The sequence below is a fragment of the Sapajus apella genome, unplaced genomic scaffold (assembly GCF_009761245.1).
Source record: "Sapajus apella isolate SASKATOON/1434 unplaced genomic scaffold, GSC_monkey_1.0 scaffold16, whole genome shotgun sequence".
In the NCBI taxonomy this organism is placed as follows: Eukaryota; Metazoa; Chordata; class Mammalia; order Primates; family Cebidae; genus Sapajus; species Sapajus apella.
The window spans coordinates 17,320,825-17,462,901 of record NW_022436956.1 but is presented as its reverse complement, the minus strand read 5'-3'; the positions used below and the strand labels follow the sequence as shown (position 1 = coordinate 17,462,901).

The window sequence follows — 142,077 nt, the reverse complement described above, 5'->3', positions numbered from 1 at the left end:
AGTCAGAAGACTGGTTCAGATCAGAAGGTGCCATTAACTGCTGTGTGACCTTGAGCAAACAGGCAGAATCACATAGTTTAAGAAAATAACTGAATGAATCACTCAGGTTGGACAGAGACTGTACACCAGGACCATCCAGCCCTAGCCCCTGCCCTCCAAGGGCTTACGCTCTACAAATCGAAGTAGGTTTCCATGGGTGGGATGGCAGAGGGAGGGAGTCCCACCACCCTGCCCCAGCTGTGAAGCCTGAGCTGTCTCCATCTTGCCCTCGGGTCATAGTCTTCCCAGGCTCTTTACCCAGGCCTCATACTTTTTTTGGGGGGGGGGCTGGCTTTCTGAGGTTTCCATTGGGGGGCAGCCAGAGGCAGAGGGCGGGGGCTGGGGCTGCCTATGCATGCGTGTTTGTGTGTGTTTGTGTGTGCGCAGGCGTGTTGTTGGCACGGACGTGACTCTGCATTATCCGGGCCCGTAATGAGTCCTCATTGCAATGGGTTTGATGGAATAATTATATTCTGGAAAAACTGCAGGAAACTGCGTTCCACTTCTTAAAGGGCAGGATCATCAAACATTTGTGCTACATTATTTGCAGTCACACCTTCTGCTGCATCTGCTCCCTTAAAAAAAAAATCTCCAACTCCAATCTGATCTGAATATATAAATCTGAATTATCACAGCAAAGGCGATACGCTCACACCTTTTTTCTTTTTTTTTTTATCTGTTGCCATGGTGATTAGATAAAATTCACGCCAAGTCTCCAGGGAAGGATGGAATTATTTCAGACAGTTTCTCACCCCTCTCATGCTACTTCTCTCTGTAACATGCCTGGGCACCATCTCGGGGCTTGGGCAGGAAGGCAGGCAAGAGAAGGCACCAGCTCTTTGGGAAGCCTTGGGCAAGCAGAGGAAAGTGCTCATCTTTCAGTGATGCTCTTACTGCCAAGCTGTGTCTGCAGCCACCGAGCCAGCTACATGTCCTGAAACCCACAGCCTCCCCAGTAACCCAGGAAGCCACCTGGGGACAGAAATGGAGGCTCAGGAGGCAAAAGGCAAGGTGTCCTTGGTCAAGGTCAAGGCAACAGGAGTTGCAGATATTGACCCAAAGCCTTGGTTCTGCCCTCTCCTAAGTGGAGTTGAGCAGAGAAAGAGATTTTCCTGGAAAAGTGAGAGACTCAGCTCCCCACACCAGGTCTGTGTCTGGATCCAATTTTCATCAGGGCTTTCCCAGGCTGAGATTCTCATAGGGGCTAATTACCAATGGATGTAATTTGTTAAAAGGTTTTTCATAAAGGGCATTATTGACCTAATAGTTATTTAACACCACCAATTCACAAACCTCAGCTCTGTGTGTGTGTGTCACTTCTATGTTTCAGGGTATACTGCAGAAGGCAGGATCTCTTTCCCTAGAACAAGCCTTCTCATTTCTGTTAAAAGTCCCAATTCCCGGGTAGGGGAGATAGGAGCCCCGATTCTAGGAGACTTCTTTCACGGAAGCCTCAGGGAACTGAACTCAATGCCTGTAAAAGCTGAGAGTGGCTCATTATTAAAGCCCTAGCTGAACAAGGAGGGGAGAGCTTTGTCAGCCAAAGCCTACAGGGTGGAACGACAATTTGTTTATTTACTCTGGTGACTCATGTTGGGGTCTCATTAATAATCCCACCAATAAAGAGGGAAGGGGCTGGGGAACATACGATTTTAAGTGTATCTCACAGCACATCATTTTACTCAAAGGTGAGTTAAGAGAGAGCCCTGGAGGGCAGGAGAGGTTGCTAGATCCCCTAAGAAGCTTAATCCAGAACTCCTCCAGGCCAGCGCACTTTGCAGAATGGGGTATTAGCAGGTCGCTGGACAAAGATGTCTTTCAGGCAGCATCAGCCAACAATATCTTTTTTGGTGGTTGGTTGGAACCTGGACCTGTTCAGCAGGGTGCCCTGGGGAAATGATGGGTCTGGAGCCCGGATGCTGCCCTTGACTAAAGGCTCTGTGGGATTCTGCTGAGACCTGTTTCCTCTCTGGACCTCAGTTTTCCAGTCCGAAAATGAGGGAAAAGAAGGCTCTTTCTGTCACCATTGGGAAACCTCTTAAATTCTAATTTCACGGATGAGATTGCAGCACGAGGACCCTGTGGTGAAGTGAGGACACCCAGGACCACGGAGCAGGCTCTCCCAGCACAGAGCTGGGCACAGGAGTGCCCAGTGAGCCAGCAAGAACCAGTCTCTAGGTCTGTCCTACCACTTTGCTCCTGGCTGTCTGAGGGGAGCTGTGGCCCCAGGATGGTGGCAGGGGTGGGAGCACAGGAGTGGTGGGGACACAGCAAGTAACTGCACGGGCTTGGAGGGTAGACAGACCTGGCTGCCAGTCCTGCCTAAGCCGCTTATTAGCTCCCAACCTCAGGGAATGTAACCTCTCTAAGCCTCTGTTTCCTTGAATGGTAAATGGAAATACATTTAAAATGCACCTCCCAGGGCTGCTGTTGGGGTTAGATGTTGTGAAGTCTACAGCGTAATTAGCATCGTGCACAAAGAAAGTGCATTGAGTAAAGGCTCAATAAATGATGGCCACGAAGGAGAGGAATAAGGGCAGCATCATTTTAGTAAGAGGCGGTGTGAACACAGCACCGGCCTGGGGCTGAGACCTGCCTCCTTCTTCTCCCTTTGCTCTTTGTTCCTGCTATGTTTGGGGCATGTCGCTTAACCTCAGAGCCTTATGCTTCACTTATGAAATGAGGGTCTGCTCTGCTATCAACCTGGGCTAGAAGTGTTATTATTCTCAATTTTTAAATGAGAAAAGGAGATTTGAGAAATTAAGCACCAAAAGTTTCACAAGGTCACATATTCGTGGCTGAGCAGGAATAGCAACCTCAGGGTAATAATATCTCTGTGGCCTTTAAACACTGAGTATAACATGAGCTGATGTAGGCGCACTTTAGTTGATTGTCAGGTGTGATGCGTGGCTAAGTTGCCACGATTCAGTCATGGTAATGAGAATCGCCTTGAATTGGCAGCTGAGACCTGTGACTTAGAAGGGCTTGTCTCCAGTACCCAGACTGCAGGTCTTAGACACGGCTGTCACTCATGCTGCATGCTGCCAGAACCTCGACAGGAGGCCAGAGAGATTGTTCTAGAGGCCCTGGTTCTAGTTCTCATGCTGTTGCTACTATGCAACTCTGGACTAGGTTGTCACTAAGGTCTCCTCCTAATTCTAAGCCTCTGTGATTCTAGGATTCAATCCTGGGGACAAGGTGAAGCAGGCATTGTTTGCAAAGGAGAGGCTTGGGCCTTACCAGAGGTCAAGTAAGGGAGAAGGGAGCAAATAGGGCCACCAGGGACACGCAGAGGCAGCTAAAAAAGATCCCGGGGTCCTTTCCCTTTAAGAGGAGCAGAGATCCCTGACTTTTGGATCAGGGCTGAGCAAGCCTGGAGTGGGGAGGGGGGTAGAAAGCCCCCACAGTCTAGAGATTCAAAGACACCCTGCCCCTGTGAGATGCAGAAACTCTTAATTGGAGCTGTGTGTGCATCCAGCACCAATCACTCCATGATGTGCCTTTCTGAGGCAGCACAGAAGGCAGCCCTTCATTAAATCCGACACCAGGGAATTAATTCAACTCACTGCTGTCACTCTGTCTCCCTCACCCTTTCCCTCAACAGCCATTGCTCCTTGATCTTCCACACCTTTATGTCGAAAGTTCTCCTTGAGAGAGGAAGCTTCTCCTGACTGTCACCTGAGCTATGACTATATCGCAGGGCAGGACTCAGGGCTCAGATTGGGAGGGTGCAGTGGGGAAGCACAGGGGTGATGGGGGGTTGGGTGGGAGAAAGGAGAGCTGAATCGGCACATGCACTGTCATAGAGAGAAGGCGAGGGAAGGACCACAGGCAGTGAGGGTCCTTCACCACCAGGAGAAGCAGCAAGGATTTGAAAGCTAAAGGTGACAGCTAACTGGCTCACCCCATTTTAGCTATTCTTGAAACAGCGACTTTATAATTAAAATCCCTTCAGGAGGGAGTCATATGGGGAAGGAGGAGGGGAAACACAAAAAAGGCTGTCGGGAAGTTGCTGGGACCTTCTTCAGTGCCAAGCTGCCTCCTTGGCCATAGAAAATCACAGCTTCCAAACTGATCCCCTCACCTACTTACGGGTGCTTCCCTCCCAGCCTGCCTACCTGCCTTCTGTGTGACCCACAGCCTTCTCCTAACTTCACCCCTGTGCTGAGATCCCCAGCCTGGGATAAGCCAGGGCAGGACCTGGGGCAGGCAGATCCCTCCCCATCCACGGAAAACTGGTTACCCCGGCCACAGACAACTTTCTCCTTTTGCCCCAGTGCCATGAATCAATATTGTTTTTGTCCTGCTTGTGCTGACAGGTGAAAACATTTGGGAAGCACTGCCCCAAGGCACGCAGCTCTGGCATCTGTAGTCTGAGAAAACAGTTCTTCACCTTTCAGTGATTTCTACTGGAAGCCACTAGACAGCACTTGGGTTTAATTCCTCCTTTTCTATGGATCCCCTAAAGATTTGTCCAGGACTTGCAAGAAAATAGAAACACTCCTAAGACCAGGGACAGGGAACCTGAATTACGTGAATGCGAGTTTATGATGGAAGACAGTGTTTAAGGAACTTCCCCTAAGGAAGGCCATGGCTCTGTCGGGGAAATGTTAGAAGCTCATCCAGGCTTCTGGCTGAGGCGACGCAAGGAGATAACACTTGTGAAATAATTTTCTATCGACGTCTGCATTTTCTAGATGGAGTTCTGAGAGTTAAGTCACCTGCACAAGGAGAGACCCAGCCAAGACTCCGTCCCTGTCCCCTGTCTCCTTGGTCTTGTACCCCCTTTCCTACCCCAGAGCTTCCTTCCTTGGGAAGATTCCCACTTGCTCAGGAATTCTATGCAGACAACATCTCCTCTTGACTATAATCAAATTACAGAGTCAAGTCAGAAATGCAAAAAGGAACCACTTTAAAGGATTCTTGGTTCTGTTTTTTCACCTTTGTAAGAAAGTCTGATCTTTCCTTTTGATGGAGTCACAAAATCAGATGATCAGTTTTCTCCACCCACAGGGGACCTCTGGGTGTTGGGGCTGACACCATGGAAATAAAGAAGCACCTGGCTGTGGACAGAGGAGGGTGTGTCCCCCCGCCCGCCCGCCACTTCATTGAGATGAGACTTTGCACTTGCACCCCTCCCGCTGAGACTACAGCCACCAGCTCCTCTGGAGTTCCTGCCACGCCCACTACCATCAGCAGCAAAGGTCCTTTGTCCTGGGAGAAAGAAGGTCCTACTCTCAGGTAACCCCAACAGAAGAAAAGAGGCAGAAGCTTACTGCCATGAGTTTTCTTATGATTAAATGTGAAACACACATCAACACACTCCCTGAAATTGTGTGAAGGATCTAAAAGACCCTCTGAATTCTCTCTGGTAGGAAGATTAACTTGGGATGTGGAAAAGAAAAAAGTGGCTCAGGGCCCTTTTCTCTGGGGCACAGAGGCCAGACTGGCACCCCCAGTTCAGATTTGGGGACAGGGAGGAAGGTCAGTCAACATGGCAGGTGCCCAGTGGACTCTCAGGGGCAGGGACGCCTTTCTGTGATCCACATTATCAGGCCTCCCAAAGAAACTTTGGGAAGGTCTGCATGATATGTCTTTGTGATGGTGGGATTTTGGGAAAAATCAGGAAGGAGGCTAAGGGGAAAATTAAGTCAGCACCAGGGTGGAGACAGAGAAGCATCCGTGAAACACAGAACAAGGAAGCAGAATTCGGCAGAGTTGGGAGCCAGAGCCAGCGACTACTGTGGGAACACAAATCTTCCTGCGAACTTGCAGACATCTTGGGAAGCACATGGGACATTTCCAGGACTTAATTAAGACTAGAGACAATTTTTGTAGCTCTTAAGAGGCAGAGGCCTTTCTATTGCTATCTGGATTGTAGAAAATTATTATGATTCTTATTTTGGAAATGAGAAAGTTGAGAAATTTAGGTAAAGGGCCCAGAGCTACTAAAAGCCAGTGATCAGAAGCTGCCAACACCAGGAGGTGGCTGACAAAAAACCTGGTCCCAGATGGTGCTGGTGGAAACAGCACGTTCAGACCAAGGAGGGGGCGATGGGTTCACTGTTCCCTCTGTTCACAGCACCGTGGTGTGGGGCACTCACTCTGAGAAAGACCTTGACACAACAGGGCACGTCCAAAGGTAGCTCCCTGGACGAACTCAGATCTGATGAATCCTAGGTGGGATTGCTGCAGAAATGAGGTTGCTTTGGCCTGAAGGATGGGAAGCTGGGGTGGAGTGTAGGGGACAGAAGAGGATGAGCAGTGTCCTCAAGAACTGAAGGCGCAGAGGGACAGAGGGAGACTTCTGTGGAAGCTCGGGCTGGGGAATTGGCAGGAGGAGGACCTACGGGTAGAATCTCAGAAAAGCAGATTTTAGTTCCATATAAGAAGGAACTTCAGAGGACTCTCATAAAAAGCAAAAAGGCAAAAGTAGCAGCTACTTTACTGAGTTACCCACACTTAAATATGACTTTTTGGTGTTCAAAACTACTTCATATCTAATCTTCTTAACACATATTTGACAATTTAGAAAACTATGGAGAAGATGCCAGAAGTCATCTCTAACACTACTATCTAGAAATAATCATGACAATCACTAATAGCCTTCAAGTATTTCTTTCAAGATATCCATCTAGGATCCCAACACAATAGAAATGATAAACCCTCAGGTGGTGCTGGATATTCCCAACACGCTGCCTTGACCATGACACATTCTATGTGTAATGCAATGTAATATCGCATGTACCCCATACATATGTAAAATAGTATATACCAATAAAAAAGATAGCCTTCTATAAGATGTGTATAGCATATGAATTTTTAACCAGTTAGGAGCCTACTACACACACACACAGACACACACACATACACACACACACACACACAGACACACACACAACAGACACACACACACACAGACACACACACACAGACACACACACACAGACACACACACAGACAGACACACACACACAGACACACACACACAGACACACACACAACAGACACACACACAGACACACACACAGACACACACACACAGAGACACACACACACACACAGTTATTTTTCCACCTAACATCATATTAGGATCTTTTTCTCTGTAGGTTAAAAATGCATTAAAAATATTTCCTTGTATTATTGTACCCTAAGTTATTTAATCACTCCCCTGTTTATTGCATAGTTTTGAATTTTCAGAGTTGTAAATAACATTGCAGTTAGCAGAATTCTTTACTATCATCTTTGGTTATCTGCTAGCGAGAGAGCCCTACGGACATGGACATCTGAGACTTCAGATACATATTGCCAAATGCTTTCCAGAAAAGGTGTGCTGGGACCTACTTGCATGAGTAGTGTGTGAGCATCCCCAACTATACATTTGCTTGCCAAAATCTCCTCAAGGTTTCCCTACAAACAGTACTCCTCCATGGAAGAGGAGACCAGATACATCGCTCGTCTGTTACATGCCTACCCATGATAAACAAGGTAGCAACTCCATCTTGCAAACACACACACTGATATGCACATTAAGCAATTCTGTCATCTTTGTACACTCTGGCGATACTTCCAGACCTTAGAGGGTCCCAGTACAAATCTACCCTGTTGAGAATGAGACAGACTCCCTCACCCTGCAGCAGGATGCTTCTTGAGATCCAGGTCCCTGGTCCCATTAAGGCTACAAGTGGCATCTGTAAGAAATACCCAGGGCATTCGGCTCCATGATTTCCAAGGTCCGTTGTAGCCCTGACAAACCAATTCTACCACTTGCGTGTGCCACCTGGGAACTTGGGTGTGTAAGAGGGAGGGGGAAATAGAGGAGGGGCAGAACAGGGGAGAGCATTGTTTCAGGGTATGTCGGAGCAAAACTAGGTGCTTCTAAAAGTCAAAGCAAGAAGGCAGCAGCTGGCGACCCTTCCCCACCCTCTGCCCAGGACACCCTCTGTTCTCCAGGCCCCAAGGGAGGCCCCCATCCCCAGGGCTGGAAGGCAGGTAGGGGATCACCTTTCTCTCTCAGGTTTCCGTGTTCACTGTGACCTCGACTCCCAACTTTCTCTTGTAACGTGAGCTGGAGCTGGAAGTAGGCCTCTCCATGGGGGTGATCATCTAGGCCTCTCAAGGCCACCCATCCCCAAATCACTTTTCCCTGCTCAGTGGGACCACTCTCTTTTCTACAGGCTGCAGACACTGACTGACTACCCCTCTGGGTGGAAGGACCAAAGGCTGCCGGAACACTCCTGCACCCCCAGCCACAGGGAGCAGCAGAACAAGAAGGCCTCACAGCCCCATAAATACTCCCAGTATTCTTAATTTTCAGTGGCCTCATGCTGAGTCTCCAGGCCCTCATTAAACTGGGAAACAGATTACAACAGGATCCTGTGGCAGACACATTTCTTCTCCTCCTGTATTTATACCACTTTTAATTGTTATTTTACAACAGTTGAGAGCCCCACGCCCTGCTCAAGGTAGCCCTGGAAGAGGCGGCAGGAGATAAATAGGGCACAGAGGGCATGGCTGAGCACCCGGCCCCTCCCATCTCCATCAACAATCACTCCAGAATCAGCCCCCAGACCTCACTGTCACCAACAACCTCCTAACTCCGCACTCCCAGTTCCCCTGCCCTAGACTATCATAGCTGGATGCAAAGCCCACCTCTGCCCTCCTAGAACTTTGCACCTAGTGTGGAAATGGTCTGTTTTCTGATGAAACATATCATGCATACAGAAAAGCATAAAAATAATGGAGAGAGACTCATGTTTCTTTTGGCATATTCTCTTCGGATCGTTTTTAGAAGAAACATTTTAAGAAAGAAGACATTCTGAAAACAGTTGTATTTCCCTCCACCAGACCATTGCCTCCTCCTCAGAGGTAAGCTCTACCCTGAATATGGTGTTTATCATTTCCATGCATGTTTTTATACTCTTGCTACATATGTATGCATCCAGAAACAATACAGAGGACTGTTTTGCATGTTTTCAAACTTTGTACAAATGGTACCATAATGTATGGTATCCTTCTGCAATTTGCTTTTTTCTATTCAGCATTTTCTTCATGAGGTGTCCACGCTGATTTGTAAAGCCCTGGCTCATGCACTTCTCCTGAAGCATAGCATTTCATTGTGTGACCGTAACAGATTTAATTTATCAATATTGGTTTCCAATTTTTTTTGCTATCACAAACGTGGCTACAGTAACTTTTCCTGTCCATGTCTCTTTGTGCACATGTGTGAGTTTCTTTAAGGAATTTCCATTTTGGGGCTCTTTCTTATCTCTCTCCCCTGAAGGGCACGGGTCACCATAGCCCAGTGCCCAGAGTAATGCAGGACACATGGGCTCAGTACAGTTTGTTAAACTGAGCCAATCTGGAAGAGACCTAAGAGATCATCTATTCCAGCCCTTTCACTTACAGATGAGGAAACTGACATCCAGAGAGAGGTCGTAACACTATTTAGGGGCCAAGCCGGAACTAGAACCATGCCCTTTCCATTTTTCTAGCTCTATCCCTACCACACTCTAGGATAGCCAGGGGCTATTAGAAAAATGACCCAAAGGAGAGAGGGGCATAAAGAGGTCACACCTAGATACCTGGCCTCTACAGGGGGGTCTCATACCTGGACACTCACCCAATAAAATGAAGCCTCACACTTGGACACACAGCCAACCAAGGAGACCTCATACCTGGACACCCAGCCCCCAGGTGAGGCCTCACACCTGGATTCACCTTCCAGAGGAGGCCTCACACCTGGACACCCAGCCCCCAGAGGAGGCCTCACACCAGGACACCCAGCCCCCAGAGGAGGCCTCACAGCAGGACGTGCTCAGACCAGGGCCTGAGCTCTGGATACCTGGCCCCCAGACTGAGGCCTGCCTTTTGTGTTCTTCCCTTCCTCCTCCTACAGAGAGTTCAGTCCAGTGGAAGACCCTGGAACCAAAAACCAGGAAGCCCCAGATGTGATGGTCTAGAGACAGACAGTGGGCTCTGATGCCACATGGCTTGGGATTGGGTCCCCATTTTATTCTTACTAGCTGTGTGACCTTCAGCAAGTTACTGCACCTCTCTGTGCTTCATTATTTTTCATCTGTACAATGGGAATGATGGCTGGGCATGGTGGCTCATGCCTGTAATCTCAGTGCTTTGGAAGCCCGAGGTGGGAGGATCACTGTAGCTGAGGAGTTTGAGACCAGCCTGGGCAACATAGTGAGATCCAGTCCCTACAGAAAATTGAAAACATAGCTGAGTGTGGTGGCGTGTGCCTACAGTCCCAGCTACTAGGGATGCTGAGGCAGGAGGATCACTGGGCATGGGAGATGGAGGCTGCAGTGAGCTGAGACTATGCACGCCAGCCTGGGTGATAGAGCCAGACCCTGCCTATAAAAGAGAAAACACAAGAAGGTGGGGATGATAACAATTCAAATAATGATATTGGGAAGACTAAAAGAGTCAGTTACATCAAGCTATGCATACAATGCCTGGCACATGGCGAGTGCTGTTCTATTCTCCCTGCAAATTCCGCACAACGACTAGTACAGCACCGGCTCAGTCCATACGGCAGGACCTCACCTCCACTCGCACTCTGCTACTTGGCCTTGGGCAAGACATTTCTCTGACCCCCAGTTTCCTCATCTGAACAGAGTGATGGCACCACCTGTCACAGTAGATAAGTCCGTATAGCAGACACGGAGTGATTGTTTTATTTATCTGGTTCTGGTCTGCCAGTCGGACCAAGGGTTTTCCCACTCATCATGGGCTACAGACCATGAGGAAACAGATAAAACACTCTGTCTTTAAAATGTGAGGTTACTTCTGTGGCAGTGCCTGGCATAGTGTCTGGTCCGCAGTCCAGAAGCTGATTAAATGCTGCCCCTGGTGCCTGCTTCCTGCTGTCAATATGTTGTTTTTTTCCTTTCCTGAATCTGGAAGGAATTGCAGAGGTAAAGTCATTGCCTCTGGCCTTTGTTTGCTCATCTGTAAGCGGGGGTAATTGTTCCCATGAGACACAGAATCATGATGAGAGTCAAATTTAATATATACGGGCAGGGTGTGGCTTGTGGCTCGCGCCTGTCATCCCAGCACTTTGGGAGGCGGAGGTGGGTGGATCACTTGAGGTTAGGAGTTTGAGAGCAGCCTGGCCAACATGGTGAAACTCCATCTCTACTAAAATTACAAAAATTAGTCGAGTGTGGTGGCGGCCGCCTGTAATCCCAGCTACTCTGAAGGCTGAGGCAGGAGAATTGCTTGAACCCAGGAGGGGGTTACAGTGAGCTGAGATTGCACCACTGCACTCCAGCCTGGGCGACAGAGTAAGACTCTGTCTCAAAAATCATAATGATAATAATAATAATTTGATATATATGAAAATATGCAGTAAACATAAAAGCATGATACAAATTTGACTTACTGTTATTTTATAAAACGCGAGAGGCTATTGAGTTTGCTTTAGATCCCCACATTACTTAAACTCTGGGTACGTCATGTGAGGGTCCTTCCTCCCACAGGCCTCTCTGGCGAGCTCCCACATTCGCCTTGCCGGTGCCCAGGGTTAGGGCCAGCACCCTGAGGAGGGGCACAGGAGTAAGACGGGAGTGTGGGGTGTGTGACAGAGGCAGCTCTGAAGGATGCCCAGTGATAAATCCTGGCAAATTCAAGGGCAGACATGGACTCCAAGAGGCTGAAGCCAGAGATGACCTCCGCTTTTCTGGAAACATCCTTGATTACTGAAGACCAACCCCTAAGATTTCTTCCAAACCATGCCCCACTCAAAATCTTCACTGGCTCCCCATGGCCCTTTGATTACATACAACTCAAGCAGCATCAATTATATCCTGCCCCTGATGTATCCTGAGCCCAGCCAGGCTGCTTTCCCCCCAAGAGCAGCCCATTGTTTTCAGCTCTCCAGGAGTTCACTGGCATGGCCTCCTTCACTGCCCGCTGGGATCTCACAGGGAGCTTTAACAAATCCAGATGCCTGCGTTTCACTGCCAAGGATCCTGATCTAATTGTTCTGGGATTGGGCCTGGACACCGGTGATTTTTGAAAGCTCCCCCAGGGGACTCTAAAGTTGAGAGCTGACAGGTGTAGAACACTCTCTTCTGCGGGAGCTCAGCCTGCTAAAACAGACCCCTTCTCCAGGACCCAGAGAGAGGTGCCATTTCCTACAGAGCACCTTTTCTAATAAAAGATGGGTGTCCCCATCTCTCAGCCTCCTGAGGGTTTGATTCCTTTCCTGCACCCTCACTGCACTCCTGTGTGTTGTGTTATTGCCTTGTGGTGGGAGTCACCTGTGTCCCACACTCATCTTGCCTGTTAGACACGGAAGGCTGGCACGGTGCCCTCAAAAGTTTCCACACCTCTGCTGACCCTTCTTACCTCTAACAGGGCTCATTAAGTGGTGGTTCATCCAAGGCTGTCCCTAAAATTCAAAACACCAATGTGTCTTTCTTAGGTCCCTTCTCTGGGATGCTGCTGGAGTCATCTACACAGGTAAGCCTCCCTCCCCTTTCCACGGGTGAAAAAAGATGAGTGTGTGCGTGAGTGTGTGAATACAAATATGTACCTATTCAATATGTACAAATTACATCATGCATGCTATTTATACACATGCATGCATATATATTTTAATTAAAATTAGTTTCTTTGGTGCGTGGGAAGAGGAATTTCTCCAAATCCCTTGAGATCCTTAAGCAAAGACCCCTGGGAATCACTGTCTACATAACACAGCATCCATCATGCACACAGGAAGCACTCAGAAAACATTTGCTAAATTAAATAATGAACCAAAAACTCAATCAACGGATTGTTGCTTATGCCAACATAGGCGTTTAGATAGATTTAGGGGATGACATCGATGTCAGCTATGGCTGGTACAGCTACAGGCTGACAGAGCCAGAAGCTGCAGTTTTGTGTCCTTTCCTGGGTGCAGTCCCTGAGGGTACAATCGCATTCTATCAGGCTTTGCAAAATGGTTTTCCTAGGCTTGGGCAGTAGCGACAGGTTCTGGAACATTCTCAATGCAAATCTTTTCCCTTTCTGTGTCCCACTATGAGGGCTGGTGAAGAGGGACCCCAGCCACACACTCTTAGAAGGGACTCCTTCATTACAAAATCTCAGAGAAGCCCCCAGACTCCCACATAAAATGAAGCTCATTCCACACCTGGCAGAGCTCCAGATTCCACCCACACCAATGGCCACCCACTTCCACAGTCCCTTCTCCCACTCAGTTGTCTGCTTCTCAGCAGTTTCTTCAGGATTCTGGCAGAGCCTGTGACCCTAAAGCCTTGGGCATTCAGACATACTTTGAGCCCCAAACTACTCTGAGCCAGAAGTGAAGAGAAGTCTCCCGGGGGTGAGAGGAAACACTTCAATCTTAGAGGCCTTCTTCCAGGCCCAGGACCCCTCCGGCCCCCTATATTGGGATGCAGAAGATCTGTGCCTGGTTCCAACCAGCTTGGCATTCCACTCTGAAAGTCGAGCTTGGCCGCTGTAGAGACCCGTGTTTAAATTCCAGAGGCTTCTGCCCACAGCAAGAAGCCAGGTGGACCACAAAAGCCAAGAGCAGAATCGGAGGCTTGGGCTTTGACCTTGTGAGGTGACACTAAGGGCATCCCTGCCTCTCTGGCCCACCACGAGGGTTGGGCTCCTCCCCATCCTGCTCTCAGGCCCCCAGCCCTGAAGGCCACATAAGCCCATGGCCCTCTCTGTAAGGACAGCAGTGTCTCCTAAATGCTCATACCTATGATCACACCTGCAATCTCACTCCTCATGGAGACCTGGGACAGCTTGTGGACATGCGTCTGTCTAGCCCAAGGAAATATTAAAAACCTACACATAGAGAAACTATATGTAGAAAACAGATCTATACAGAAAACTATATTCTATCTATGGAAAATGATATTTTCTCTCTGCAGAAAAATAAAGTACCTGATTCTGAATCCTCACAACTGAAAGAAGTGCAGCTTAGAAAGGTAAAGACCTTGCCCAGGGTCAGAAGACAAGTTGGGAGCAGGGTCAGGGTTGGAACCCAGGTCCCTGTGAGGCCAGAGTCCACAGGTTTTTGCTTCTCTACATAGCTTCGGCTCCAACATAAAAGAGGCTCCAAGCCAGCCTTGCTTCTTTAGGGCAGAAGGGGAGCAAATGGTGGCTTTTTTCCAGCAGCCACGGAAACAGGTACAACCGCACCCCCCCTTCATTCTCATCCATCCCGTTTACAACTTAATCTAAAGGATCAGTCACCCTCCTGGCTATGCCCTCCCCTAGACATTTGACGAGCGTTGTCTGGGTGCCTACTATGTGCTCGTAGGCAGTGAGGCTTCAGACATTGCAGACGCAGACCACCCCTCCCACTGCTGCTCAGCACAGGCCCCGCTCAGAACCACAGCACCATCTCCACCAGCTCTGGCTCTCACTGATACACAACAGAGTTCAAAATCACAGGCTTGGCAGGAAGTGCCATCTATACATAGCTCTACCATTCTGTAAGCACCGTTGGCTTCTTCTGAATAAATGCTACCCTACATTAAATGCCAGAATTCGGCGAGCAATACTGCATGTTTGCAATGAGATTGAGAACTAAAGGCAAGATTGATTCTGATGTGAACACCAGCAAAGCAAATGGATTTTTGAAAACCCTGTAATTTCCCTGCAACCCTTGACTTCACTAAACACACATTTTTAGACTACAGCACAGTTAGGTAGGCATTAAACAAAAATGAGGTAGTCTAACGATGATTTATGTGTAGGATAACCTTCTATAAAGAATTCTGCTCTGATTTCAGGGTAACTTTCAGTGGTACCAACTTAACCAAACAGTGCTGCTTGCTCTGTGTCCACCGCCGTGGTGTGATCCCGGGGCAGAGCGTTTGCCTGCAATTGCCTTAAATCTGCTGAAATTCACCCAGGGGGTGCTCTGGAAATGCAGCGCCTGCCATGAACTAAATGGAAAAGCAAAACATGACACATGCACACGCCGCCAGAGGCACCTGTGAACACGAGACATTTCTGCTTGACTGAGGAGTGCGGCTGATGGTTCTGGAACCAACCAACTGGCGTGCAAGCGCAGAGCAGCCCGCCTGCTGGGATATTGGAAGGAGTTCTAGGGGGCTGCGGGCATGCTCTCCGGGAGCGGGGGCTTTGAGAGCTCCTGGGGTATAGGCATCAAAACCAGAGTTCCGGTGTATCCCTCCCTGGCTGTGTGACCTTGGGCAGGTCCTTCCATCTCCCCAAGCCTTGATTTCCTTGTCTTTAAATGATTCTTTTAAACCTGTGTCTCCCACAGATGTGTTTGGGAGGATTCCATAAGATGATGTCGGCGAATGGGCTTTATAAGCCAGAGAGCACCATACAAACTGAAGGTGATGCCGGCTGCAAGGCACAGATGGAGAAGTGGCCCAAGCCATCTCCAAGAGCTGAAATCAAACTGCCCTGGGCTCAGATTCTGCCTCGTCATTTCCTCAGGCTATGGCCTTGGGAAGGCGGACCTCTCTGTGCCTCAGCCACACCTGCAAAGTGGGAATAATAGTAACACCGACCACATAGGGCACCTGTGAAGATGAAATAAAATGATGGGGAAAAGCACTTATCATAGACGAGCTCAGTAACTGATCACTTATTTTCCTACCAACCATTCTTGCCACTATGATTATCGTTTCAGTTTCGGGGGAGGACCCCATGGCTGCCTCCGAGCACTCTCTTCTAATCACTAACCTGAAAAGTTGTGTGCTTAATAGCTTTGGAAGGTAGGATTTTCTCCACACTTCAAGGAAGAATACAAGATGTCTGAGTCTGAGGCTCCCTTTCTCACCAAAGCAAACAATAAACAAACAACAGCAAAATTAAGGGTCAGCTGCCTTTTCTGCTCTGTGACTGCCTTGATGAGGCAAACAGTGATTGCTGGGAGTCCCTAGGACAGCTGTCTGCCTGGAGTAACTGTTAACAAAGAAGCAGCTTGGACTTTGGGGACAGAAGCTCTGGTCCATGCCCAGGCCTTGCCACTTGGAAGCTGTGTGACATGGAGCAAATCGCTCGGCCTCTCTGAATCTCATTTTCTTTACACCTAAGAATGGGAGTAGCTGTTTCCCTCTGAGGGTTCCAAGCATCATTAAATGAGATGACATGGCAGGAGCCTGCTGTGGGGCCCTACATACGCCTATGGACTAAAACATGTCTATTGCCTCCTCTCTCACTCCTCTTCTGCCTGCACAAGTCACTAAGCCACACTGCATCTCGGTCCTCACCTGTAAAAGGGGCGAGGTAACGAGGACTATTGTGAGAAGCCAGTGACATCATCTGAAAGCACTCTATGAACTATGTTGTTTGAGAGACAATAGTTATTACCGGACTAGGGCTTGAGCACTTGGAGCAAGTTAGACCATAGCAGTTTGTGGGGTTGATCTTTACTACGTTGGTACCAAAATGCACCTCCATTCCTTCCCGCAGCAGAAAATGTTTACCAGGTATCCTGCAAGGTGCTAGTGGATACAGAGACTGATATGACAGCCCAGGCGCTTTGTTTCTCTCCTTCTACTCAGTTATTATCAAGGAATCTTTGAGATAAAAACATGATGGTGGTGATCCATCTTGCCCAGTCCTTTGTAGCTTCCTCAAGACCATCTTTAGGTGGATCCACTCTCCATCTGTGACTCCAGGACCACCACTCCTAGGGTGGCTGCAGCCCCTAGCTTACCTCCTCTAGCCCAGCACCCAGAAAGGGTAGCACAGGTGGGAGTGGCGAGAGATGATGCCAGATGAAGGAGAAGACAGGGCGAGGCAGATGAGGTCTAAGGTTGGACAACCGCATGAAGCTAGATGGGCAATTTCTCTGATGCATTTAGGCGACTCCTTTCCCATCCAGGAATCTGAGTCTCCTCAGAGTCCCATTTTTCATTTCAGGGATTCTATGTGCAACAGGTTTAATCGTTCCCATTTGATGGATGTATAAACTGAGACTTTGAAAATAATTTGCTCGAGGTCACCAATTAAGATTAGCAGACTCCACAGCCTGCCTTCTTTCTACCACGTCCCACTACATCTTCTGTGAACTGTCTGCTCATAACTGTTGCCCAGCTTTCTGTTGGGTTGTCTTTTTCTTTTTGATTTGCCAGAGTTTTAAAACCTGTCTCTACTAAAAATACAGAAATTAGCCAGACATGGTGGTGTGTGTCTATCTATCTATCTATCTATCTATCTATCTATCTATCTATCTTAGAGAGAGAGACAGAGAGAGAGAGAGACAGAGAGGGATACTGTATGTTAATTCATACAGATAATATAGCACAGCACTTAGGAGCACAGATGATAGAGTCTGAATGCATAAATTTAAGTGTGGCTCCACCACTTACTAACTTTAAGCAATTTACTTAGCATCTTTGTGCCTCAGCTTGCCCATCTGCAAAATGAGGGAATAAAACTCCCCTGGTCTTCAGATTGTTGAGCAGGTGAAACATGCTAAATAGTTAAATGCTAGGAATAATGATTAATAAATATTAGTCATTATTTCATGTTGTACTTTATTCTTTTTCCCCAGAACCAGGCAGTACCTTCATGAGTTAAATGGCTCAGTGACCTCTCAGGTTTCTCTCCACTTCCTACCCTCCAGCCACATTCCCAGATCATCCCACCCTCTCACTGCCCACTTCCCTGTGGCTACACTGTCACCTCCACCCAAAGTGCTTTCTCAGCACAGACTCCAGGGCCTGACTTGGGGCCCTGTCTCCTTCAGCATGCCTTACTATGTAGCCATCAACAGAAGGAATCATGGCTCCTGTGGTATTCTCCTCTTTGTGAGAAGACACTATAGTCCCAAGACAGAAGCCAGGAAAGGAACAAATCATGGTCAACCTGGACTCCTCTGCAAGACTTGGCAATGTGCCTGGCACCCAGCAGGGGTCCAGTCCCCTTTTGTTGAATTGCCTCGGATCTGTCATCTATTTCCCATTAGCACAGGCTGACAATCCCAGCCACTTTTCTCCAGATTCATAAGGAGTTGAGGGCTTAGGTCCCCAATTCTACATCTGAACAGCAGAGAATCACAAGAGGAACCCACAGAAGCAACTTGGCGTTATGGAGATGAAGGACAACCAGGCTTAGACCCTGGTAATGCCATTGATTTGCCACGTGACCTTAGGCAAGTCAGATCTCCCGGTATCCTCCATTCTACAGGATGGTTCAGTAGGGGAGAGACTGTCATTCTGTCATCACCATTAATCACTGGAGAGAAGAGAGGTCTGAATTAAATATGAATCCTGTCCCTGATAATTATACATTCCTGTAATACCATAAAAAGTCTGTGTTATCAGACTTTAAAAAAAATTACAGGACAAAATATGATTAGTGTCTTGAGCAAGGAACCAATAAAGTTCAGAGGGGGTTCAGAAAAGGAGCCCCTTAGAGTGGATTAATCTGAGTGACTTTTAAATCCCTTCTTAGCAGAAATCCAGGAAAGACATCACGGAAAAAGTAGTATTTGAACCAGACTTTGAAAGATGCATAGGCTTCAGACAGACAAAGGAAGAAAAATATCTGGTACCTGTAGTGAAATACAAAGGTGCCCCATGAGTAGTTAAAATCATGTGCTCTGAGAGTGAGCAGCAGAGAGGAGAGAAGATGGCAGGAGAGAGCATTGGTCTAGGCCTGGGTTTCTTTATCCATATATGCAAAGGCTGAATGACATGGTCTCCAGGGCCCTTTCCAGCTCTCACAGTCAGTGAGTCCACATGCTCATAGCCCACATGTGGTCCAAACCGGTTTCCAGCACCACCTCTTCGCTCCGTGCTCATCTCCCATTCAAGTTGGTGTAGATTCATGGGAGCCAAAGAAGTGACCTTCGTGGCAGCCTGAGTGAAATGTAATTAATAAATTGAATCTGCATTCCAAAGCCAAACCAAGATCACATTTGTTTGTTGTGTTGAGATTATCCATTCCTGTCCATCAGAGCCGACAACATGAGCTGAATCCTAAATTCCCAGTTTAGGACAGTCTTTGTGTCTCCTACAGAGCCAAAAACAGAGCCAGCACCCAACAAAGCGTTCTTGTTAGGATGGCTGTTTCGTTCACTGGTTTTTAAGCTGGAGATCTGTTGCCCTTCAGAGAAGCCCAAGCCTCTGATCACTGCACACACAGCCAGAGGTCAGCACAAGGGTTGGTGACAGGTTTCTGCTCTCAGGCAAGTTCAGGAGAGAGGGATAGGCCCTCTTCCTATGTGGAAACCTAAGGACACCCGATTCCCAGTGATCCTAGCCTGCTCCGGAGAGGCGGCAGGAAGTAGAGGAACCCAGAAAACCCACCCACATCCGGGCCACATCTCTTATTAGCTGTATGGCCTTGGTTAACATGCTTAACTTCCCTGGGCCTCAATATCTTCATTCATAAAATTAGGAAAAAAGACAAAACAAAACATAAAAACATTATCTCTCTTAAAGGGTTATAGTGAGGACTAGCGATAACATATGCAAAATGCCTAACCCAAAAGAGGTCTCCGTCTATGACAGTATTATCATTAACTTCTTACTACCATCCCTCTGTGACAGTCCTATGCTGGTTCTGGGGATAAAATGATGAAAGAGATACAGTTGTCTACCCTCCTGCAGCAGACAGACAGAAATAACGGCCTATGAGGCAAGACAGAATGAAGGCTGAGCCCCAGGAATGAGACTGGGGTAGTAATGTCTGCCCGGCAGGCCTGTCTGGCCTCGTGGAAGACGGCATGTGAACAAAGCATAAGGGACAAAAGCGGGGCAGGGTGTCAACAGAGAGAGCAGGGGGCCACCGTACCCCAGACAGAAGAGATCACTGAATCTAATGAGAGCTATGAAAGCCCACTTGGTACCCTGGATCTCTGGAGTCTATTACTCTAGGGAGGCTGGTGATTCACTTCGCTCTCTTAGCCAAAGGTAGGCTGCAGGGAGGAAGCACTGCCTGATAGGAATCCTTACACAACATTAGAGGACCTTTCCTCATGTCACAGGACCCCTCTGGCCAGATGGCTCCTTGCCCTTGTCTCTCCCTACCCCCAACACACAGTGTCCCCAGCACACTTGCAGCCTGGCCAAGGCACGGTGACAACCCAGTATCCCCATTCACATGGACAAGAGGGCTGATGCAGGCTTGTCTTCCCAAGCAGCAGCAGACACATCTGGCTCGCATCTGAGCAGTGTCCCAAACTCCCCACTGGGGCCGAGACAGCCAGTCAGGATGCTGGGGAAGAGCATGCTGGGAAACTCCCACAAGGGGCCTGCATTGATATAATCAGGTCTGGTGGAAATTAAAAGCTATTAGGAACAGGGCTGGATTTATCTTTATATCCAGTAACATGCATTGTAATGGTGATCATGCGGATGGGAAATTAAACCACATCTCAGCTTCACTGGAGGCCTTAATTTTAATTTATGTTTGTGCACAGCCCTTGGCCTTCTTACCCCCACCCTGCCAGCCTTTGAGCGCCAGTTCACACAAGGACCAAATCCCTGGGGAGAGAAGTCAAGGGTGGGAGTCTGCCAGATACAAGGTGAGAGACTCTGCTTTTCACACGCGTCTTTAAATAGCGGGATGGAAAGATGACCAGCTCGAGGGAGTGGAGGGGGTTATGGTAGGCAGCTCTGGGAAAGGCAGCACTTTGGTCTGTCTCTCCAGCCTTTTCCTGCCCTGGGCAAAGAACAGCCAAAAAGCTGGTGAGAGCTTCCATAGCCCACTCCAGGATAGCCAGAGATAGCCAGGAAGGCTAACCTGTGAGCAAACACCCAACTCACGAGCTCATTTAGGCCCCAAGCCTTCAATTCTTCCCAGGATCCCTCAGAAAGAGGCGTGGGAAAACCAGCTCCCATCCACAGGGGCTGCACTCACATGAGAGGCCCCTCCTCCCAGGGCACCTGTATCCCCAAGGGGATGCCTCCTGGGGCTCAGATTGGCTTACACCAGTCTCCCTGCTTCTCCTTCTGTGTTCAGCTCTTGCTGGCCTGGTGGTTTGTGGAGAAGCTAAGCCTAGCCCTGCAGATCCAGAGATGAGAGACAACACAGCTTCTCTGGTTCTGGAAGCTGATTCTAAAGTGTCAGAGGGAAATATCCCCCGCTCCTCCATCCTCCATTAACCTTCAGGGCAACTTTCCATGTAATCTTCCCCTACCATGAGAAGCTCCCATCCAGCTTCCCCACCTCAAAATACACACGCACACACACACACACAGCACACACACTGAGCATAGGGTGAATATGGTTAGCAGAAAAAAAATCCTATTTTTTATAAAAAATCAAACTATTTGCATATGCCAAAATTAAAGCATATGGCACGTGGGCCCAAGTTCTGGTCCCCTCACCTGCAGAGCCTGGACGAGACAAAACTCCACTCTCTCTGGCTCTCATGAAGTCCTCCATGATCATGTTAGTTGGATTCCCGTGCTTGGGGAAGACTGGCCCTGGATCTAACATGTAACTGTAGAATGATCTAGAATGATTATGGGTAGGGCTGAAGGGCTGGGCAGGAGAGGAAAATTCTCTAAGGCCAAACTAAAGAAAGGGGTTCTGCAGAACCAAAGTTTAACACAGCCCCGCAGATTAGCATTAAGGCCACTTCCTTGATAATTATGCCCTTTGGGGCCACCAGCCCAGTCTTGACATCAAAGACAGCCCTGAAGCATGAGCTACAAGGGCCGCCTGGGGGAAGCTCCCTGTCTCCAGCTCCTAAGCACAGAAACCAGTTAGCCTTCCTTCTCTCCTGTCTGATCTGGTCTTCTCCCCAGCCCACGCCCAGCCTAAAGTCCTTATTCCTTGCCTCTGTCCATGCCGTTCCCCAGATTCCTCTAGAATTCTTCCAGCCATACATTCACCTACTCACTGATCATTTAGTGAGCTTTTATTTACCCTGAGCACAGAAAGTGGGGACGTGTGGATGAGAACAATCCAGCTCTGGCCCGTGGGAACTGCAGTTGTGTGGGGAACGCAGACTCCATTCCATACCAGAAACACACACCACCGCAGCCAACAGCAAGCGCAAATGCTCTCTTCCACCTAATAATCGCTATAACTTGTCGTCAGCAAGTGTCGGGCAGTGTCCTAGACATTGTTCACATATTGATTCATTCAATTCTTACTTGAACCCTATGCGCCCATTTTACAGGTGGGGAAACTGAAGGGGTAACTGACTTGCCCAGACAGTAAGCAACCGATCGAGTCTTAAATCCAGATAGCCTGGTCCTAGATTCTAGGCTCTTAATCACCACACTGCACTTGTTTCCATGAAGCTTCCCCTACATCGACTTGTCCTCCTTCCTAACGCCAAAACCCTCATTGCCTACAGCACACATTTAAAGCCCCCACTGTAGCCAGGGTAACGTTTTATTGGATACATTTATGTGGTGGGGGAGGCACTTCTGTGTGGAGTTAAGCACACAGGTTGAAAAAACAGACTCTGGTTCCAGCCCCAGCTTCTGCTTAGTGTGATCCTGAAGGTACTTTACTTCTTTGAGCCTCAGTTTCCTCTTCTGTAAAGTGGAGAAGAGGAAACACATTTATGGACTTTTTATGATGATAAAATGAGACCCTGTATGGAAGTTGCTGAACCCAGTGCCTGGGATATAGTAAGCACCCCCCAAATTTTAATGCAATAATTATTATTACTTAATGGACGTAATGCTTAGTCCATAAACTCAAGTATATGAGAAATACCACATTTCTTTATGTTTGTTAAGTCACCTTAAATCTGACTCTGCTAGATAGGCAGGAGATTGTCCCCTTCATCACTGGGGCTTCTCCCATGGTATACCAAGGTCCAGGGTCCCTCCAGTCCTCACCAGCCCATGGTCCCTGCCTGAATAATTGCTGCACCTCTTGGGCTGTGCACCTCATGACTCATTTGAACACAAGAACCCTGGCTGAGTCCCAGACCCTGCAGGGCCCCACACAGCCACCCCTGTGGGGTCCAACAGCTTCTTCTGGCTGCATCCACGGAGCAGCCTTCAGCACAATCTCCATCCTCGGCATCCTTTCGTCTCCTCTTTGTTCTTTGCCCTCAGAGGCTCTCCTCCCCAGACAAAACACCCATCCTAACCTTTGCTATTAGCCTATGGTTTTACAAAAGACAGGAGGAGCAGCTGTCTTCCAGGAGCTTCAAATTCCCATCCTGCTACAAGCTCTGAAGTCAGGGGAAATAATGGCCTGGCCATCTGCTTGGAACTGAGAGAAGCAAAAAGTACTGAGAGTAAAAGGCAAATTAATGTCTCAAAGAAAATCTCCTGCTGCATCAGCTGTCAACACGCCAAAGCATGGTTCTCGTCCTAGGTACACATCAGAACCACCTAGCGAGCATTCAAAAAGCTGATGCCCAGGCCCTGCTCCTGGAAGAGTCTGAGTCAGTTGATTTGGGGCTAAGCATTGGTGTTTCTAAAGGAGCTCCTTGGGAATTTAAGCGGAGAGCGGGCTTAAAAACCCCTGTTTTAAAGTTTCCATGAATAGAAGTCTTATCTTCCCCAGCTAAACTGTCAACCTTGAGGAACAAGAATCATTTCATACAATCAGTTATGGAACCTTACTGCTGAAGGGGCACTCAGAGATCATCTGGTCAAGTTCCTCTAATTTACAACAAGGAAAACAAAAATCCTCGGTAGAGAGGAGGAAAAAGCAGCAGAACCCCTGCAATGTGCGGAGATGAAGAAATGGGTGGTGGAAAAATCCCACAGTTTTGTAAATGTAGGCCTAGAGGTATTTTAAGGAGTTGAGGTCCTCTCTTGGGACTTCCAGACCTACTTTCCTGTGGGAGACACAACCCCACAGAGGTAAAAGGAACCAATAATGAGGGATTTGCAATCACAGCAGCTGTAATGAGATGAACCTGCAGCATGGTATGAACTCCGCCTCCCAACATCAGCCTCAAAGCGAGGCCAGCTAGAATTCCGATGGAGTCTTTAGCCAACTCATGCAAGAAGGAAAAAAGTCCCTATACACATGCTTCCTGAAGTCGGGTCTCCAAGGATGCAGCGCTCACTGTTTTAGTCACATGACGCGGGAACACAGACCATAAACCCGCCTCTCATCCCTCCTCCCCTCGCCACCTTTCACAGGTAAGGTGCTTCCAGCCTTGCCTCCCATTCCTCAGGGCTGGGCCAAGCAAAACCCCAGCGGTCAGGAAGGCTGGGGCCTCCAGTGCACCCGGTGTCTGATGGGACCCTCACACACTCAGCCAAGGCCACTAGCGTGTGGGTCTTCAACACCCCAGGCAGAGACGTGCCAGACCAAGACCAAAGACATTTTTTTGCTGAAGCATCACCAGAACAATAACAAATCGCTCCCCAGAGCCAATCTCAAGATCTTGTTGAGCTCAACAACCAACTTAGGCACCTTTACTTTCCCTGCTCCCCACAGAGGCAGCACCTCTGTCTGCCACAGCCCTGGGACGCTTCTTACCTGGGATGATGGAGACTGTGTCTTTCTCCCATGACACAACGCTAACGTATTCCTGCACTGAAGAGGGGATGAGGCACTTGAAGACAGCCACGTTGCCACGCATTGACCTTTGATCCTCCACCCGGACGGTGTAGGGTTCCCTGAAAACTGCAGAGAGATTGGCAGTGGGGAAGAGAAGAGTGTCACAAGGATGTGGTGGGAGTCCCCTGAAAGGAACGGGGAGTCAGTTCAACTCCCTCCGCTCCTTCAGCCTCACCTTCCTCACTTCTTCCTTCCCTCCTCCCGCCTAGCCAGCCCAGAAGCTCCTGCCATAATCTCGTTCTTGTCTGCACAATTCCTCCATCAACCTCCTCCCTATCCTACTGGTCAGCCTCTTCTCCCTCAAAAATATCTGGCCTCTCTCTCTGCAAGACCATCCATCCAAATCCCAAACGTTCCCATTTCGGAATTAGCAAATCGTATTAGATTGTAAGAGCCTTGAAGGCAGCATTTAAGCCTTTCAATGTTATATTCACCAAGGGGATGTGCAGGTAATAAGGAAATATGCTAGAATTCCGCTAAGAAAACCAAACCGGATTTCCTGCATTTTTCCTGGACCCAGGGTGGAGATTATTTTGGACATGGTGACCACAATGCGCCTAAACAAAACCAGTGACACATGCTCTTAACAACTGAGTTTTGGGCTCCTTCAACGTAAACGGCAGCCTGGGAAATGTAGTTCAGATCCTGAGCTTACAAAGACAAAGGGAGAGAATGTTCGGAACTGTGATTGTCTCTGAGCACACAGAACCCCAGAGACATGGACACGGTCTCCAAGCTCCTCCAAAACAGAGCATCCTTGCTGCTTCCTCCTTGCATCTGACCCTGGCTGCAGCCTCCCCGACTCCCAGCCTTGCCCCTGCTTTCAGAACCACCCCTTCCCCCACAGCGCCCACCTCCTGCTTCGGCTGGCTTCTGGGGCACTGCCATCTGCAGCTGCTGTATGTGTCTGGCCCTACAGGCAGGCGGACCCAGCCTTAGGAATGGGACCCGTGCCTTGTCCTCCTCTGCTTGGGCTCTCCCAGGCCTCACTTGTTCCTTCCACTCCCTTCTCTGCCAAGCAAACCTGGAACATCCAGCGCCCTGCTGCCTCCTGACCTTGTCCCTCAGCAGGCACCTGGGCAGCATGCCCTCCTTCTCTCCCTGCCATGGTTGCCAAGGTGACACTTAGGGCCCTGGCAACCCATCCCCCCCCCCCCCCCCGGCTGTGCACCTGCAGCCCCTCTGGCATCATCAAGAGTTTCTTAATTGATGGTGTTTCCAGTCAGTCTGGCCCTCCTTGGCCCTCCCTTAGCCTTTATTCTCTCCCCTTCTCCAAGTTGTAGCTGCGATGGGGAGGAGATGTGGTTGAGGTGGAAGAAAGGAAGAGAGGAGAGGCACTGGTGGCTCTGGGGGCCTGTGGTCCAGCCTTTCCATGGGTTTGGGTAGGGCCCTGCCTCCAGATATGGGAGAGCACAGAGGAAAACAAGGGAAACGAACCCTGTAGGGAAGCGGGCTGGTGGAGTGGAAAGGGGCGGCTGGGGTGCTCGCCGCCCGTGATGTCCCAGGAAGTCAGCAGAGGTTAATGGTTAACAGCATCTAACAAGCGGGCCCTGCCTCCTCCACTGGCCAGCTGTGTGGTCCTGGACAAGGTTTGGTTAACCTTCTGGAGCCTCAGTTTCCTCATTTGTAAAAGGAAATCACCGTAAGAGCCACGTATGAAAGATCCACTACGAGGAAAGCACTTTGACAATCTCACTTTTCACGATAGCTGCAACTCTGTGACTAACTGGCTATGTGCCCTTGGACAAGAGACTTCACCTCTCTTTGTCTTAATCTCTTCATTTGTAAAAAGACGTTTATAGAGTTACTGTGAAAACTGCATCCTAACCTAATGAGGGGCAGGTGACCCAAAACATGGTTCCTTCTGCTTAGCCCAATCCTCCGTGCTATAGAGGCCGGAGCTGGGCTCCAAACCCAGGCCTCAGGGCTCCTAGCCCAGCACTTGGTGTTGCATGAGGGGTTGAGCAGTGGGAAGGATCCGCTCCTAGAAGGAGTCCATGGGGAGCCCAGGAGAAACTCTGAGCATATCTCTGGGTTCTAAGAGCTCATGGTCTAGCCCCAAATAAACAGATGGAATGAAGCAGAGCTCTCACCCACCTCGCCCCTGCACACTCCCATTCCCAGCTACTTTAAGCCTTGCTCTTATGAGAGGTGTCCCTAAGGCAAAAGAACCCAAGAAGTCAGAGCGGGTCTGTCACCACATACTAGTTGGGACGCCTTTCCCAGAACCACTCTCCTTGGTTGGCCCAACACAGTCCCTGGAAAAGAAGGCGTGCCCTAGGCCTGGCATCCTTACAGCAGGCTGGCTCTCTAAATTGAAAACCATTCCCAAAACTTCACTGCTTTATAATGAATCTGAGACCCACCTTACCACTGATTATAACACACCAATGTATCCTGGTGTCCTAGTGAAGAATGGCTGATCTAAGCTGTCCCCTTGGCCTCCTGACCTAATCCAGAGAAATGGGACTTTTTTTCTTAAAATAGACTACCTGAGAAACCCTACCTCCTTGCCCCCATCTACTCTTCCAAAGACCAAAATCCTTCACTGCTAAAAGTCTTCCATCATGAATTTTACCAAAATGCTTTTTTACACGAGATATGTTATACTCATCCTCTCAGCAGTACGATGGACAAAGAAAGTGTGGTCTCATTGCATGACAGGACACTAGACAGCTGTGAGAACAGATGACCTCCCACCACACACAACAGTAGGCGTAAATCCCACAAGCAGAATAGTGAGCAAAAGGGCCTAGACAATACATTCCGTCGGGCTCCATTTGTATGCAGTTCATGCATAAGCAAAATATCTGTATCTGTATTGTTAGAGATCAGGATAGTGGTCACTCTTAGGGGAGCAGTCTATGAAAAGAAGCTTGAGGAAGGCTTCTAAGGTGCTGATGTATTTCTCAATCTGAGAGTTAGTTGAATTTTGTAAAATTTCATCAAGCTGCATACTTACAATGTGTGCACTTTCCTTTATATATTATATTTCAATGAAAGACTTCAAGGCAACATCACTGCAGGCTTTCTATAAGTCAAGGGCTGACATGAGCACCTCATTTAAATGAGCATCATCTCATTTAACCATCATGTGTAGTGATATAGAGATAGGTACTTGTGTCCACTTTGCAGATGAGAAAACTGAGGTTTAAAAAGGTGTCTCTTACGCCTATGGACACACAGCAAGTGGTATAACTAAGATTCAAAAGAGAACAACAAAACGGTTCTTAAGTGACTGACTTCTTGCAAGCCCCCCGAGCACGTCACACACATATCCTCAGAATGACGGCACAGTCTCCCCTGTCCCACTGGGGCAGCAGGCGTCTCGTCCCTTACCTGCTTTGACGCGGATGTTGGGGCTCCGGATCTTGCCGGCAGCGTTCTCCGCGGTGCAGAAGTAGTCATTGTCGTGGATAAAGCTATTGAAGGCGGAGGGGGAGAAGGGGTAGAGCTGCAGCGTCCCGTTGGCGTGGACGTGCCGGATGTGCGGCACGTCGTAGATGTCGTCCCCCGTGGCCAGGTACCATCGAAGGGCCGCGCTGGGGGAGCCTGCGGCCGGGCAGGGCACCACCACCCCCACGGAGCTGGAAAAGGTCACCTGCTGCAAGGAGTCATTTACAAAGTAGAGGCTGGTGCCGACATCGTCAGGGCGGGCTGCAGAGGAGGCAAGGGGAGAGACTTGGTTAGCTTGGGCTCCGATAATACCCATATAAGCCACCAAGGCTTTCAACAGCCCAGGCACTCATTCACCAGACCTTCAAGCATCAGTCATTCAATAAGCACTTATTGAGCACTGACTACATACCAGGCACTGGCAAAGGTGAATCAGAGACAGTTCCCCATCTACAGAAAATCCCAGCCTTCCGGCGTGGTGGCTTACGGCCTGTAATCCCAGCACTTTGGGAGGCCAAAGTGCGTGGATCGCCTGAGGTCCTGAGCAGCTGGGACTACAGGTGCGCAAGCCTGGCTAATACAAAAATTAGCCTGTAGTCCCAGCTGCTCAGGAGGCTGAGGCAGGAAAATCACTTGAACCTGTGAGTTTGAGGTTGCAGTGAGCAGAGATCTTGCCACTGCACTCCAGCTTGGGCAACAGAGCAAGACTCTGTCTCAAAAAAAGAGAGAGAGAGAGAAAGAGAAAAAAAGAGAGAGAGAGAGAGAAAGAAAGAAAATCCCAGCCTTGCACAGGAATGACCAAAGTTACAAGTTTCATCCTCTTTGCCAAGCCAAGTCCACCTGGAGAGGCTGCCACTCACCCTGTGTTGAAGGGTCCAAAGTCATGACCATGACATCCACACATTGGGAGAAACATTGAAATGCTTAGGTTAAAAAAAATAGTTACTGAGCACTATTGTATATGCAGGCAAGTTTATACTCATGGCCTCTGTTCATTTGCACAGCTCTTTGAAGAGATGGTATCACCCCCTTTATAAATCACCCATGTTATAAGCTGAGAAGAGTTATGGAATTTGTTCAGAATGACACAGCTAAGTTACAGAACTAAAATGTGAACCCACTGCTTCTAGAGAGGACTTTAGTGTTCTTTCTACCATTCCGCAGATGAAAGTTGTAAAAGGTCTCAAAACCACGCTTGAGATAAATGGCTACAGGAGCCGGGATGCTCCCTGGAAGATGGAAGACTGCAGGAAGGAGACCTTGAGAGCCGATTTGGGAAATGCGTTGTCACAGAGGACGGAACGAGGACCAGCAGTAGAGTGGGTTTAAGATTTAGACTCAGGGCAAAAGATCTAGCTTCTAAACCCAGCCCTGACACCATGTGATTGTGCAATTCCCTTCCCCACTCAGATCGTCTGCTCCTTCACTTGGAGAGTGGAGGGAGAAGATGGGCAAGACGGCAAAGACCACTTCCATCTCTGACATGGTGCCATTCCAACCCTCATCCACAAGGGAGAATGTTCTAATGATTACGGCTGGCAGCAGAAGGGCCACCTGACTGGGAGGACTGGCCATCTGTTCCTCTTAACCCATCGTCAGGCCTAGATATTTCCTGTTTTTATCCCAGCAGCCCTGAATGTTGGAATCAAGGGGTGCTCCCTCCTGAGGAGCCTGCTCCTTTAAGAAATCCACCTCCCAGCAAGTGGACACCAACTCAGAGGAAGAGAGGGCCGGGTCCCAGGTCTCCAGCTGGAAGCCACACCCTCTCCACCAGAAAGATCAAGGAGCAAACAAACCACTCCGCTGCTTGTTTAAAGACTGTTGCAGGGGACCCAACTTGACCTCAATTTCCACAACTTTATAGGATGGGGGAGGGCCCACACCCGGCAGTAGTAATATTCTTGGCTTAACTCTGAGCCGAGCCTCTGGGGAAAATATACCAGGCAGCTCGTTGAGGAAGGCCATTAAGTCTCATTGGTCAGAGCAATTCACATCGTCTCATAAAAAGCGGTGATGAAGCCATTAGCAGACGTGCTGGAAAACACATTCGTGGACTTCTTGCTGCGGTGTCAGGAGCGTCCTCTTAGCAGCAAATGCATTTGCTGTCCCCACCGGGCACTGCACTCATAGCAGCTGAACGGCATTTTCTTGGAGAGGGGAGCCACATGGCCTTGCCATTCTCTTCCTCATGCTGCCTCCTTTGTGACAGTCACAAAGCTGTTGTTGGAGCAAGTCTTGTCTGCACAGGACCCTCAGAAGCTCTGGAAGCATACCCAACTTGCCATGGCAAGGGTGTTCCCCAAGAACATGAAATCATGCCATTTCACCAGGCAGCAAACTGAGGCTCAGGAGGTTTCTCGTAGAATCCACACTTAGCAGGTCCCACTTTCAAGACTCTGCTCACTTTCTGGAAGGCTTCCTTACTGACATCCATTCAGCAAACATTTGTTAAGCATCTTCTACGTGCCACGCACTGCTGTTAGGGACTTTACTTATATGGCTTCTTTTAATTCTCCCAACAACATTAAAAGAGATACTGTTAGTATCCCAGTGCACAGATGAGGAAACCAAGACACTGAGAGATCAAAGGAACGTACCCAAGACCACATAATCAGTAAGTGAGGGCACTGGGATGCAGACTTGGGCAGACTGACCTAGAGTCACTGTCTTAACCATTCTGTGATGTATGACCACAGAGTAACCACTGCGGTAATGAAGAGGGGACTTTCACCTCCCTCAGAAACAACCTGGCCACCAATTTCCATTTTCAACTGGCCAAGAACACACGTGGGCACACACCCATATGTGTATATACACGACACACACACTCCTCCTAGGAGCGGTGTCTGTTGGATTCTGGGCATTCCAGACACTACTTAGCTTTTGGGAGCAGGGACATTGCTCCGGGGCCCTGGGTGTTTCCTGAGACAACCTCATTAATCAGGCACTCTCACCCTGGCAGCTTCATGGATTTGGAAGCCAAAATCCATCACGGTACAAAAAGACTCTATATTGTGCCTGCAAATGGATTTAGGAAGCCAAGAGAATCCCTGACAGGGAGGAATTTAGGAATTGATTCATGGGAGAAGGTAAGTAAATTCTTAAGGCTAAGTACGATGTAGCCCTCTGTGATGATACCGCCAGCAATAGTAATAGCCACAATCGGCTTCATTGTCAACTACAGGCCAGGCTCTGTGCCAGGTTCATTCTAGATACTGTATTTATATTATACAGATATTACATTTAACCCTCATAACTCCCTCGGGGTGTTATTATTATTATTTCCATTTTACAGATAAGGAAATTAGGACTCTGAGAAGTTCACTAAGTTCCCCAAAGTGATATGATGTGCAAATGCTGGAGCTGAGGCTAGAACCCAGCTTTGCCTCACCTTAGAGCTGGGGGATGCACCTGCCAGTCTACTGCAGAAACACCATGGAAGACAAGTTGAACCACAGACTATGGTTTTTCAGGCCGGGTACCCTTCCCACCCCTTCCTCCAGCCCAACCCCATTCCAAACACACATTCCCACTCTCCTTCTCTCCTGACTGGAAATCCATTCCACTGTCCCTCCTCCTGAGGCAGCCCTTTCCCCAAGCCCCCTTTGCTCCCTCCAGGAGCATCAAGCACCAGGACAACAGCCTTCCTGCATTCCGGGGCTTCAGATCTTGCTGGAGCCAAGGACACAAGGTTCCCAGCAACTACAAATGGGTAGATTTAATTGATGAATTGACTGGGATTGTCCAGCCACCTGTCAGGGCTGATAAAAAGGCAGATTTATAGCAAAAGGCAAGGAGCCTCATATTTCTCCACCCTGGGATGTGAGCTTCTGTCTTCTGAGTCTGGGGGAGCAAGGGAGGATTAGACATACCATTCATTCTGCGTACAGCTCTGACAGTGCATTGCCATTATGAAACATCACCCTCAGATGTAAAACAATAGCATTTTGCACTTACATTGGGTTCATATTTTACCATCACAAGGCACCTGTCAGCTCAGAATGCAGAAACCCTTAAATAAACATTAATTTAGCCTCACCCTACCTGCCAAGAGAAGGGAGCGAGCAAATACATAAAGAGGAAACTGAGGCACTGACCAGCAAATATCTCAAATCTCTGCTATGTACCACGCTGAAGGCTGGGCAAAAGGGCAGCAGGTGAGTGGCCATAGAAGCAATGGGTGTGCTCAGAACTCCTGGGACAGAAGGGGGAGTGGTAGAGCCTGATGTCCTCACTCTGGCCTCATAGAGTCTGGTATGGTCTCTACAGCAGGTGCTTTCCCAACCTTCTCAGATTTATTTGAATCTTCAGAGCAGTGACAAAGCCCAAGCAAGCTCCCAGAGGAGCTCCCCCTCTCCCCTCCCCTCCCCTTCCTTCCCTTCCCTTTTCTTTCCCTTCCCCTCCCCAACTTCCTCCCCCTTCCCCTCCCCTCCCCTGCTGAAATCTGATGGTCCATGGGTTCACCCCTTACCTGCTGTGTGACCTCAGGCAAGCTACTTAGCCCTTCTGAGCCTCCTTTATAAAAGGGTAGGATGTAATTGGACCATCTTAGCTACCCCCCAGGGCTGCCAAGAGGGTGTAATGGAATGGGGCAGTTCAGTTCTTGATTCCCCATGAGGATATACTTATATGAGAGATGGGGATTGTTCACTCTCCCCCTGGAGTCAAGGGTGCCTAAGGTGACTGCAGGGATGACAGGGCACAGCTCCACCCTGCAGCTGTGCAGAATTCCAAGCCCTCTCCAAACCCGACTTCCTCTTGGCTGACTGCTGCACCCTTCGGTGTCCTCCTTCCCCAGTCATTTCTCATCCAGGGACCAGAGAAGACGTTCATCGCCTCAGCAGATATTTACCAAGCACCAGCCACGCGCTGCACCGCAATATCCCAGGTATGGTGGGAGGCGTCAAAGACAAGGAGAATGGCTCCACCTTCCAGGAGCTTGTAAAGGAGATGGGGAACAGGAAAGGGGGGTTAAACAGTAGCACCAGGCCGTGTGTGAGGTGGGCCAAAAGCCAAGAGCCATGGGGAGGGAAGGGGAAAGCTATTCAGCAGCCAGAGAAAAAGCACTGGGAAGCGGTAGGAGCTGAGCTGAGCCGGAAGACCGGGATAGGTGAGACGACAAGAGGCACTCCCAGAAAAGACAGCCCAATAACTGTGGGTGAGGCATGCATGTTGGGGGACCCTGTGGGAACCTTGCAGGCTGGAGCACTGGGTGGGCTCATGGAGAACAGGCAAAACCAGCTGGATGGAGGAGTTTGGCCCTCAGAGGTCAAACACAGTGGGTGATCGAAGACAGTGGGGATATGGGGAGGTTTGCAAGCTTGGGGAAGCCAGATTTGGGGTGTCTAGCAGTCCCTGAGAGTGGCACCTGAGGTTATCCAAGTCCTTGTAGTCCTTATGTCTAACTTCAGTGGCATTGTGTCTGGACATCCATTTCCCTAAAGTCTTATGGGCCTAATGCTGCAGAGTCCTCAAAAGAAAGGAGACTAACATTTATGGAGCAACTTCTCTGTGCCAGGCACTAGCCTGGGGCATGTAATCCTCACACAAAGGTATGAGGTGGAGGGCCCGTTAGTCTCATTTTATGGGTGAGGAAAAGGAGGCTGAAGGAGTTGATATCTTCTCCAAGATCCTACAACCAGGAAGAGACGGAGTCAAAATTCAGCTCCAAACCCGACCTTTTTCCATCACATCATCGAGTTCAAAGCGTGGGCCCTGATGAAGTTTCTCCCTCTGTCTTCCTTCCAGGCTGGTCCCAATTTGGAAAGCAAATCCCCTGACAGAGACTCCTCCTTTCCCCTCCAATCCCAGCCACTCCCCGAAGCTCTTTCTTCCCTCTGCAGATGGAACCAGGCATGTTTACCGAGAGAATGAAGAGGAGTGGAATACTTCATAAATAAAGAGAGAGACACTCAGATCAACAGCAAAGCCTCTTCTGGTCAAAGGGGGAAATGGATTTTTAATGGAAAATGGAAGTTATGGGCTTGGTTGTCATGTGACAGACGCCCAGACTTAAACCCATTTAATCTTCTCTGCCGTTTAACATTGCGCGCCACCCCGATGCTGTGTTTCATAAAACAGGCTCCAAATTGCTAGGAGATTAGAAGTGTGGAAATAGCACAGCAATATTTTTAAACCAGAAATCGTCCCCAGGCATTTGAGCTGCCTGCCCCCAGGGTCACTGCTGAAACCTAAGTATCCACTGCATCGAGTCACTCCTTCGCCCTCCACCACTTGGGCATCAGGATTAGTTTGGCAAAGGGAACTCGAGCCCCTTGTATGCGACCCCCGGGGGCTCCCACCCCACCTGCCTGTGTGGGCCAGGGGTGTCTGGCTGTAGTTGGAGAAGTGGGCTGACTGAGTTTGCTCTGAGGTGCACATTGAATGACCCCCATGTCATCATCTGTAATCAGCGTAAAGGACAACCCGACGGACTGAAATATTAACGCCTTGCCACCTCCACAGGGAGATGAGTCATTTTGTTCTCTTCCCTTACAATATTTACTCTTCTCATTCACTGGACTTTCATCCAGGAGTATCTGCCAGCACAGGGCCCCTGCAACACCCCCTCAGAGACAGGCAAGATCCCTCAGAGGCAGCCTCACAAGGGCATGGCAAACATTTGTAGGAGACAGTGGTAGATCTTCAGGGAAGCAGGGAGCAGGAGATGGGAGGAACGGTCAGGGCCCAGGGGGCAGTAGGTATCCTCTCCCCTGAAGGACCATTAGCTCTCTGAGGCAGTGACTGTCTCGGCCACCACTCTGTCTCCTGGGCACGCACTGGGCACTCAGCACAGTGGTGAAAAGCCCACCCTCTGGTGCCAGGCTCCCTGGGTTTGAATCCCTACTCTGTCACTTACAAGCAGTGTTTGTAACCCCAGGCAAGATTGCCTTGCCTTTCTGTGCCTTGGTTTCCCCATCTATACAAAGGAGGTGACAAAATCTACCTCAAGGGTTGTTATGGTTGGATGAGTTAATATATATATGAAAAGCTTGGGACAGTTTCTGGTGTATGTCAGTGCCTGGTATCACCTAAGTATTTGTGGCTGCTGCCGCGAGCATTATCATTATAGCAGGCAGGCGATAAGTATTTGTGGGAAAAGTGAATCCTTGAGCAACAAATATTTACTGCCCGGCTATGATGATAACCATAATAACTCAACACTGTGGTTCTCAAACATCAATATGCATGAGAATCACCTGGAGAGCTTGTTAAAAATGCAGAGTCTTAGATAACAGAGTCACCAAGTCTGTCGTAGGGCCAGAAATTCTGAGACGGGTGTCCTCTGTCCATACTCAGAGTGACAGTCCTTTGGAAAAGTCAATTTGCCATCCTGGATTTCTATATTTCCTTTCCCAACAACAGACAGTTGTCATCTGCTTGGCTGACAAGACCTTATCACCACATTAATTAACTTAATTTGGCCATCAAGTTAATAAAACCATAGTGGTAGAATCAATAGCAACAGAGCATTGCAATAGCCACACAGTTTTGCTAACTCCCAAGCCTTATGCAGAGTTCTTCATGCAGATGTGAGCTGGAGTGGTTTCTCGGATTGATTTGCAAGGTTGATTACTGCACTGTACTTCCACACAAAGATTTTCACGGGAGATGTATTATGTGCCTTCACTCTGCTTGTTCTCATCCCAGAGCTGGGAAAATTGGATACAGAGAGGATCAAGCAGTGGAGTGATCCTCTGAACAGCTCACCCACCAAGTCCATTCAAAACCCTGAGGAGGACCAGCCAGACGGTGTCTTGCTGCTTCACCAAAAACCCTTTATGTTACATTTGCATCTTGGAAATAGTCTGAGCCCCAACCCTGGGAAGGAGAGGGTTGAGTCTCCCAGACAGCACCAGAGCATCTACCAGGCAGGCTGAGTCGGTATGGTCCTTGGACAAGAGGGAACCTGGGCCAAGTCCCATGCTCTCTGCATTTCTTTCTTTCTTTCTTTCTCTTTCTCTCTTTCTCTTTCTTTCTTTCTCCCTTCCTTCCCTTCCTTCCCTTCCTTCCCTTCCTTCCTTTTTGAGAGGAGTCTCATTCTGTCACCCAGGCTGGAGTGCAGTGACACCATCTTGGCTCACTGCAGCCTCCACCTCCTGGGTTCAAGTGATTCTCCTGCCTCAGCCTCCCGAGTAGCTGAGATTACAGGTGCCTGCCACCACACATGGCTAATTTTTTGTATTTTTAGTAGAGACGGGATTTCGCCATGTTGGGCAGGCTGGTCTCAAACTCCTGACCTCAAGTGATCTGCCTGCCTTGGCCTCCCAAAGTGCTGGGATTACAGGCATGAGCCACTGCACCTGTTCCCATCATTTCTTTTTAGCATTTATTTTGTGCCAGGCATGGTGGGAAGCCTTTTTCTTGCATTATTGCACATTTAATTCTTACAACAACCCTTGGATGTAGCTACTGCTCAAGACCCCATTTTACAGATAGGAAGACATGATCTTAGGTCAGATAATTCCCTGGTGTTCCACAGCTCATAGTCGCAGAGCTGCATTTCACATCTTTCTGCCCGGATGTGCTGCTCAGCAGGCAGGACAGGCTAGACTCAGACCGTCCCCCGCATGGTGTGAGCACACTGTAGGGGGATTTTCCTGACAAAAGAGAACAATTGGGGTATGACAATTCTGAATTATTTGGAACTCTCCCTGTCATTAGACATTCCATCCCTGCTCCAACTAAACGCCAGCAGCTTCCCACCCTAGTCATTGAGATGGCCCAAGAGTACCCCCCATTTCCAATCCCCATGCAAGGCAGAGCTCAAGTATCCTCCCTGTGTCCATCAGAAACATGGTGGTTTTGGTGTTTGTTTTTAAGATTCTTAGCACAAACATGGCTTCTGTGACCAGCAACCAGAAACCTGCGAGGTCCAGTGAAGACGCAGCTATCCCTCAACCTCCAAGGCCCTGCACCATCCGCTCCGGGAGAAGTTATGAGCAACAGCTGACTGTTGGACAGACTCTTTAATCTTCCAGCCCTTTCTAGACAGGGCCTGTCAAAGGAAGGTCCCTTATGGCCAAAAGTTCTTTCCAGGGAGTCGGCTCAGACAGCACAGTTGTCCCTGGAGAATCCTAGATTTAGATTGTTAATGCTTGAGGGACTTAAGAGATTATTTTGTCCAATCTCCTCCATTCAAGAGGCCTAGAGAGGTGGAGTCATTTACCCCAGGGACACAGTTCACCAGCATCCCGGCTGGGGCTACATTGCTGTCTCCACTGTTCTCTCAATTCTGGCCAGAAAACTGCTGTCAGAAAACTGACCATTGTAGAACTTGGGAGCACCACGAAGCACCGAAACAATGTCATGCGAGGGTGCATCAGAACAACTAGGGATGCTGCGTGTCCACAGGAGGGGCCTCAGATGGTTAAGACATCTGCCTACCATAGTTGCAGGGCTGCCAAGCGGAAGGGGGCTTTGCCTTGCTCTGTGTGGTGACATCAGGACCAGTGTAGAAGTTCCAAGACCACCACAGGGTTTGACCTGTTCTAAGGATGAGCTCAGTAATAGTCAGAGCTGTGTGGCGGGGAATGGGCTGCCTTGCAAGGAAGGAGTCCCTGCTGCTGGAAGTGCTAGTGCAGGGAGAAAAAGATGCTAGGTGGGAAAGCTGTGGAGAGAATCAGCCTCTGATTAGGGGACAGATTCCACATCCTTAAAGATGCCTTCCAACCCTGCAAGACTTTTACCCATGGTGATCACCTGAATCTCCCTCTCCCACCCCCAAAGCAGGGGTCCCATCCTCTCCCATACCCCACGGCTGCTGGAGGGCCCCCCTAGAAGCAAGATGTCCACCAGCCTTGACTCAGCAGAGTTCTCAGGGATTCCAGTGAGTACAGTGACCTTAAATGAGGTCACACAAGATGGGACTGTGCCTACTGCTCTTCCCACAAAAGACTGAATTCCCTGCAGGGAGAATGTCCCTTTGGGGGATTTGGTCCAGAGGACTATGGACCACGCTTGCCTCTAAGAACCTTGGAGGGGAATGAGAGGAGGGAGCAGAGGTAGGCTTCCTCCCACTCCCGCCACCGCTGGGGCCACAGGGGATCTGCCAAGTTTGCTCCAGGAAGACTGTTGCCAGCCTGACTGTGCCTCATCAGCTGTTCCCCATGATGCTGAAAAGCAAAGCTAGGAAAATTCTCCATATGTTGGGGCCCATGGAGGGAGAGACAACCACAAACAGCTGCGAGACCTTCATCGTTCCTGTATGATGAAATGACAGTAATTATGCCTCGCACTTCAGCAGAGCATTTATAAGGCTAAAACGGGTTTGCTGTGGTTTTTACATGTGTGTGTTTATATGTCGCCTCATTTCATACACAGAGCACTGTCACATGATACACATTCTTATGCCCCTCACTTTTATGTATGCACATACACAGTAACAACCGCTCTGTAGGATAGCCAGGACGGGGTAATTTTGTCCCTTTTACAGATTGCGAAATAAAGCCACATGAACCATTAGGCAACTTGCCCAGGTAAGACAGGCGGAGCTTTGGTTTCTAGGTCCATGGACAATGCCCTTTTCAGGACACACACACATACTCTCATCTCTTTAGAATCAGTTTAATGGATATGCAACTAACTAGTATTTGAATAATTGTTGTTAATGAAGATGGTGACCTTGGAAACTGTCAGTGCAAGCATCCTGTAGAGCCAGGGCTCGTGGAGTCGTGCTGGACAGCTGAGTGCACCAGGGGAGTAGCAGCTGGAGTGGCCTGGGTCCCCAAGGCTAATGCCGTTCATGCTAAAGCAGTACCGGACAAACATCTGTTTAACAAGGCACGCAGGCTGTTGAGCCCACAGCCTCCCCAACATGTAGAAGCCCATAGGCCACAGCCTGCCATAGGCAGCACTTGACCTCTGGGTCACATGCTGCTTCCCCGTGACAGACTGGGTCATGGAGGGGGGAGCAGTCCCAAGGTCACAGGCTGCAAGAGTGTTCTCTATATGCAAAACGGCCTGAAAAACAGAGGTTCGTCTCAGCAGGGAGGGACACAGAAATGCATCCAGTGACAGTTATGACGGCTGGCTTTGTGAGGAGAGCTTCCGCAAAGCTTTCTGGCATGAACTCCAGAATAGTTCTTACTCTGGCCAACATGATAGGGATTTAACAACCAATCCCAGCCCTCCTTTGGCAGATACGAGACCAGCCTTTACCTCACCTCCAATCCAAGTCCGGTGCCAGCCTCTGACCTCTTCATTTCCACTGATGACCAGGAGAAGGGAGTGTGCTGGGCCCCCTAGGGACACCCAGGTGCCCACATGGCCTCGGCTTTCTTACTAAGGAGTCCTGCATGCCACCCAGCACGGTGATGCATGGAAGGAGTTGACGCCCCGTCCTGGCCGCTACTCAGTCTTTCTTATTGTTATAAAGTCTAAGCCCGTTGGCTTGGCCAAAAATGTGGCTGATTAATTCAACTGCTTAGGGAAGAATCTGATGATGCATCCTGGAGAAGGGGCAGGGAGAAGAAGGTAGAGGCAGTGCAGAGAAAAAGCAGAGGTCTAGTGTTTATTGAGCACCAGCTATGTTCCGGCTACTCGATATGCATTATCTTCCTTAGTCCCATTTCATAGCTGGAGAAAGTGAGCCTCAGAGAGGCCCAAAGTCACATGGCCGGTAAGTGCAGAGCCAGGATGTGAATGAAAGATTTGTCTTGACTCCAAATTTCTACCACACTAGTGGGTTGCACCCTTTTTTATTTTTCATTCTACTCCAATATATGAAATTAGATAATGAATAAAAGCTCTAGTTGAAAGAATGGCAGTGGGCAGGGAGCAAGTGGTGCTTGAAGCTCTGCCCTCTGGCCCTCCTTCTCTCCGCCTCCATCCATCCCCTGAGGCTCCACCTCACCCCTTAGACCTCCACACCACATCCTTGGGAAACCTCTGTGGGCTCCGGTGGACCAGGCTCCTCCTAGATCAGTAGATGTGCAGAAAAATATCTGGGAAGGCCCATGGTAGTATCTTCTCAGGGCCCTAGAAATGCAGACAAAACCATTCCCAAGGCCACACTCCCACTGCAGCATCCTAACTGGCTCCCTGGGAGGGGCACTCAGCTCTGCAAAGTGCTCACTCCTCAAGCATCACTCCAGGCTCTTGACACACCCGTCCTCAGTGACTGCACTGCCTGTCCTCCCTCTGCCCCGCCAGAACCAACCCACATACCTGAAGCTGCCCTAAGGGAGGTGGAATGCGAAGCCAGTGCTATTCCTCTCATCTCTCTGAAGCCACAACCACCTCCTAGGCTGGGTGTCGACACACCAGGAGGGTGAAAGAACATTCTGCCTCACTTCATACCCCCACCCCATCAGGCACCGCCTCACTACCTGCTGATGACAGCCCTAGGCACCCAGCTTCCTGCATTCCAGCTTCCTGTACCCACCAAGAAGCTAATGTGGGCCCTGAATTTCTATAGCTAGTTCACCCCTCTCTTCACCCTCTTCTTCCTACGGCATAAGAGGAGCAACCCACACCCCAAGTTTGGTCTACCTTAGGCTGTCTCGGTCCATTGCTACCCATCCTACCCCAATATCCCCAGGGCCACTGTCTGCTCTTGGATATGGGCGGTAGGAGCTCTGAGGCTGCCTTGCCAGATGGTGAAGCCAGTGCTGAGCCCCTGTAGGCCAAACTCGAGGAGACAGAAGCATTACCAACACCAGTTCTTCTCCCAGCTCCTGCCCCACCCTCTTCCACGCAAAGGGGAAGCCACTCACTGGCTGCTACGGAGGCTGAAATGCTGCTCACAGAGGGCACAACTTTTGGCCTGGCTAGGTAAGCATGCAAATACATATGCAGATTATATGGAAATCTGGGGCGTGCCCTTGGGTTCCTGGCACCCTGCCATCGCTGCTGCCTGTAGCTCACCCTATTCAGGCACCTGAGTATCTGCTAGAATCGATGGGGCTGGGAGCCGAGAAAGCACTTCAGGAACTGGGGGATCTTCTCTTGACTACTTCTAAGGTCTCCCAGAAAACACCTCCTCCAAGATCATGGAAGAAGGAAAAACCTCCCAGCCTGGGCCTCGTATCTCTGCAGAAAAGCTCTCTGAGCATCTGCCCTCCCCTTTCTTCATCTACCATTAAATCATCCTTCACCAGCCAGAGCAGGGTACCAAGCAAGTCTCAAGGATGGAATTCTAAGGCACAGAGAAGGTCAGGAAGGCTTGAGGTCTGCACCCCTCCGTCATAGGCTAACAGCCCATGGGATGCTCTGGGCAGACCTTGGTCCTGTGTCTAGGGGCTCCCAGCCAGCCTGTTTGGGGCCTGCTCCCTGGGCCAAACCCCTATCTGCTTACCCACCTCCTCTCTGATCCTTATCCTAAGAAAACTAAGCCTCTCCGGCCAGTATCCTGGGATCTGGTCAACTTAAGCACTGCCTTTGGGCCCACTGCTTACTTGCTTTTTGTTTCTAATTGAGCTCCCCATTCTACTGCAGAAATATATTAAAGGCAGCTGCCTTTGATGCCCAGAAAAATGAAGCATCGGAAAGCCTTGCCGGGCATCGTGGCAATGCCAATCTCCTTCATGTTATTCTAGCAACCAGGGCCTCTCTGCCACTCACCCCCTCCTCCGTATTCACTGGCCCTTCGCCTGCCTCCCCTAAGTTGTGTTTGCCATTTCAAGATTTTAAATACACATTTCCCCCTCACCCTCCCTCTTTTAAATTAGACACTGAACAGAATGTGGGAGATTTTCTTAATGGCCTGACGAAGGCTTTTAATTTGGTCTTCTCAAGAGAGAAGAACCATGAGTCCCCATTGGAGAAGTTGGGGTGGGAAATGAAAAAATCAATGCAATCCATTATTTTGGCTTTTAGAAAACAGGAATTTTAGTGCCGGGGAAGCTTGTTCTTTTACACAGTAAAAATGCAAATGCAGGCAACACAGATGCTGGCACGCTGGATGGAACAACGGAGAGCCTCGCCGGGGTTCATCCGGCTGCCTAAACCTGCATTTGTTTTGGCAATAATAAGGCAGTTATTGGAGACTCGATAACTGATGATTAAAACACCTTCCCAGTTTAGTTCTGGGGCATCAGTCTGAGCTCAGGCTTCATAAAAAAAATAAAGGTATTTTGAGAGGAATGGAAATAACAGAAGCTTAAAACACATTCAATAACTGCTTAATTCCATCCAGAGGATGCTCCATCTCATCCTGTTTTCTTCTCACTCTGTCCCTGCCTCCTCCCGCTCCTCACAGATGGACGTACAAATTATTGCAAGAGGATATTGTTTTCTGTAAGAGGCTCGAACATTCACATTTACATTTTCCTTGGTGCCGCGGGGGTGACTGGCAACGGGAGAGAAAATACACCAAACCCCATCCTTCTTTCTGTCTCCGCATCACGTCTTCCCCAAGCCGCCTCTGCCACCCCCTACCATGCCACCCCAAGCAGAACAGGCCCCGGGGACCAGCCTGGCACCTAAGACCCAATTAAAGCACTAAGGAAAAGAAAGGCCTGTCTGGCGAGGCGCCCTGGCGCCCAACAGACGCTGGAGCCTCTGAATCGCAGGGGCACCAGGCTCTGCAGACCCAAAGGCCACCAAGGGGCCGCCACACCTGGCACCTCCAGCCCGCCCACAGGCCCAAGGCCACTGGCAACTTCCTTCTCCAGTTGGACAGGATTTTGCCCCTTGGCTGTCCTGTTGCCTTCTGGGGCTTTCTCCACCCCCACCCCCATCTGCTCCCGCCCTATCAAATAGCTCGGCTTCATTTATTAATGCCAGGCTCCTGGAGGGGGGAGGGGAGCGTCCTTCAGGTATTTGCTGAGGGGCCTCCTGCACTCCCGGGAAATGGGCTGTCCTGGAAGAGGTCTTCAGGGAGTGTTGTGGGGGCAGGGGGTGGGGGTGGGGGTTCCGGGGGGACTGGGGACAAAGCTGGGCTAGAGTGTGGCAGTGGCTCCTGCCTGTGCTTTCTCGCCTGACAAATTGGGAAAGGGGATGGGGGTTGGAGAGAGAGCTATCAAGAGAGAAAGCCGCTCCTCACCTTATGTATTTTTAATATTAATGTAATTAAAGCTGCGAGCCGAGCCAGCCTGCGGGGGCGGAGGGAGGCAGAAAGAACCTGGGGAGAGGGAGACTGGGGTTCAGGGGTGGGGCTTGAACAGGAGGCAGGCTCTGCTCTGCTAAGGTGGGATGAAGGAGTGCGACGCGGGGGGCAAGGGGTTAAACAGCAGAGACCAGCCTTGGTGTGTTATGGGGGGGGGATCCCACTGAGCCTGAGAAACTCAGCTACTTTGTCCACGATTTTTGAGGCCACCCCTTCCTTGTCCTGCTTCCCGACCTACCCCAGTAAACGCCAGGAGTATCTTACCCTTGAGTCTGGTTTTGACCTGGCGTTATCTACAACTAAGGGTTATCCTCCTTTCCCCAACCTAAGGTGTATCGCAGTGGGCTCTCGCAGGTTGCAGACTCCAGACACCTGGAGCACGGGCAGCGCAGGGCTGGACCCCTCCCCGGGCGCCCACACTCCGCTGGGGCGTCCTTCCTCATCGCCTGGGGGTCAAGAGTTGCCACCTGGCCAGGCCAACAGCGGGGCAAAGGGAGAGAGAAGCCGCCCCGGGGCGCGAAGGAGAAAAGTTAGAGGGCTGAACAGGTAACGCTGAGCTTGTTGGAGCGTGTGTGCTCCACCGCGCAAGGTCGCGGAGTTCGGCCGTCTCATCTCCCGCCATCTGCTAGCCCGGGGGCACGTCCTCTGAGATAGCCTGGAAGCCCGACTACCTGCAACTGCCTGATCCTGACTCGGTGCCCAGGTGGCTTCGGTCGGAAATGTCTGTCCTCTTCCAACCTCCCAGTCCCGGCTACCTCGCAGATCAGGTACGCAGCGCCCCAGCCGCAGGTCTGGACACGCCGGACACCTGGATCCACCCTTAGCAACCCCCTCTCTCCGGGAAGAGGGACACGCCCCCCAGCCTGAAGTCTTGTCCCCAGGTCCAACGGGCCAGGAGCGGAAGCTGAGAATATCGCACCTTGGGGCGCGCTGCCCGAGGTGGCCGCGGTGGCGCAGCGAAGCCGAAGCGGTAGCCGGGGCTAGCGCCCGGGCAGAGGGGTGGGGTGGGGTTGGTGCAAGGGTGACCTCTGGGTTTGGAGAACAAACTTGCTATCTGAGGGACCTCCAGCTCTCGGGACCCCCACTGTCCCCACCCTGCCTCCAGCTAATGCTCGGATAAGCGCCATGCGGTGCGCCAACATTCGTGCCAGGGCTGGGGTCAGCAGCGGACGAGGGGCGCACGGACACAGTAGAGGAGTCAGCCGCCGAGTCCGAGGCCCGAACACGCGAGGACTCCCAGGTCAAGAGTCACGGCCTGAGGACCTCTCGACTCGGAGGGCACTCCGGGGTCCCAGCGCCACCAAGCCGCAGGAAGCGGGCAAGAGGCTGGGGGAGGGGTCCAGGGCAGAACTGCGGCCGGCGGGGAGCAGGGAGATGAGGGGCTCCTTCGCCACCACCCCTACGGGCGCGCCCCAAAACGACAGACACGGGTGGCTGGCGGAGCGGTCGGGGGCTGACTCTCACTCGGCCCTTGTCAAGGTGCCTGCCCCGCCCAGCTAAGCCCCACTCGGGGCCGTGAACCCAGGTCGGTCCCCCCAGGCACCTGGATCCCGCCGGGCACCCCGCCTCGCCGCCAGCCGCGCCACCCTGGCCCCGCCGCCTCCGCCGCTCCGCCGCCCGCGCAGGTCTCACCTTTGTGTAAAGAGTCCAGGAGCAGGAGGAAAGTTACCAGCCACATGCCATAAAGAGGCCCTATTCTCCGGGGAGGTGGTCCTGTGGCCGGCCGTGCGGCAGCGCCTCTCCCCCGCTCAGCGCGCTCCCAGCCGCCCGCACTCCGCGCCCCGCTCTCTCTGCTCCTCAGCCCAGCGCTCGGCTGCGGCGGCGGCTCCTCCCTCCTCGGCTCCCCGGCTCCTGTCATCCGCGGGGCTGGGCTAGGCGGCCGCTCTCCCCGCCCCCCCGCAGCACCCCGGGTGGTGAGGGCCGCGTGAGCCCTGAGCCCAGACGGACCCCAACCCCACGAACCCAGGGACAGGGGCGGGGGCCCGGGCCAGACGGCACCGACCAGGCTCCGCTGTCTGAGAGGCAAGGGGTCCCTGTCACCCACCGGCTTGGAGCCTGTGGTCGCACACAGGCATGTATCATTCATGTGCCAAGAGCCTGCCATGCTTCGGCCAAGGACGCCCGATTTCTACCGGCCCAGTCACCTGGGACACAAGCTTCCTGCCTCTTTTGGACTCAGCTTACCCCCCTGGGAGCAGCACGGACGCTCTGGGTAGAATCGCAGGCTCTCCAGTGCTATCTGGTGCTACTCCCCACTCTAAAGTTCGTAGCTGCCCTTCCAACCCCTCCTGACTTCCGCAAGCCTGCCCTCCGGAGAGCCACAGCTGACTCCAGCCACCCCCTGGCACTCTTCGATTTTTCCTCAGCGCTTGGCACATTGTGACTATTTAAACAATTATTTGCAATGAACCGTTTAATGTCTACCTGTGTATCTTCCTCCATTATCTTCACCTTCCCACCCCTATCGTTTTCTTGCCTGGCAGAAATTGGCTTATTCCTTATACTCATCTTTATGAAGTTGACATAAAATAGGACTGGTGTGACCACATCTTCTCAGTGACCAAATGAATATTGAACATCTGCTATGTCAGCCACGGGCTCAGGCACTGGGGGCCAGGCATGGCTGAGCCAGGTCTGCAGTAAAAGGTCCATACAGTTGGCAAGCCCTCCTTTTGTCTTAATTTCAAAATAAGGGGTCACAGAACCCATGAAGGGATCCAGGTACCTCCGAGAATGGCCCATGAGTCAGGACTGGACCTCCCTTTGTAGAGTCAGGGAGGCTGCTTCGAATATGCCCTGGCAAGTCGGCTGTACCTGGACACATTCTAAGGTGTAGCGTGTGAGGGCTGGAGGGAGAGAAGGGGGCCACCAGCTAGCTGCATTTGCCAGAGGAAGAAAAGTTGCTTCTCCGAAATGTGTGGCCTAAGTTCACGCAGGAGAATTGGGACTCCTCACTCCCAGGTTTTGTCAAAATATCCCTAGAAATTTTAACTAAATTTTGAAAAGCGTGTGTTTTTATATGTCAAAATATACACAACATAAAATTTACCATTTAAACCACTTGAAGTGTATTATCTGTGGCATTAAATACATTCACGATGTGCAACCATCACCACGCACCATTTCCAAAATTGTTCCTCATCCCAAACAGAACCCTGCACCCATTAAATAATAACTCCTCCTTCCTGGAAACCACCCCAGCTCCTGGCAACCACCATGCCACTTTCCACCTCTATGAAGTTGCTTATTCTAGGTACCTCATAAGTGGAACCACAAAGTATGTATCCTTTCCTTTTATGCTTGGCTTATTTCACTCAGCATAATGTTTTCAAGTTTCATCCTTTAAACAGGTGAGAAAATTGGGGCTTAGCTTGTTCAAGGCCACCAAGTTTGTATCAGAAGCAAGACTAGAACCCAGGTCTCCTGACTCCAGAGCAGAGCTTGCTCTGCAGGCTGCTGCTTCCCTCGGCAGCTCAGCTCCGTCATGTGAAATCACCACCCTGAAACAATTTGCAGGAGGGGTTTTGTCAACTGGAAACACAGGCATAGAATAGAGATGGGGGGACAGACTGCAAGGGGTGTTTGAGATGATGCAGACCAATCTTTTGCTTTACAGATGAGGAAACTGAGGCCCAGAGTGGGGAAGCCATAAGCCTGCCCCAGGTCACGCAAGGAGCAACAGAGCCCAAACGCTTCCAGTCTTCTGTCTTAGCTCCCATCTCTCACTGCCTCCAGGCTCCTGGCTCATTCTTCTACCATGCCCCTTCCCTTCTAAAGGGGACGATCATTGAGAGGAATCCAGTTATTTAAAACTAAGCCTATTGACCCAGAGCACCTGGTCAGGCCAGGCCTAAAATATACCGCTGGGGCAGACAGGATGAAAGGGGCTGCTGTCTGCTGGGAGGAGATCTGAGTGGGCCTGGGGGTATCAGCACAGCTGCTCCGTGCCCCACGTGCTGGAAGTTGAGGAGGACCCTCCTTTTTGCATCTACCCCAAGTACCCCCTGCAACCTGAGTGTAGGAGTTTTTATGCTAGTTACACTCGGGGGCCTTTAAAGAACCACAGCCTATGTGTCATCTGATGGGCCAGGTCATTCATTGTGCTGGTGACTGCAGCCTGGCTGTCCCCAGAGAAGACATCTACGTGGAAATAGAGAGATGGTCAGGTGGGGAGACCGCACCTGGGGCCCCTATCTGGCAAAAGGAAGCTTTCTAATGTCATGATTAGGAGCCTGGTTTTGGAAACCGCAAGAGATGAGTTCTCAGCCCAGCTCTGCCGCTTACTAGCTGTGTGCCTTGGGAAATTTATGTGTGTCAAGCTGCAGTTTCCTTATCGGTGGAATGGAGACATTCCCAATCTCTTCCTGGGAAAGTCGTAGTGAGGATTAAATAAGACAAGCCCCATGGCTGGCACCTAGTGAGCGCAGGGGACTATCATGAATGGGAGGGGCTTTGCTCACAAGGACCTTGACCTGTGGGAGCTGGGAGGAGGGGACAGCTCCACTGGGGAAAGTTGGGATGATATTGTGCCTTCCATGATGTGACAAGGCCAGAGCCAAGGAGTTAGGAATCCAGGCAAGAGGCTGCAGAAACACGGAAGGTACACGTTGAGGCTGGGAGAGCCTGGAGAGATGGTTAACAAAAGAAGGACCAGAAAAACAGGCAGGTCAGCCTGTATGCTTTTTGTGTTTCCCATTGATTTTGTTCCTCCTTAGTAGCTAGGAAAATATCTTTGAAAATGACAGGTTGGTTCAGATGTATTCAGAAGTCTTCTCTTCAATAGGAGTTGTATTAGGGGTGGGTGAGCCGGCACGCCAGGAAATCCCAAGGGAAAAATGAAACTCTAGGGAAGAGAGTCATGTTCCACCCCATGGCTACTTTAAACCCTGACAGCCCCCTCTCCAGCTGACATTTTGGAGGGGATATGTTTTATTTTTATAGAAGGAACTGTTCCCAAAATTAGATGGAAATCTTCACACACACACAAAAATATATGCACGCCAGAGTGAGAACAAACGCATTTGCCCAGGCAAACATTCATGTGTGCAGGTAAACATAAACTCTTAATGACAGGCACAGCTGTGCTTAAATGCGATCTGAACACAATGCAGAAACTCTGCATCGGCACCTATGCATATGCTCCATTTTTTTTAAGCCTCAAATCTGTGGGATTCATTTCTAGTAGGGACACCCTGTCCATTTAAAACCAGTGATTAGTTTCAATATTTTCTTGCATTTAGAATGCTGGGTGATGATCTGTCTCTATTTTTGCTTTTGTGCTTTTGTTTTTGTTTTTGTTTTTGTTTTTTAACCAATGCCAGTTGAAGCAGCTCTGCGAAGTCACTGGGAGGTGGGCCCTCTCCAATTCAGGTTAATCATGGATATTTAGGGGTATTATTTTGCCATGTTATATTAAGACTAGAGGCTTCATGAGAAACAACAGATGTTTTTATTGTTTAACTCAAACAATAAGCTTATATATTTTGGATACTTTTCTTCAAAAACAAAGGCTTATAATTATTTTAACAAAAGCTTCATATGCCCTCTGGAATTCTTTGACAACTTGAGTATAAATAGAGTTTTCATAAAAGGAATCAATACTGAACCAGGTCGGTGTGAAAAACTTAACTTTTGATATTCTACAGCTAATTCAAGATTGAGCTTCTTAGTACTTATGTATCGATTGGGGGAGGAAAAAAAAAGGATCTCCCTCCTTCCTTCCCCCAGGTTTACAATTGATTTTAATATTACAGAAAGGGTCCTCATCTACAAATTGAAATCCTAGGTTCTTGGTTCATTTCTGTCTCCATAGCCGGCTGTGTGACCTGTGACAAGTCACCTTGCCTTTCTGGACTTCAGTTTCTTCACCAGTGAGGTGAAAGAGTTGAGCTAGGATGATCACCAAGATCCCTTCCTAAGACCAAAGCAAGATAAATGCAAACAAATACGCACATGACCCTAACCCATCCCACATAGGTGTATATGTGCATATCCAAGAATGTATACAGGCAAAGAAACAGAAGTTTTTATACACAGATATTCAGAAACTAATAGACACAAAAAAACTTATACAAAATAAACAGTTTTGATTTCAAATATATACACATATATCTAAAATACCTCCATCTTCTTGAGATAGGATGAATTGTTACAATTCATAGACTATGATGCCTATATAGAAAAAATAGCATGTGTCATTAAACTACCCAGGTGCTCCTTAAACCAAAATTCTGTCTGCTGGGCTCAGAATATGTCTAGGTATACTTGCCACTTACTCTCTCATCATTTTGGATTATCATATTATGGCTCTAAGCTCATTGGAGCAAAGGGTTTAAAGCCCTGGGGTTCCGACCGTTCAGATGCAGTCTCTGGGGTCTCTTTGCCCTTGTTCACGCTGCTGTCTCAGCAGTGACCCCAGGACGGTTGGTCAGGGCTGTGGAAGCCCCCAGCAAAGCAGAAGTCTCCTGAATAACTCTGGCCTCTCTCTTGCTATTTTTTTTCAGCTCACAGCTCTGAAATTGATTGAGAAGCCAACCCAGAGAGGTTCCATGAAGTCCGGATTCTACGGAGCTAAAGCTCATTGTCACATTTCTCTCTGGGGAGTGGTGGGGTGGAAGGTATGGAAACTATGAGACAGAAAAGAAAAAAAGGAAAGTGCAATGAGTGGAGCTAAATTTGCTGGCTTCCCAAGTCTTCCTGCATTCTTTTGACTCACGGGTCACTCACAAATGTGCTTCTCAAATTTATGGAAGTGTTTTCTACCCTGGAAAACCTTCACCTTTCTCAAGTATCCAGTGCCCCCTTTTTCACTTGTTTGAGGCTTCCCATTCAGCAGGGCCTGGTCAGACACCCCCAGTTATCCCTGGCCAGGCCTCCTCTGGGCTCCCCCTGCCTCAGACGTCTACTTGGCTCATGGGTCTTAGCCCTTTGTCTTGAATTGTGGCTATTTATGCACGTGTCTGACTTTTCTCCTCTTCCAGTTACTGGGCTCCGACCCTTTCAATTTGTACCTACAACCCCTTGCCTGGTGCCTCCTGGCACTAGGGGAGCACTCAGTAAATGCTGATTTAATGACCAGACGGGCTCATTCTCACAAGGTAGCACATACCTGATTACAGCCTCACGTGCCATGCCTTCCAGAGAGATGTCATTTAACTGGGATCAAAGCCTTAAGCTTGGAAGGTCTCATATTAGAGTTTCTGGTCTCTAAGGGCAAGCTTTTGGCAGAACATTAGACCCCGTAGGAGTGCTGACCCCTAAAACCAAAGAAGTCTAGGGAGTTCCTGCACAACCCACGTCACTGTGGTCTTCAGGGTCATCATCGTGACCCTGTAGGCAGCATTTTTAGGTTCCAGAAGCTTTACGTCTTCGTCCATTTCTGATTCTCACCAAAAAAAATATCTATTCTCACCAAAAAAAATTCTAACATATCTGGTTACATATGTTAGAATTGTTTTGATCATTATATGGATGAAAAGACTGAAAGTCAGAGGGGTCCCAGAGGCACATTGGGGTTGCTTATACCATGATGCTTACACAGCTCAAGCTTCAGTGTCCTTTAGGGCCCTAGTAATGTGTTAACATGGTCAGATATTGAAACATTTGTTCCTGGGCTCGGTGGCTCATGCCTGTAATCCCAGCACTTTGGGAGGCTGAGGTGGGCGGATCACCTGAGGTCAGGAGTTCGAGACCAGCCTGGCCAAAATGGGGAAACCCTGTCTCTACTAAAAATACAAAAATTAGCCAGGTGTGGTGGTGGGCACCTGCAGTCCCAGATACTTAGGAGACTGTGGCAGAAGAATCACTTGAACCCAGGAGGTGGAGGTTACAGTGAGCCAAGATGGAGCCGCTGTATTCCAGCCTGGGTGACCAAGTGAGACTCTGTCTCAAAAAAAAAAAAAAAAAAAAAAAAAAAAAAACTGTAGAATAATATAGTTGACCTACAGCTGTCAATCACAGCTGCTACCCTTTTCTGCTCTGGCTTCTCAGTGAGTCTGGTGAACATCTTGGGCGGATCTGACTCTGGCTTGGGATTGGTGGAATGTATTGATGTGGTTCACGCGCCGTGCGTGTACTCCCAGGGTAGGGAGTGGCTTGCAGGAATATTCCTACCACCAACTGGGCCCACTCACCACGCTTTGCAACATGAAGCTGCAGAGCCAGAAGTTGTGCCTGAGTATAACTGTGGCCTCAGATGCCTGCACCAGAGATGTGTGTAGCACAGGAGAGACAAGGTTTGAAATGCATGGAGCCAGAAGCCAGCCTGTGTAAAGCTGTGAGCAGAAGTAATGTAAAAAAAATTTTTTTTAATTTAGAAAGCATTTTCGAGTTGTGTCAGGCATTTAGTTAATACAAATATTATGTTATCTGTCCGGATTTCATGATGACATTTGTCAGTTTTTTCAAGATTTGCAACTTGTTGCAATTTCTTTTTATCATTCTTAATTAATAATCATATCTGTACCTAATTTTGTAATCATAATTGTGTATTGTTTACCTTAGAGAGGTTCTCCTCAATGGTCTAAGCTTCCAGCCCTGCAAAACCTGAATCCATTGCAGGAACTTCCCTTGGGTCACACTGCGGCTGGGGACCAGGTTCTCTGGATTCTGACCAGGGCTCCCCCCGTTGCCTCAGAGGTCTTGAGTCTGTATGTCAACCACGTATTTATTTGTATAGTGCTGTTCACACAGAAGGTACTTAAAAGTGCCAGCTCCCTTGAAGAGACTTTTCTCCCCAGAAAAGAGAAAGTCAAGGCCCAGTCCCATGGGGGTGACCTTGACTTAGATGATGAAAGTTGAACTTATATTTGAAAGTCCTCTTCCTAGAAAGTCTGGCCATTTCACCATGGGCTGGACTTGCCAGTGCATGCGCTGGAGGATCTCAGGATGGGAGACAATCCACTGTTGCCCTAATGCCTTCCACGGCCGCTCTGCATGGCAGCATACCTACTGTCACCGTGACTGGCCACTACGTGGAGAGCCAAGACCCTCCTCAAAGTCCAGGAGTCGCTACAAAATGCCAGTAAGCCCTCCAGCCACTCTGAGCAGGAGAAATTCCACCTGCCAGGCGTGGTGGTGCATGCCAGTCGTCCCAGCTACTTGGGAGGCTGAGGTGGGAGGATCGCCTAAGCCTGGGAGGTCAAGGCTGCAGTGAGCCGTGATTGCACCACTATACTCCAGACTGGGAGACAGAGTCTATCTCAAAAAAGAAAGGAAATGTCTCTCAAAACAGAATAGACTCATGACCCGGATGAGGTGTTAGCAGCTTCAGTCCAGGCACCTGACCTTCTCTTACTGTTGTGCAGCGTTTGTCGACTTTCCTGGACTGGCATGCCCATCAGGTTGGGCCACTTTCCCATGAACTTCTACTGAACTGGCCTCCTCGGCCTATAATCCTGATGTGGATTATTTGAGAGAAAACACAATCCCACTCATCATTTGGTGAATGATGGGAAATGAGGTGTTGCCTGGGTCAAATGGCACTTACAGAATGGATGGCTCAGAATGTCTTCTAAGGTCCTAGCCCAGCCCCAGTGAGGGCGGCAGAGCTTAGCTAAGAATGCAGCAATGAGGTTCCCATTTCAGGCCATGATGACATTGAAACCTAGCATCTTTACCAAACTTGACTTTGTTTTTAATAAACCTGACTGAAAATGCAAAAAGATCTAATATAACATTTCACAAGTGTTTCATGAGAAGGTAATAAGTAAGGTGCAAAAACTGATTTATGGTCAAATAGGTTTGGAAAACACTGGAATAATCAAAGGTAAATAGGTTTTTGTGGGGGTTGCTTTTGCTTTTGTTTTTTACTGCAGGCTTTAACATGCTGGTGGGCATCATCAATCTCCAAGTGGTACAGCATGAGGTTTTTTGGGGATCCATTTCCCACCTCTCCCAGTTAAAAACTCTGTTCTTTCACTGTTTCTGGCCCCCACTTGGCCTGGAGGAAGTTTATTTTGTTTTATTCATTCCTTTGGCAAGTCTGTACCCAGGCCCCATGCAAGGAACTCCCGGATCCCTGAAAAGTCTAGCACAGAGTTCCTGCCCTCAGGAAGCTTGCACTCCAGTGAGGAAGATGTTTAAAGAGCAACACAGGGAGACCTACATGCTCAGAGTCAGCAGTTTAGAGTGTGAAGGGACCTGGGGAGCATCTCCTGCAAGTGCCTTGTCCCATCCAGAAGGAAACAGTGGCCAGCAGGTGAAGGGCATCCCAGGTCACATGGCAAAGTCAGGGCTTAGGTCCAGGGCTCCTGACCTCCTGGCCTGCACTCAGCTAAGTGCTGTTTACCTCCCTCCCAGTCCTTGTTGTCTTCAGTCTCTCGCCCGCCTTGCTCACCACTCCATCCTCACCACCTAAGGCAGGTCTTTGATGACTGTTGAATGAAGCTATGATGATGTGGCTGGGTTTGATGACCTTTACAGTCTCACCTAGGGCAGAGGTTCGATGCATCTGTGAAGAGAGCTGCTTAAACTCAGAGAAAGGAGTGGTCAGCAAAAACCAAGTGGTTGTGAGTTGGGCATGAGCAATGGGAAGGATATGCAGAGAGGCAGGGAGAAGGCCTCCCTACAGGATCTAAGGAAAGCCTGACTCTGGTGTGTGTCTACCCATCTGAGACACCCACATGCCCGGCACTCGGCAGTTCAGGGCTGTGTCCTCAAAGACTCCTCGGTCTGAACACTGAGCTGGGCTGATGAATTGTTTGTCTGCATCAGCTAAAGTAGCTTCTACTTTTGGCAAATTATAACCAGAGCCCTGGACTCCTACTAATAACAATGATTATAATTCAGAGCTTGCTGTGGGGCCAGCACTGTGCTAATTACTCCAGAAGAAGAATCTGAAAACAACGCTATAAGACTGGTATGATTATTACCATCCCCATTTTAAAGGCAATGAAACTGAGGCACAGAGGAATTAACTAACTTATCCAATTCATACCACATCAGATGCTCAAGGCAGTCTAATTTTGAGTCATCATTATTTGTATTGACTTTGGTGGTGGTAGTGTCTCTGCTGTTACATTTTTTAGAAAGTTTGAACATGGAGAATCTCAAACATATACAAAAGTAGGGAGAATAGTATAACTAATCGCTATGCCCTTATTTCCCAGATGATACAACAGTTGACTTGCAGCCAGTTTTGATTCATCCGTGCCCCCTGCTCCCATCACCATGAATTTTTCTGAAGCAAATTTCATGTGTTATGTAATTTCATCCATTGATCAGTCTGTGTGCATCTCTCAAGGATGAGGCCAGATTCTCGTTCTCAATCACAATACGTTTCACCTCCTGACTGAACGTTTCCTTGGCAAGGTGCAGCCACTGCCCCCAAGGCACGCACAGGATTTCAGGCTAGCCACGGCCCCACACAGTGGGCACGGAGGCAACAGGCTCAGGGGGCAGCCTGTGCCCAGCTCCTTACCACACAGCCTGGCCAAATGGCATCTCTCTGCCTCCTCAGAGTGAATTTGTAGCGCCGAAGCCCCGACCATCTGTCTGGTTGTTCTGCAGATGGGGAACAATTGGATGTGGTGGGCTGCCTGTTGGGGGCTGTTGACACAGGGACAACCTGACCTGTCCTGGCTTCAACCCTGACCTTGCCCCTAATCCTAGTGCCTACTTCAGGATGATTTGGGGGGTGGGGAGTTGTCCTTCTCCCAGGTGGAGGACTCACCACTCCATCCAGCCTAAGAGCAAGAAGTAGGGATGAGATGGAGCCAAGAACCTGGAGTGAGAGATTCATTGCACCTCTCATGAGCTGGGAGGACCAAGTCTCACCTTTTTGATCTGTAGAAGTGGGACTAGAACACTGACCTGCAGCGTGGCTGCGAATGTCTAAAGAGATGGGTAAGCTTCCTCCGCATAGCTATTTAGCCGCAGGAGGACATAGTACCTGCTATGGCCAGCAGGTGTCGCCCAAAGACTGAGTATGAGAAACATTTGGGCCGGATGGGGGCTCCTCCATGGAGATTATCTTTCAATATGAGATACAGTTGGACTTGGAAGAAGTGGAAGAAAATTCAGCCTGAAGGGTTTCTCCTTTGAAAAGTCAGTTTGATTCTGGCTTTCATCGGGGTTAAAAAGTGGAGCTTTGCAGTTTTCTTTTTTTTGACAGAGTCTCACTCTGGTGCCCAGGCTGGAGTGCAAAGATGTGGTGTCGGCTCACTGCAACCTCCGTCTCTGGGTCCAAGCTGTTCTCCCACCTCTGCCGCCCAAGTAGCTGGGACTACAGGTGCCTGCCACCATGCCCCGCTAATTTTTGCATTAGTAAAGAAGGCATTTTTACTACATCTGCCAGGCTGGCCTCAAACTCCTGACCTTGTGATCTGTCTGCCTCAGCCTCCCAAAGTGCTGGCATTACAGGTGTGAGCCACCATGCCTGGCCTGCAGTTTTCAAAGTATGCTCACATGAAGATTCCACAGCAAGACAGGCATCAATATCCCCATTTTACAGATGAGGAAATCGAGGCTTCAGAAAGCAAATGACTTGCTGAAAATTATGCTGCCACTAAATGACAGAGCCGCTAAGTGACAGAATATGAAATTAGAAGGCCTTCTGACTCCATATTCTGGGCACTCTGCTGACACATTTCTATGGGTCAAACCTGTAAGAGGAGACCTGAGACCGAGGCTGTCCCTGCCCCCTCTGGAAAAGTTAATAGGTGCATGCCTGAAGCCCCTGGCAGGGGGCATGCTATCCGCTGAGAGCATTTGCCATCTCTGGGTCTCAGTGGCTCCCAAACCACACAGCCACACATGCACGCAGGCACAGGTGAGGAGAAGGGAGAGAGAGATCCCACGCTACAGAATCTGCTATCTGTATTTTCTGTTTCCCAGTATTTGGATGTAAGAAGCTTAGCATAGGTCTTGGGGCTGGCTTTTGGGAAATCCTGGACTAGAAGATAAACTAGAAAGGTTTATGTTCTGTAGTTTCGTAAACACTGTTCACTTAAGCTTGTCAAAAACACTAATACACTGTCTGGCACACACTTGATCGTCAACAAAAGCTTGCTGAATAATAAATGACTGAAACACACGCAATCGCCCAACCCAGCAGAAGCCTTGGTGAACTCTGCCTTGCCCCTCACCCATTCTACACGTCCGTAGTACTTTGTGGCGAACGTAGCTCGTTTACACACATGATCCCGTTCAATCTCTTTAATGAGTTGGGTATCACAAGCCCCATCTCACAGATGAGAAAACTGAGGCTCCGAGATACTGAAGAACTTGCCCAGGGTTGCCCAGCTGGTCAGTGACCCAGCCAACCTCACACCCACGCCTGTCTAGCCTGCTCCAGCAGCTCTGCCACCGTCCCACCCCGCTTCATATCATTTCCAAGGCAAAACCTGCGAGGAGGAAAAATCCATTCAGAGAGACGAGTCTTCAGATCTGTTAGGGATGCCTCAGAGTCGGGACAGGCGACCTCAGGAGTTTGCCCTGAGACCCCTGGTTTAGGAGAATTCTTGCCTCATTTGGAGAAGAGCTCAGTGCCGAGCTCCAGGGTGGGGTGGGTCCTGGGAGGTCAGCTGCCGCATTTGCACTAGTGGTAAGTGCAGTGTGGGAAGGGTGGGAGCTGTGGAAAGTGGGGAGCCCTCCTCCCCGCTGTGCCTGGCTCCTTGGGCGTGGCTCTGACAGCTGGAGAGGACATCTCGCCTCCCTGGTCCACTGCTGGGTAAGTCTCTGCTGTCCTCCGCGGAAGGAACCAGGCCTCCGCACAGGGAACCTGGTATCTGCCTCCCCCTAGTGCCACAGGACGGGATGGTGGCACCGCCAGCTGCTGTGCAGTCCACATAGACGGCGGCCACTCAAATTCTCCACTACGCAGGCCCTGCGCTTCACCCCTGTCGTGCCTCGAGGTTGACGCCGGAGTCTGGGCTCACTCCCTGCCCCAGCCTGTGTCCTTGCCAGCCTCTAGGAAATGCTGGAGGGGATGAATGGTGTCCTCCAAAACGGACGCCTCGTTCTCAGCTGAGGAGGCCGAATCACTGTGCAGGGTCCAGATGCCAGGTCCACCCACTCACCCTCCTGGGTTGCTCTGCTCCTCCCCAGTTCCAGCACAACTAGCAACTCACAACACACACACACACGTTCACATACACACACACACACACACTCACATACACACACATTCACACATACATTCACACACACTCATTCTCACATACTCATCCACATACACACACACATTCACACACACACACACATTCACACACTCACATTCACGGTCACACTCACACATTCCCGCTCACACACAATCATATACACATTCACTCACACACATTCTGCAACACACATTGCACACACACAATCACACAAGTCACACATTCACATTCACACATACTCATATACACATGTCCACACAATCTCACACACTCACACACACACACAATTTCAAACACTCATGTACACACTAACACACTCACACTCACGTTCACACACACACACATTCACACACACTCACATGCATTCACATTCACATGTGCACACACAATCTCGCACACACGCACACACAATCTCACTCATTCACTCCTTCAGTCAACCAGTCACGTGTGCACTCAATAACCATGTATTAAAGGTCCACTAAGCACCCAAAGGGAGGCGAGGCGCTGGCGGTGAAGCCCGGGGTCTCAGGCAAACTCCTGAGGTCGCCTCTCCCAACTCTGAGGCATCCCCAACAGACCTGGAAGACTGGTCTCTCTGGATGGATTTTTCCTCCTCACAGGCTTTGCCATGGAAATGATATGAAGCGGGGCGGGACAGTGGCAGAGCTGCTGGAGCAGGCTAGACAGGCGTGGGTGTGAGGTTGGCTGGGTCACTGACCAGCTGGGCAACCCTGGGCAAGCTCTTCAGTGTCTTGGAGCCTCAGTTTTCTCATCTGCGAGATGGGGCTTACGATGCCCAACTCATTAAAGAGATTGAACGGGATCATGTGTGTAAACGAGCTACGTTCGCAACAAAGTACTACGGACATGTAGAATGGGTGAGGGGCGAGGCAGAGTTCACCAAGGCTTCTGCTGGGTTGGGCGATTGCGTGTGTTTCAGTCATTTATTATTCAGCAAACTCTTGTTGACGATCAAGTGTGTGCCAGACAGTGTATTAGTGTTTTTGACACACTTAAGTGAACAGTGTTTACGAAACTACAGAACATAAACCTTCTAGTTTATCTTCTAGTCCAGGGTTTCCCAAATGCCAGCCTCAAGCAGGATCGGTGGGTGAACTTTCAGATGCAATCCCTGCGTTCATGTAGCTTGTAAGCAGTGGGGCCTCAGATGTGAAGGCAAGCTCAGAATTCAGGGTGATTCAGGGTCCCCTGGCAGGTGCCCAGGGTGCCAGAGAGGGCAGGTCAGGAGCACTCTTGGAACAACGGAGGCCCAGCCTGGCCCGTCCCACTCCTGCCACCTGGGGCAGCTGTCTACAGGCTCCATGCTACTCCTGGATGATTTTATTAGCTGTGTTGGGAGCATATGGTCCTCGGACATGAGACCTGAAGTAGTATTTACTGCAGAGCAGAGGACACCAGGTTCCCGTGTGGGCTGGGTTTGGCACGCTCGAAGTTACTGATTGATAGGCCTTTCAGGAAACAAAGACCGCAAGAGAATTCAACATGCTCCTGGCTCGGGGCCAAGCCAGCCTCATCTCCTTTGCTTTGTCAAGTGTGTCTTTTTGTCTGCCTTCATCACTTGCTGGGCGCCTCTGTGTTCACTCCAGGAGGAGGCAAGTGTGTATTTGCAGGGGCTGTGGGGGTGCAGCCAGTTTTGCTCTAAGAACAGCTATCCAAGGGGCAGGAGGCAGCAGGGGGTCAGCCACAGCTCTCCCCTTACCCCTTGCCCTGAAAAGTCACAGCTCCTTGACGTGTGAGCTGAAGCTTGGGACTTTTATCTTGTGACTGTTTTTTCCAAAGCCAAGTCCAGAGACAGACCAGGGCCTTCCCAAGGTCACACAGCAGGCCAAGGGCAGAGCTGGCAGTGAAGCTGATTTTCCACCTTCCGCGGTGTGGTCTGCGCTGAGCTGCAGCCAGGGCTTCCGGGGCCACACATTGCTGCCCCAGCTCAGAATGTTCCCCTCCTCTACCCTCCCTGCTGCTCCGCTTACGCTTACCGGGGGGGAATTCCTCTCAGTGACACCAAAGAAGCCCTTTGAGGAAGTGACAGTGAGCACTTCTTGAAAACGGAACCAAGTTTAGAGATCTAGTGACAGTAGCAGCCACGGTGACTGGAGGCCTCCTGGGGCTGAGGAACTTTGGGGTGTCACTCAGGGTGACAGCAGGCAGCCCAGCAAACCCACAGGAGCGGGACAGGCCAGGCTGGGCCTCCACTGTTCCAAGAGTGCTCCTGACCTGCTCTCACCTGCACCCTGTGAAGGGAAGCTCAGAATTCAGGGAGATTCACAGTCCTCTGGCAGGTGCTGTTGGGACGGGGACCACCAATTCCGGTGCCTCGCCCCTCTTGGGGCACCTGCTAGGGGACCCTGAATTCTGACCTTCCCTTCACATCAGAGGTCCCACTGCCTACAAACTGAAAATGAAATCTGCCAAAACAGCGCATGGGGAGCCGCCACTCCTGAACACAGCTCGTCCCAGTCCCTTCCAGGCAGAAGGTCCACCCACGCCTGGGGGAGACCCTCCCCATGATCTCCTGATGCCACCTTCTTCGCCCCTCCAGTGTCTGGTTGAAGCTCTGGGATGGAGGTTCGAAGTTCTAAACAGGATTTCCTCCCAAGTCCTCAGTCACTCAGCGGGAAGCAATGAAGTGTCCACAGCCTGCCAGGCTCCTCTTGCAACCAGAGCTGGGAGGGACACTGAGTCCGAGCCCCAGGTTTCTTCCAAGGCTGAGACACTCGCGCCCCTCCTTGGCTCTCCCAGTGCAGCCCTGGCTCAGCACTGCCTTCCCAACGCCCAGGACCGAGGCTGCTGCTGCCCCAGCTTTGAGGCCCAGGACAGATCCATCTTCCCAGCCAGTGACTCGCTCTGACAACAGGGCCGAACTGCCGTGGCATTTGCCTCTCGTCTCCACTGGCCAGGTATCTGCCAGGCAGCTTGCAAGGAATGAAGAATGGGCACTTGGCGAGGCACAGATTACCGGCCCCAGAGGCCCCTGCTGAATTGCAGTTCAGAGCTCAGCTGCCTGGGGCCTCAGATCAACAGGGAAGGGACTAATCTCCCCTACAGAAGCCCTGCCGTGCAGAGCAGAGCGAGGTTGGAGTGGGTGAGGCTGGGAGGAGATTCTACACCACCCCTGCCCTGGGCCTGTCTTCGGCACAAACCCCCCGCGTGCCCTCCACTCCCACCCCTCTCTACCCAGGGAGACCACTTCCTTCACTAGAGGCAGCCAGCGCCAGTGGAGACGCTCAGTTCTTGGGGGCACCCTTTCCTTCCTCCTGTACCAGAGAGTTCAGAACTGCTGGGGCAGGGTGAAGATTTCTCCTGATGTCCCGAAGCATTTAGAAAAACTGGAGGCCCATGCCAGGGGCACCCTCACCCTGGACGGGAGATCAGCCTGCGGGAGCTAGAGATCAGCCTGCCCAAGGCTCTAGTTCCTTTGATGGAGGAGTCCAGGCCACCCAGCCAGGGAGTGCCTGCCAGAACCTGGCAGAAGCTCTCCTGCCCCCATGCCCACAGGGCTCTTTCTCTGGAGCTGTGCAGAAGCTGGAAGGGTTTGGGCACTGGACCTGTTAGCAAGGGGTAGGGGTGGGACTGGCTGCTGGCTCACAGGCTCATTCTCCTGGCCTTCCCTGGGCTTCCTGCCCAGCTCTTCCTGTTCCTGGGTGCTGTGAGGAAGCCCAGGATTCAGTGGACTCATCAGAGACCCTGCAACCCCACTGACCAAGGCCCGCAGCTCTGGGCCTGGGCGCTCTGGAAGTGCTCTCCCCAGGGCTGCGTGGGGCTACTGGCGGGACAGAGCTATCTGCCCTCTCCCCAGATGATGACACAGTCCAGTTTCCTTTGGGCCCTCAACTGCTCCTCCTGCCTGCATTACCCGAACCCTCACCTGGCCATGCCCACCTACTAGGCTGTGACTTTCACCTTCTGCTCCACGTGGAGTTCACCTGGGGAGGCGGAACAGCCACTCATGCCCCGCCAGTTGAAGAAGACTTCTGCAGCTAGGGTTGGGAACAGATACTCAGGCAAAGCCTTTTTCCCCTCTCACCCCACAAACGTCCCTGCTTGACATCTCTGCCTCTCCCCATTGCCTACCTTCCTTGATTTATTCTGACTACGGGGTTAGAGAGGTGCCCGCGTTCCTGGGGCTTTGGGGAAGATGCGTAGATCACGCATGGTCTCTGCCTCTAGGAAGGGATGAGCACTTAAGACCCCACAGCCAAGAATTACCCCGGAGTAAGGCAAGTGCTGCACCTGGCGGCTGGGGGTGGGGGGTGGAGGGCGAGGGGCGGATGTGAACAAGCAGAATGAGAAGGGCTGAGGGTTTTCCTAGGAAATCAGGGCCCCGGGCTAACCATTCAGGAGCCAGGAGCCCCTCCTCCCCGGCAAAGGCTCTTGGAAAGGCTGAGTTGAAAACATGCAATTGGAGGGGATTCGGCGTAAGCCACATGCTCTCTCTTGTGGTCAGAAAGGGAATTGCGCCCTCAGACGGAGGCTGTCGTAGCAGGCGTTGTGTGATTAATTCACCCAATCACTTCCCAGGCTTCGTAGTTTTTGTGACTCAGTGCAGGTCTGTATTGTGGAAAATCCCAAAGTGAAGTGAAAGTTCAGGAACTGGCAGTCCAGGTGACCTTTCTGGAGAGGGAAGGGAAATGTTCACAAGAACCCTGGCTAGGAAGCAGGTCCCAGGCTTCCGAATGCCACCTTGGGCCATGGGGCTTGTTAAGCCTCAGCCTGCATGGGCCACTCCCCAAGCCTCACATTCAACCGGGCTGGGGGAATCTGGGTACGTGGTGGTTTTGAAAAGCCCTCCAGGTTCAGACCTGATAAAGCCTCACATTTCACAAGGAGGGAGACCTTTGAAGAAGGGTCAGTGAGAGGAAGTGACTCATCCAGAGCAGTTGGAATTTCCCTCTGAGGGTGGCAGGCTGGATGGTCCTCTGTATGGAACATTCTACAACATTCTAGAAACGTGACCCTTCTCCAGTGCTCTTTCTTGCTTCTCCTAGGGTGGGCCACCGGTCTGGAATACCCTCTCTTCCTGTTTGCCTTGCTGCTACATCCAAGGGGCTTTGGAAGCCCCCCTCCTCCCGAAAGCCCCCATGGCTGGACCTGCCCCAGTTGTGCTTATTTCTCCCACCCTAGAGAGGGAGTTCAAGTGTGTGCCCCTATCTCCTGCGTGGAAAAACTGAATTCCGTTTAAGGGTTTGGCCAACACATTTTCCCTGTCACCAGTGAGTCCCCATTTGGAGTGGGGTATCACAAGGACTTGGTGCTGGGTTGTAAGTCACCAGTCCTTTCCCTGCGTGGCTCCTGTTCTCCTCCCACCTCCGGGTCTTCCCTCTCTCCCCTTGGCTCTCCAAACCCACAGGAGGTCAGCGGGGAGTCCACCCCTGCCCCGTGCTCCCTGTCCTTTGGATGTCCGTGTGGTAGGAAGAGCCCTAGAAGGGGAGCCAGAGCCCTGAATTTTGTCTGGCTCTGACGCAGACTGGCCATGTCACTCCAGACAAGCCATGGCCTTTCTTAGAGCCTCAGTTTCCCCTTCTGTGAATTGAAGATGGTCTGTTTTGCTCTCTAAAGACCCTTCTCTGCTCAAGCCTTCTGTGTAGGCAGGTTGGTGGTTTTCAGGGACTGAGGGCAGTGGATTAAGACAAAGAGCTTAATTCCCAAGTGGAGCGGGGTCCATCCTGTCTCTGGCCCCCAAACACGCCGTGCTCATTTCCTGCTCCGATAGCTTGGTTCTCATGCTGGTTTTCCCCTCCTCTCCCTCAACAGCTTGCAGGCCCAGTTGAGAAAGCCAGACACTAGGTGGTGCCAGAATCCCACCATCCCTCCAGCTTGAGCGGCCTTTGAGTGAAGGGAGGGAGAGGGAAGGCGGGCTCCTTCCTGAATGCAGAAACTCCCAGAGGCCTCCCTGCATGGCCTCGACCTTGGACTCACAGCAAAGATGGCATTAGGAGTCCGGCACTGGTAGGAGGAGCGACCTGGCAGCATCTCAGGCTGAGGCTGCCCTGGTGGGTCCCTACCTGCGTGTTCGGGGGCTGGAGCAAGTTTAACAATGGTCTCACTCTCACTGTCTGTTCCCTGGCCCCAGGCCCTGGGATTAACCAAGTCTCCAAATAGGTGGCCCCAAGAGTGGAAAGACGTGGCCTGAGCTTAGTACCAGGAGGGGGCTGGGAAGAGGGCTGGCTCCTTCAGGACACGTGCGGAGGCCCAGCACCAGGCCCCCCAGACCTAGCCACCCTGGCCCAGGGTGTACATGTGGAAAATGGCAGAGCACACGAATGTGGCCACATACAGGCCCATCTGGGTAGCCTGGGACCTCTCCGAAGCAACTTCTAGGCAGAGTCACCGGGATCCCAACAGCAGCGCCTCATGGGTATCCAACAGGCCCATCGCTTTGATCCTGGGGGTCTTTCACACTTCCCAGGCATATAAGAGACAGGCTGAGGCCTCTGTCCCCAGGGCTCCGGCCAGTTCAGGGGGTGTGAGGAGTGGCTTGCAGATGACAACACTGAACTTCTTGCTTTTACAGGCAGACAGGTGCCTGAGCAATTAATAGAAAAACAAGTGAGACCCAGCTGTATTTGTACTTGAACGTGGAGAGGCGGATGGTTGACAAAGGAGGGAGACAGGCAGGCAGGCGAGGGAAGCAGTGATCTCTGATGCTGGCTTTATTATGAGCATGAGCTGGCATGGGACAGGAGGTGGCAATGCCCACCTGGGGGTCACATTGAGCCTGGAGCTTCCCTCAGCCCAAGCGCTGGCAGTGACAATGACAAAGGTCTACAGCCCAGGGAAGACGGGAAGATGCCAAAGGCAGGGGCATGCCTGGCTTTCCAGCTGGCCCCAGGGCAGCGGGTGGCACAGCCAAGGCTGAGAAGACAAAGGCAGAACAGGGCTGGGTGGGTGGCAGCAGGGGCCAGGGTTTTACATTCTCCTTGTCCATCTCACTTTTCTCCAGGGCTCCTCTGTGATCTCCTGTAGCACACACTCCATGCCAGGCCCTTGACAATCATTTTAAACACACAATGAGTGACAGACCACCTGGCTGATGTGTGGATGACCCTAAAATTCTTCCCTACCCAGTCCAGGAGCCAGAACCCCTCCCCGTTGCTCCCAAGCCTGCCCTGCCCTCCCCTTCCCCCAGGCTCTCCTAGCGTACCTGCTGTTACAGCTCATCGTCAGTGATTTGCCTTGAGTAGGGAAGGAAAAGCCACAGGTGAGGTGGTGGGTAGGTCTAGGGATCCCTGAGGCTGGGGACCCTTCCACAGCCACAGAGACAAAATCTTCAGCCCGCCCTTCCTTCCCTGGACCCAACCCCCTCATCAGTCACTCCAGGCAGCGCTCACCTGCGCTTCTTGTTGCCCCCACAGTGGAATCTTTTGCCTTGAAAAGAAAAAAGGAGATTTGTTTCCATGAACTCATTTTCCAAAGAGACCTTGGAAGACTCCAAATTCTTCTAGTCACTCCTACTTCCCTCCTGCCAGCACCACCGCAGGGCCAGCCACATTTGACTGTCACATTTTATTTTATTTTATTTTATTTTTTGAGACAGGGTCATACTCTGTCACCCAGGCTGGAGTGCAGTGGTGCAATCATAGCTCACTGCAGCCTCAAGCTCCTGGGCTCAAGCAATCCTCCTGCCTCAGCCTCCTAAGTAACTGGGACTATAGGCACACACTGTCATGCTCAGCTGATTTTAAAAAATGTTTTTGGCTCCTGCCTGTAAACCCAGCACTTTGGGAGGCCAAGGTGGGTGGATCACCTGAGGTCAGGAGTTCGAAACCAGCCTGGACAACATGGTGAAACCCCATCTCTACTAGAAAAAATACAAAAATTAGCTGGGCATGGTGGCAGGTGCCTGTAATCCCAGCTACTCCAGAGCCTGAGGCAGGAGAATCACCTGAACCCTGGAGGCGGATGTTGCGGTGAGCTGAGACAGTGCCATTGCACTCCAGCCTGGGTGACAGAAAGAGACTCTGTCTCAAAAAAAACCAAAAAATTTTGTATAGATGGGATCTCACCATATTGATCAGGCTGGTCTTAAACTACTGGTCTCAAGAGATCCTCCTGCCTTGGCCTCCTAATATGCCTGCATTACAGGCATGAGCCACCACGCCCAGCCATCTCTCTCTTTATATAAGGCTGGACCACAGGCTTTCAAGGGCCTAAGTCAGTCAGTCAGCAAACATTTATTGGAGCAGATCCATGGTGGGCTATTGGCATATCAAGAGCAGGAGCAGAGACTGGGCCATCATGGTGTCCCCATCACAGCACTGGGCACAGAGTAGCTGCCCGATGAACAGCTCTCTGGAGAAGGATGGCAGCAAGTCCAAAACAGAGCCCCTTGCTCAGGCCACCTGCCTCCTGTGCCTGTGTGCTCAGCTGCCAACCGGCTCTGCCCTCCGGGAGTTGCCACAGGCAACATGGGAAAATGGGGAGACTGCAGGACTGCGGCCCTAGCCTTAGAATTTCAGAGTCCACAGCTGTGCTTGCTGTAGCTTTTTTTCATGGGTTGTGTTTTCTTGTATTTTTCTTTGGGTTGAACCAAAACAAGTCAATGTGCAGATATTAAGCTCCTGCTGTGTGCCCCTCAGGAGCCTGGGGATATGTAAGGCTCCTTGTCTCTCCCAGAGCACTCCAAGTCTGCACTGAACTATTCTTTTTCTTTCTTTCTTTCTTTCTTTCTTTTCTTTTCTTTTCTTTTCTTTTCTTTTTTTTTTTTTTTTTTTTGAGACTGAGTCTTGCTCTGTTGCCCAGGCTGGAGTGCAGTGGTACGATCTCGATCTCGGCGCACTGCAACCTCCACCTCCCTGGTTCAAGCAATTCCCTTGACTCAGATTCCTGAGTAGCTGGGATTACAGGCGTGCAGTATGCCTGACTAATTTTTTTTGTGTGTGTGTATTTTTAGTAGAGACGGGATTTCACTATGTTGGCCAAGCTGGTCTTGAACTCCTGACCTCAGGCAATCCGCCCACCTCAGCCTCCCAAAGTGCTGGGGTTACAGGCATGAGTCATTGCACTCCGCCTGCACGGGACCATCTTAAAGTACTGTCCTGACTGCTGTGTCTCTGGAGGTTAGCCCTGATCTTTGTGAGGCAGGTGGGATCATCCCTATTGAACGGATGAGTTTGGGACCCATGGTTAGCAGCGGCAGGTGCAGTCCCCCTTCTGGCCCTCGGGTTACTCTGCAGCTTCCTTCCTGCGACCGCAGCTCCTCCTAGGCCCACTGGAGGGTGCACTTGAGCAAGCAGGAACCTCACATTGTGCTTGAGAGCCTGGCATCCCACCCAGCATGGGTTCCCCCATCCTGCAGGGGCGGAGGTGGTGGGGAGGCTCACCCCTCCCTTGGGGACTCTGGAAAGCCAGCCTGCTCAGCAGCCTTAAGAAGAGATGTGCCCCAGCCAGCACCCCTTCCTTGGAGGCCACCCCACTTACTGAAGATGATGAGGAGCCCCACGATGAAGGCCAGCCCGGCGAAGATCAGGCCCCCTTTGCGGACAGTCTCATAGTCTCAGGAAAGAGAGGGCAAGAGGGGCGGCATGGGTGGTCTCTCCCAGCAGCGGCTTCTCCCCGAAGCCCACCCCCAGCAGCCCATGTTAACCAGGGGAGGTAAGGGGCACAGAGTGTGGACCCGGGGCTGGGAGAAGCCGCTGCTTGGTGGGAGGGGTCCTGAGTGCTCGGGAAGGGTGCACAGGGGCCCAGGCTTACCGTAGTAGAACGGGTCCACGTCCGCCTTGGGGCTGCCACCTAGAAGAGAACCAGAGGTGGGAGGAGAGGAGTCACTGACGGGCCAGCACAGAAGCAGTTGGAATTCCCCATCCTTCCCTTCCCAGAGGATCCCTCAGGGTCCAAGTGGTGAGGGGAGGCTGGGCTCGGGGGTGTTGCCTAAACCTTTGCCTGCGGGCTTCTGCCCTAGGCGGCTTCAGACACAGTCAACTGGGGAGAAAACACCGAGTGTCCGAGGGGGATCCGTGCTGTCTGGGGGGCCTCTGACACTTGAGAGGGCTGGCTCTCTCCTGCTCCTTGCTTCCCACCATGGTAGAAAAGGCCAGGAGAGGCCTCTCCCATTAGACTCCCAGCGGCCTCTCTCCACAGAACCAATTGGCTATGAGGTGCTTAGGAGGTATTTGTGAAATGTATGAATAAATAAAACAAAACCTTAAAGTTATCAGACAGAAGGTGGAAGCCAAGCCCACCACGGAGACTTATCCAAAGTCCCACTGAAAGCTGAGAAAGGCCTGCTCTCCTACGTTCCCATCCTCAGGGGAAGCAGATCTAGTTAAGAAACATTAATATATGGTGCTGCTCAGGCACGGGGCAAAAGCTAACAAAACCCTAACTCCTCTAACCATGACGGCAACCTTATGAGGCGTCAGTGCCATTTCAGTGGAATCCCTGTGAGAATGGAAGCACAGAGAAGCTAAGTAATTCCCCCACAGTTACACAGCAAGTCAGGCGTAGAGCTGGGGTTTGAACCCGGGCAGCAGGGGGCTGAGAATGCTGGTGCGTAAGCTCTTAGCTCTGCCACCTCTCAATGGCAGGAAGGAAGGAGCCCATTTGAGGCAAGGTCCTGCCCCTGCCTCCAGTGGGCTCCCCTGGATTTGGAGTTACTCAGCAGGTGGGTCTCACAGTGGTGCCCTGCAGCTGAAGACACTTGCCCCGGACAGCCAGCCTGTGGCCTGGCCAGGACGCTTCTGCCACCACTGAGGGCTGCCCCTCTTTCCTTCCCTGCTGGAGCCCCTTCTTGTACCAGGGAAGTAAAACCCGAGGAGGAAGGAATAAACAAGTCAGCCCCTCCCAGGCTGTGCTGAACTGTGCCCTGGGCAGTGATGAGCCTCGGGGCCTGGCAAGCCCCACTGTCCCCAGTGGCCAGTCCCTCGGCCAGGAGGGAACAGGCAGGAGGAGTCGGTGCCCATCCTGGCAGGCCTGAGGTGCTGGGTGTTCAGGGAGGCCATGAGGGACCCAGCTCCGGTACAGAAGGCCTTCAGGGCCATCTTCCCAGATTTGGTTCAGGCCTTGTTCAAAGTCATATGGGAATTTAAGTGTCAGAGCAACAGCCAGGGCTTCCCCTCACACCCCAGGAAACCCCCTCCTCCATGGCCACCTTGCCCTGAGCCGCTTGCTGAGGCCCTCCCTGCCCAGCACCCTTCCCTTTCTGCATCTGGCTCAAAACCCACCTCTGTCAGCAGGCACCCCTCTTGGGTCCAGTCAGTTCCTGTCACGGGAAGCCTTTGGGGAGTGTGACTTGAACTTGGGGGCCGCTCATACCAAATCCAGCCAAGGAAGACTGACCAAAGGCGCCTGCTCCTTTCCCAGCCAGATGGACCCCGTCTCTCTCCTGCCTGAGTTCAGAGGGTTTAGCAAGATGCATTGAACTCAGCCGGGGGGGTGTGTCAGGAGGCCGAGGGGGGACACTCAGCTCTCCAGCTTCTATCTGCTGAAGCTGTCTTTCTTCGGTGTTAAAGCAGCGTCCTCTTTTAAGTTGCAAATTTTCTTAGAGAGGAGCCTGACCGGAAGGGGGCTGGGTACTCTGGAAGGCTGAAGTGGCAGGAGAGGGAAGAGGGGGGTCCAGCTGTCCCTACCAAGGCAGGCCAAGCAGAGCCACCCAGCCTTGCACACACCGGGCACACACCAGCACACTCACCATCGCCCGTAGACAGTCCGGTCATTTCCCCAGAAAAATGGACTGCCTCCCCTCCCCTCTTCCTGCTGTCTCTGCTTTTGGGAGAGTGTCTGGTAGCCTCCGCGGGGTGGCCCGAGACGAGGTGGGGGCATTAAACATTAACAGTGCCAGGTAATATTTACCCTGGTTACAAGAAAAGCTGCAGCGTGCATGGAGGGGGCTCCTGCCGCAGGGTGAAGAGGTGCGTGGGGAGGCAGGGGAGGGAAGGAGCTGGCTTCCAAAGGAAATTTCCAAAGAGAAGGGCTGGGATGGGTGAGCAGTGGTGCCTTCTGCCAGCTGGAGAAGCCACAGCTGGGGTGGTGGAAACAGGGAAGTGGAAGTTGCACAATTTGTATAGTGTACACGGTACTTGGAAGCTTCCGGGGGCCAGTGTCAGGGGTCCCACAGTGGCCCCCAGCCCCATCAGGGCCCACCACACCAGCCATCGTGGATGCCACCACTGCAGCTGGTGTTCCTTATGTGGCACTGGAGGCTTTCCTACAGTGGTCCCTAGGAGCCTGGCCCACTGCTCCCCCACCACAGCCCTGGAGCACCCCTAAACCCACCAGCAGTTGACCCACCAGAAAAGCCCTTCATCTGTCATCCTATTCACCCATCGATGTGCACCCCGCAGCTTACACCTCAGTTGGAAGGGCCCCAGTCATCCCAACTAATCCCTCCTTCTCTGCCGCCACCCCCCTCCCGGGCACTTCCTCCTACCACCATTTGGCCTGGCCCTCCGGCTGTTTCCTTGCCAGTTTACCATGGCGCATGCAGGCTTTCTAAGGACGGGGCGAGGTTTTCATCACAGGCAGAACCCCCTGCTTTTATGGTTTACCAAGCACTTTCCTCACTCTTGTCTCCTAAGTTTTATGTTTCCCATTTTACTGATGAGGCAGGTGTGTAAGGCACAGAGAGGTCGAGGCCTTGCCCAAGGTCACACAGCCAGTGCGGGGCAAGGGGAGGCTGACAGGCCTCCTGCTGCAGGAGGCAGGTGCTTTCCACACCTCGCAGGCAGCCTTCCCGCTCCCCTGTGAGCTCCTTCTCCCCAGGATTCCTGTGCCGGGTAGTCGTGGGTGTTGTGGAATCCTGGTTGAGTTCTAGTCCACTGAATTGGCCTCCAGAAGAGGCTGAAGTCCAACGGCCGCCAAACAGCCAAGGTCAGTGGCCAGGGGCCACCAGGGGTGCTTGAGCCCTTCTGAAGGGAGTCAGTCTATCTATGAATCCTCCCCAAGCAGGGAGAGGGCTCGGCACTTGAGTTCACACCCTGAACCTCTCACTTGCTAATCGTATGGTCTCAGTCAATTATTTCACCTCTCTGTGCCTCAGTCTCTTCATCTGTAAAATGGGCACAGTACCCAGCTCCTAGGGTGGTTGTGAGGCGAAGTGAGATCATGCATGCCAAGAGCACAGCCTGGGGCCTGGCGCACAGTGAGTGGCATCATTGTTACTGTTATATGTGTGCTGGCTGAAGAAATAACAGGCATTAGCCTTTGTTAGATGTTTGTTTTTGGACACGGAAAAGCCAGCTGCCGTCCAATGAAAATGAGCATGAATGAGTGAGATGGAGGGAATGTCAGAACCCTGCAGATGAGGCGCTTCAACACCCTTTCAGCTTCCTCTGCTTTCAGAGCCAAGAAATGTATATGTGTGCAAACATCACAGCAGAGCCAGCATTTGGTGAAGACGGACCACATGGCAGGCTCTTCGCCAGCACAGCACCACTTAATTCCTGATAGCGCCTTTTTACAGATAAAGAAACTGAGGCCGCTCATTTGCTGTCCGCAATAGCCTCTCGAGGTGGCCAGGGCAGTGCCGTGATCCCCACTGGGTACACAGAAAAAGCAAGGACAGGAAGGTGAAGGGACTTGCCTGAAACACACAGTCAATGGCAAACCAGAGGTGGAAAGCCCAGACCCTCCAAGATGTGCTGCCAAAGCTACTGCCGACTCCACACCAGACAAGGGTGCTCCCTTTATGATACAGGATCGCGTTATCTTACTGCGTTGTCTATATTTGTAAGCCAACATGGAGCGTTTCAGGAATAATAAGAGATGTAAAAATAGGTGGGAAGTTAAATACATTCATCTCTCTCTCTCTCTCTCTCTCTCTCTCTCTCTCTCTCTCTCCATCTATCTATGTATCCGTTGACAACCCAGTCATTTCCACAGCCCAATGGATTGCCTCCCCTCCCCTCTTCCTGCTGTCTCTGCTTCTGGGAGTGTCTGGCCTCCTCAGCGGGGTGGCTGGGGACAAGTTGGGGGCATTAAACATTAACAGTGCCAGGTAATATTTACCCTGATCACAAGAAAAGCTGCAGTGCGGATGGAGGGCTCCCGCTGCAGGGTGAGGAGGCAGCTACAGATCAGCAGATTAGATAGATAGATGATAGATAGATAGATAGATAGATAGATAGATAGATAGATGATAGATAAATGATAGATGATTGATAGATGATAGAAGATAGATAGATAAATGATAGATGATGATAGATAGATGATAGATATGGATGATAGATTAATCAATAGATAGGTGAATAGGAAGCAATAGGAAAAGCTAATTGATGTCTGCATTTTTAAACTCTGTACAAGGCACTGTTTCAAGCAGTTTACAGAAATCAATTTAGTCATCACAATGACTCTATAAGATAAGGAAGGTATTATAATCACCCCATTTCATAGAGGAAGAAACTGAGGCCCAGGTAAGTTAAATAACTTGCCAGAGTTCAGACAGCTAGAAAGTAGGGGAACCAAGATTTGCAGCCAGCAGTCTGGCTTCTGAGTTCCTGCATCTCTGAAGAACAGATGGACAGACAAGCAAATGAGGCTGCTGGACAAGCTGCCTTCTCAGCCCTCGCAGCTCCAGAGATGCTTGGCACACGTCACAGCAGGCCCACAACTCTGTGTGGAGATGCTGTTTGTTGGAAATTTCTGCCTGTCCTCCTTTCTGCTTTTCCTGCACTTCTGGGGAGCTTGAAAGGGATGGGGTGCACACCTGTGTCAGAGCCTGAGCAGGGAGGAGGAATGGGGCTCAGAGGACTCACCCAGGTACCACCTGTCCATGGCAGGAGCTGCTGCCTGTGTCTGGGGTGCAGGAGAGCGGGGAGGTGCCGCTTGCCTGGGACCTGGACGGAAAGAGTGGCACTCCCTCCCCTCACACCTCAGGTGATCCCACAAACAGGAAGAGACGAGGGCAGGGAGGAGGGCTGGCAAGGGAGCCCTTACCTCGTGCCCGCCTGCTGGGGTGGGTTGGGGTGAGGGATCCACGTGAAAGCCAGGAGAGATTCTCTGACCTCCACCTGGCACGTGAGGAAGGGGAAGCTGTCAGATGCAGCAGAGCAAACCGCCGCCCCTGCCCCGGCCCTCTCCCTTGAGGGGCTCCATGCTGTAGCCAGCTCAGGGTGCCCGAAAAGGGTACAGGAGCCAGGAGAAATCAAGGACCCCACTCTTCCCCAGGTCCCTGGGCTGGTGGAGACTGAGGGAGACCTTCAGGGGCATGTGTGGGTCCCCTGAGCTTCACTCAGCTGTACCTCTGTCTTCCAGCCCAGCTGCGCCTTTGCCTGGAGTCATCCTGCACCAGGCCCCGCTCCATAGCTAGGCGTCCCCTGAGACCGGGCGGCACAGCTGCAGCCTCTCAGAGAGGCAGGAATGGTTTCCAGGGTCCTGTCCTGGGACCTGAGGCACAGGTCCCAGCTTCCTGTGTTGTTCTGGTAGTTGGCAGAGAGATGGGGAGCAGCTGCGGGCTGGAGCCAGAGCCGTGATGGGGGTCACTCTTGTGCCTTTCCCTTTCCTAAGCTGGGACCTCCTCATTCAGCCCGCAGGTGTCAGGCCCGCCTGCCACACCTCAGAGGGCTCAGCCGGAGACACCAGCAGCCTAATGAGGCCTCTGGGGGCTGCTGGTTTGTACCAGAGTGGAACGGCCGGAAGACAACCGTGGAGCCAGGAGCCAGCCGGGAGCCACAGGAAGGCCCACACACCACACTGCCCGGTCAGCATCCCTGTTTCCTGGCCACCAAGGCCTGGCCCACAGCAAAGCCGCAGTGAACAGTCTCCGTGTGACTGACTTGGGGCCACAGGGTCTCCCTCAGTTTCCTGTGGCCACCCTGGCACTCTGACGTGGACACTGAGAAGCAGAGCTGGGAGGCGCTGGCTCTGGCCCCGGCCTCTGACCCTGGGCTCTGGTTACTCTGACTCCCACCTCTCTGTCCCTCCTTTGCAACACTCCCTGTCCGGAGGGGAGGACTCATGACACCCCAGGGAGCCCCCTTAGGACTGAAGCACTGTGGACATGGAGATCAAGAGGCCTGGAGAGGTGCTATTTGTTATCAGGATGGGCTGAGATCTGCACTGGGGCCGCTGACCACAGCTCTGACTCCAGGCTCCCTGCACCTTTCCTTCCGGACCACCCGGAAGGCAGGGCCAGACCTGCCCACGGGTGGGCAAGAGCTCAGCTGTCAGGCTTGTCCCATGCTCCCACGTGAAAACCTGCCACTCAGCCCAGAGCCGCCAGGTGGAAATTCCCCAAGCTGGGGATAGAGATGTTTACAAACCTCAGGCCTAGGTGAGATGTAGCAGTACTTGATCTAAACATAATCTAAATGGTCAGAAAAGTGGAAATCCCAGCTCCCCCCAACCTGGTATACACACTCCGTTCCCTTCCCACCCCCAATGCTGCTGCGAAGGAAGGCATCTCCATACCAGACATCCAGAGCCCTGTGTGACTGATGGCCCGACCACAAAGGTCACCGAGGCCATCCTATCCAAACCCCTCCCTTCACAAGTGGCTCCCTCTCCTGCTCAAAATCCTCAGACAGAGGGTGCAGACGATATCCAAAATCCTTTCTGTGTCCCAGAAAGAAGCCCCTCTTAATCTGGCTCCAGGCACTTCTGAACTGGTCCCCAACCTCCCCACCCTGCTCTCTGCTCCAGTCATGCTGGTCTTCTAGACGCCCCTCACCCTCTAAGACCTCCGCCCGGGCTGTTCCTGCTTGCTAAATGCTCTGCCTCCGCAGGGCTTCCAGCTCAGCTCACGCTGCCTGCAGGGCTTTCTTGAAAGCCCCGATTCTGGGCATCCGGATAGAAAATGTTCACCCCACCGCCTCAGCCTGGCTTTTCCTCTGCGGCACTTATTCTGATCTAAAGTATGTATTTCCTTGATCTTGTTCGTCCCTCTCCCAAGTACAATTTGAGCACCAGGAGAGCCAGGATTTCTGTTTGTTTGTTCATTCCCCAGTGTCTGAAACAGCTCATCGTGACACAGTTTTATTAAATGAATGAATCAGACCCGAAAAGGTGGAATCATTTCTCCCATGCTGCAGGCAGACCCAGGACCTGCCTCAGGCAGTCCCGTTCCCTGCTGTCATCTGCTCTGTGAGGGGTCACAAGACCCGGTTTGCCCTCACAGAGGCAGCAGGTAGCCAGCAACCCCATCTTGCTGACAGCTCCCCGAGAGACCCTCTCAGGAGAAGGGGGTTCTCTCTCACTTCCCTGGCATCCCATCCCTCTCCATCTCCTCTCCCCTCCCCTGCCCTCCCCTTCCTTCTCCAGCCCTGTAGCAATTTTCAGAAATTGTCCTGTTTGTTCTTGGGGGAAGCGCAGGCACTTGTTAAGTCAAGGCGGTCCTCCCCTCTCGCTTCACTCAAGCCTAAGTCTTTCCTCAGACTTCTTCCTGTCCTCCCCCAGCCGGCTCAGGTCATGGGTCCTAGTTGGCACTGGGGGCAGGGAGCCCCTCTCTGAAACACCTGCTCTCCTGCTGGGAGGTCCCGGCCCTTCCCTCTGTGACCCATGATCCTGAGAGCAGCTCAGCTCAGGAGGGTCCCTCCTCCTAGAAGTCTCCGTGCAGGGCACCCTGAGGACCAGACACACCCATGCGTGAATCCCTTTACATCCTGAGCCTTTGCTGAGGACTGCCTGAGCCTGGGGAAGGGCACCCCTCTGGGTCTCCCTGCATCTGTAAAATGGGGTAATAACACCTACCTTGCAGGATTGTTGTGGGAACAGAGATGAGGTAAGTCAAGCATTTGGCCAGAGAAGGTCCTAAAAACTGATGGCTGCATTTTCCTTACTCTGAACTGCCCCCTGCCCACCCCAGGAGACAAGAACACTCTCAGCAATCCCTTCCCTTGGCTCAGTCCCCAGCTGAGGTGATCTCTAAAGCAGGCTCCTGAGAGCACCCTCTGTGCCCGGCATGATGCCTGCTGCCCACCACTCACCCTGCATCTCCAGCCTCCCTTTCTTCTCCACACAAACCCAAGAAACCTCCTTTGTCTGATGGTTCCGGGCTAGAGAGAAAGAAGTATCCAGCTGTGCTCTCCTGATCTCTTCAAGGCCCAGAGCTCTGGGAGACACCGGGAGGGAGGGAGAGGCAGCGCCCACTCCTGGATGCTTCAGCACTGTCACAGCTGATGCCCTCAGTGGCGAGGCCTCCATCTCCCCTGTCTCCCCCAAGCAGGCCTCCCTTTTGTCTCCTACTCCTGAGTCTCAGGGCAGTCATTTAGGGTGGTCATTGCTGGGTTAGTGGAGCAGGGAGGAAATAGGCTGGAATTACTTCTGTCTCCCTGGTGATCAGAGGCAGAGGCTCTCACCACCAGCTTCCCAAAATGGGGCTCTCCAGTTCTGCCGGCTCTGGCCTTTGTGGGAGTTGAACTCCAGGTCCCCAAGTCAGTTTCTCCTGGTGTTAGCTTGGAAAGGGGCTCCAATGAGGCAGAAGCCAGAAGCACCTAGAAAGCCATGGCCCCTGGCCCAAGGCAGTCCTCAGCTGCCCGACCCATATGGCCACTGGGCAGGGAAAGTGGCAGTTCCCAGGCTCCATCTCTCCCGACCCTGAGGAGCTCTGGCTCCCGTCTCCTGCTATGGCTGCAGGTGCCAGGTCACTGGGGTCTTATAAGGCAGGGCTGGAAGGAGGTGGGCCCCAGAGGGTCCATTCCTTAAGTGTTGGCTTCAAGATGGCCTCAGCCATGGTGCGCAGAGGTTCTGAGAACTGCCAAGGGGCAATGTACTCTAAGAGTCAATGTCACCAGCTGGTGACAAGGGCAAACCCATTTGACCACCTCTCCCGCAGTGAATACCCTGGAGAGAAATGCATTCTTGACTGTTCTCAGAGCTCACACCCTTGAACTACAACAGAGGCCGTTTCTCTCCAGCTGTGGTTTTCTCTTCCCAGTAACCAAACTCCCCCCCACCTCTGAAAACAGCTTGCAGCTTGCCACCTCCAGGAAGACCTCATGGAGCAAGCCCACCCCTGGCTACTCTTTTCTTCCCTCCACAACCTTCTGGATGCCACTGACATGGCCTGAATGGCTGGCATGTGGCCGTGTGACCATTCTCTTCTTTTATAGCCCAGATTGCCAAGTTCCTGGCCTTCCTGAGGCCTCAGGTCGGGTAAGCTGTTACATGTTTGTATCTGCACTGAGCCTGGTGCCCACTCTCCACACCTGGCAGCAATTCCACCTCTTCCGTGGTCTCAGTGGTTCCAAGGAACTGCTTAGAGCCTCCCAACAACTTAGGCAGGCTGTGCGATGCCCATCTTACAGAGGACACTGCAGGTGTTCTGCGAACCAGTCAGAACGTGAACCCAGGTCTAACAGAGACAAGGGGAACCTGGCCACCAGAGAATGAGGAGATAAGGAAACAGTAATGCCAACATGAATAGCATAATAGCTACATGGAGAATTTTCATGATGCTTTAATGTCCATTGTATCACTTTGACCCTGTGAGATAACAGAAAAGATTTGGATGCATTTATTTGACAGGTGATGAAACTGAGGCTTAGGTGGCTTTTCCAGGGTTACGCAGCTAGCAGAAGGCCCAGCTGACCCCAGAGTGAGAAAGGACTCGATTACTCAGAAAAGGAAACTGACAGAGAGGCTGGGGTCTGCCCAAGCTCACACAGTTAGAGAGCAGAGGGGGACCTGGGGTTGTTCTGGACCTAAGGCTCCACCAGACTGCCTCCAAGCCTGGCTCAGAGGCAGGAACCCCCTCTTCTGGATGGCGCAGGGGGCCCACCCCCAGCAGTCCCTGCCACCCAGGTCCTTCAGGACATGTGACCACAGCATCACCTGCTCTGCCATCATCGCCTTGGCAGGCACCCCACTTGTGCAACCAGGCCCGGGGCTGGGCTGGCCCCATCAAATCAACAGCTGATTGGCTTGAGCCGGCTGAGTCTGCCCCCCTGGAGCTCAGCTGTGACAGCAATGAATCACACTAATGGAGAGAAGTGGCCATTCCTTCTCTCTGTAGCCTGGAGACAGGTTTTTCCAAAGCTCCTCCCCTGGCTCAGGCAAACACAACTGACCTCTCTCTTGCTGGGCCCACAGTGAGGCAGAGCAGCCAGAGACAAGGTGGGGTGAACCAGACAGAGCTGGAGCACTCTCCCACCCCTGCTTTGCCCCACTACCCGGCCAAACCCATGATTGCTGGCAAGATAAGGCCCTCCTCCCAGAGGAAGGGGCCAATAGCCCGGTGACCTTGTGGTGTGCTACCCCTAGCACTCCCCCCACATCGCTCCCTGTAGCTTGCCCTCTGCCTCTGACTCTCTTCCAAGAACAATTTGGCAAGTTCTAATCTACATCTTGAAAAAAAAAATAAAGAACACCAGAGAGGTAGGCGGGCCACAGCACCTGGCGACCCAGAAGGCAGATTGACCTATTCTTACCCCGTGGGGGGAAGTAACGCAAAGTACCTCCACGCAAACAGACATGAAGATCTTTGGAATCGAGTGGGGAGCAGGGGGAGTCATTGGGAAGCAAAACGTGCAAGACACCTGAGGTCACTGCGAACCAGGGGACTCGGGATTACCTTCTGGGAAATGACATAGCATGTCAGATTTCCTATTCAGTCAAGCTACATTTGCCTCATTCAACCAAATCACAGCTACAAACTAATGCCACCTGCCTGGAGGCTGAGCAGACACTGGTCCTCCTTATGGAGATACATAGCCCTAAGAGCTCTGATCCAGTTGATCTGCGTCAAGTCCTCAGCCAAGCACATATTAAGCGCTCCAATAAATGTCAGCTGCTTTTGTTTTTTAATTATTACTATTTCGACCGTCATTTCTTCGATTGTTCTTTATGTGTCTTGTTTCCAGACCATTCGACTCCCACTGGAGCCTCCCTGGAGCACAGTCCAGCTAATTTATGTCCTGAAGGGACAGCCATGCTCCAGGTGCAGTGTCGAGAACCATCTTATCACTGTCCCTTCATCCGAGCATCTGCCCTCCGAAGGAGGCGAGGCCATGTGCTGCCAAGCGCTGTGGACAGACAGCTGGGGGTCAAGTCCTAGCTCCTTCCCCCCTCCAACCCAAGCTGTGTAACCTGGACCAGCCACGATTGCATCAGAAAGAATCCGTAAAATGGGAATCTCTGACTGATCTCAGAATACAGCTGGATTACCAGGAGGAAAAGTACCCCCTTATAGATTACCAGCTCTATAAGGGGGTACTTAGAGGCTGGCAAAGTAAGGATACCCATTTGTAGATGTGCTAGACATGCTGATCATCATTCCTTACTCTTCACAGAATTATTATGAGCAAAGTTAGAACCTCCCCATTGGACTTCCTTATTCCTATGCTGAAGTTTAATGTTCTGTTTTTAATGATGTATGTATGTGAGGGGCGGTACACACAATGCTTTGCATGCCTGGAGCCTCTAAGGGTCTCAGTCTAGCCTTGCTCTGAAATTGCAGCAAGACCTGCTGATTCCCTGATGCATCACGAGTGTTCCCAAGCAATGAGCTCATTTACCAGATCTAGCTGTGACCAGATGTTTTAATCACCATGATCACTGGGTTGACAGCTTGAGCTTGATCTCCAGCCTGCGTCTTTTTTTTTTTTTTTTTTTTGAGATGGCATCTTGCTTTGTCACCAGGCTGGACTGCAGTGGTGCGATTTCGGCTCACTGCAACCTCTGCCTCCTGGATTCAAATAATTCTCCTGCCTCAGCCTCCCGAGTAGCTGGAACTACAGGTGTGAACCACCACACCCAGCTAATTTTTGTATTTTTAGTAGAGATGGGGTTTCGCCATGTTGGCCAGGATGGTCTCAATCTCTTGACCTTATGATCCGCCCTCCTCAGCCTCCCAAAGTGCTGGGATTACAGTCATGAGTCACCGTGCCTGGCCAAAGCCTGAATCTCTCCAATGGCCTAGGGGACTGAAGGCAGAAGCAAGAGCACACGTAGAGAAGGCACCCAGCAAGTGGATCCGTGCAGTTCTTCGGTTCTAAACAACTTGCGGAATCCAGGTGGACTCAGGGCCTGAGTGGCCACTGGGCAGGGAAGGTGGTGGTTCCCAGGCCCCATCTGAACCCCAAGGAGCACTGGCTTCTGTCTCCTGCTATAGCTTCAGGTGCCAGGTCACTAGGGTCTTAGAAGGTGGGGCTGGAAGGAGATGGGCCCGGAGGGTCCCGCTCCTTAAGGGCTGGCTTCAAGATGGAAGACATGAAGACGTTCCAGGGGTCGATTCTTTTTTTGAGACCCTAAGATGTTCCAGGCTTCTGTAGAGCAGACACAGTCCTTGACCTCCAGAAATTACATCAATAAAAACACATAACACTAGAGGCAGAAGCTGCACATGGGCAACCTCCACGTAGAATCTGCCCACATCTGTGTTTGTTCAGCCAACAGTGCTTTTCAGAAAGCTGAATCAGAACGTCTTTGGGAGGACGCTGTAGGTGACTGCAGGCCCCACTCCCCATCGTCACTACAGCGGATTCACATATTGGCATTACCTGCCTGGGCGCCACAGTGTGGATGCCAAGTATGAAGTGTGAATATAAACGCAGCAAACAAGTGTGACTGGAGCACAAGAAAGAAGGGATTCGGCTGGGTGCAGTGGCTCACACCTGTAATCCCAACACTACGGAAGGCCGAGGTGGGTGAATCACTTGAGGCCAGGAGTTTAAGACCACCCTGGCCAACATGATGAAACTCCGTCTCTACTAAAAATAAAATTAGCCGGGCATGGTAGAGGGCACCTGTAATCCCAGCTGCTTGGGAGGCTGAGGCAGGAGAATCGCTTGAACCCGGAAGGTGGAGGTTGCAGTGAGTCAAGATCACACCACTGCACTCCAGCCTGGGCGACAAGAGCAAAACTCCATCTTAAAAAAAAAAAAAGAAGGGATTCAATTCTACCTAACGCCCAAGAAAGCTCCACAGAGGAGGGGGCATTTCATAACCCACGTCACCCACCCTGTCACTCCCTTGATCCCTTCTTCTTTCTTCTTAGAGACAAGGTCTCATTCTGTTGTCCAGGCTGGAGTGCAATGGTGCAATCATGGTTCACTGTAGCCTGGAACTCCAGGGCTCAAGCAATCCTCCTGCCTCAGCCTGCTGAGTAGCTGCGACCACAGGTGCTCACCACCATGCCAAGATTTTACCATGTTGCCCAGCTGGTCTTGAACCCCTGGCCTCAAGCAATTCTCCTGCTTCAGCCTCCCAGTGCTGGAATTACAGGTAGGAGACACCACCCCAGGCTCTGTTTTCAAGTCCTTAGGTAGTTGCCCCAGAACTGACCAAAGAGGAATGTTAGGACGTTTTATTCCAGGCCAGTGTACACTTGGAGAAGCCATTGTGACTCCCTTTTGTGCTCCAAGACAGTGTGCAATGAACAGATCCTGCTGTGGGATGTGGCCTGAGCCCAGTGGCCTCGGGAAGGTGGGAGAGAGGGAGGGGGAAGAGAAATGGTGGGGAGGTGGGGGAGGAAGGGTTGAGCAGGAGGGGAGGAGGGTAAAGGAGGAAAAGGAAAGGGAGGGAGAGAAGTGGGGAGGAGGTGACAGTGACAGCAATTGAAGTGGCCCTGTGCCTACATGACTGGCTCTCCAGTCCTTCCTTTCTCCCTCTGACCATGGACGGACTCCCTCTGGCCCTGCAGGTTCCACAAGACCTACCAACACTCAAGCTCTTTCACAGAAAGGAAAGGAAAGCACCTCTGAGCCACTAGGAAACAAAGGATATTTTATTCCTTTTTTCCGTCATTGTCGAGAGGATAGATCACAACACAGAGAACGGCAATGGATCACAGCGCACAGTTTGGCTGGTTTCCACGGGAACACAGAGGACAGGAGGGGTGGGATCTGGGTTGAGTTCCCACTCTTGTTATGACCTTCAACCTCTCACCATTCCCAGGGGCTGCACAGAGCCTGCTGAGTCTCTAACCCACCTTGCTCACCGCTCTGACCACCAACAGGCAGAACGAAGGAGGCAGGAGTTCCTCTGCTGCCCATCCAAGGAGACGTGAGCAGAGAAGCAAAGGCTTCTTCTGTCCCTCCACTCATCCCAGTGCGCTGGCCCCAACGCAATGGAAATCCCTCAGCTACTGCCTGACAGAGACCCAATTGCAGGGTCTGGAGTCTGGGTCTGGATGAGCTGGGCTGTAGACTGAAATCTCAGAAGCAGGGAAGGTTGGAAGGGGTAGGGTCTCAGAGGCCGTGGGGTTATTGCTGAGAAGATATGCAGGGGACACATTCCCCAGGGGCAGAGTAGAAGCCCTGGGCCTGGAATCCCGGGCGCTCTGTGAAGGGGCAGGGCAGATGGGGACTACTCGTGGAAGCCCCCCGGGAAGAAATTAACCATGGAAGGGCGGAGCTTGCCTCAAGTCAACGCTGGGCTCACCAGCAACTTGCTTTGTATCTCCAATTGCTAAGAGACCTTCAGACCGGGGTCAGGGTGGGATAAGCAAGTGAGGTTCTTGTTGAAGGCGTGAAGGAAGTCCATGAAGAATGATGACAAAGTGCTGCAAACCTTCCCAGGTCCCAAGACGACTGAAGACTCCTGCCCGTGCTCTTACCCTATGCATCCCTCCATCAGGAGAGGGGGCTGGTCTTGGGGAACAAGCAGCCTCCTAGGAGCAGGAGGTGATGGAGGGCCACGGGGGCAGGGAGGAGCAGATGGCCATGTGGCTCAGCCCTTGCCTGGGAAAGCGAGTCCACAGTTCACTAACAAACACAATACCATCCACGAACGAGTAGCCACGAAGACACAGTCAGCAAACACACACTCACACACACACATCACAGGAGGTGGGCGGGACCGCAGGCTGCGTGGGGAGGCCAGTGTTAGTTGCATTATCAGGTGGAGGAATGGCGTTAGAGGGGAGAGGAAGGCGGGGACACACAAGTTCTTGGCTTCTCCTGGGGAAAGAGCTGTTGCCGAAGTAGCCAGTTTTCTTAAGTGTCATTTGCATCCAAAGGTTCAAGCAGTGGCCTTCAGGTTCTGGAGGCTGAGGGGGAGGAGAACTTCAATTAAAAACACTTTAGCTCGCCTCTGGTACCCTTATCTGCCTCTCTCCCTTCCTTGAGCACTTGCCCACTGAACTGCCTGGAAGGACAGCCCTTCTGAGCCCCACGTTCCCAGTGAAGCGAGAGAGGCAAAGGAGAGGGAAGCAAGGGGGTGGGGGCGGATCAGAGAAAGCCTCTCCCAGCGGGGCTGGAGCCTGACAGGCACAGAAAGGAAGTTGTTAAACTCAGGACCTCCCCAAGGGCTGCTCACAGTCCTGAGCCTTAGGAGAAAAGGTTTCTGAGAAAGAACTAGTTTGAAAAAAAATGAGAAGACATTTCATGTCCAGGCTGCCTCCTCTGAGCCATCCCATAGACTCTCAGTCTGTGGTGAAATACACAGAACACCAAGCTACCAGGAAGGGCATCTGCCTCCTAGATTGGGATCTTCCTCCATTCACGCTTAGATGATCACTTGCTTTCAAGAGCCCCTTCCAGAAGACGGGTGTAATGAGCCTGCTCTGCCCATCACGGGCTGCTAGGAGGGCGCAAAAGCACTTAGGAAACAATTTAAATGCTATACAGGCATGCAGTATTGTTACAACCACAGTAGAAGCTGGCGCGTCGGGCACCGTCATCCAGAAATCTCTTTTAGCTTACGATCTAAGATACACTTACATACCTTTCTGTGATGCCTTATTCGTATGGGGAAACAAAAAAGGCAGAAGTGAACTGACAAAAGACAAACCTTTTCCCTTAGGATATTCCAGGGCATGTCATAAAGCAAGATACACAGGAGGGAGGGAGGAGCAGTGGGGCTGACCCACAGCCACAGAGGCCCGAGTTCACAGTCCAGGCTGTCACTCTCCACAGGACTAGTCCCTCTGACCTTGGTTTCATCTATAAACGGGCTAAGGCCCCACCTGTCCCATCCGCTTTTTCTGGCAGACTTGAGTCTCTGTGTGTGGCTGCACTCTAAAAACTGTACAGCGTTTGTCAGTTACTACCTTCCTGTGTCCCTACAATGAACAATGGAAACAGACACTAAAATCAGTGCCCCTAAATGTAGAGGGAGGGATCATATACTATTTGCTCTATTTTTGGGTAGGGTTGGAAAGTTTCATAATAAGGTGTTTAAAACAAAAGTGGCCCTAAAGTACTTTCTGAATCACCATGGAAAGCCGTTATCTTTATGCTACTTAGAGATTAGGGGCATTTCACTAACTAATTCTCTCCATGTGGCAGCTGGGATGACGTCCTGTGAACTGGACCACTGGGCTGTGTGGAAGCCCCAGGTGCTGGTGTTTGCATGTGCATGTGTGGGGCATCTCGGGTGTTTCTGGTCCTGATCTCTGTCATTGCCTCTTTCAGATTCCTGAAGGCTCCTCACGGCAAGGCCCATAATAAAAGCTGTGTCCACTGCAAAAGCTATCCCCATCCTTCCCGCCTAAAAACCCTGCCCAGGCCCCGATGCAGACGGTGATGGCAGCAGGGGCAGAGCCAGGCAGTGAGCATCTCACCTTCCACCTGAGGCCTGCATTTCAGTTCTCTGCTTTCTGGGGCTCTGTTGCTGGAAAGAAAACCAGAATGGATTATAGTGCATAGACTCCTCACCCTAGTGGGCCACCCCCAACAGCAGCTGTGTCTATGCCTGACTCTGTGGACAGTGATGCCTACCCCATGGGGCTGTGTGCCCATTAAATGATATGGGGTCTGTGCCTCGCACAAGCAGGTGCTCTGTAAATACCAGGTGCCACTAGTAGTAGCCTGTTTGGTGGCAGTGCCGCAGAGGCCCTGGAGACCCCCTCCTGGCACTGCGGGAGCACGTCTGGCTGGCTATAGCAGGCCATGCACCTGGCAACGGTCCCTTCCTGAGTCACAGAGGGATCTCTCTGTTCCCTCTTTTCCATCTGTGCAGGTGTCACAGACAGTTACCATTTGCGGTGATGAGGTTCTCCACCTGGGCTTCCTCATCTCCTGGGGCCCTGCGGGAAAAAGAGATGCACAGCCCCGTCAGAGATCTCCAGGGCAGACCCAGAAAGCATTGCTCTGCTCCTTGCTGGGGCACAGCCTCTTGGGGCCAGGCTCCTCCCAGTGCTCTGAGGGCTGGAGCTCGCTCTTCTGTGGGGTGCATGGGGCAGAGGGAGGTCTGGACTGAAGGGTCAGACTCAGAGTGAACTTATAGGCACCCTTCAATGCCAGGCCTCGACTTCTACCAAGTCCTGGGAAGGGGGGAGCTAGGGCCACTTGGGAGCTTGGGTGTGTCCTGCCACAGGTTTTGGACTTCTGGGGTCCAAGTTACCCTTGGCTATTGTAGTTAATGAATGGGGCACGGCCTCTATGTGGGAGTAGAAAGAAGGTCCATGTGTCTGTTCAGCTCAAAGAGCCTCATGAACAGGTGACAAGTGGGGGCCATGCTGCAGGTCCTGTAGAGAGGACCTGGTCATCAAGAGGGGCCAGGAAGCCCCCTGTTTCCTTTCTCCCAGGCGCAACTGTCCCAAGGGCCCCCAGAAAATGTTCCAGAACTTTCTTGTGCACTTTCCCTCCCCTGAGTATATCAGAAGAGACAGGATGGGCTGGCCCGCAATGTTCTGACCTCTCCTTTGCCCCAGAGTCTACCTGGCAGTCCTCAAACTTCCACCCCTACTCCCCAACACACGTTCTGCCTCCGAGATAAGAACCCAGGAGAATGCCCATTTAGGGGTCACACACCAGGGGTCCCTCCGGTCCCACCTAATATCACCCCCAATGTCCGCTGCCACGGCATCCTTACCGGGGCTTCTGATTGAAACTGCACTTGCACCTGCGACCTGAAAAGCAAAGAAACCATCCAAGGTCATGCTCCTGGCTTGGCCACAGCAGGGCCAAGGGTCTGTGCAGGTCATGGGACTGTGACAACGGCACCGCCTAGACCTGGGCAGTGCACAGCTTGCATGGCTGCATGCAGTGGCCCTCAGATGGGGTAGCTTCTTCTGGGGCAAAGGAAATACATCCCACAGCTGGAATGGTTACACCTACACCCCCAGCCCTCTTCATGATGTGAGTAAAGGGGGATCTGTGCAGATCAGGCTTATGCAGGAAAAATGAACTTGGGGGGCACATCCCTCGCACACTAGGGCAGCAGCTGTCTCCTTCCTCCATGACTGCCCCATTCATGCCCTACACCCAGCACTGGGAAGCTGCCCTGCCCATCCCTATCTATGCTCATTGTCACATCACATTTTCTCTGTTCCCGAGTCACTGTTTTACTGAGCACTTACTATGTGCCCAGCACTCTATTGGGTCATGAAGATAACATGGAGGACAGGCACTCTCCTTTCCTCTCCAAGAAAGAGACCAACCAGGCTCTCACACTGTCCCCACCTGCTCAGCAGCCTCAGTCATTGCTCTTACAGAGTGAGCAAAAGAACAAACTTACTTAGGATAAGGAGGATCCCAACCGAGAAGAGGACCACAGCGAACACCAGTCCCCCAATCCTCAGGGTCTGGTAGTCTGCCAAAGGAACCAAGGGTGAGAGAGGAAGAGGCCAGGGAGAGGGTGTCTGTTCCCTCCATCCCTCCGGCCAGGCAGGGCTGCACTCCCCCTGACCCCTGCACCCCGGGACACCGTCACTCACCATAATGAAAAGGGTCTATTTCCTTCTCCTTCTCAGCTGCTGCAAAAACAAACAGGTGGTCAAGAGAAAGAAAGCTACACACTGGGTTCCCAGATGCCTAACCCTGCCTCACAGACCTCAGTCCCCACGAGGGGATTCCCGAGGAGCAGCACCCATTAAGCAGAGATGCCCAGATGTGCGTGTTAGGGCAGGCCTGCCAGTTAGGGGGTTAGGGACACCCTGAGAGCCGAGGGCAGGGAAGGCATCGAGGCTCTGAATCATGCAACATCCATGTTCAGTGCCCCCTTTCATTCTTACATCATCCCCAGAAGGCAGGGTCAGTTTTCCTCTTGTGACATACAGAGAAACCGAGACCAGGGAAGGACATGTGACTTGCATGAGGCCAGCGCTGGCTAATTACGGTCTAGAGACTGATGTGGAGGTCTGGCTCCCAGGGTTCAGGCCACAGGTCCACAGAGGCCTGGTGAGCTTGTGGGGCTTAAAAACTACGCCCTGCTGGACCCTTGCAGGTAGAGGCGCAGGCTGTGTTGAGGTCTGTGAATAAATGGCTGCTGCCTCCACGACTTTCTCTGCTGACTGAAGGGAGGGGCCCCTGACCAGGCATGAAGAACCTTAGAGTCCCCCAGCCCTAAAGTCCCAAGGGGCCCAGAACCTTCCAGCAGAGAGGGCTCGACAGCGTTTTCTTCTTGTCACAGTCAGGTCCCGGGGGTTACTTACCACTGGCCAGGACCATGGGGGCCAGCAGGCTGCAGAGGAAGACCAGCACCAACTCCATGGCGTCTGGGGACAGAGGGAGGAAAATGATTCTCTGGCTAAGAAGCCTCCATCCATCAGCTCCAAGCATCAGCCTGACCAGGGGCCAAGTCAAATCCCCATCTGGGTGAGGGTTCAGATAACATAAGCACAAGCCGTTGACAGTTTTTTTTTTTTTTTTTTTTTTTGAGACAGAGGAGTCTCACTCCGTTGCCCAGCCTGGAATGCAGTCGCACGATCTCAGCTCACTGCAACCTCCACCTCCCGGTTCAAGCAATTCTCCAGCCTCAGCCTACTGAGTAGCTGGCATTAGAGGTGTGTGCCACCACACCCGGTTAATATCTTGTATTTTTTAGTAGAAATGGGATTTCATCATGTTGGCCAGGCTGGTCTTGAACTCCTGACCTCAAGTGGTCCACTCACCTCGGCCTCCCAAAGTGCTGGGATTACAGGATCGAGCCCCCACCAGCTGACATTTCTTGGAGTCTTAGTGAATGTTCTGCGTGTATTAATTCACTGGCACAATTCAGTTAGTACCATTAGCAAGCACTACAGCTAACCCAGGCCGAGAATCTGAAGCTTAACAAGGCTAACTGACATGCACCAGAGTGAGCAGCAGGGCCTCGATCCTAACCCAGCATAGTAACTCCTCCATCACGCTGCCTCTGGGGGTGACTTTGGTGATCTCATCTGTGTCCTTCTCTCCAGGCCACTCTTCTGTGGCCATCTCTAGTTCATGAAGATGTCTGGGACTTCCTTATCTGGTTCCTACAACCAATACCCCATCAGAAATGTCTCTCTTTTTTTTTTGAGACAGAGTTTCACTCTGTCACCCAGGCTACAGTGCAGTGGTGTGATCTTGGCTGACTGCAACCCCCGCCTCGCAGATTCAAGTGATTCTCCTGCCTCAGCCTCCTGAGTAGCTGGGATTACAGGCGCCCACCGCACCTGGCTAATTTTTGTATTTTTAGTAGAGATGGGGTTTAGCCACCTTGGCCAGGCTGGTCTCGAACTCCTGACCCCCGGATTCACCCACCTTGGCCTCCCAAAGTGTTGGGATTACAGGTGTGAGCCATGGTGCCCAGCCAGAGTGTCTCTTAATATCGGATTAAATGAGGCCAATAAACCAATGTTCCTGTACTCTAGCCAGCTTGGTGCGGAGGAGGCTTGTGGTTTCCTGCGCCCTGATGCACTGACAGCCCTCCTTCAGGTACCCCTCACATCCACCTCAAAAGTCCCTAAGTCAACTCTTCCCACAGGCTTTGGTTCAGAATACTCCAGAAAGGTGGTTTGATTCAACAAAAGGAGTTTGAAGGTTGGTTCCCTGAGCCTCAGCACCCCGGGCTCTGCTTCCTCACAGGATGCGGAGGTCTCTGCTCAGGAGCTCATCAGTCCTGGTCTCTGGGTGGATGGCCCCAGGTGAGCTATCCTGATGGAGGCAGGAGGCAGGGACTGGAGGTCGCACCCAGGAATAGATTTCAATGGCTAGACACGCACCTTACTCCTGGGCTTAAAGGAACACGGTCAAGAGCCAGAGAGGAGACAGCAAAGGAACCTGAACCAGGAAAGCCCAAGGCTGGGTGCTGTTTTCCATGTAGGGTGAAACCGGCAGCGGCCTGAATCCCTGGACATCCGTCTAGTCCAGGACCTTGATTGCCCTCAGCACCATCGCTACCATCCCCTAGCCTTGAGCAAGCAACCGCCACTGCACTTCACCTCTCCGCCACCAAGGGTCAGAACGACTGCATCTATAGCATGTTGAGGCCTAAACCTTGATTCGGAAAGCCTTTATCAGAAAGCAGGCAATTTGCTTTTAAAGCTATCTCATTTCACATTTATATTTCCTTTGAATGCTACACTGTATTTTATATGTATAAAAATATATGTAACATACACATATAATGAGGCATAGTAATAATATAAACACCCATAAACCAGCAGCTTAGGAGCTGGAGCTTTACAAAGACTGCAGCACTGATCCCTATTTTCCTCCACCTCATCCCCCTGCCTCTCTCCCAGAGGTAGTCAGTATCCTGAAAATATATTGTTTTATTTCTTTATTTATTTGGAGACTGAGTCTCACTCTGTCGCCCAGGTAAGAATGTGATGGTGCAATCTCAGCTCACTGCAACGTCCACCTCCCAGGTTCAAATGATTCTCCTGCCTCTGCCTCCCAAGTAGTTGGGATTACAGGCACACACCACCACACACAGCTAATTTTGTGTATTTTTAGTAGAGACAGGGTTTCACCATGTTGGCCAGCCTTGAACTCCTGACCTTAGGTGATCCACGCACCTCGGCCTCCCAAAGTGCTGGGATTACAGGCATGAGCCGCTGTGCCTCCCCGAAAATATGTATTTTTAATCATTCCCTTGCACATCTTTCAAAAAGTTGCCAATCAACAGATACAAAATTTCAGTTACACAAAATGAGTAAGTGCTAGATCTGCTATATAACATCGTACGACATAATTAACAATACTGAATTGCACACTTCAAGATGTTAAGAGGTATCTTGAAGTGGTCAGTGTTCTTTAAAAAAATACAATGAACACTCCAGAAATGTTGCCATTTTAAAGTGTACAACTCAATGGTTTTTAGAATATTCACAGGGCTGTGCATCCGTCACCACTCTCGGATTCCAAGACATTGCCCCATCCCAAGAAGAAACTTGTATCCATTGGCAGTCACTCCCCACTCCCCTTCCCTTTGACCCTGAAAACATTCATCTACTTTTTGTCTCAAGGGGTTTGCCCATTCTGGACATTTCGCATAAATGAAATAATTAAATACATGAACTGCACTGCTGTGTCTGACTTTCAAGTTAGCATAATGTCTTCAGGGCTCACGTATTCATACTTTATTTCTCTTTATGGCTGAATAATATTCCACCATATGGATATTCACCTTGCTCTTTGTTTAAAAGATATATTTAACACATACATATATCTAAATATTATGTTATTTAGAGTAGTAGCTTTTTTGAACTTTATAATTATGATATGTTTATAGTCTTTGAAAACTTGCTTTTTCTGTTCAACATTATGCTTCTGTGGTTCACTGACATAATTACATTTAGCTATAGTGCATTCATTTTCAGTGCTGTGTAATATTCCATTATGCAGGAAAATGACCATGTATTGTTCTAGTCTCCTGCCAATAAACGTCTGTTTTTTTTCCCCTCAATTTTATGATAATATAAACAATGGAGTTGTGGACATTGTTGTGTATACTGCTCAGGGCACACATACAAGAATTCTAAGGGCACGGTTTTTTGATTCTTTGCTCCCCACTCTCATAAGAAATACATTTTACATTGCAACTCAGCGCTAACACATGTCCATGTATACCAGAAATAACTATCACAAAATAACACTTACTACAAATGAGATACTTCATTTCCTATTCTATTCTGTTTCTTTACAAAAAAACATGTCCAGACTACTTAATGGGTCACACTCTGCAGTTTGAATAGTTATGTTCCAGACTTAAGCCTGGGACTGATGTCATTCATTGGGTCGTATAGTATGCAAACCGTACACTTCACAGTGTGATTTAAAATTGTTTTCTACAGTGGTCATCTCTGTGATAATATCCCACCAGCTGTATATGACTGTCCCCCTTACTCTACAACCGGTTGTAGATATTTTCTGTTGTCAGATATTTTCGTTTCTGCCAATCTTGAGGTAAAAGATGGTTTTAATGTGATTACACTGTAATGGAGCTGGGCATTTTTCTCCATGTATTTTTGCCATTCCTGTTTCTTTATCAATGATATGTTTTTCATGTCATTTACCCATTTTTCAAATGAGTTGACATTATTATTGTTAATTTCTTACTCTGAATACTAAACCTTTGTCATTAAGTATGGCAAATATCTCCATCCAGTTCATGGCTTATTTTGTCACTTTTAAAAATTGTCGGCCGGGCGTAGTGGCTCATGCCTGTAATCCCAGCACTTTGGGAGGCCAAGGTGGGTGGATCACAAGGTCAGGAGTTCAAGACCAGCCTGACCAATATGGTGAAAACCCGCCTCTACTAAAAATACAAAAATTAGCCAGGCATGGTGGCATGGGCCTCCAGTCCCAGCTACTAGGAAGGTTGAAGCAAGAGAATCACTTGAACCCAGGGGGTAGAGGTTGCAATGAGCCAAGATCATGCCACTGCACTCCAGCCTGGGTGACAGAGCAAGACTCTGTCTCAAAAAATAAAATAAAATAAAATAAAAATTGTCTTCTGATGAACAGAATTTCTTAATTCTAACATAATTGAATGCCATAATTTTTGTGTCTTAAGACATCCTCTCTCACCCTGAGATCAGAGTTTTCTTCTAAAAACCCTAAAGCTTTGTCTTTTACATTTAAATCTTTCCGACATCCAGAATTGATGCTTGTGTATGGTGTGAGGTAGGAGTCTAGTTTTACTTTTTCCCATACTGATAACTGGTACTGTAACCTGGTACCAGTGGTGGACGGCCTCCCCTTTTCCTTGTGATATGCCCTGCCACCTTCATCACATATCTGGTTTCTATTTGGTGTACATTTCTGGGCTTTCTCTTTGGATCTATTGGTCAATTTGTCTGAACTGCATTAAAACCACTGTGTTTCAATTATGATAGCTTCATAGCAATTTTGCCACGTGGTAAGGAAAACTTCCATCTTTTTTTCTCCTCTTCCCTCTCCTCTTTCTTTAGGAATGTCTTCATTATTCTTGGTTTTTTTGCTCTCAAATTTCAGAATCGGCTTTTCAAATTCATCTAAAACTGTTGGGATTTTCATGGGAACTGCAATGGACCTATGTATAGAACAACCTGGGGAGAAATGACATATTTCTGATCTTGAGTCTCCTATCTATAAATATATCTTTTGTTTAGGTCCTTTTCAATAAAGTTCCATAAATGCTTTCATCTAGGTCTTGAACACTTTCTGTTAGATTTATTCCTAAGTGCCTTATGATTTTTAATTGCTCCTTTAAATGTCATCTTCTAATTTTTGCTGGTAGAGAGAAAAGCAACGATTTTTACATATTGATCCTAAATCCAGTAATCTTGTTAAACTCTCAAATTATTTGTAATAATTTATATGGAGATGCTGTTAGGTTTTCTCTGTAGATATATCATCTTTAAATGATGTTGTTCCTTCTAATTCTGACACTGTTTATTTCTATTTCTTGTCTTAGTGTACCAGGTAGGAATTCCAGTGAATTATAGAATAAAAACAATGGCAAACACACAAGCACGCAACACATACACACTCACACAGTCTTATTACTGATTTTAAATGGAGTTTTCTAATGCTTGAAAGTTCCTGTCTAATCCTGGTTTCCAAGATGTTTCTGTTTTATGTTAATTATGAATGAGTGTTCTATTTCTATGGTTTTTGTCCTTAAATCTACCAATGAAGTAAATTATATGTATAGATTATCAAGTGTTAAATCATCCCTGCATTTCTGGGATGAAACAAATGTAATTTTTAAAAAATAAACAGATGGGTTTGCCTTACTGAGACTGTGTTTAGAATTTTTGCATCTATGCGCATGAATGAGATTGGTCTGGAGTTTTTATTTTATAGTGTTAACCTTGCCTAGTTTGGGGATGGCAGTACTGGCCTCACAGAACAAGTATCTGCTCTCTTGCTAGTTCCCTGGAAGAGTCTGCAGAAGATTCGAATAATCTGTTCTTTGAGTGCGTGGTGGAACTAACCTGTAAAATCATCTGGGCTTGAGACTTTCTTTGTGGGAAGATCTTAAATGGCCCATTCAATTAGCTAATTAATGGTTATAGCACTCTCCAGATCTATTTCTTCTTGAATACATTTAGAGAGTTATAATTTTTAAAGGAATTTGCCCTCTTCTGCTTTCAAATTTATTGCCATAAAATTATGCCCCTTTTTTCATTCCTAATGTTACTTGTGACAACGCCCTTTCTTCTTGATCAGTTTCACCAGAGGTTTAACAATGCTATTAGTCTTTTAGAAAAAAAACAACTCTTGGTTTTATTAATCCTCTTTAGTGTATGTTTTCAAATTTTCTTAGTTCTGCCCTTATACATTCTTTGGGCTTCTTCCATTATTCTTTTTTAAGTTTATCTTGTTAAGTTGGACACCTAGTTCATTAATATTTATTTAGCTTTTCTTATTTTCCAATATAAGCATTTAAGACTGTAATGTTCCTTCTAAGTGCTTTTAAAGTCTAATACTAAGAACTAAACAATAATCAAAAACCACACTTCAAAGCTTCTATAATAGAGTGAAAGTGCTCCATCATAGTTGAATTATTGTTTAGCTCTCAGTATTCTACTTTAAATTTTCATTACAACTTCACCTTTACCTATTCATTAAGAAGTATGTGTTTTAAATGTCCATCTATTTAGTGATTTTTATTTGCTTTTGTTATTGACTTCTAACTAAAGTGCACCAAGGTCAGAAAACATGGTCTGTATGATGTACAGATGCCTTGAAACGTATTGAGAGACTTGCTTTACGACCTAGTAAATGGTCAGTTATTAAAAGAATTATATTCCATGCATGCTTAGAAAATTGTGAATTCCTTCACAGTTGGGAAGAAAGTTCTACATGCCTACAAATTAAGATTATCAACTGTGTTTAAATTTCTTTCTTTTTTTCTTTTTTTTTTTTTTGACTGTTTAACCTACCAAAAATCAAGACAGTCACTTTAAAATCTACCACTACATGGAAGGATTTAGAACTGTATCCCCATGTTTGAAACCAAGGGGTTAATTTGATCAGGTCAACCTGCACTGCCTGCTTTTGGTCATTTGCTTTTTTTTTTCTCCTTTTTCCATGAAGCTGAAGGCCTCACCACTGAATGCTGAAACTTAACCTTCACTGGCTGCTTTATAGATAACATACACAGGTCACCATGGTAATGTTACTTCGGTTGTTTTTCAGGAATTTGGGCTAGCTCCTGTGGAGTTCAAAAAGGATGAGACCACCCTCCCTTCAACTGGGCGTATGCAAGTGCCCAGAAGGGTAGCCTTTTGGCATCAGAGGGCTAAAAATGCCACCCTCAGGTCGCACTAACGCCACCATATCCTGTACATGTCCCATGGAATGCCATGAACCCTGACTACGCATGCTCAGAATCAACCTGCTATTTCATTTTTCCTCACTGCCAATCACCTTTTCCTATGCCTCCGACAACCCCATTTCCCTTACCTGTAGATATCCCTAAGCCTTACCTTTGGGGAGGCAGATTTGAGAGCTGTTCTCCTGCCTCCTTGCTTGGTGGCCTTCTGAATAAATCTTTTCTTTTGCAAAATCTGTGTCACAGTGATTTACTGAGTGCAGGAAGAACAGACCTGAAGCTGGCTGATAACATGTCTCTTAGAACATTCTAACAGAAAGTTTAAAACTGTTATTGTCCTATGAGTTGGGTCTTTTAGAATTTTACAGTGATCCTCCCTGTCTCAAATTCTATGTTACTGTCTACCTTTCTGTGTCTTTATGTGTTGTCTGTACATCTCATAAACAGCAAAGAGATGGATTTTTGAAAAATTCTGTATTAATTGTCAGGCTTTCTGTGTTAATTGTCAAGTTTACCCCATTTAATTTACTGTGACTACTGATACATTTGGTCTGCTTTCTGCCATCTGTTTTTTCCCTACAAGAATGTGCTTGTTTCTTTTTCTTTCCTTGCTCTTTTTTTTTTTTTTTTTGGAATTAGTTATTTTTATTTTTATTTCAGAAGGGGGGGGGTCTCACTATATTACCTAGGCTGGTCTCGAACTCCTGGGCTCAGGTGATCTGCCTGCCTTGGCCTTCCAAAATGCTTTGATTACAGGCATGAGCCACTGCCCCCAGCCTAGTTATTTTTTTTTCCTTCTTCCTTTTCTCCTTCTGCTGGTTTAGAAATTATAGAAACTATTTCTAATCTCTTAGTGGTTATCCTTGTGATTTTTCCACGTGTATTCAATGTAAAAAAGACTAAAAAAATTCAGAGTTAATACCTATAGTAGTTATTAGGCAGAATACCCTCCTTGAAAATACAAAAATACTAATCACCCCCTTCCTGATACATATGCTATTATTGGACAATATTTCAGTTCTGTCTTTTTTAAATTCTATAAAATATATAGTATTATTTGTGCTTCATGAAAACTATGTTTGTTTGCATTCACCCATGTGTGTGGCAGCGAGCCTGCAAGATAGCTCCCAGTATCCCCTGGTATTCAGATCTCTGTACAGTCCCCTCCCACACTGCGCCAGCGTTGGTCTGTATGACGAGCGAAATATGGCAGAAGTAACGCTACGTCACTTCCAATACCAGATGATAAAAGGCACCACCGCCTCTCTCTCTCTGCCTCTCGCTCTCTCCGATTGCTTCTTCTGAGTCAAGGTACGTAGTTGCCATGTCTTAAGGATACTCAGGCACCCCTGTGGAGAGGCCCATCTGGGGGGCTCACTCCATAAGCCTGCTAGGAAATACGTCCTGCTGTGAACCATGTAAGTGAACTTGGAAACAGATCTTCCGGTTTCATGAAAGATCTGGAGCCAGAACAACCCAGTGAAGATTCTCCCTGATTCCAGACCCTCAGAAACTGTGTGAAATATCAAACGTTTGCTGTTTCAGGCTGCTGAGTTTGGAAGTAATTTACTATGCAGCAATAGATAACGAATTTACAACGTGTGTACTGATTTGCTCACCATTGTTTTTGAATGTTAGTCATCCTTCAAGCCATTTTCTTTATTCCTGAAGAACAGCTTTCAAAACTTTCTTTAAAGAAGATCTGTTAGATAGAAACTCTGTTTTTGTTTATTTGGAAATGTTTTCATTTCACCTTTGTGACAAGAGACCCTAAGGCGATCCCCAATCATTCCAACCTTCTAGTGTTCAAGGCTTTGAGTAATCTCTTTCCTTTCAATACTGTCAGGAGCTGCAACATGCTTCTAACCAGCAGAATGTGGCAAGAGTGATGGGATAGCTCTCACATGATGGTGTTACAGATATAAAACTCAATCTTGCAGGCTGGAGCTAGAGAATTTTCTCCCTTGCCAGCTTGAGAAAGCAAGCTGCTATGTCATGAGACAGACTACGGAGAGAAGCACGGGACAGGGAAGTATGAGAAGCCTCTAGCAGCTGACAGCCGCGCCGGCCAGAAGCCAGCAAGATGGGAGCCCAGTTCTTCTGCCACAAGGAGATGAATTCTGCCAGCAACCTGAGGGAGTCTGGAGGCAGATCTTTCCCCAGTCAGTTCCCTTATCAGACCACAACCTTAGCCAGCACCTAGGCTGTAGCTTGGTGTGACGCTGAAGCAAAGCATTCAGCTAAGCTGTGCCAGACCTCTGACCTAAAGAAACCATGACCTAATCAATGTGTGTTGCTTTAAGCTGCTGGGTCTGAGATCATTTGTAACACAGCAATAGAACACTAACACAATCCTATCCTTGAAAGGCAATTTGCCTATGTACACTATTCTAGGCTGATAATTATTTTTGCTTTGCACTTTTAAGATGTTATTCCACTGCTATCTGGCTTCTATGGTTGCTGTTGAGAAGTCTGCTGCCTATATCATCATTCCTTTACAGATGTCCTGTCTTTCTTCTCTGCCTGTTTTTGTTTTCTTCTTTTTGTGTTTGCCGATTTGGGTTTCATCACAAGTCTGAAACACAACATAGAACTGATAGTTGTGGGTTTCATCAAACTTGAAAGTCCTTTACACATGGGTTCATGCTTTTCATTGTTATGAAAAACTCTAAGCCATTATCTCTTCAAATATGGCCTGTTATCTATTCTCCCCATTTTCTCTTTCTGAGACTGTGACTAGAAGCAAGTTAGACATCCTCATTCTGTTCTCCATATCACTTAACTGTTCTTTCATATTTTCCACTTCCGTGTTTCTCTGTGCCACATTCTGGGTAATTGTTTCAGATTTGTTTTCCATTTGCTGACTTCCTTTTTAACTGTGTTTATTTGCTGCTTACTCCATTCATTTACTTTTGTGTTTCAACGGCTATATTATTAATTTCTAAAGGTTCTATCTGGTTCTTTCTGAAGTTGCCGGGTAATTTGTATTAGTCTTTGTTGCTTGCTCATTTTGTGTCCTCATCTCTCATTTCCTTCAACATTTCTTACAGTTGTTTTATATTCTGTATCTGACTACTCCAAACTCTTAAATCCTTGGGGGTCAAAATCCACTTTTTGTTTCTGTGCCTCTCAATCACAGTGACTTGTTTTTTCCTGTGTTTGGTAATGTATTTGATTGTGAGCTCATATTTGCTAGAGTTTAATCTGGGAAATTGGCAGTCCGAAAATGGGACACTTACTTTCAGAGAGGGTTTATTTTGCTTTTTTGTGGAGGCTAGGGGCAGCAGATGCCAACCTGAGATCACTTTAGCCCCTCTCAAGGGTTCTTGGCTTCATGCAGGTAGTCTCAGGCTTGGTTTCCCAACCTTGCTGGGCCCAATGCTGATTAGCCTACAGAATGCAGTAATGTCAACAAGTGTTCATTCTAAGAGCAACTATGGCTTAAATTCTGGCTATGCTTCACTCTAGTGCTAGTTTTTGTTTTGTTTTGTTTGTTCCGTTTTGTTTGAGATACAGTCTCACTGTGTCACTGAGACTGGAGTACAGTGGCAGGATCTCAGTTCATCGCAGCCTCTGCCTCCCGGGTTCAAGTGACCCTACCACCTCAGCCTCCCTAGTAGCTGGGACTATAAGCATGCACCACCATGCCTGGCTAATTTTTGTATTTTCAGTAGAGACAGGGTTTCACCATGTTGGCCAGGCTGGGTCTTGAACTCCTGACCTCAAGTGATCCCCCTGCCTCAGCCTCCTGAGGTGTTGGGATTACAGGCATGAGCCACCACACCCGGCCCAGTGCTAGTTTTATCTCATGGGTTTTTTGGTTTTGTTTTGTCGTTTTGATAGTAACTGGCATGGGGAGAGTCATGATGACTGACGATTGGATGATTTTCATTCCTTCTTTAAACCAAGTCATGTAAACAACAAACCTGGGACTAATTATTTTATAGTGGAAAGTCCCCTTATGACTCAGACAGTCATATCTTCAAAGTATGAAATAAAGTAAGTTTTGAGAACCTGCTATTTGTAAAACACCTCCCTCCTTCTCTGCTTCTTTCTTTCTCCAGTTTACTGCTACTTCCTAGACCAAGCCCCACCTACAAATTACACCTGCTCCTCGCTCAGCCAGTGGGGAGACTGGACTCAAAATGTGGAAGGAAGGTGAAACTACACAGTAAAGCCTTCAAATCTTAGGGGCCATGGTGTGAATATCCATGTGAGGTGACAGAGGGAAGGACAAATGGGCCAGGCTTCCCACAGTGGCCCCTTGACCAGCTCTAGCCGGAAGAGAATTGCAGTGCTGGCAATAGGGCTCCTCCTGCCCCTGGGAATAGGAAAAGCAAAAGCCAAGGGCTCCTAGCCACCAGACACAATGGGCAGCAGTTCAGGTCACTGCTGTGCCTTCCCTCAAATCCCAACAATCACCTCCATAGATGCTTAGGTTCAAATCCATGCCACAAGCAAAAGCCAAGCTTGTAAAAAGGCCTATACTACTCTGGGTGCTGCAAAGGATAAGTAAGTGAACAAGACACAGCCTCAGCGACCAAGGAGAGGTAAGGTTTGGTGGCAAAGGGCTCTGATCCATCAGTAAATATGAAGAGAACTTCCCGAGAGGTAGAGATACCATATACAACAATAGTCCAGAAAGACAGAAAGAAGGGGAGCAGAGAGCTCACTCAACAGGGAGCCAGGGAAGTTTCCATGGAGGAGCTGACATTCCAGCTGAACCTTGAGAGCAGGGTAGGATTTTCATAGACAGGGGGAGGGAGAGAGAAGAGGAAAGGCATTCTGGCAGAGAAGATAGCATGAGCAAAGGCAGTGAGAGGGGAAACAGAAAGTAGGAATAACAAATGGGATTCAGTTCAAGTTCAAGGTCAGTTCAAGTTGAGCCTTAAGGCATTTCATTCAGTAGTAGCTATCCAAAGTGGCTTTCCCAAATGAGGTCCAACAGGAGATGGCCTTCATCCACCAGTAATATCTGCACAGCCTAGGAGGGAGCTGCGACAGCCACCTACCAAGTATCTGCCATTTCTAGTGTAAGATACCTTCCAAAACAGTGAACAACCCAGTTGGAGTAAGGCATGATGGGGTGGGTGGTGAGAATTCAGAGAAGACGGTTGGAATCAGATTGCAGAGGCTCTCGCGTGCCAAGCTAAAGAGTTAAGACCTGTCTTTGTATTCTAAAGAAAACATTTCTGATCAAGTTACAGTGTGAAAAGAAATACTGTTCACAAATCTGAAAAGTGACCAATTCTCTACTCCTCTAAGCTGCTGTCCTAACCTGGGCCACACCAGCCACACCTCAGCATGGGCCCCTTTGGAGTGGGCAGGGAAGCTTAAATCCATTTTTAAAAATTTCATCAGTGGTACTGTTGGCACTGCTATGTATGGCTAAGTACATACACAGAGTGTTTGAAGGGACACAGAATCCCTTTGTCTCACTGCTGCTCCCAGCTTGGCCTCCCTTCTGTCTCATGTACCACCCCTCCACGCCTCCCACCCTCCCAGTGACCACACATTCCTTTCTCCCTCCTTCCAGGGAGGAAGCTGGGTTGCTGGGGGTTGACTGGGGTGGGAGGTTAAGAGGCTTGGCAGTAATAAATCTCATTTCTGGGTGAGAGAGTCTAAGGAGTAGATGGAAGAGAGGGGAGGAGTCACTGCGGGAGGGTGACACAAGGCTGAAGTGAGTGGAGACTGGAGAGGGCACAGGAACAGGGCGTGCACCGCCACGTGTACTGGGCCCTGGACCTTTGCCTGGGGGCCTGAGGACCTGGCTTGCTGGCACAGGGCACCTGAGAAATCATCACTGCTGGCGTGGGGGGCTCCCTGGCTGCCTCACCCTCCTTATCCCCAACTCTTCCCCTCTAGATGTTTGGACCACTCTCCCCATCTGGAGAATGGAACCAATCACACGTTGCTGCCTCCTCTAGAGTGTATAATGAGAACAAACTTCATTTCTGCTCATTTTTCCTCTCCTTTTCATGCCCTCGTTTATCTCCACATTGGCAAGCAGCTGAGGTTTTGGGTAGCAGCAGCACTTCCATGTTAATTTTCCTCTCTGTTCCTCCTGCTTGGTTGCTGGCTGCATGTGCAGGAGAAAGCAATCAGAAGAGTTTCTCAGGCAATTATCTTCCCATACTGAGTCACATAATTTCACTTAATTGCTGGGTAAAAACTGTTCAGAAAGAGAAGCCACTAGTTGATGATATAGCAACATGCTCTATTATTTTTGATTCCACGCCGCAGTGAGGTAGATCAGAATACCCAGTTCCATTGTGAAAATAACTCAGAAACAACCTCCCTTGAAAATGCAGAGGCTCCAAATTACAGTGAAACTTTATTATCTCACCCTCATCTCTCCCTTCCCCTGCTCCCGAAGCTTCCCTCGCCTCCCCTGGCATCCCACCTGCTTCCCTTCCTGCAGGCTCAGCCCAAGGATGACAAGCCCTGAGGGGTCACCAAGCCTGGATCTTAGCTGGATGCCCCAGAGAAAGATGAGGTCTCACTTCAGACAGGACATCCCAAAATGAGGTCTTTTAGGTGGCTGCAGAATGCCTGGGCCCCACAGTTCAGTCTAACTGGTTACCCTAGACTATTATTATCTGACAAGCGATATGATTTAGCCTATGATGCATCTAGATCTTTGCAACCAAGAAGTCTATGAAAAAAAGATTCAACTGTGTGTATATTGAGTATATCCAAAATGTGAGGTCTACCAGATGGAGTTAGCATCACAGAATTCATTACAGTGGGTTACCATAATTGGGCTCCTGCTTTTTATTTGTGAAGATTGGGGCCCAGAGAGAGATGATGTACCTGATTCATCCAGTTATTCAAGGGCAGGGCAGGGCTCAGAACACACGCCTCCCACTCCTGCCTGCTGTTTTGATGTGCTGGGATTGGGGGGTGGGCAGGACAGGCCTGGCAGAGCGGCAGCCAGGAAGAACAGAGGCAAGGAAGGCTGAGCAATGCCAAAGGGAAGTGGGACAGCCCGGCTGGAGCCAGGGAAGAAGTCGAGGCCCTGCAGGAATGGGGTGGCCAGGGAAATGAGAACACAGGGGGGAAGCCACTGAGCCTCCTTGGATTGAAAGATGACCTTGGACTGGAGATGGGAGGGGACAGTGCTGGCTTCAGCGAAGGTGAGGGATGGAATCATGTTTAGAATGGACCTTCCGGAGGCATGGGACCCAACTGCTCACTCACACAGGGGAGCAGACAGGTGATGAGAACAGGTCTTTGCCGTTATCCCCCAGTGATGTGGTGAGTTTGGTGCAGGTGGCTATTGCTGCGGCATGGATCTGGATTGCGTAAGGTCAGGCTAAGAATGAAAGCAGGGAAGCCCCGGACTAAAAATTATCACAGACAAACTGGTCAGAGGTACTAGGAGAGAGGTGGAATCTTTATATTCCTAAGACCTTAACAAGTCTTACCATCTGAGAGGAAAATAGGGGGAGAGTTTTCTGATCTATTTGTGCTAAGTGAGACCTTTTGGAGACAAGGGACTTGCCCCCAAGGCTTTTTAAGGCCTCCTTAGCCCTCTGTTTCCATGAAAGGGCCAAGCACGGACACGATCAGCCTCACCATCAGTTCTCTATTCTCCATGCTTATGAAAGGGACCTGGGGGAGTGGTCAGTACAAACCAGCAGAGAATGACCAAACCCTGGGCTTGGCTTTGGAATGCATTTTACTTTGATGGGAATTTAAGCCTCATAATGCTTAATGAGACAAATGATGAAGGCTCCCAGAGAGGCCTCAGTGCTAGAGGCTGGTGTTCTCCTTGATCTTCCCTGGCGCCTCACCCCAGCCCCAGACCCATGCCTCCCTGCTTCCCATCCATGCTGGGACATCCGGGTGCCCTTGGCATCCAACCAAACTACCTCCCCACTCACACACAGCTGCGCTTTTCCTCTCCAGACTGCGTATCCTCCTTCTGCTTCCCGTCTCAGATGCTTTAGCTGAACTTCTCTTGCAGGATTAAAAAGAAAATGAAGGACAAAAGGACAGTCATCATCCACTTGGGGGATGTATGTCTAGCAGAGCTCCAGGAGGGCCTTCCCAGGGTCCCTCCTGGCTGAGCCTGGCACCCCTCACTCCCTCTCCATATCAGGACTGCTTTCTCCCCTTACCTTGGGTCCCATGTGACCACCAACTTGGAAACGAGGGTAAGGACCACACTTAGCCTCACATCCCCAACTTTGTGACCTAAATATTCTACTGCCAAAGCTCCCAAGCCACAGGGTCCCAGTGCCATAGACCAGGTTCATCCTCTGTTTCTGTAAGTCTCACTCTGTTGCCAGGCTGGAGTGCAGTGGCACAGTGGCGTAATCTCAGCTCATTGCAACCTCTGCCTCCCAGGTTCAAGTGATTCTCTTGCCTCATCCTCCCAAGTAGCTGGGACTACAGTTGCGAGCCACCATGCCCAGATAATTTTTGTATTTTTAGTAGAGGCGGGGTTTCACCATATTGGCCAGGGTGGTCTTGAACTCCTGACCTCAGGTAATCCACCTGCCTCAGCCTCCCAAAGTGCTGGAATTACAGGCATGAGCTACTGCACCCAGCTGATTCTGCTTCATTTTCAGCCCCTTCTGGGAGGCTGCTCAAAAGCCCGTTTACTCATGTAGCTATGAGATACAGCTCCCGTCTCCTAGCCATTGTGTAAGACTCTCGCCCCAAGCCAGTGTGTCGCAACCCTGGGTCCAGCCACACCCAGTTTGGCAGGACACTGTGGAGCCACTGGCTGGGGACATGAATCTCCTGGGGAGAGAGGTCTAGGGTTGGAGCTCCTTGTGCCTTTACAAAGCCCACCCTGACTCATACTGCACACTTCCTAGGCAGCGGCCTTGAACCAGAAGGCTGGGCACAGAGATCAGCCCACATCATAGGAGCTCTTCTATGGATGCCACAGAACAAACTAAGAGGAATTAAACATTCTGAGATGAAGACCCACACTGAGGCCCAGTCTTGGGGTCTGTATTGGATACAAGAGGTCATAATTACAATCATGACAAATTATACAGGTCAGGTACTATTCTTAGTGCTTTAAATATTTATTCTCACTTAATCCTTAATGGTAACTCTGACAATGGCAACTCTGACAATGTGCACATATGGCCCTTTCATGAAATCCAAGACTAAGGAGGCCTTAAAAGCCTCCGGTGCTAGTCCCTTGTCTCCAAAAGCTCTTCCTCAGCACAGATAAATGAGACTCCCTCCCCCTATTTTCCTCCCAAACAGTAAGACTTGCTAAGGTCTTAGGAATATAAAGATTCCACCTCTCTCCCAATACATCTGACCAATTTGTGATAATTTTTAGTCTGCGGTTCCCTGTTTTCATCCTTAGTCTGGTCATATGCTACTCAGATCCATGCCACAGCAATAGCTACCTGCGGTACCTACTGCACCAAACTCACCCTCGCTGTGCAGCTGGGGTCACGGGAAAGGCTTGTTCTCATCACCTGTTTGCTCCTCTGTGTGAGAGAGTGAAGAGTTGAGCTTCATGTCTACGGAAGGCATTTTGTTATCATAAAACCCATTTTACAGGGAAAGAAACTGAGGCAGGGAAAGAGAGGTCCCCTGGTGAGTGAGTGCAGGATTCCGGGCTTCAGCCCTGCTCTGTGTGCCTGGCTGTTGGTGGTGGGCGGGGTTGGCCTCCATCCCAGAGTCAGCCCCAAACTCCAGCCCTCGGGCTCCACCTCACAGTGAGGGATGACATCCACTTGGGGGCAGAGATCCATGGTGGGCCATCCACACTGTGGCTCTTTGAAGGACCTACCTTCCTTAGGTAGCTGCCACCCTGTTTTCTCATTCCCATCCCAGTCCAGCAGGCTGAGGCTGCAGACGCGGCTACCTGGGAGCGTCTAACGAGCTCTGCGCAGAGAGCCGCAAACTAGGGGCTCCTCCCTCTAGATGAAAATTTATCAACCAAGTTCCCAGCATGTCTGGCTTCATACATATTCATGCACAAGAGAGAAAGCAGAATGTACAACCTTCCAACTCACACCTGAGAGAGAATCAATATTTCCTTGTTGGACAGAGAGCTGTTTACTTGGGTGGGGGATTTTTAAAAACAGGCGACAGAACCCTGCATCTGATCAGGCTGAGGGTGAGAGCAGGCAGTGCAGAATCAGTGCAGAATCAGCCAGTCCATTCTCCTGTCTACTTTCCAAGTCTATGATCAAGGTCAAGTAAGATAAGACACGTGAAGGTTCTTTGTAAACTGTAAAACACCCTGATAACAATATGTAACATTCACAAGGCGCTCATGCCGTGCCAAGCATTGTTCTAAATGGTTTACGTATTTAACTCACTTTACCCTTACAACAGTTCTAGGAAACAGCTATTATTGTGATCATTCCCATTACACAGATGGGCAGACTTCGGCCAGAAAGGTTAAGTAACCTGCCCCAAATCCCAGAGCTAGAAAGTAGCAGAGCCCAGATCCAATTCCAAGCAACCTGGCTCCAGGGTCCTTGCTCTGAGCACTCAGCTCTCCCTCCTCTCTGCCACTAGTGGCTTTGTGGCCTCAGGAGCGTTACTTGGCTTCTCTGAGTCTTGGCTTCTGCAACTGCAAAATGGGAATCATAGCATGCATCTCGGCAGCAGTGAGGGTCCGATGAGGTGGCCTCTGTGCCCACATTAGTCCCCTCTTCTGTGGGTGGCATCTCCTTTTGGAAGGTAGCCTGCTCCACCCCCACTCTAACCCTGCTGGTCTGTGGGAGCCGGCCAATTGCGGCTCCTCCATTGTAGCTAAAAGACCTGGTAAGAAAGACCTCATCTGCCACATGCAGGGAGGAGTCTGTCTGGGAAGAAGCTGGCCAGCAGCTGACAGGTACAGAGCTGGCATGGGAGAGAGGCAGGGAGGAGGGGCCAGGAGAGCTTCCTAGCCAGGCCTCAAGCCCCTGTGTTCCCAAACCAGAGGACCCCACCCTTCCTGAGGCTGGCTCTGTGAACTGATGCCCCTGCTTCACCTAAACTAGATGGGTTCTGTTGCTGGCATTTGCAATGAAAAGAGACAGCCTGTGTATGGAGCTGAGCACAGCGCCTGGTGAATAGTAACTGCTGGTTAAGCATCACCTGTCAGTATCATTACTATATCACTCCACAACTCTGTCCTTGGCTTCTTCCTTCATTTCTACCTTTTCCAGCAAAATGGGAAGAGAAACAGAGATGGGGCTAGGGAGAGGGCCCCAGTTACCTCCTCCCCCTTCCCTTCCCTTCCTTCCTCCTAGCATTGTCTTCTAACCACTGGAAGGCTCCAGGGTCCCCGTGTGGTCACAGGGTATGGTGGGGCCTTGGCCCACAGCTGACACCGGCTCCCAGCTACTGCCTTTTTCTGCCTCAAGACAAACAGCCTATGTCATCCAGAGCTGCAGATGGGTAGCCCAAGGAGGGCACATCCGGCTGGGACAGCCAGAGCATGGGACACATATTCCCAGGCCCAAACTGAGGGTGCCCCCACAAGAGACACAGAAGTAAGACGGACAGAGGACATGAGGCAACAGAAGAGGAGAGAAAGCCCGGAGGAGGAGAAACTGAAAGGGGGATGCCCCAGAAGAAGTGGGAGAGGCAGGCAAAGGAAACAGAAAGCAAAAGGCTTCAAGATGGAAGAGGCTGGCCCAGGGGCCAAGTCCCTGCAGAAACTGAGCTAGAAAATGGGAAGGAGGGGCACAGGTGGTGAAGCCAGGAGAGGTGGAGGCTGCTGAGAGAAGAGAATTGGCTTTGGAGAAAGCATCGAGCAAGCCCTCACATCATCCTCCTCCCTGTGAGGCCTCCACCATGCCCTGCGTGCCGCACTCACACAGATGCACCAAAAAACAGACAGGAAAATGCACCAGGGCAGGATCTAAGAAGGAAAAGCCAACAGACAGCTGCTGTTCCTGGGAGCAAACATCTCATGCCCTTCCCTGGCTGCAGGGCCACTTCCCAGAAGACACAGTGTCTCTGCTGGACAGAGGCCAGGGGCCTGCGGCTATCCCAGACTGGGGCCCAGCCCACAGGGTCCTCAGCCTCCTCCTCTGGTCACCATGCCCAATCTTCTTCCTTCACCAAGGTCATTCAAGGAGAAGCCACTGCCTTCCACAAAGGGCCCCTTCAGGGTATCTCTCTAGAAGGGTTGGGCCCTGAGGAACACAGGCAGGGCCAAATGTACTTCTACAAAACAAAAGTGCTGTTCCTAAGATGACCCTGTTCCTCCTGCCTCCTTGGGTTGAGGAGGTCAGGGCAAGATGTATCAAGACAGGGATTCTTGTCCCTCAGCCCTGTGCCCTTCAGTGTATCTGTGACAGTAAAGAGAGAAAGAGGAGCTGCTGTGTCTTACATGTTACATATTCCTATTCCCTGCCCACGTTGGCCAAAGGGGATGATGATGATGAGGATGAGGATGTGATGGTGTTAATAACACCAAACACTTATAAGACACCTTATTCACCAGACAACATTACCAGCATTAGCTCAAAGAAACATCACGACTCCATGAGATGTTGGTTATTACTGTCATTTTACAGATTAGAAAAGAAGAGGTTCAGGCTCATGCTATTGCCCAAGACCCAACAGCTAACAAAAGCATGCGTGGAACTGTCACTAATTCTGCTGATTCTCTGCTCCTTCCACTCTTTCTTGCTGCCTCCCTGGCACATATGGAAATGGACGGGGACTAAGGGAAATACAATTGGAGGCCCCAGTTTATTCCTAAAATGCAAAGATGGTTCAACATATGAAAATCAATCAATATACCACATTAACAAAACAGGAAAAAACCACGTGATCATCTCAACTGATGCATAAAAAGCATTTGACAGCAACACTCTCCAGTGAGGAAAACATTCAACAAATTAGGAATAGAAGCAAACTACCACAACATCATACAAGGCTTATGTTAATAAAACAAACCCGTAGCAAACATCATACTCAATGGTGAAAGACTTACAGCTTTTCCTCTAACATCAGGAACAAGGCAAGGATGTCCACTTTCACCATTCCTATTTAACACAGTGCTGGAAGTCCTAGCCAGAGCAATTATGCAAAATAAACAAATCAGTAAAAGGCATCCAAATTGGAAAGGCAAAGGTAAAGTGATCTCTGTTCACAGACAGTATCATCTTATACGTAGAAAACCCTAAAGATCACACATAAAAGCTGTAAGAACTAGTAAATTCTGCAATGTAGCAGGATACAAGGTTGACACACAAAATACAATTGCATTTCTATACATTAACAATAAAAAATCTGAAGAGGAAACTAAAAAACAACTTCATATCATAATATCAAAAGGAATAAAATATTTAGAAATTAACCAACAAAGAAAGAAACTCATACAATAGAAACATTTCTCAAAGAAATTAAAGAAGATATAAACAAATGGAAAAAACAGTCCATGTTTGTAGATCGAAAGACCAAATTTTTAAAGAAATTAATACTACTCAAAATTATCTACAGATTTAATGCAATCCCTATCAAAATCTCAATGACTTTTTTTGTAGAAATAGAAAAATCTATGCTAAAATTCATATGGAATCTCAAGGGAACTTGGATAGCAAAAAATATCCTGAAAAAGAACAAAGCGGAAGGACTCATGCTTCCTGATTTCAAATTTTACTACCAGGCTGAAGTATCAAAACAGTGTGTGACATAAGAACAGAGATATTTCACTCACTCAATAGAGTAGGGTAAAGTCCAGAAATAACCCTCACATACATGGTCAAAATGTTTCTGACTTGGGTGCCAAGACCATTCAACGGGGAAAAGACAGTCTCTTCAACAAATAGTGCCAGGAAAACCAGATGTATATATGCCAAAGAATAAAGGTAGACCCTTACTTAACACCATACACAAAATTTAACCAAACTGGATCCATGACCTACAAGTAAGACCTAAAACTTAAAACTCTTAGAAGAAAACACAGCAAAAGCTTTATGACACTGGATCTGGCCATGGTTTCTTAAATAAAGGCACAAGCAACAAAAGGAAAAAAATAGACAAACTGGACTTTACAAAAATTTAAAACTTTTGTGCATCAAAAGACGCTATCAACAGAATAAAAATACCACAGAATGGGAGCAAATATTTTCAAATCATATATCTGATAAGGAATTAAGAGAGACCTCCTAAAACTCAACAACCACAAAAAAGCAAACAATCCAATTCAAAAATGAGCAAATAACTTGAACTAACATTTCTCCAAAGAAGATACACAAATGGCCAATCAGCACATGAAAAGATGCGCAACCTCACTAATAATTAGGAAAATGCAAATAAAAACTACCATGAGATACCACCTCACATCCATTAGGATGGCTACCTATTAAAAAAAAAAAAGAAAGAAAGAAAATAACAAATGCTGGTGAGGATGTGGAGAAATTGGAACCACTGTGCACTATTAACAGGAATAAAAATGGCACAGCTGCTGTGGAAAACAGTAGAGTGGGTCCTTAAAAGAGTAGAAATAGAATTCCCATATGATCCAGCAATTCCATCTCTGGATATATACCCAAAAGAATTGGAAATAGAACCTTGAAGAGTTATTTGTAAACCCGTGTTCATAGCAGCATTATTCACAATAGCTAAAATACAGAAGGAACCCGGGTGTTCAACAGTGGATTAATAGATAAGCAAACTGTAGTATGTACACATAATGGAATATTATTCAACCTTAAAAAGGAAGGAAATTCCGACACATGGATGAACGTTGTGCCTAGCAGCTGTGAGATGGATAAAGGCTGAGGAGGAACACAAGAGTGCCTGTGGTGAGGTGGAGCATCCTGGCCGGGAGCTGTGGATCACGCCTGTAATCCCAGCACTCTGGAAGGCCGAGGCAGGTGGATCACCCGAGGTCAGGAGTTCGGGACCAGCCTGGCCAACATGATGAAACCCCGTCTCTATTAAAATACAAAAATTCAGCTGGGCGTGGTGTTACATGCCAGTAGTCCCAGCTACCAGGGAGGCTGAGGCAGGAGAATTGCTTGAACCCAGGGGGTGGAGGTTGCAGTGAGCTGAGATCGTGCCATTGCACTCTAGCCTGGGCAACAAGCAAGACTCCAACTCAAATAAAAAAAGGATGCCTGTGGTGAGGCTGAGCACGTTTCCATGTCCTTATTGGTTCCAGCTACAACATGGATGAACCTTAAGGACATGATGCTAAGTGAAATAAGCCAGTCACAAAAGGACAAATACCATATGATTCCACTTATATGAGGCACATAGAGTAGTCAAAATCAGAGACAAAAAGGAGAATGGTGGTTGCCAGGGGCTCTGGGAAGGGGGAAATGGGGAGTGAGTGTTTAATGGGTATGGAGTTTTAAGAGACGGGAACTCGAGATGGATGATGGTGATGATGATACAACAGTATGGATATACTTCCCTTGCCACTGAAATGTACACTTAAAAATGGTAGTAAATTTTATGTCATGTGTATTTTACCACACTAAAAATATTGGGGGGAAATGGGTTTAAGTGACTGGAAAAAAATGTTGACCCTAACTCCTGACCCAGCTCGGCTTACTTGTTGAAGGTGCTCTTACCCAGACCAGAGGAGAATAACCCAGAATACAGCTTTTAAAACTTGGGCATGCATTATCTCCTCTTCCCCCTTTCACATTTTCTTGCCCAACTCTGTTCTGCTGACTATGAGTGAGCTGGGGTAAGGCTGGGACCCTGGGCCTGTTAGGAGCAGGGGTCCTGGCATGTCTGTTAACCACTGTCAGATCCCAGCTGTTCCAAACGATGCCCCATCAATCCCAGCCGAGCTCTGGCATCAGCACAGGCACACTTCCCTCCTGGGCCTCTGTTCATCTCACAGCTGCTGGGCACCCTGCTGCCCTTTGCCCAGCAGAATACCAGTGCATTTGTGCTGAGCACTGGATGGAGTCCCAGACCAGCTGTAGGTTATCCTGCCCACTGCAGCTTAGCTCACGAGGGATGCCAACAGAACTACTAGCCGGCAGCCTTTCACCATCGGGCTGCAAAGCTGCAGATCATCTTTTTTTCTGGTATGGCTCAGAATCAGATGACGGTGTAGAATCAAAATAAAGACCACCCCTACTCAAAAATGTATCTGCCTCCACAATTCTTCCCAAGGAGAGACGTTTAAATGTCACGACATCACTACAAGAGAAATACTCCCAATCATAACAGTCATTTATATCTTGGCCTGAGTTATTTAATCAGATTGTTTTCCACTGCAGAGAAATTTACCTGCATTTAGGTGGAGAAATTGGTGGAGAAAGAGAGTAATTTTGGAACAAGGTGTAATTTTGGAAACAATGGCACCCTTACCCTTCCAGTAACCAAATTCACAAATATTTACTGATGGACTTTTGTTTTCCAGGCACTTCACTCATCACTGAGGGCACTGCAGTGGGCACGACAGACACAGCCCAGGCCTCCCTGCCTGACAGAGCTTACAGCCCCACCAAGTTTCCAGGGGTTCCTCTCTCCTTCCCCATCTCCACACTGCATCTGTAGCAACGTCCTAGCCACGCCTGCTCCTGCAGTATCTCTCTAACCGGAACTTCCTTTCCATCACTCCTCTGGGTAACTTACCTAACAGTGCAGTAGTTGGACCTGTCTTTAACCTCTTCCTTCTCCTCTGTCCTGGACAATGATGGCTGCATGACTAACCTTTCTAAAGTGTATTCTGAATACCTCCCTCCCAAACTCAAAGGCATTCAGCGGTGCCTCTATGTCCTATTCCGTTTTTTAAAATCCAAACTTTTTGTGGCATATGAAAACCTCTAAGCGTACCCCTTTTCTACCCCTCTAGTTTCTTCTATTTTCAGCTAAGATGGTCTACTTTCTGTCTTCTGCCACATGTGTATCTATGTGCGTGCCTTTGTAGATTCTGGTCCTTCTACTTACAATGTCCTTCCCCGCTTCCTTGTTTATTCCAGTTCTCAACCCTGGTTGTACCTTAGGATCACATGGAAAGCTTCAGAAAAAAAAGAAAAAAAGAAAAGAAAAAAGATGCCCGGAAATCAATTAAGCCACATTCAGTTCTAAACTCAGAGGGTGTAGCCAAGGCATCAGTAATTCTGAGAATCTCCCCCACTAATTCCAATGTGCAGCCAAAGTTAAGAAATGTTATCTTGGTCTAGCTACCACTCCATGTAGACCCCTTTCTCCAGACTCAAGGGCGCCTGTTACCTGTCGTTGGCACTGATTTGGACACAACACATTCTGTTTCATGCTCACTTCATTAAGATTCTCCTATTGGAAAAGTCTCTGTGCTACCCCATGACCTGTCCTCACCTGAAAGTCCTGGCGGATGGATTTACATGCTTGCCTTGAGGAGCGGGGAGAACACGGCTCCAATCACCAGGCCTTGGCACTGTGCTGCATGGGGGCATCAAAGGGATGGAAAACCCAGTCCCGTCAACCTCAACAGCAATGAATCATGATGATTGTATCCTCTGGATGTGATGGGATGAAATCGGCACTTGCCTCTGTGATCTTTCTCCCTAAAACCCATCACTCCAGTCTAATCATCAGGAGAACGTCAGACAAATCCCAACAGAGCCTCATGCTACAATGCACTTGACTAGTGACCCTCAGAACGGTCAAAGTCATCAAAAGCAAGGGAAGCCTGAGAAACAGTCACAGCCCAGAGGAAACTAAAGAGAAATGACTCAATGTAGTGTGGCATCCTGGATGGGATCCTAGAACAGAAGAAGGACATAAGGTACCAATGAAGGACATTTTAATAAAGTGTCAATGTTAGTCAATACTGTTGTGCCAATACTGGTTCATTAATTGTAACAAATGTACCACCCTAATGTAAGAACTTAATAATAGCAGAAACTGCATGCCAGGAGAGAAGACTGGAAATCATACGATCTGACCACGTTTTCTGTAAATCTGACTGTTCTAAATAGACAGTCTAAGACCGGGCGAAGTAGCTCATGCCTGTAATCCCAGCACTTTGGGAGGCTGAGGTGGGTGGATCACCTGAGGTCAGGAGTTCAATACCAGCCTGACCAACATGGAGAAACCCCATCTCTACCAAAAATACAAAATTAGCTGGGCATGGTGGTGCATGCCTGTAATCCCAGCTACTCCGGAGGCTGAGGCAGGAGAATCACTTGAATGGGGAGGTGGAGGTTGCGGTGAGCCGAGATTGTACCATTGCATTCCAGCCTGGGCAACAAGAGCAAAACTCAGTCTCAAAAAAAAAAAAAAAAAAAAGATAGTCTATTCGTAGAAAAATAATAAAAATTCAAAAACTCAGTGAAAAACAAAAGCACTCCTCAACTCCACCCCAACACTCTGCTCACCTCCCTGCATTTGATGAATCCGTAACAGGAGTTGAGCTTCTCTAGTTCAGAGCCACAGAGCAAACAGCCATCAAGGGCTTTTAAAGCTGCCTTTTAAAACAAGTTCTTTGGGTCGACCAGAGGCCACAGGTCCATCAGTGGAAAATGCATCCTGTTCCCTCCATTTGCATTTTATATGCCCATCAAATAAACAATTAAGCATCAATTCTTGTTAAATCGCCTAATTTTACATGATTACACGCCCCCCCCACAACAATATTCCAGAGAGGAGCCGGTGAGGAGACTGGACTCAGGCCCTGGCAAAAGAAAAGAGAGAGCAGAGGGTGGTGAAATTCCAGCAGCCCAGGGCTCAAGGCGCCTGCAGACACTGCTGAATTCCCCAAGCTGCCAGGAAGGCAGCCTGACAGCCTCAGAGCAGGACAGGACACCTCCGCCCAGTATATCACTGGTGCGCATGCCTCCCAGGGTGGCCTTTCCTGCTCCTGTCAGGTGCCTTCAGTAGCCCAATGGCTGGAATGCTGCCCCTTCATCCCTCAATCATGGAAGAAGGGCATTCCCCGGAGGCTGAGTCGTCAGGTCCCCTGGACTCAACCAGCCGAGAACCAACCCAGCCTGGCTATACAGGGTGTGAAGGGAGAGGCAAAACTCTCTTGTCATATAGCAGGGGACTTGTTTTAACCTGCAGGCGCCTTTCTCTTTAACATGAAGTTCCTTCCAGGGAAGAGAAACTTGGACAGAGGAAGAAAAAAGAGAGAGAGAAAATAACTGACTGAAAAGAAGTAAGGCCTCTTCCTTAGAAACAGAAACAGCATTCACAAATCACAAACCCAGGCCTGATTTCTGGAAGTCTCCCTGGAAAGACCCCAAACTGGACCACAGGCGGAGGCGTGGTAGAGAGACCTTGGCCTCTGGTCTCTCAGTGTGGGCCTGGCTTTGTCCCCCAGCTGCGTGGGGGTCGTGCCAACAACATCCCCTCCTCCTTGGTCCTCTCTGCCCACATCAGATGTTCTGAGCTGCGGCAGCCCAACTCCCATACTCCTGCCCCCCTTTCCAGGACTTGCTGTCACCTCGCTGTCACTGACAACCGTGACACTGGGGCATTCCAGCCATCACGCATGGACTTCTCACAACAGCCCTCAGAAGTAGGCACACAGAACAGTACTGTGAGGCCAGCTCAGGCACAAGCCAATGCTGAGTCTGCCCGGAGTGAGTCAGAGAGTGGGATTCAGGCCTTCTGCCAGCCAGCACAGGGGCTGCAGCCCCTCCTCCCCACCAGGACATCTCAGTCTGGCTCCAGAGAGTCTGAATAGTGAGTGGCATTGCACAGAAGTCACAGGCTGGGGCCCCAGCAGGCTGCACAGGCCTGATCGAGTCAGGCCAGGATGGGATCACCTCCCCCACACACCTGCTGACAAAGGCCCATTCAAGACAGGGCAGACAGCAGTTCCAGCAGCAGACACAGAAACCCAGAGCAGCTACCAGGGCCAGGAACCCAGAATCCAGGCCCACGCCACCCTGCCCACAGCCAGGTCACAGTACCAGGAAGCCCCCTTTGCTCTCTCTGCCTACCTCTTTAGAAGGACAGTTCTGGCCTGCATGTTTCAGCCTACAGGGAACTTTGCCCAATTTCATATAGTCTTCCTTAGGGGTGGAAGTGGCATAAGGATGAACCCTGACCCATGGGCCTGGATACCCAGAAATGTGCCCTACCTTTGGAAGAAGGGGCTGTTGACCCGACTCCATCTCTGTTTCAGGAAACACGTTCTCCCCTCCCTTCCCCCAATGCATCCTCATCCTCACAGAGCCAAGGCCCACACCCCTTCCCACGTAGGGCTGTCACCAATGTGTGTCCCCATGACACTATAGCTCCCTGGGAGCACAGGCACACCCCGGCCATCTCTGGATCCCCAGCACTAAGCACAGCAGAAGCTCAATAAATGTTGATGTGTGAATGAAAGGGCACTTTAGCATCATTACCCCAGATGGGTAAAATGGAGTGGGCTGAGAGGCTGGAGGTTCAGAGGCCACCGCCATGGTCTGAGACACTGCAGCCCTTCAGGCGAGGTGAGAAGGTGCATGGGAACGTGTGAGCCCCCGCCTCCCTGAATGGATTACATCAAATCCATTCTAAGCTCAGAACAACCTAAGGATCTGCAGGAAATTTTTCAGGCATTTAAAACTTTCTAGGTATCCTCCATCCTCCACTGCCTCCTTTCTGCTCTCTGGGTTTCTGTCAAATCCCAGCTACCAAAATGCCGAGAGGAATCAGCCTCTCTCCTTTGACTTCAGCTTTTAAGTGTCTCTCAGTCAGACCTCAGATGGGGTCAAATTCTTAGTTTCTAGGCTCCACCAAAGCAACTGGGCAGAGAGACGACGCACAGTAATAAAGGGATGTGCATCTTGGGAGTGTGGGGTGTGCACTGGCGTATGGGAGGCCGGCGGGAAGGGCAACCGGGTGTCCTGGTGGTAAGGACTCTTCCCCAGGGGTGTCACAGCACACGTGGTGCTCACTGGGCTTTCTCCACGCGTCTGACACTGTGCCAGGCACTATGGGGAGAACAGACCCGCCATTGGGAGGGGAGGGTGCAGTGGTGGGGAGGTGTGTCCATTCGCAGCTAAAATGCAGGGGTGTGCTCTCAAGGAACAACCCACAGGCCATTCATGGTACGGGAGAAGTATGTTTATTGGGGATTTTAATGCCCGTTGATTGGGAATGTGGAAGAATTACTTGAAAGAATGAACACTTGGGAGGAGCCTTGAAGGATGACATAAAAATAATAATGTGTCATTACTATCATTATTACAGCAGCTGATATCTACTGAGCGTTTACTCCATGCTGGGCCCTTTACACAGCTCAGCTTGTTCAGTCCTCACACTCATTTGACAGGTAAGGAAAATGAGGCTTAGAAAAGTGAAAACATCTAGGAAGCATCAGAATCCAGGTTAGATTCCAAGTTTGTGTGCCTACAAAGACTGCCACCATCTACGTGGCACATTCCAGCAAGGCCTAAGCTCAGGCAGAGGGTGGGACAGTACCAGGCTTTGGATGACCATCTGGAGAAGGTGCCTGCAGAGGTAGCTGCAGGCAGGTCACACTGAGCCTGGAGTGCCCACGCCAGGTACCTGTGCTTATGAATAGGCACTGTTGGCTGGGCACGGTGGCTCATGCCTGTAATCCCAGCACTTTGGGAGGCTGAGACGGGCAGATGATCTGAGGTCAGGAGTTCAAGACCAGCCTGACCAACATGGAGAAACCCTGTCCCTACTAAAAATATAAAATAAGCTGGGAGCAGTGGCACATGCCTATAATCTCAGCTACTCGGAGGGCTGAGGCAGGAGAATTGCTTGAACCTGGGAGGCGGAGGTGGCGGTGAGCCAAGATGGGGCCATTGCACTGCAGCCTGGGTAACAAGAGCGAAACCCCATTTCAAAAAAAAAAAATAGGCACTGTCAAGCCTGGAGAGGTATTTGAGCAGAGGAATGGCAAAACTGAGCCTACGTTACAGCACCAGTGGGTAAAATGCAGTGGGCTGAAAGGGTGGAGATTCAGAGGTCTTCACCATGGTCTGAGAGACTGCAGCTCCTCAGGTAAGGTGAGAGGGCGCGTGGGAACGTGTGAGCCCCGGCCACCCTGTTGGGTGTGGAAGATTATGTATGTGTGTGGAAGGGAAGGTGTGTGCGAGTGTGAGTGCACACGTGATTGCATGGAGGGGCTCTTTCTATGGAGGACGAAGGTCGCAGAGCCCCCTAGTAGGAGGTGGACGTGAGGTGCGCAGTGGGGGAGGGGAAGGAACAGGACAAGCCCATTGATGTGCCTGAACGGGAGGGCTCCAGCGAAGGAGAAACCTCAGAAGCCCACAGGGCCTGCCTGCCCTTTGGGGGAACATTTATTAAAAGGGTGAAAGGGGGAGTTTGAAGCCTTGGCCTCTGGTCTCTCAACCGGGGCCCGGCTAGGTCCTCCAACTACGTGGGGGTCACTGTCATTCCAACTACATCCCTTCATCCTTGGCCCTCTCTGCCCACATCAGATAGTCTGAGCTGGGGCAGCCCCACTCCCATGGCCCCAGCCCCCTTCCCAGGCTGCGTGCTCCCTCCCACATCTTTGTAACAAACATGTTCCTGTGCAGCCTCCAAGCTGGCTTCATCCCCTCCCAGGTCAGGGCCTCTCCCTCCTCCACTATTCTGGGGCAGAGACGGTGCTGCCAAATTGGTTTCATGCTTTTGTTTCGGCCAGAGATGCCCTGCCTCTCATCAGGGACTGCGTCAGGGCACTGTGTTCCCGACCAGCCCCTCTTGTTGCAACTCTCCAGCTGGCCAGGGGTTATCCCTGCAGAAGAGTTCATGGACCTCCAAAATGATGGTCCTGGGTCTCATCCTCCCCAGAGGGCAACTCTTTAAAGACGCCACCCAGTGTGCAGCCTGGTAGAAAAGACCAGGTAGATCACAGCGTCCAGGAGGAGCCAGCTCCTTCGGCCCTAAAGAAAATAGCTTGGTTTCAACTTCTTGGGCACCTTCTGCCACACTGGGTGAAAAGGAGGCTTTCTCCAGGATAACCAGAGTCCAGCCCCTTCCTGCTCAGCTCAGCTGCAGCCCTGTATTGTGAAATAATGAGCAGTATTTGGTATCTGGAGAGAAAAGGGATCTCTTTCAAGATTTTATAATCCACATAAATTTAGAGGAAGACATGCCTTGGAAATCATGAATCTAAATCCCACTATTAACGGATGCGAAAACAGAGGTCTAAAATCTGCAAGGCTTTCAGTCGCCGAAGAGCAGTCTAAGCCACTTCTGGATTTCACCAGAAGCCCAGTTTGCCTCCAAAGGGATATTTGCACAGTGAATGCATTTGCCTTTGGGTAGCATGGCAGCTCAGGGGCAGAGCTGGGACTAGAACCTAACCTTTCTACTCCAGGCTCCCTGCCTCCTTGAGGCTGTGCCTTTCGTGACTGGTTTGCTTCCTCCAGGGTGCTCAGAAGGTGATTTGTTCGAAGGCGAGTCTTGGGGGCTGCCTGGCACAGTCTGCCATCCAGACGGCAGCCGACTAAGTCCAACAGGGCTGGGAAGAAGAGAGGAGGTGCTCTTATTTAGGGGAAGCCTCGGTGGGCTGACTCCCCTGAGGCTGTCAGGGAGTTTCAGGGGTCTAGTAAATTGCTCCTTCTCCCCCTCCCTCCTTGCCACACCTTCCAGCCTTGCCTTCCAAGAAAACATTGTAAAGCAGGCTCCCCAGTTGTCCCCACCCACTAGGGGACCCTCACTTTGGAAGGGCATCCCAGTCACCAGCTGACCAAAGGCTCTCCCTCCAAAGGCTTCCATCCACCCACTATCTCTGATGGTGAAAAGAAGGCAAGAGATGCAGGACGGGCAGTGTGACGGCCAAAGTCCTGGCCGCGGAGTCAGAGGGCCTCAGCTGCTACTGAGGCCTCAGCTGACTGCTGAGGCTCAGTTTCCCTACTATGTCCTGAATGGGTGCTCCCTCAAGGCCTTTTTCAGCTCTGAGAAACCTAGGATTCCAATGTCAGGGACTGTGTCTCCCTCCTCACCTTCACGTCCCCAGCAATTAATACACAGTAGACACTTAAAACAGTTCCTTGAATGATTGAATGAAATGGGTCCTCAGGTCAGTCCAAAGATTCAGTGGAAGCCAGGAAAGAAATTCTTCCCCCAGGTGCCTACCGTCTGAGAACTATAGAAGCCACAGGTCTTGGGAGAACCCTGGCAAGCCTGGAGCCCTTTACACACCTGCTTCCTCTTCTAGATGCACAGATCTGGTTAGAGGAGCCAAGCAAAAAGCAGGAAAATGTGTTGGGTGAGAGGCTGGCCTGACCCCCAGGCAACGGCGGGTAGCCCTAACTTTCCGGCCCCTCTCCTTCCCTCTCTTCGTTTCCTTCTCCTTCCTGCCCCTCTGGCCTGCCCTCCTCGGCTTTCCTGGAACAGAAACCACTTTTCCTTTTCTCCTTTGTTGGGGCTCAGAGCCTTCCATGGTCCCAGAGTCCGCCTTGGTACTCTGCTGGTGAGGATGACTCCCAGAGCCTTGGGCTTTCTCTGGGTCAGAGCAGAGAGCAGCAGCAGTGGAGAGATTGAAATTCTAGTCCGTGCCCAGCCTCTGCAGCGCAGCACCTGGGAAAGGCTCTTGTTAACGCCTGGAGCTCAGGACCAGGGCTTTTAGGAGGAGGGAAAAGGGCTGTGCCCACCCTTTATCCAGGCAGGGTTTAGGGAGGGGGTCCCCTTCTGAGGGAATCTGGCAGTGCTTTTTTCTCCGCCTTCTTCTGCAGGGTTCCCAGGAAGATGTTAGGGTTTTCCTTGTGGGCTTCCTGAGCCTCCACATCTTCCCCTCTACACCCCTAGGGAGGTTCTGGATGAGGAAGGAAACTGCCCTCTCTCTCCCCTGCCTCAGCCCAGCCTGAGACTTACACTGTGTGTGTCTGTGTGTGTGTGCATGCATAGTGCGAGTGTAGGGTGTCAGTGTAGCATTGTAGGTGGTGAGTGGTGGTGTGGTATATATGCGGTGTGTTTGATGTGTATGTGTGTATATGTGGTATGATGTATGTGTGGTGTGTGACGGTGTGTTGATTGAGTAGTGTGGTATGTGTCTATATGTGTCTATGGCGTGGTGATGTGCAGTGTGTGTGAAGGGGGTGGTGTGAGTAAGGGGCCACTGCAATTGGGTGTAGGAGCCACATATCTAGGTTTCCTAGCCAGGGATAACCAGTATCTAGGCAACCATATTGGGGGGAGGGGAGGAGATATGGAGGTGAGGAATGGGCAGAAAAAAAAGGGAGGCTGAGAAATGGAGGGGTTTCCATGGCAACGACCAGGCAGGTCACGTGCAAAAGGCTAAGTTGCGGACACAGACATATACATCCGTAATATGAGGACGGCTGGATCCCCAGAGGGGGCTCCTTCTAGGGAGGGCCTGGGATGCCCACTGATCCATCTTCAAAGCTGGAAATCCCAACCCAGCCAGAGAGCACGAAGCCACGGAGACAAAGGAAGTGAAAGCAGAGGCCACACTGATGGGGAAGAAGCCCCAGTAGCGACGGCGCCCCGAGCGTGCAGGCTTGTAGCAGGGAACGGGGCAAGTCCATGTTTCCAGCGAGGCTGCTCCCAGCTCCTACCCTCGGGTGCCTCCTCTACCAGCCACCACTTGCAAGAGCCAGAAGCCAGAGCTGGAAGCTCCAGGCTGCACACCCAACTCTCCACGGAAGTCTGGGAGACACAATAGAGGAAGCTCTGCCAGGGCCAGCTCTGCTGGGGAAAGGGGGCAATGAGGGACCCCCAGGGCCTCCGGGAAAGGAAACAGGATTGGATGGATAGACTAGAAGGAGGGGGAAAATGATGCACTCTCCAGAATCCCCGAGCGCTAGAATCCTTCTTTCCCTGCGCCCCCATCCTGTGCCCACTGCCCAGCCCCACCTTCCCGAAGCACCAAACCAGCAAGTTCCATTTTGCGTCGCTCATGTGTCCACACTCACATCCAGCCACACGCCCTCGTCCGCAATTCCCCACGCTCCACCAAGTGTCCACAGCTTCCAAGTAACAAAGGGAAAACCCACGGATAAAGGATGGGCGCAGCCTTTTCCCCTTCTCCCGAAAACCCTGGCCCCAAGCTCAAGGCAGCAGTGAGAGCAATTCCCAGCCACCAGCGTCACCCCCAGCGCCAGAGCCTGCCTCCCCCAGAAGCTCCTCTCTCTTCCGACGCCGATCTCCTTGTTTACATCCCCAGCCCGGTTTCCCGCTGCCCGCGGAGGACCGCACACACCCACCGAACAAACAAAACCCGGCGCTCCCGAGATCCGTCCCCACCGAGCCTCGCCCCTCCTCGGAAAGAGGAGCCAACTTTGCCCACCTCCCCAGCCGCCTACCTGCACAGCCGGTCCCCTCCGAGACTCCCAAGAGGACCCGCCGAGTCCCGAGGAGCCTGGGAGTGGCGGGGTTGGGGGCAGGGCGGTGGGTGAGGCTCGAGCTGCTTTCCCGCCTCCCCTCCTCCTAGGAGTCGGGCGGGCTGGGAGGCGCGTCCTGCGGGGGCGGGGGCGGGGGCGGGGGCGGGGGCGGGGGCTCGCTCGGGGCTGGGCGCGGGGACCCCCGGCTCGTGCCGCCGTCCGCTGGCTTCTGGGTAGCGGCGGCGCGCAGACCCCCTCTCCTCCTCTCCCTGCCGGTCCTCCCGCTCCGTGCTCGCGCGCGTCCTCTGCTCCCTTCTCCTCTCGCGGGGGAGCGAAGAGATTTTTCCAAAGGGCAGTCAGGCTCCGAGAAGCAACAGGAGACGGCCGCCGAGGGGGCGTGCTAGCGCCGGAGCGGATTTGCCATCAGCTGTTGCTTTCTGGTTTCCCTCCGGTTAGGGTGGGAAGGGAGCAGGGCAGACGCAATGACAGAGCTGGTGTCTCTCGCAATAGTAAACTCCGAGGAACGGAAAAATAAGAGAAAATAACCCAGCACCAGACGCAGCAGCCCACGTTAATTGGGAGCCTTGGTAATTAAGGGGAATATGAACCAAAAGCATGAATGGCTGTGTCGTGGGCGCAGGAGCCAGCTCCAGCTGTAGTTGTCATTTACAGCTAGAGCCAGGTGGGAAGCTGGGGGACGGCCCTCACCTGAACCATATGTAGATCTGCTGCCAGGAACCCTCTTTTCAAGCCCCTTCCACCTCTGGCCCTGCCAGGCAGTACCACCCTCTCCTCAGTCCAGTCCCCACGAGTCAAAATTCAAGATGACGAATTTTGAATGTGAAGATGTAAATCCTAGCTCGGCAACCCTGCCTGTGAGGCGACGTGGAGCACATCTCTGCTGTCCGCTTCTGAGTCTGCTTCCTCCCGTAGGAAAATGGTGATTAGAAGACTGACCCCCTGGGAGTCATAGTGAATGCTCAAGAAATTGGCTCTTACTATTAGGGGCCAGAGCTTGTAGGAAGGGACAGGGGCCAGGCACTGGTAGAAACCAAAGAAACAAAGTGTCAGTAGCCAGGAGCCATGCTGAGATGGAGGCTGTCCAGCCTCAGTCAAGGTGTGTGTATGGCCAGGCTGCGTGGAGAGAGTGGCTACTGAGAAAGGCTGTCGCTGTCCAAGCCTGGGCAGGGCCATGGAGTCTGCCTTACAAACCCCAAGCTGGGCACGATGGGTACTGCAAGGAAGAAACCTGGCCCTGCCTCTGCTACCCTCAGTTCTACACCTGTTTTCTCGTTTGTGAAATTAGGGAGATGGACTAGATGATCCTGACGTCTCTTCCAGCTCTGCCCTAGATGACTGAATCACTTAAAATGGTCAGGTCTCAAAAGGCAGGAAATATACATGAACTCAAGAAGGATTTGGAACCAGTAGAGGAACCATAAATAGCTACTGAGGAAGAGTAGCCAAAGAGCCTCCTCTCACAGCTCTGACCCCTTAATCATGGGACTTGGCTGAATGGACACCACTCTGGCCCAGTCCTGAAGTCCCTGGGATTTCTCTGAATGCTAAAACTCCTTCTCCAAAGCCAGACTCAAATCTTGCCCGTCTGTGTGCCTAACCCTTCCGCTCCTGTCTTTTCCTCTATAAACGGAGGACTGCATTACTATCGCCCTTTCCTTTCCATGTGTTCTAGGTGGCAGATTGAAAACCACACCCCTTTCTAGGCCCATGTCCTTGGGCAGGGACATTCATCCCTCCAAATGCCCTTGAATCCTGCCTTTTGGCCACCTCTCCGTGTTGCTTTTTAGAGCACCTACTGGTGATGACACGTCAAGCCCAAGCTTTGCAAGCCTGTTTGGGAAAGGATAGTTCAGAACTCCAAAGCCAAGCCACCTTTTGGTTCAGCCCCATTTCCAACCAGAGAGTTCCAAAGTGTTCGGCCCAGTGACTCCCCAGGTCCCTCTCCCTAATGCTGACCAGCCCAGGCTGCAGAGGTATACCAAGAGCTAAATTTGCAAGAGGAACGGCCATGGCTTGGCTCTCAAATAGTGCGTCTTCACGTTCCATCCAGGGGTACTGCTGGAAGAATTTGGGGTGTTACAGCTACAAAGCAGCACACAGGCTTGTTCTAGGGTGAGTCACATCTCCCTTCTAGCAGGAAAAGAAACACATCTACCCCCTGTGAAAAATGTGGGCATTCGTAAAAAGAGGTCACCAGCTGCTCCATTCTTTCAACCATTTATGGGCAGGAAGAGCTACTCTTCACTGAGACCTGGGCCAAGATCTGTGGAGGGGAAAGTTGTGGTCACTGGGTAAGATATAGATTCAGCAGATGTTCCCATGAATAAACATGTAATTCAAACACAGTTCAGAGCCCTGAAGAGATAGCACTTGAGAAAGGTCAGGAGATGTTCAGAAGATGAGGTAAATGAGCCAAGAATTGGGGTGTCAGGGTGGGAAAGTGATTCTGCGTCTGGAACAGAAGCAATGTGTGCAGAGGCCCTGGGGCAGGAAGGGCATGGTGTGAAAGGTGCCAGGGCAGGACTGGCCCAACAATTCCTGGTGATTCCGGCTTTTATCCTCAGGGCAACAGGAAGCTGCTGATGGGCATCAAGGAAACTGTTCTGAGCAAGAATTGGTGAGAGGCCAGCTTGGGATGTTCCTGGCAGTCTCTGCAAGTCAGGGTTCAGGGGACTGCATGGGGGCAGCGCTAACATGAAGCTGAGAAATGAGCCTGATCCCTACTAAAGAACCCTGCTTCTTTATAAGCCCAAGGCACAAAGAGAGCTGGGGCAGGGCTGCGCATTCATGGAGAAAGTTGGATAAGAAAGGATGGAAACCATTCCTGAAACGCTCCCCACCCCCCGGAACTGGAACCATGGGAAAACCTGGAGCTGGAGAGGACAGTGTAACTGCTGGGAGCGTAAGGGGCTGCTCTATGCTTTGAAGCATGTTCTGAGCTAAGTAACTCACAGCTGTGCAGCTAGACTCCCATCCGGATAGCACTTGCCCCAGTTCCCTTATATTGCAGCAAAATAGCCCTTTGGCATGTCAGTGTCCTGGTCACACAGCCACAGACAGGTCATAGAGTGACCTCCTGTGTCCTGGTCACACAGGACAGGGAGGGCCCAAAGGGGAAATTAAAGGGGAGAGACCAGGAGTCTTAGAAGAGACGCTCTCCCCTCCTAGCAGGTATCCCTTCTAGATAGACACAGAAGGCAGTTGAGGGGCCACTTCATCCTGGGGTGAGGCTGCAGAAGGGAGCCGATCTTGCCCACTGACTCCTGCTTTGTGTCCATGGATACCCGCTTAGCTTTGCACAGGTATGAATGTGTGTCCTCCCCACTCAGCCAAATGCCAAGCTCCCAACCCCTAGGACAGAACTGTTTCCTAGCTCCTTGGCTGAAACAGCTCTGCTCACTTCCAAACCACTCCTTGATCCTGGGTGTCCCTTCCTGTCTCCCCAACCTTTCATTGTCAGACTCCTCCAGCTTCTCCCTCAAGCAGCTGTGTTGAGCCCTTGGACACTTCATGTAATTTCTGGACAATCTAAATCTACAACCAGAGTTTTACCACCCACTTAGGCTTGATGAGTCCACAATCTCCCGTCCAGTCTTCTCCCCAGGAGACCCAGGCAAGTAATCCCAGGGAGTCAGCACCATCTACTCCCAATCCATCCTCCAAATCCACTCCCAATCCATCCTCCCAATCCATCATCCCAATCCACTTCCAATCCATCCTCCCAATCCACTCCCAATCCACTCCCAATCCATCCTCCAAATCCATCCTCCAATCCTTCCTTCCAATCCACTCCCAATCCATCCTCCCAATCCACTCCCTATCCATCATCCCAATCCACTCCCTATCCATCCTCCCAATCCATCCTCCAAATCCATCCTCCAATCCATCCTTCCAATCCACTCCCTATCCATCATCCCAATCCACTCCCTATCCATCCTCCCAACCCACTCCCAATCCATCATCCCAATCCACTCCGTATCCATCCTCCCAACCCACCTCCAACCCACTCCCTATCCATCCTCCCAATCCACTGCCTATCCATCCTCCCATGCCTTGAAGCCACTCTTATGTCTTCCTTGAATTCATGAATGGCACTGCCTCCAACCCAGTTACTTTGCAAAACACATGTCATGCTCTGGCCTCTCCCCCAGTGCCTCCTTTCCTGCCCAACATTCCTGTTCTAGGTCAGGCCTCTGGCACCAGACTCCCATTGATGACTCTGCCATGGTCCCCCTACCTCTAGGTACAGTTATCTTCCACAATACAAATGTGATTCAAAACGTCATTGGCTCCCTATTTTCTACAAGTCAAAGTCCAAATTCTTAACATGACATTCAGTCTTTACCACCTGACACCCACCTGCCTCTCCTGCTTCATCTCCTGACCCACTCCATGCCCTATTTCCCCCTATCACTTTGTCACCCCAATCCTTGTAAATGCCATGTCCCAAACCAAAAGAGCAATGCACAGTTATCCATATATGCTGTCTGCTCCCTACCCCCAAATATTTGTTTACATAGTTTTCTTTGCTTGAAACATGCTCTGCCTCTTTTCTCTACTTACAAGAATTCTACCTATCCTGCAGAGCTAAATTCAAATATTACCTTATTAAAATGAAAGCTGTCTTATCCATGTTGTAACTAACAGCATTGTGTCTTTTCATTTATAATTGTACTTATCAGAGCCTGAACTTTGCTGTTTAATTGCACGTGTCTGCTGCCCGAATAGAATGGAAACTCCTTAAGGTCAGACCCGATATCTAACTCCACTTACAGACCCCACTAACATGCATGGTGACCCACTTATAACTTGGTGAATTTAAGTGAATTGTAGTTGTTGACTTGAAGGACCCTGCATGGTCTTGCGCCAACCATCTTCTCCACATTCATTCTGATCTCCAGCCAGCAACCTCCCATATTAATCAGAGGTCTTAGCCATAAGTCTTTGGAGAGTCTTCAGAACTGGTTCCCTGAGCACTGATACCCTGGGCCAAGAACACACCTGTGAAATTCACTAGCTTTGCTTTCTCTTGCCAAGATGAAGGGAGGAAGCAGTTGGTGCTATTGAAGCCACAGGCAGAGGAGAGATGGATAGTGAGCCTCACAGGGCTCTGATCATTTCTAGATGAAAGCCTTCTTCTAAATGGTGAGTCCTGGGGACCTCCCAGGCCAGCCTGCTTCCAGAGGAAGAGCAGGTAACACTCACAGTGACCTGGAGAATGAAAAGCAGGTCTTCTCTGACTGCGCACGGAGCTGTCAGGAGAGGGTGGCAGATGCTGCTTGGTCCCTAGTCAGCTTTAATTATCTTCTTTTTCTTTTCTATCACAACATTTTTCTAGCTGAGCAGCAATGTGTTCAGTGTAAACTCCTCACTTTCCCAGACACTTTCGCAACTACAGGTGTCCATATGACCCAGTTGTGGCCAAGGAGATTGGAACAGAATTCCTCCAAGAAAAACACAGGGGTATGTTCCTTTTCCCCTCCTTGCCTTGTTCTTTCCTGTCTTCCTCCTCATCGTTCTTCTTCTTTGTCAGAAACATGGATGTGATGCCTGGAGGTGAAGCAGCCATTTTGCAACCATGAAGAAAATAATATTTGAATAAGGATGGCAGGACAAGAAGATGAAAGAGCCATCAACAACATCCGAATGGCTTCACCCCAGATTTCTTTTTATGTGAGCAAATTCAACTCCTATTACATAAAGCGACTGTAGCTGGTTCTCTGTTCCATACAGCCAATACAAGCCTAACTGATGTATGTGGGTTGGAACAGCTGGGGAGGACAGGCTTTCATCATGAGAAAGCAGAAATTCAGCACAAGTCCTTCTCCCCTAAAAGATCTTGACCCACCACTAGCAGCCCAGTAGCACACACCCAGTAGCACACACATGCCAGCACATCAGAAGCATAAACACCAGCATCTCTCTTTGGAGCATGGGTCCTGCACTGTCCGTTTCCTTACGGAGATACCTTTATATCAGGATCTTGATTTTTGGGAAAGGGAGAAAGCAAAGGCAGTCAGAGTGAGGGAAGTCTGAAATAAAATTTCACTCTGTCTTCCTGCAGGAAAACCATAACATATGTAAGGAAAAAGTATTATTCAAGGCATGCCAAGACACGCATGAGATTTGTTTCTAAGTGAAAAATCCACCCCGATCCAATTAGTCTAGAGAACCAATCTCTGCCTGATTAACTTAAACTTGTCTTGTAAGTGTGAAATGTCACCTCGAGGTGCCGATCTCTAATTACGAACATACATCTTCCAGAAGCTGTTGGTGATCCAAATCAGAACACATGACCACTCCTCCCCCAAGCCCCTCCTCTCTGCAAATATGCACCCATTTGTCTTTTCCCCCTGAATGCAAATGGGAGAAAAACGGAGCAATGTTGCCCTTTGGAGATAATGACATTGGAAATTCAAGACATAATGACTCCCTAGACAAGACCAGAATAGCTTCGTATTTCTGCTTTCCTGGTGCACAGAGAAGCTGACAGCCTGTTAGCATAAGCAGGCGCCCGAACCCCCGCCCCTCCCTGAGTGCTTGGAGCCAGCGTTCGTGGGGAGAGGCACCTGTTTATCATCATATACTTTCTTCCAGCCCACTGGCTCCAGGCTCAGAACAGAGGCTGTAGCTGAGTTTTGAGCAAGGAAGAATTGTAGGACCCGGTGGGCCCCTCCATTCAATCTGGAGAACAGCTTTGCAACTAGACAATAACCCACTAGCCCAGTCATGTTTCCTGGGCAAATAAGACTAATTTGAATCCACTTGTTCTCTTTGGCATCTCCCGCTCCCACCCCCACCCCAAAGCCTGAGCTGGAGTTTAGGAAAACAATAAAAATGATTTGGAGGCTTGTAGATCATTGAACTTGTTTGTAAGGAAGTCACATGAAGACTGCAGTCTAACTGCCAGTGGGGTAGAAAGAACTTTTCCTGTCAGGCAAATTCAGTGACTGCAGACAAACTTGCATTTCTTCCAAGGAAGGTGTAACAGTGGCCAGAGGCCTGGCATCCCAGGGCTGTTCCTTGCCTGTCATGCGGAAGCAGCTCATCTCTGATGATACTGGTTGCCAAGAGGAGTGCTGGGCAGGTCAGCCGACCACTGTGGCCATAGAGGCACTGCCTCTCTTGTCTGTTTCTAATGGACTCCTAGGTCCATTGATTTCTCCACGCTCCCAGCCCTCCTGTAATTTAATGATCTCTTTGATGATACTGTTGGTATAATTGTTCCTCAGACCAGAGGCATGTTTGATGTCCACCATTTAAAACATTATCTCTATTGATTTTTACTTTTCAGACCTTGTAAGGACCTTAGGTGTGGCCGGTGGGAGGTGATGTCTATAAAACGCTCACTATTCTGGCCACTTATTACTAAACATTTATAGAGCCCTAAAACACACCTTCCACATCTTCCTGGCACATTCTTAAAAAGAGAATGCACAGCTGTCTTCTTAAGTTTAGCCTGGAACTTTCTGATTAGGAATCAGGAGAAGGGATGTGGTGACTCAGCCCCAAGAGCTGGCCAAGTTGTTTACTTTTAGATGGCAAGGAACCTGAGGATAGGAAATGTGGGAAGTAAAAAAGTTCTTCAAAGTTTCCTTTTTTGTTAAAGAATAAATCATAAGTGTGCTAATAACTCTTTTTTTAAAGCTGTTAAACATGCCATGCTTATAGGCATGTAGTATATTCTATGTCCTTGTACTTTAACCAAGACTTCTGTGCTGGACCTGCTCACAGCCATGTCCTAGCTCTCAGCCTGTGCCCCTTACCTGTTTAGAAAAGTTTTAAGTTGTTAGCCAATCGGATTTTAGTTTAGATTGTGAGGTCTGGCTCCAGCCCACAGAGATCAGACACAGCAGTAAGGACGACCCCAAATGTATAAGGAATAAATATGTCTGCTTTTCCTTTATTTGTTGTATAGCAAGATGGCTAGTGAGGGTACTCTTCCCACAGTGCAGGAAGTAAAAATTGCTTTGCTGAGAGATCCTTTGTCTCAGTGCTGATTTTTCTTTGCGGTACTGAGCACCTGTTACCAACAGGAAAGGTGTCTGGTTGTTGTTTTTAGCCCTCTCCCTCCCCTACCTCAGTGTCAATATAATGGGCATATGATAAATATTTGTTGAGTGCAAAAGATAGGAATGATATAGACAGAGAAAACTAAGATCATCAATAATTAGTCCCCCATCAGCCTGTGGGGCAGCCTGGTGCTTCTCATCATCTGACAGGAAGGAGAATGGGGGAGGTGGGACCAGACTCCCGGGGACGTGGTTCACAGACCTTGAGCACATCAGACTAATGGGGAAAGTGTTTTTAAAGTTGTGGTCAATTATATTTACAAAGATGGCCTCAGCAATAGGTCCTTATCCCTTGTGCTCTTCTGCAATGAAGCTTTGCCACTGCTTCCACTGAGAGTCGGGTCTGTTTCCTTTCTCTTTCAATCTGGGCTGGCTCTGTGACTTAGTCTGAGCAACAGAAAGAGGCAGGCCTACCATTGTGTAATTTTTGACTGCACCTTAAGAAATCTGCAGCTTCTGCCTTCACTGTTTGAATGCTGCCTCCTAAGAAGTCAGACTAGTCGGTCTTGGTGGCTCACGCCTGTAATCCTATCACTTTGGGAAGCCATGGCAGGCAGATTGCCTGAGCTCAGAAGTTTGGGACAAGCCTGGGCAACATGGTGAAACCCCAACTCTACTAAAATAGAAAAAAATTAGCTGGCTGTGGCAGTGTGCTCCTTTAGTCCCAGCTACTCGGGTGGCCGAGGCAGGAGAATTGCTTGAACCCAAGAGGCAGAGGTTGCAGTGAGCCAAGATTGTGTCATTGCACTCCAGCCTGGGTGACAGAGTGAGACCCCACCTCCAGAAAAACAAACCAACCAACAAATAAGAAGTCAGACTACCCTACTGAGGAGAGAGACCATGTGGGCAGAGACCTGAAGTCTACTGGGACATTCCCTTCCCAGCTCTCAGCTGAAGGCAGCCCCTCCAGATACCTTGACCAGAAACTACACAGCTGGGCCTTGCCTAGTTCCCAATCCTTAGAAATGAGCAAATTCACTGGTTGTTTTTTTAAATGCAAAGGCAGGGGGCATTTTGCTGTGCAGCAGCAGATGACTAAAGCAAGGTGATAGGGCCCCACCTTGATTCTCCAGGGCTGGGACCTGGGCATCTGCATTTTAGCAGGCCCTCCCTGGGATCACGAGTTGAGGCTTCCCACTGAATTCTCCCTTGGGCTGCTTCATGCATGACATACAGACAACACGGTGAGTTTTAGTTTTGGAAGACGCAGTGAGCTTGAGCCACCGCAGCCTGGGCCAGGGATGTGTGGTAAGAGAGACCAGGCAGCGTCAGAAAAGCAGAGCTTGGAAGACGTGGGGCATAAGAGATTTCTGTGTGCAGAGCCCTGAACCAGACACGGAGAGGCGAGTCAAAGGAAGCAGAGCTGTGGACTGTATGAGCTGGATGAGACCTTCGAGAATGTTTTACAAACTGTGAGTCCAGGGCCCAGAGAGGAGAACTGACATGCTCAGAGTCACACAGAGCTTGTCAGTGGCTGAGTTGGGACCACTGGCAAGATCTCCTGAGTAACGTTTCAGTCTTCCTTCCCTTGCCCCATTCATCTCTTGTGATTTCTGCATTCTAGCCAAGAAGTGAGAAAACACAGAATTTCCTAAATGCTCAAAACGTGGTCAGGGCCATCTTCCTGAAGAGCCATCCGTGAAGGAGGAGGAGGAGGGTGTGGGGTCGGGGAAGGCAAGCTGAGGCACAGAGGTAGGAATGACTTGTGTGGGACCTGCAGGCTGGTTACTTGGCAGGTTCAGAAAGTTCTACTGGGAAGGAACAGGGGTTTGAAAGTTTCCATCTGGTCCATTTATCTTATTTGGTTCCTCCACCAGCAGAGTGGGGAGAGGACTGGCTGGTGCCCAAGTGGGAGGGCCTTTAACGCAGACATCCTGGGCCCCACTATGCTGAGAAGAAATCTCACCAGGGCCTTGAAAAGGACCAGATCCAGGAACTCAGTCAGTGAGGTGGAGGGCTTCTAAACCTGGTGTCAAGATTCTGCTCTCTGCCTTCCCATCCCCTCCAAGTCCAGCCTCTCTCTGTCATTGGAAGAGACCTCACAGACACCACACAACAGGGTATATTTTTAGTTTTCCACTCTCCTAAGAACCTCTGGTCATGGAGCAAGCTGCTTAAATCTTTCCAGCTGCCCTGCTGAGGACTGAACAAGAGAGAAGGGATTTTTCTTGTAGTAGGAGGGGTCAAGGTCAGGTATCAAGAAGAGCTCTCCCTATGGTCAGAGCGGGCAAAATGAGCCAGGTCAGTAAATATATTTCCTTGGCAAATAATTCTTGCTCAACAGAGGGATCAATAATGTTGTCTGCAGTTTCCATGCCAAAGAATGAGATTCTTTTGGAAGGCAGTAGGGTGGTAGCAGAATGAGCACAAATAATCGTTACTTGAATTCCAGGACTTGCCATTTAATTACTATTGGTCTTGGACAAGTTACTTAACTTCTCTGAGCATCAGTTTCCTCATCTCTTAAGACCATGTCAGTGATATTCATCACCTCTTTCACAGGATAATTAGGAAGATTCGTTAAGATAACATAGGTGAAATACCTGCAGTGCCTGGCAGTGGTAATTGCTCAATAACTATTCATCTCTTGACTTTCTTATAGTAACTCAGTCCACTTTGACACATCCCAAGATAGAACTTAATTGTTAACAACCTATTATGTACCTACTATATGCCAGGCACAGAGCCAGGCACATTGCACATCTTACCCCTAGACAACGTAGCAGGCTGGGTATATTTACCCCCATTTCACCCATAACCCTCTTCCTGGTGAACTTCACCTCATAGCAGGCCATTACAATGTATCATAGTGGATGCAGAGGTGCAAGGCATCAGAAACTGTGGGGCAGAGAATATGCCCACTACTTCAGATCTTTACAGAGCGCCCAGAAACTAAGTGCTCCAGGAGGAAAGAAAGAGCCATTGGCCCCATCCCATGTCTGTGGGATCCAATTTAACTCATGGAGCTGGTTCAGGGAGTGGAGCAATATGTCCAAATGTAGCTCTCTTGTCAGGAGAGGCCTCAAGAAAGCAATGCAAACACTGCAGCCAACTTTGACTGAGCATTTACTATATGCCTGGCATGGTAATGATGAGTTCACACTTGTCATCTTATTTAATCTGTACAGCAGCCCTGGGCTGCGGATTTTATTGTTATCCCCACTTCAGAGACAAGGAGACTGAGCCTGAAAGAGCTGAAGCAACTTTCGCAAAGTTGGTAAGTGGCAGAGCCAGGACTGGAATCTGGGTGCAAAGCAGGTACTCGCTTGGGATTTTGTTTGGGGAAGATGTGACTTCGGCTCACAGCTTTCAGGCGTTCTGCACTCCTGGTGCCATCTTCCCTTGAGGAGATCCTGCTCCACAGGGAGCCCCCCATGCCTGGTCCTGTGACATGGGGACTCTCTCCCTCAGTCACCGGCCATCTCTGACCCCTGCCCCATGTGGGACTGAGATCCGAATGCCCACCCCTGGCCTCTCTGTCTCTCTGCACACCCAGAGACATCAGCCAGGAGTGGGCAGAAATGGTTTCCTTTGTCCCAGCAATCTGTTTAGGGGGAGTATGGGACGTTTTCCCACTAAGCCATTTCTCTTGCTCTCCCAGTGTGAACGTCCTGCTTTCTGCACAGTTGAGATTAGATTTCTATGTGTGATAAAAGGAGGGCGGCTTGTGGCTGCTCTACCCAGGCACTGGTAAAAAATGGGGGCTCAGCTGGAGACGTGTCTGGCTGCCATCATTACCATCAACATTTAATATGTGCTGAGTGCCCTAGAATGCCCGTCCCTAGTCTCAAGAGTGCTCTGAGAGGATGAGGTCAAGTGAGATAGAGTGGGCTCTCTGCCGCAAGGATGCCTAGATGCAAATCTCCACCTGCAAGTCAAATATCCCCAAGCCTCGTGCACACAGGTGCGATCAGACAAACACGCCCTCCAGGCCAGCGGTTCTCAAACTTGGGCCTGCTTCACAGACCTTGGGAGGCTTGTTAAAACACAGATCGCTGGGCCCAGCCCAAGGGAATGCGTATATCTCTGGTCAGGGGACCATATCTTGATAGTCCACTTGACCAGTACATCTACCAGCAGCACTTAGATGCGCACACATGCACCATTGCGTGTACACGCCCAGACACGCACGATCAGGCACATCTTCAGTACCCGCTGGCCTCACTCTCCTCCTCTCTCTTTGGGCTCCAGCTTCTCCAGGCTTCTTTGCATTTTTTGAGTCATAGGCCTCCTGCCTTGGGAGGAAAAAGAGTTGGGAGAACAACAAACCGAGGTGGAAAGGCAGAAGTGCTCGCGTGTGTGAAATGGCAGCAGATTTGCTTGGCAAGATATTCCCACTGAGGGTGGAAGAAGAGATAAAAATTTTCTCTCTGCTTGGAACACAGTTCCTCCCACTCTTCATCTAGTCAATGTCTTCTTATGCTTCAGAGCTCAGCTCTAATATTCCATTTACAAGGAAGCCTTCCTTGATCTCCCCTGCATCATCACCAGACCAGGACAGACCCTCAGTACCCGCAGTCAGATCTTTACATCATTTTTCTTCATGCACTGATAGCAGTTGTTTACTTTAATAACACATATGTTTGACTCCATCAGAGCTGGAGTCATGTTGAGTTTCTCACAGTTGAATCCCTGACTCTCTGTCTTGTGGTAGATGCTTGAAAATGTTAAATGAATAAATGAACCCTCATGCATGCGGAAAGCTCACATATACACACAGGTATCCATATAAAAACACGCTCACATACACTTTTTGGGTCAGCCTTGAGCATTCTCTGAAGCTAAAGTAGACACCATTGGAGGAATAAAAGTTAATTCAGCTCTTCTAAAAGACAGTTTAGCATTTGGGATAGAAATGTAAACAATCATATTTATAGGAATTTACCTTTTGGAGATCACTGTTTCAGAATGCACAAAGAAATGTATTGCAGTATTGTTTATATTAATACAATTAGCTAGTAGAAACTACCTTACTTAGATGTCCACTTATGGATTAAGTAAGCTGATACATCCATACCATGGAATATTCTGAAAACATTAAAAAAGAAAGTACAAGAGTCCCCGCTGATCCAGGAATTCTTTCTTTTTTTTTAGAAACAAAGTCTCACTATGTTGCCTAGACTGGTCTTGAACTCCTAGGCTCAAGTGATCCTTCCACCTCGGCCTCCCAGAGTGCTAGTATTGTAGGCATGAGCCACCGCACCTGGCCTGTGATTTCATTTTTCATGGCTTCAGTTATCTGTGTTCAACCAAGATCTGAAAATACTAAATGAAAAAGTCCAGAAATAAACAATTCCTTAGTTGTAAATGGCACACTGTTCTAAGTAATGTGATGACACCTTGTGCCATCACGCTCTGTCCCTTCTTCATCACAGCAAGGAGGGTAAACAAAGTTTAATAAGATACTCTGAGAGAGACCACACTCACATAACTTTTATGTTATGTATATTTTTAAATTGTTCTATTTCATTAGTTATTGTTAATTTCTTACTGTGCCTAATTTATAAATTAAACTTTTTCATGGGTATATATGTATAGGAAAAAACAGTGTGTATTTATACATATATAGAGAGTGTGTGTGTGTGTTTGCATATATCTAGAGGGAGTGTGTGTGTAGATAGGCATATAGATAGATGATAGGTTGATTGATTGGCAGGTAGATAGATAGATGATAGAAGTAGAGAGAGATAGGATTTGGTACTAGCCACAGTTTCAGGTATCTACTGGGGAGCTTGAAACATATTCCCCTCAGATGAAGGAGGACTACTTGTAATATCTAACCTTATGGGCAAGGTGTTCGTCTCAAATAGCTGAGAAATGAAATCAAGATACAAAACAACCCGTATAATATGATCCCATTGATATAAAACTGTAGGCGTCTATCTATGGGTGTAGGGAAAATGTTCCTGAAAGATTTTACTAAAATGCTAACAGTATTTGCCTCTAGATAGTGGGATTGATTGCTTTCTTTTTTGTAACGGTACCTACTTCATAATGTTTGGAGAGATTGAGATAAAGTATGTGACAATGTGATGAGTTTATAGCACAATGCTTAGCATACATAAATGGTACATTTTATATTAATTTCATAATTTTCAGGACTGTTGGGTTGTTTGGTTTTGGTTTAGAGACAGGACCTCTATCGCCGAGATTGGAGGGCAGTGGTTAGATCACAAGTCACTGCAATCTTGAACTCCCGGGCTCAAGAGATCTTCCTGCCTCACCCTTCCAAGTAGCTAGGAGGCATCACCATGCCTGGCTATTTTTTAATTTTTCTGTAGAGATGAGATCTCAATATGTTGTCCAGGCTGGTCTCAAACTCCTGACCTAAAGTGATTCTCCTGCCTCGGCCTTCCAAAGTGTTGAGATTACAGGCATGAGCCACTGTGCTCAGCCACTTTGGATTATTTTAAATGCTCCTATAATGAGAACTAAATTACAAAATTACAAACACAATCAAGCTTTTAAAAAAAAGAATACCAGAGTAGGAAGGGCCATCAAGGTGAATACTGTGATGCATTACCAATAGGTGTGTGTTCTCTAACCCAATCTCAACGTTTCAGACAGTCCTTGGTACTAATAAGTGCCTGTGACAATTTATTGAATTCCATTGAATTTGGGTCATCTCTTAGTCTAGTTAGAGGGATTATCAGAGGGAAACTGATGGATTCTGATCTCTAGTCCCAGCCACAAAACTGACCCCATCCAGACTTCATCACTGGCATTGACTATATCAGGTATGCTTCCTGAAACCCAGAGAGAATTATTGAAGTGTTTCTAACTAGAATTTGAGGGCTCACCTGGGATGCATCAAGCCCAGGAAGTTAAGAAAATTCAAATTCCCAACCACTCTTCTTTTTCCCACCCACTGTGCTCTTTATTAAACTGTAGTTAAATTTTCATCCATCTTCTTCAACAAGACCAAACATCACAGCACAAAGCTGACTAGACTTAGACCTCTTCAGATGACAAGATTGTTCACTTTTTCCTGAGAGAAGGAAAAAGTAGTGAGGGTGAGATAAAGATATGATTCCAATAGAATTTCCAGGAAGTACGGTTCAAATCAATATCGCTATACTTTGCTTTTTTGTCTTGTATGCTCTAATGCAACAGTCCTCAAAGTAGGGTCTGAGGACCCCTGGAGGAGCCAGAGACATTTTCAGGGAGTCAACAGGGTCAAAACTATTTTCATAATGAGGCTATGATGTCATTTGTCTTTTTCACTGTGTTGACATCTGCACCAGTGGCACAGAAGCAAGGGTGAGTGTCCTCAGCAGGAATCACACAGCGGCACCAAACTGCACAGCACTTGTAGTCACCGTTCTTCACCTCCACACACTTGCCGGTTTCACTTAAGAACATCCTTGAAGAAGCCACAAAAATTATTAAGACTTATTAATATGATTAAATTTCAACCTTGAGCACGTCTTTTTAATATACAGCTTGACAAAATGGGAAGCATGCATAGAGGATCTCGGCTGCATACCAAAGTGCTAAGTTTGTCTCAATGAAAAAGACTTGTATTTTTGAGCTGCATGCTAAGCTAGCTACTTTTTTTTCATGAAACACCATTTTTACTTGAATGAAGATCAACAAATTATAATTACGCAGACTTGAGAATTGGCAATTATTTTTTAGAAATGAGCTTATCACCTCAAGGAAAATGATTGACAATACTTGTTACTAATGATAGAATTTAAGCTTTCAATTAAAAATTTGAATTTTCAGGCCGATGCAGTGGCTCACACCTGTAATCCTAGCATTTTGGGAGGCCCAGGCAGGCAGATCACCTGATGTCAGGAGTTCAAGACTAGCCTGGCCAACGTGGTGCAACCCCATCTCTACTAAAAATACAAAAGTCACCCGGACACATGGTGGTGCATGTCTGTAGTCCCAACTACTCAGGAGGCTGAGAGGCACAAAAGCCATTTGAACCCAGGAGGCAGAGGTTGCAGTGAGCCAAGATCTTGCCATTGCTCTCCAGCCTGGATGACAGGAATGAGATTCCATCTCAATAAATAAATAAATAAATAAACAAATAACAAATCCGAATTTTAAAGAATTTACATCCTTTACCAAGAGCTTGACAGCTTCCCAATTTGTAAAAGCTTTTCTGATGTGATTAGTGATTTTTTTTTGTTAAGCATGATAAATGTTTTATTTATTTTTATATTAATTTTTTTCTAATTTCAATTTTTCTTTTAGATTCAGGGGGTACATGTACAGGTTTGTTACATGTGTATGCTGTGTAATGCTGAGGTCTGGGGTACAACTGATCCTGCCACCCAGGTACTGAGCATAGTGGTCAATGGTTAGTTTTTCAAGCCTTGCCCCCCTTCATCGCCCTCTTTAGCAGTCCCCAATGTCTATTGTTGCCATCATCATGTTCATGAGTACTCAGTGTTTAGCTCCCACTTATAAGTGAGAACATGCGGTATTTGGTTTTCTGTTTCTGCATTGATTTTCTAAGGATAATGGCCTCCAGGTGTATCCATGTTGCTGCAAAGGACATGATTTTGTTAATTTTCATGGCTGTGTAGTATTCTATGGTGTGGATAGACCACATTTTCTTTATCCAATCCACAGTTGTTTGGCACTTAGGTTGATTTTATGTCTTTGCTGCTGTGAGTAGTGCTGTGATGAACATATGCGTGCATGTGTCTTTTGGTAGAACTATTTAGTTTCTTTTGCATATATTCTCAGTAATGGTAGTTCTGTTTTTAAGTTCTTTGAGAAATCTCTAAACTTCTTTACATAGTAGCTGAACTAATTTACATTCCTACTAACAGTGTGTAAGTGTTCCCTTTTCTCTACTGCCTCCCCAGCATCTGTTGATTTTTGACTTTTTAATAATAGCCATTCTGACTGGTGTAAGATGGTGTCTCGTGGTGGTTTTGATTTGCATTTCTCCGATGATTAGTGATGTGGAGCATTTTTTCATGTTTGTTGGTTGCTTGTATGTCTTCTTGTGAGATGTGTCTGCTCATGTCTTTTGTCCATTTTTTAATAGGGATATTTGTTTTTTGTTTGTTCAATTGTTTAAGTCTGTTATTGATTCTGGATATTAGAACTTTGTCAGATGTATAATCTGTGAATGTTTTCTCCCATTCTGTAGGTTGTCTGTTTACTTTTTTGATAGTTTCTTTTGCTGCACAGAAGCTCTTTAGTAAGATAGGCCCCACCTGTCAATTTTTGCTTTTGTTGCAGTTGCTTTTGAGGACTTAGAAATTCTTTCCCAGGGCTGATGGCCCGAATGGTGTTTCCTGGGTTTTCTTCTAGGATTTTTATAGTTTGAGGTCTTACATTTAAACCTTTACTCTATTTTGAGTTAATTTTTGTTTATGGTGAAAGGGGGGTGTCCACTTTCATTCTTTGGAACATGGCTAGCCAACTATCCCAGAACCATTTATTGAACAGGAGTCCTTTCCCCATTGCTTATTTTTGTTGACTTTGTCAGAGTTCAGATACCTGTAGGTGTGTGGCTTTATTTCTGGGTTCTCTACTCTGTTTCATTGTTTTGTGTGATTACCAGTATCATGCTGTTTTGATTACTATAGCCTTACAGTGGAGTTTGAAGTCCAGTAATATGATGCCTGTGGCTTTGTTGTTTTGCCTAGGATTGCTTTAGCTGTTTAGACTCTTTTTTTTTTTTTTTGGTTTCATATGAATTTTCGAATAGTTTTTTTCTAGTTCTGTGAAAAATGGCATTGGCAGCTTGATAGGAATAGCATTGAATCTGTAGATTGCTTTGGCTGATATGGCCATTTTAACAATATTGATTCTTCTAATTCATGAGCACGTAATGTTTTTTCATTTGTTTGTGTCATCTACGATTTCGTTCAAAAGTGCTTTTTACTTCCTGTAGAGATCTTTCACCTCCTTGGTAGATGTATGCCTAGATTTTGTGTGTATGTGTGGTTATTGTAGATGGGATTGCATTCTTGATTTGGCTTTCAGTTTGAAGGTTATTGGCATATAGAAATCTACTAATTTTTGTACATCGATTTTGTATTTTGAAACTTTACTGAAGTTGTTTATCAGTTCCAGGAGCCTTTTGGCAGGGGTTTCAGGGTCTTCTAGATATAGAATCATATCATCAGTGAAGAGAGATAGTTGGACTTCTTCTTTTCCTATTTGAATATGTTTTATTTCATTCTCTTGCCTGTTTGCCCTGGCTAGGGCTTCCAGTGGTGATATTAATGCATGTGGTTTTTGATATTGTACAATGAAATGTGTTAACATTTGAAGGTCATTTATAACTTACAGAGCCAATATTTTGCAAATGATCAATGAATTATGCTATAAAATTAGGCAGGGGTAAAAGACCCATTCTGGAGTGCAAGATAGACCAATGTCTAATTAGATTTTAAATTAACCCAATACAAAATGTTAATATGGTTTCTGATTCCTCATTGCAACTAATCTTCAAGAAGTTACCACTTATCAAGGTCAAGTATAATACTTAAAAAAGGATCCAGAATTATCTGAAAAGGCCATTTAAAGACCCTTCCACTTTCCAACTATATCTATATGAGATTGGATTTTCTTCACGTATTTCAGCCAAACTAACATAACACAACAGATTGAGTATAGAAACAAGTATGAGAATTCAGTTATCTTTTATTAATCCAGACATTAAAGAGATTTGCAAAAATGCAAAGTAATGTAAACAATGTAAAATTCTTTGTTTTGATTTGAAAAACTTAATAAATATGTTAACACGTAAATACTTAGCTGTAAGTCTCACAAAATAGGTACAGGATTTGTATGCTGAAAACTGTAGAACATAGATGAAATAAATCAAATATAAATGGAGCAACATGCTCAATGTAATTAACATGTTCATTTTCTCCAAATTGATCTATAGATTTAACACAGTCCCAATAAAAATTCCAACAGGTTTCTTTGCAAATATAGGCAACCTAGTTCTGAAACTTACATGAAAATATAAAAGAACTAGAATGGCTAAAACAATTTTGGACAAGAATGAATTTGGAGGATTCACTCTACTCAATTTTGTCATACTATAAAGCTACAGTGATTAAAACAGCATGGTATAATTGAGAGAACAGATATGTAGATCAATGGAACAGAACAGTCAAGAAATACACCCACACAAATATGTTCAACTGATTTTTGACAAATGCAAAGGCAATTGGATGGAAAAAGTACAGTCTTTTTCAACAAGTGGTGCTGGAACAACCTAACATCCTTTTGCAAACAAACAAATAAAAATAAACCTTAATCTAGACCTCAAGAGCATTCAAAAATTAACTCAAAATGGATCACAGGCCCAAATGTAAAACACAAAACAATAAAATTCTTAAGGAAAAGTATCAAAGAAAATTTTCATGAGCTTGGATTTGGCAAAGAGTTCTTAGATATAACAGCAAAAGCACAATCTAAAAAGAAAAAAATTGATAAGTTGGGTTTTACCAAATGAAAAATGTTTGTTCTGTTAAGGACACAATTAAGAGAATGAAAAACAAGCCACACAGTGAGAAAATATTTGTAAATCACATATCCAGCAAGACTGTATCCAGAATATATAAAGAACTCTAAAAACTTAGCAATAAGAAACAACCCAATAAAGAAATGGGTAAAATATTTGAACAGACACAACACCAAAGAGGATACGCAGATGGCAAATAAATACATAAAAAGATTCTCAACTTTATTGATTATCAGGAAATTCAAATTAAAACCACAAAGAGATAGCATTGTATCTTGTTGCATCTGTTAGAAAAGGCTACAGAAAAAATACTGGCAATACTGGTGAGAATACGGAACAAACGAAATGCTTATATTGTTGGTAGGAATGAAAAATTGTACAACCACTCTAGAAAAAGCCTGGCAGATTTTTTTCTACAAAGCTAAACATACAATTACCAGAGGATCCAATAATCCTACCTATAGTAATTTATCCTAGAGGAATGAAAACTTACATTCACATGAAAATGTGTATACAATTACTGAATTCTATACTCATTCTGATTTCTGTCATGATTTTATCAGGAAGGAATGGATTTGGGCCCATAGAGAATTTACAAGCCTTTGTGCACTGTTTGTAAAAGAGGCAGGCCTGAACTACCTGCTAGGGGAAAAAGATTTGAGGGTTGAAGACAGGGGAGCAGCCTCAGTCTGACTCAGTAACAGTGAGGTCCCTGAGCATGAGGGCACTGAGAACTATGGCCTTTACCTATACAATACTCTGAAGGGTACCCACGAGGTTTGCAGAGAGAGTATTCAGCCTGGAGAGCAACATGCAAGAAGCTCTCCTGGAGAAGAGGATGACAAGGGATGTTTTTTCAGCCAGGCTGCAGCAGATGAAAGTCAGATTCATCTGATTTTAAAAAGAAAGGTGATATTTTTTACTCCTTAGTAACATGGAGCAAATGCTGGCTCCATAGATGTATGTTGGAAACCCTGTGAACAGATGAGATGGCCCATGGTGAGCATTTACCATTTACCATTTGCCAAGAGAAAAGAAGACAGCTGGGGCGTCTCCTGGGAACACCATTTCAGAACCTGTGGAAGACTGGGAAAGAGCAACCAGAGGGCAGGAAGGGGACCTGGGAGAGTCCATGTCCCAGAAGTCATGGCAATGTCATAAAGTAGGGAGCATTCGATGGTTAGATGCTGCAAGAGCTCCAGGAAGATGAAGACTAAGAAGTGTCTCCCAGAACCTGGTATGATAGGGCAGGAGATGGCTGTGGATTGAGGAGTCATGGGGGCTGAAGACAAATGCCCTTCACAGCCCTGAGTTGCCTGACTCCATCGGCTGAGCAGTCAGAGGCTGCCAGGGCAGGACATTAACATCTCCCAGAGGAGAATTCATCCAGGGATGGGCAGCTTTCCTGGCACCATCAGTGATAAGAAAGAGTGGGATAAGCTCCTTTAAGTCATGGAGCTCCATGACTTTGAAGAACCACCAGCTGGGAATGTCCACCTGGCGTGGCCTTGGTGGCAGCATCACCTCTGTGGAGAATCAACTCATTGCTAAAAACCTAGGAACAAAGTTTATGGAGAGACATGGCAAATTTCCTAGGACCTGAAGATTTATCCAAAATTCTCTCTCCTATGTCATGTGCTTGATGAAGGATTTGGGGGTGAAGGCGACCCTTTTGCTGCGAATTCAACATCTGCAGAGAGGTCACAATATGCCAATCACTTTGCCCTGCATGTTTACATGGATAGTCCCATTTAATCTCACAACAAATGTAGGCTAGATACACCCATTTTACATACGAAGAAACAGAGAGGATGGTTTGTCTAAGACCATATAGCTAAGTAAGCAGTAGAGCTGAAATTTGCACCTCCAGGTAATTTGATTCCAACTCCAGTGCTCCCTCCACTACGGCACAGTGTAATTAGAAGGAATTATTCAAAGCGGATTCCCAGCTCCTTCCTTGTATGAAAAGTAAAGAACCTTTTCTGGGGCTCAGGGCTTGGACAGAGAAGGCCGCCTGTTATGTCCAGCTCCCATGTCCCATGGGAAGGAGTGAGCTGTAGAAGACCATAGACCAGGCCATGCCCTCACCTTTCTCAGAGAAAGGTCTCATCTGATAAGGCCTCCTGGCCCAGAAGGCCCAGGGCTGTGTATCTCCTGAGCGCAGTCCTCCCTGTTCTCTGGGAGGACCCATTGTAAGATGGGTACAGCGCTTACTTCCTGGACTGAGTGGCAGCCTTCCCAGAGACAGGAAGCCTGGGCCAGTGCGCAGGAGATGGAGAATGAATGGCTTGTTCCTCTCAGAGCCATCCACCTACATCTGGGAGACTTGGAGGTGTCCTGGGTGACAGCTTGTTGTGACTTGACAGGGCCTCCTAGAAACCATCCACTTGGAACGGGGGTGGGGAGGGCCTCCTCCTACTCATGATGCACTTGTCCAATGTTCGCATAGTCTAAGCCTCTGATCATGTGACACTCACAGAGATGGCTGGGCACACCCATCAGAGTGTCAGCCCTGCCACTCTTGGAAAGATACGCAGAGCCAGATGGCAGAGCCTATGAGGTCCCAGCTGGGAGGACTCCACCTGACTCTGGAAAGCAGCACTGGGCAGAGTGTAAAAAAGGAGCTGAATGTCAGAGCCTGGATTCAAATCCACCTCTGCCATGCAGCTGTCATGTAGTTTGGGATGCTTATTTCACTTCTCTTGGCCTTTGTTTCGTCACCTGTAAAATAAGGATAATGACAATGCCCACTTCATGGGATTCTTGCGCTTGCAGGGGATAATACACATCAGGTGTCCAGCACAGCATGTAGCATGTAGCAAACGGTCAGCAAATGCTGGCTATTATGATCATTATCCTCACCATGACCATCATAGGGAATTCACATGTGCGTCCCCGTGTTCACTCAATTGCATCAGGACCACAGCTAAGTGATTATGGGGGAAGAATGGCCCCTTGGAATCTAACCAAAGCCCAGAGGCAGCTGGAGCACCTGCTAGGCTGTAAGCGGCCCCTTCTGCAAAGAGCCATCATCACTCCCAACAGTCTCCCCCTCCTC

The 142,077-nt window shown here is 49.3% G+C and overlaps 3 protein-coding genes and 2 long non-coding RNA genes across 16 annotated transcripts in view; 1 reads left to right on the top strand and 4 right to left on the bottom strand.

Annotated features, from left to right (window-relative positions):
* LOC116556224 overlaps window positions 1-6,806 on the top strand; it is an 8,804-nt gene extending 1,998 nt beyond the window's left edge. Inside the window, exon 2 of the long non-coding RNA XR_004270891.1 lies at window positions 5,053-6,806. This is a non-coding gene — a long non-coding RNA (uncharacterized LOC116556224). The remainder of the gene's footprint in view (window positions 1-5,052) is intronic.
* DSCAML1 (DS cell adhesion molecule like 1) overlaps window positions 1-44,804 on the bottom strand; it is a 363,815-nt gene extending 319,011 nt beyond the window's left edge. Inside the window, 3 exon segments of the mRNA XM_032285387.1 lie at window positions 24,424-24,570; window positions 27,844-28,161; window positions 44,582-44,804. Of these exon segments, the coding sequence (XP_032141278.1) occupies window positions 24,424-24,570; window positions 27,844-28,161; window positions 44,582-44,627 (511 nt within the window). The 5' untranslated portion in view covers window positions 44,628-44,804.
* A 3,575-nt stretch (window positions 44,805-48,379) lies between these two features.
* On the bottom strand, window positions 48,380-50,583 carry LOC116556221. The gene is made up of 2 exons (XR_004270889.1): window positions 50,058-50,583; window positions 48,380-49,575 (listed from the first exon to the last, which is right to left on the bottom strand). It is a non-coding gene; the product is annotated as an uncharacterized LOC116556221 (long non-coding RNA).
* A 13,104-nt stretch (window positions 50,584-63,687) lies between these two features.
* On the bottom strand, window positions 63,688-73,059 carry FXYD2 (FXYD domain containing ion transport regulator 2). Of its 5 annotated transcripts, none has more exons than XM_032285386.1 (6): window positions 71,757-73,059; window positions 66,760-66,798; window positions 66,487-66,561; window positions 64,398-64,434; window positions 64,211-64,241; window positions 63,688-63,921 (listed from the first exon to the last, which is right to left on the bottom strand). In XM_032285386.1, exons 1-5 carry the CDS (start codon window positions 71,773-71,775, stop codon window positions 64,217-64,219), a joined length of 195 nt encoding a protein of 64 aa, XP_032141277.1. In that variant the 5' UTR covers window positions 71,776-73,059; the 3' UTR covers window positions 63,688-63,921; window positions 64,211-64,216. The 5 variants fall into 5 exon arrangements, with proteins under 5 accessions (XP_032141277.1, XP_032141276.1, XP_032141275.1 ...); XM_032285385.1 differs by lacking the exon at window positions 71,757-73,059 and adding an exon at window positions 68,696-69,236 and having other exon boundaries at window positions 63,688-64,052; XM_032285384.1 differs by lacking the exon at window positions 71,757-73,059 and adding an exon at window positions 68,696-69,228.
* A 7,582-nt stretch (window positions 73,060-80,641) lies between these two features.
* Window positions 80,642-120,362, bottom strand: FXYD6 (FXYD domain containing ion transport regulator 6). 8 transcript variants are annotated; one of them, XM_032285375.1, is made up of 9 exons: window positions 119,457-120,062; window positions 110,233-110,254; window positions 86,255-86,317; window positions 85,538-85,576; window positions 85,339-85,413; window positions 84,694-84,730; window positions 83,856-83,905; window positions 83,441-83,490; window positions 80,642-81,925 (listed from the first exon to the last, which is right to left on the bottom strand). In XM_032285375.1, exons 3-8 carry the CDS (start codon window positions 86,310-86,312, stop codon window positions 83,462-83,464), a joined length of 288 nt encoding a protein of 95 aa, XP_032141266.1. In that variant the 5' UTR covers window positions 86,313-86,317; window positions 110,233-110,254; window positions 119,457-120,062; the 3' UTR covers window positions 80,642-81,925; window positions 83,441-83,461. The 8 variants fall into 8 exon arrangements, with proteins under 8 accessions (XP_032141266.1, XP_032141271.1, XP_032141268.1 ...); XM_032285380.1 differs by lacking the exons at window positions 110,233-110,254; window positions 119,457-120,062 and adding an exon at window positions 120,183-120,362 and having other exon boundaries at window positions 85,538-85,573; XM_032285377.1 differs by lacking the exons at window positions 110,233-110,254; window positions 119,457-120,062 and adding an exon at window positions 120,183-120,323.
* Between the last annotated feature and the right edge of the window lie 21,715 nt (window positions 120,363-142,077).

Coding starts and splice junctions, on each gene's coding strand:
- FXYD6 (XM_032285377.1), bottom strand. CDS start 86,312: ATGGAGTTGGTGCTGGTCTTCCTCTGCAGCCTGCTGGCCCCCATGGTC. Junction 84,731..85,338: donor TGGGATCCTCCTTATCCTAA/GTAAGTTTGTTC, acceptor TTTGCTTTTCAG/GTCGCAGGTGCAAGTGCAGT. Junction 83,906..84,693: donor AGTTTCAATCAGAAGCCCCG/GTAAGGATGCCG, acceptor TTTTTCCCGCAG/GGCCCCAGGAGATGAGGAAG.
- FXYD2 (XM_032285381.1), bottom strand. CDS start 68,720: ATGACCGGACTGTCTACGGGCGATG. Junction 66,799..68,695: donor CGGACTGTCTACGGGCGATG/GTGAGTGTGCTG, acceptor GTTCTCTTCTAG/GTGGCAGCCCCAAGGCGGAC. Junction 66,562..66,759: donor CGTGGACCCGTTCTACTACG/GTAAGCCTGGGC, acceptor CTCTTTCCTGAG/ACTATGAGACTGTCCGCAAA.